This window comes from Hemicordylus capensis, chromosome 4 (genome assembly GCF_027244095.1).
Source record: "Hemicordylus capensis ecotype Gifberg chromosome 4, rHemCap1.1.pri, whole genome shotgun sequence".
NCBI classification, from domain to species: domain Eukaryota; kingdom Metazoa; phylum Chordata; class Lepidosauria; order Squamata; family Cordylidae; genus Hemicordylus; species Hemicordylus capensis.
Window position 1 is genome coordinate 169,318,002 of NC_069660.1, and position 144,179 is coordinate 169,462,180.

The 144,179-nt window shown below is 45.0% G+C and overlaps 1 long non-coding RNA gene across 1 annotated transcript; it reads right to left on the reverse strand.

Annotated features, from left to right (window-relative positions):
- Positions 1–39,332: 39,332 nt before the first annotated feature.
- On the reverse strand, positions 39,333–75,920 carry LOC128353000 (uncharacterized). The gene is made up of 2 exons (XR_008320774.1): positions 75,817–75,920; positions 39,333–49,941 (listed from the first exon to the last, which is right to left on the reverse strand). It is a non-coding gene; the product is annotated as an uncharacterized LOC128353000 (long non-coding RNA).
- Between the last annotated feature and the right edge of the window lie 68,259 nt (positions 75,921–144,179).

The following is a 144,179-nucleotide window of genomic DNA, read 5'->3' on the forward strand; positions in this document are numbered from 1 at the left end:
GTCACCACTGGGAGCTGTGGCAACTATTCAATGTGGGCAGTGGGGGGGACATCGCCGCTCACACTTTCATTCCCCCCGCCTCAAGATTTGGTGCCCTATGTGACTGCTTATGTCCACCTAATCCACAGGTGCAGAGAAAGAAAAGTGGGGAAGGGTGCCTAATTTATCAGAATCAGCCTTCAAGCTGCCTTTTTCTTCACAGAGAAAAAGCAATTTGGGAGTGAAAATGGCTGGCAGGGATGGGATTAACCACAAGAGACATCTGTTATGGGGAGATATGTCCAGAGGTACACCTAGGTAATTTTTGAGCCTGGACCTAAAGGCCTTTAGAGGCCCCTCGCTGCAAGTTAAGCAGGGTGCCTCCAAAGGGCTGCAAGTTAAGCAAATTCTTGAGGGCACAAACCACACCACCCAGGATAGACTGAAGAGGATTTGGGGGGCCCTAGGAGAGGTGGAGGCCCTGGACTTCGGCCCTGAAGTCCAGGGGTAAGAGCGTCTCTGTATTGTCATATTCTCAGGTAAGAGGGTCAAATTGTGTTCAGTATGACTGTGTTGATCTAAAATGTACAGTCCAAACTGGAAAACATATAAAAGAAGAGAAAGAGAACATAAGAGCAGCCCTGCTGGATCAGGCCCAAGGCCTATCTAGTACAGCATCCTGTTTCACACAGTGGCCCACCAGATGCCTCTGGGAAGCCCACATGCAAGAGTTGTGGGCATGCCCTCTCTTCTGATGTTACTCCCTTGCAACTGGTATTTAAGCATCTTTTTTTTTTTTTTTTTACATTTTATATCCTGCTCTTCCTCCAAGGAGCCCAGAGCAGTGTACTACATACTTAAGTTTTTCCTCATAACAACTCTGTAAAGAAGGTTAGGCTGAGAGAGAAGTGACTGGCCCAGAGTCACCCAGCAAGTATCATGGCTGAATGGGGATTTGAACTCAGGTCTCCCCGGTCCTAGTCCAGCACTCTAACCACTACGCCACGTTTGCCTCTTAGGCTGGAGGCCCCACAGCCTCCACCCCCGCTGGCCGCTTTTGCAGTGAGCTATAATGACATTTGCTGCATCACGTGGCAATGTCATTATAACTCACTGGGAAAGCAGTGGTTATGGAGGTGCCGAGGAGGTCGGGCAGGTGATAAGGCACACCCACCCACCCACCCTTCTCGCTGCTGCCTCTTCCTCCACCTGCCACTTTTCCGGCGACCTATAATGACATCATTATAGCTCACCACAAAAGCAGTGGGTGAAGGTGGCGGTGCAGGGAGGGCAAGCGTGTACTTCCCATCATCCACCCGCCCTCCTGCCTTCTACCTCTGCAGCATTCAGACATGGCTGTCACTACTTTTGGTGATTGGAGGCGGTGGCCAGGAGACAGAAGACAGGGAGCAAAGTAGGTAAGTGAACAGCTGGTGGGGCTTGCCTGAGTGGGCTTCACCTGGGGTGCCCGGGTGAGCCAGAGGCCTCTGGGCAGGCTTCGCCTGGGGCACCACTGAGCATTGGGCCAGCCCTGCCAACCTAAGAGGGTTGTTGTAAGGATCATTGAGGTACTGGCACAAAGTCTAAAAATGCAATGTCATTATATACAACATCCTGATTAATGCTCTTTGAAATCCAAAGTGCTGTATGCAAACAATGAAGTTGCAAGTGCTTTGTGAGCCGTTTCAGTGCTACTGACTGCTCCTGGAGCAGTGGGATATTTCAGTGCAAAACCTGGGAGGTAGGCAATTTGATTTGCTCCATTCAAGAACTTTAAGCACTTACTGGGCAAATTCTACTTATCTGAGGAATCCAAGCCCTCACGCAAGAGAGCAGTGCATTCCATGGGGAGAAATCTGGAGATGACCAGGCCAGGTTTCCTGGGGCTCCAACCTTTGCTGCATAGGCCCTGAAGCTCTCCTTTGGTCTTACCTTGAGCTACACAAGACTCCCATTTGAGGAGGGGCCACATAGCTCAAGGGCAGAGGAGAAAGTCCCAGGTTCCGTATTTTGACATCTCAGTTTTAAAAAATATCCTGATATAACAGGGTTATAAAAAGACCTCTACTTGAGACTTTGGAAAGTTGCTGCCAGTTAGAGTTGTCCTCACAGACTATTGGGTGGATTCATATGCTCACACAGAGAGGCTTCACTTCCATTTTGGTCAGATTTGAGCCAGGGGTCACACAGAATACCCATCCTCTTCAGGACTGGACAAGTTGGGAAATCAGCCACCAGGAAAGACGATCTAGGGGAGACCTAAAGTGTTTGGGAACGAAATGGACATGGGAAACCATAGGAAGTACTTCCGTTTCTCTATCACTCTCCCCCCACCGCCATCTCCAAATCCTTCTGGAGGGAGCAGGAATCTCACGCATGCAGTTCCCATCCATCTGCTCTCCTGTCACATTCCTGTCTCCCTGATTATTTTAATGAGGATAATGATTCACACCTGGGCAATTCAAATCCGCCAACAATAACAATTTTAATTAGTTTCTACTACAAATCTGAAATGCTGGCATTAAGATTTCAAAATGCCTTTTACCAGCAGTCTCTACGGAAAAATGAGCTGCTGCTGCTGAGATCTTAGGAAGGAAATGGGAAAGGAACAGACATAGAGAGGATGAACTGGTGGCTGGGGGATTGGGAATGCAGTAGGCAGCCAAGATGGAGCCAGGGTCATGGGAAAACTAGGCCAGGGTCATGGGTAAACTAGTCCTCAGTTTTGAAAGCAAAGAAAGGCCTCACTTCCCCATGCAGGAGAATGAGGTGGTAGAATTCTGAGCTGACAGAATGAACTCAACCACTTCAGGATGGAGGTGTGTGTGTGTGTGCGCGCGTGCGTGTGCTATCAATGCACTTACAAAAATAAAAATAAAAATAAAGCAAAAAACCTAGGATATAGGGAAGAAAGGTCCTATCCCAGCCTGCTCCCAGATGTGCAAGATTTTGAGGTCATTCACACAACGGGGTGGGTAGGATGAGGGGCAGGGAGTGGGGCGGTGGGGGGAAGCTGGTTGTACTCACCTTCCCTTCAGACGAGCGTTAGACACCTTCCCCCAGGATGAGTGTGGGTTTCCTTCCCCCAGATGCAGCACAGAGCTCCAGAGGCTGGGATGATGTGTCCTGGCCTCTGGATATCTCACAATGCACTGTGTGGCATGCATGATGCATTGGGGGATTCCCCCAGGAGATGGGTGCTCTAGGCACCTATCTCTGTGTCCACCAGGGCAGAACATAGCTCGAGCGCTTGACCCTGGTTAAGAGCCGGGATTCAAAGAGGGGTTACTGTAGGTGGTGCTGCCCTGCCGGGATCGGGATCAATCCTGGCTGTTCTCATGTGCAGCCTAACCCAGGCTGGGCTTCCCTAGCCTGGGTTAGACTGTGCGTGAAAATAGCTTCTTTGGCTTTTGTTGTTGCTGTTTTAATTGCAGGGGGTATGTGGTGGTTTTTTAAAAAAATCCAGTGGAAGGTGATATCTCTGCCACAAGAAGTTTGAAATGTTACAGCCCATTCTACTATCTCAGGACTCTATTACCAACATTTTCTCCTGCATGTTTAGACCAGGCCTCAGTCTATATTTTGCTACCATTAACCCAAGATAGTTCACTGCCTGAAGTAGAACATCCAAATGGCATTTCCCCTAACCTTGATTAACATGGGGCATGATCAGTTCAGAAATTCTCTTGTGTCTACCTCATTGAAATTTATTTCAGTGAATTAATTTCAATGGAGCTTGTGCAGAAAAAACATCTTAGTGGATTGTGCCTTAATGGGCCAGATCTGTCAGGTCCAGCCCAGGCATTGGGGGTGCCGTAGGCGAAGCCCATGCAGGCAGGTGCCTTCCAGCAGGCAAACAGGTGGATGGTTCTTATCACCCACCTCTCCACCTCTGCCTCCACTGCTTCTGCAGCCAACCTGCCACAGTGCCTTATAATGATGTTGTCACACAATTTATTTATTAGTTATTTCTTTACATTTATATTCCGCTCTCCCTCCAAGGAGCCCAGAGCGGTGTACTACATACCTAAATTTCTCCTCACAACAACCCTGTGAGGTAGGTTAGGCTGAGAGATAAGTGACCGGCCTAGAGTCACCCAGAGTCAAGTATCATGGCTGAATGGGGATTTGAACTCGGGTCTCCCCGGTCCTAGTCCAGCACTCTAACCACTATAACTCATTGCGGCAGGATTAGCAAGTATAGTTGGGTGGGTAGGTAGTCCCTGTTGTCCGCCTGCCCACCCATTGCTGCTGCCGCCGGCTGTATCTGGGCAGCCGGCCTGCAATGCTGTATTATAATGCAATCATGCAATGCAGCAACATCTTTATAACAAGCCATAGCAGGCCGGCAGCAGTACCGTGTTTCCCCGAAAATAAGACAGTGTCTTATATTAATTTTAGCCCCCAAAAATGCACTAGGGCAATTAGTGGTACATCAGAAATTACTGCTAGGTCTTACTTTCGGGGTAGGTCTTACTTTTGGGAAACAGGGTAGCTGTGAAGTAGACGGGCAGATGACAGAGATAGGGAGCGCCTACCCAGTTGCCTGCCTGCCCTGACAATGGGAAGTGTGTGTGCTCACCTGGGAGGGCCGGGGGCATTGGCATGGGTGGCACGTGACCCAGCCATTGGTGCCTCTTCCCGCTTGGCTCCCTAGGTGACCACCTAGTTTGCTTAGCAGGCACACCAGCCCTGCTGTCTGTCTTACATGCTCTATTACTTTAATAGGGGTGTACAAACTGGCTTGACCCCAAACTGAAACCACCCCCCACCCCCAGTTCGGGGGTTCGACAAGCCTTTAAAATTGTTTCTTTCTTTAAGAAATTGGAGAAGCCCTCGGGGGGGGGGCTAGTCCAAGGTGGTGGTAGGGGGTCCTGCGGAAGTCCCCCCCCACCTTCCTTCCTTTAAAATACACCCAATGTTGGCATCTTCGGCCCTTTCTGGGCCTATTCCCTGGTGTGGCAGCCACTTTGGAGGCCACCGCGCCTGCCCTAATGGGTCATCACCTAGGCCACACAGGGTCCCACTGTGCAGGCACAGCGGCCTCCAAAATGGCCACCGCACCAGGGAATAGTAGGATAGAGCTGGAAGCGACCTTGGACATTTTCTGGTCCAAACTCCTGCTCAGTGCAGGAAACTGCTATAGCACCCCTGATAGATGGGCATCCAGATTCTGTTTGAAAACCTCCAGAGAAAGAGTGCCATCATTGCACAAGGCAGGCTGTTCCACTGTCAAACAGCCTTTGCAGTTAGAAAAGTCTTCCTAATGTCTAGTCTAAATCTGTCTTTGTAATTTCAACCCACTAGTTCTAGTCCTGCCCTCAGGAGCAACAGAGAACAAATCCACTCCTTCTATGTCAGGGATTCTCAACGTTGAGTCTCCAGATGTTATTGGACTTCAACTCCCATATTCCCCACGCCAGTGGCCTTTGGTTGAGGATTATGGGAGCTGAAGTCCAATAACATCTGGAGACCCAACATTGAGAATCTCTGTTCTATGTGACAGCCTTTCATATGTTTGAAGGTACCTGTCATTCCTCCCCTTAATCACATTAAGTGGAGCAGCGGGGAAATGCTTGACTAACAAGTAGAAGGTTGCTGGTTCGAATCGCCGATGGTACTATATAGGTGATAATAAGAAGATGCTGAAAGGCATCATCTCATACTGCACGGGAGGAGGCAATGGTAAACTCCTCCTGTATTCTACCAAAAGAAAACCACAGGGCTCTGTGGGCGCCAGGAGTCTAAATTGACTTAACAGCTCACTTTACCCTTTTTTATCATGCCTTCTGTTCTCCAGGGCGCTTTCCAGACTAGACCCTACAACTGGGTCACGACATATCTTGGAAATGTGCTTCCACACTTCCTGCATCCTGACACTGCAGTCCCCACATGAACAGCAGGGTACTGTTCACATTTCCAATGCCTTGTTTTGAATTTAATCGCTGTGAAATGGAGCTAGGATGTCATATATCCGGCATGGAAAAGTTGCTGTTTTGTCGGGTTGTTAGTTGCTGTGAGACTGCTCCTCCTGCTGTTTACGTTTCAAATGCGATTTGCCCGAACGAACAGCTAGTCTGGAAAGTGCCCAAGCTAAATATATGTAGCCTTCAGCTGTTCCTCATAGGTCTTCACCATCTTTGTTGCCCTCCCCTGAACCCATTCCACTCAATCAGTGTCCTCCTTAAAGTGTGGAGCCCAGAACTGGACACAGTATTCCAAATGAAGTCTGACCAATGCAGAATAGAGTGGAATAATTACTTCTCATGTTTGGACACTGCCTCTGTTAATGGAGCCCAAGATTGCAGTTGTGTTTTTCGGAGCTGCATCACTGCTGACTCATGTTCAACCTGTCCACTAAGACACCTAGATTCCTAGGTGCCAAGTATAGGCACCCCTATCCTATATTTGTGCAATTGATTTTTTGTACCCAAATACATTTTTCCAGATCGGACTGATCTGAGCACTTTTGGTGCTAGTTATTGCCCCCACCCCCCGGCCACCCAGTTGCATATCACCTAAAGATTTGATAAGTATCCTGTCTACTCCCTCATCCAAGTCACTTGCTGGACATCACAGGGCCCAGGATAGAGCCCTGTGGCACTCCACTTGATACCTCCTTCCTGGTTGATATGGAGCTGTTAATGGAGTCATTGGATATGCTTGTTCAATCAAATTTGAGTCTACCTCACAGTAGCATCATCCAGCTCAAATCTGCTGCCTGAGGCAGCTGTTTTGTCCCATAGTAGGGCTGCCTTTGCTGTACATGTGTAGGTAGATGTTTTCAACTGTCAGTGTTAATGACAGAGGAGGACTAGAAAGAGGCTGAGAAAAACAGTGAGGAGGGGCTTTTCTGTGATCTTCATAAGATGCAGGGTTTGCAATGGTGTTGTTGTTTCAAACCCTGAGCAGAACTAACTGAAATGGTATATCTGCTGCTGGTGCTGCTGCTGTTTTAAAACAACAGCACAACACCAAGGTCCACTGGGAATAGGGACTATTTAAAGAGTTAGACGGGTTTATGAGAAATCAGTTAAAAGTTTCCTAGAAACTTCCCATGGCCTTTTAATACCATAGAAGGGATGCAAGTAAGATGCAGGCAGCTGAGAGAATTCAGGGTAAGCAGGGAGCCTGGGAACCAGAGACGCGCTCTGCTGAAAACAAGGGAGGAGGGGCATATAAAGATGGCCTTTCCAGATGGCTAACAGTTTTAGTCTTAGCTCCAAAGAACCATGAGCCCATACTGAGAGTGTACAGGGTAATCTCTCATTCCCACAATATTGATGTGAGGGGCCCTGCTGCAGGCAGCATTATTGAGGTGGGGGAAAACAATCTATTTCTGTTGCCTTTGAAACCAGAGTGGTGCTTCTATTTATTTATCACACATTTATCCTGCTCTGCCTCCAGTGGACTCATGGTAGCATTTGAGAACCTCTATTTTATTCTCAAAGTAACCCTGTCAGATAGGACTGGTTCTCACTGAGGTGATAAACTTGTATCTGGATCGTACCATTTCAGACTGGTGATAGGGGCTCACATGATAGAACATTCCTCGTACCTAAATAACCCCAAAACCCTCCATATAGAAAACCAGAATGTCAAGGCATGGTTCTAGCCTAGACTTTCCCCTGACATCTACTTTTCTATATGCAGGGTTTTGTTATTTTCCTATATGAATATGATGAATATTTATATACCACTTTTCAATATAAGTTCCCAAAGTGGTTTACATAGAGAAAATAATAATAAACTAGCTTAACCTGCACAGAGCATCTACGCGCTAGTACTTGATTGCTCCCCTCACCCCCTGCCACAGCCCCCTTCACCTCAGAGATCTCTCCACACTCACCTGAGCTCCTCCTCCATCCTGCTCCTCCTCCATCCGGTTGCTTCCATCCCCCTCATCCCTCTTGGTCATGGCTACAGCGTTGCTGGTGCCTATTGGCCATGCTGCAGCCCTCAATCCCCAGAGACCTCCCTTCACCTGCTCCCAATTCCTGCTCCTCCCCATAGGAGCAGCAGGAACAGTGGTTGAGCGGGCCCTTCCTCGCTGCTACCACGGCCATGGCCTCTTATTTCCCTCAGGCCACTGACAAGCCCGAGCCCATTCCTTGCCTGCCTGCCTCTCTCCACCTATGGCCTCGGTAGCCACAAACAGCAGCAGTGGTTGACTGGGCCCTTCCTTGTTGCCAATAGGTGCCACCATGGCTGCTCATTCCCCTCAGACTCAGGCCCATCCCTCACCCTTCCTTCTTTCTCTCTTCCTCTCCTTTCTTTTTTTCTCTTACTCTCTCCTCCACTCACTCTTCCCCTCTGTCTTTCTTCCCCTCCCTTCTCTCTCTCTCTCCCCCTTCCTGAGAGATCTTATCAGATCTTGTTCATCTTGTTTCCTCATCTAATTCACATAACAGCAGCCTCCTTCTCCTGATGGGGCTCTTTCATTCCTCTCGACCCCTCTTTTTGCAGACCCCTGCACACTATCGAGCCTCTCCTCTACAATCAAGAACATCTTCCGACCAGTAACAGTTGCATTCCAACTGACCTTAACCATCACAGGCTCCTCCTCCCTATCTGCATATGTAATCCCCACTGCCCAATCACCACGGTGCCACATGCTCCTGCTCCCTATCTGCATGTGGAATCCCCACCGCTCAATCACCATGGTTCTTCTGCTCTCACAGACTCCTCCTCCCTATCTGCATGTGGAAATGCCATTGCCCAGTCACCACGGTGCTTCTGCTCATGAACTCTTGCAAGAGCTGCCACACACGGGATTAGCCACAGGTATGCCTTAGATAATTATATATAGAGATTAATAAGATGGCTCCCTGTCCCCAAAGGGCTCACAATCTTAAAAAGAAACACAAGTTAGACACACCACCAGCAGCCAAACAATCTTAAAACTCTGAAAGACCAGACCAAACAAACACAAACAAATAAGGGCTCTCTTGAAGGCCAGCAATGAACCCAAGCTTCGGATTTCTGCCAGGAGTGCTTTCCACAGCCCAGGAGCAGCTACAGAAAAGGCCCAGTTCCGAGTTGCCACAAGATGTACTGGTGGTAACTGGAGATGGACCTCATCAGATGACCTTGATGGGGATCATACAGAAGAAGGTACTCTCTAAGGTAACCCAGGCCTAGGCCATTGAGGTCTTTAAAGGTAATAACCAGCACTTTGTATTTTGCCTAGAAACATATTGGCAGCCAGCATTTGCTTTAAAAAAACACTTTAAAAAGGTGCAGCTGGCACCTTGATATAGATTGGGCAGCAGCAATATGGGAAGATGCTGAAAGGCATCATCTCATACTGCATGGGAGATGGCAATGGTAAACCCCTCCTGTATTCTACCAAAGAACACCACAGGGCTCTGTGGTCACCAGGAGTCAAAATCAACTCGACAGCACACTTTACTTTTATTCTGTGAAGGAGCATTCTACAATGTGAGCCCCTCTTGGCCCTGTGAAGCTATAAAGCTGAAGCACAGTTTGATCACCTCAGTGAGAAGAAGCCTGCAGGCTAGGTGGATAGATAAGGACTTGACCAAGGCCACATCCTGAGCTTGATAGCTGAACGGATTTAGAACCCATGTCCCTACACACCCCAAGACAAGTTTACAATTCTGTTTCTTGAACCACACCAGTTATGCACCTCAACCTTGTTGGAGAACTGGGAGCTCAAAGCCTAAAACAACACACAAAAATGGGGATGGTGAGGATTGTGGTGGGGTAAGAAAAAACATTGAATCTATTTGTCTAGCGTTGATTGAGTGAGTCACCTAAAATGCTCATGAAATGAAATGAAAATTTTTATTAAATGGTTTAATAAAAGATTTTTAAAATAAAATCTTTTATTAAGAGGTCTCAGAATGGCACAGGCCTGGGGACATCAGTGTTGTCATGTGCAATGTCACTACACAAGGCACCCCACTGCACAGTATCTGTTTAACTACCCTTGCTACTAGGCAGCCTTCTGGAGCAGCAACATAATTAAAAACGCACTCACTCTGCCATTTCCAGCTCCCTGCATGAACTCAGAGTGCACCCCAGACTTCTCAGTGACATAGCAGGGGATTCTGGAGCATATTCAGCTTGCATGGGGATGCTCATTCATATAACAGAAAAAATCTTGAACTGGCCTTAAAATGTTCTTATGGCACATAATTAATATGTGGTAAACCCTGCCACGGGATGTGGTAATGGCCACCAGCTTGGATGGCTTTAAAAGGGTGTCTGGCGAGGCCAGGAGTGGTGAGATGGCCCAAGGCAACAGGGATGAGTAGCAGCCAGGGAGAGATGGAGGAAAGACTGCCAACGGGCAGGGACTCAGCTACAGTGGAAGAGGAGCTGAGCCCTGATAAGACAGAAGGGGAGGCATGCGAGGATAACATCATCAGCATGCCTTCCGAAGGGAAGGTCTGAGCAGGAGGAAGGAGAAGGAGGAGATGCATTGGCAACAGCTATAAGGGGTAATCAGTTAAGGGGATGAATGGGGAGAAACCTGCAGTGGAGGAATAGCTTTCTATCCCACCGCTACCACCATGAGTGCACATGCTACTATGCTACCTCTGCCACCATGTGTGTACTACTTCTGGTCACTGCCGCCCTGCCAGACTGGTTTTCCTGTGAGTGTCAGTGGGGGATAAATGGCGGCGGGCAAAAATGGCGGGGGGGGGGAATGGCGGCAGCAGGGGGGGGGAAGTGCACCCCCTGCCCTTAAAGTTATCCCCCCCCCCACCTTCAGACTCTCCAAACCACATAGGGTTCAAAGCTCTTCAGAGGCCTGTAAAAGGGCCTCCAAACCAGTTCGTGCACATCCCTACATGGGAGTGCCCAGGTGTGATGCATACAGATTCCCCCCAATGTTTTTTATACAGATAGATAGATAGATAGATAGATAGATAGATAGATAGATAGATCCCCCCCCTTTGAATCAAATTCAAATTAAACTTCATATTTTCCCTGCCGTGTTCTTGCACAACAATAACTGCAAGCTAGATCTGTGGAAAGCTCCAGCTGAAGAACTAACTCCAAACCATGTTTTGCAGTCTCACTGGGGGTGGAGCCAGGGCGTGAGACATTTCCCTCTGGAATGGAAGTGCTTTTCATTCTTACTGTTACCTGAAGATTTTTGTTCTATAATTTTCCAACAGTGTTTTTGTGCAAGCCCACTAACACACCAATACACTAGGGCAACTAGAAGAGATATCACATCTCTACCTCACTGAAATGGATAACTCATGGGACAGGCCCCTTCCCCAGACTCCACAGAATAGTTATTTCTTTATCTCTTTATGAAAGGAAATGTTGCTGGGCTTCTCTGATGTATTGGTGTTCTTTGCAAGACCCCCCTCCTCCGCAACTCTGCTTTTTCTGTGTGTTGGGCATCCCCTGCATCTCCATACTACAAAGCTTGAAACCTGCTGTGGATTTTGCGGTAGCTGGTCAGCTTTCTGCTGTTAGAGTGCTAGGACACCAGGAATTTTTTTTAAAAAAAATTTAAGAAAAAAATCAGTATTGGATGGAGCTCTGGATTGAAAGTAGACCGCAGACCACAGGAAGCAAGTCTGCCCAGGAGTGGAATATAGAGGAGTGGCAGGAAGAGCCAGCACTCCCCAAAGTTACTCCCAGACAGTTAGCCACACCTCCATCTTACTCAGAGGTCTCTCCAGATGGCTTCACAAAAATGCCAGAGTTATCACACACAACTGTTTTCAACCCTCCCTCAAAGTGCAACTTCTTAATGCATATGTATATTATCCATTAAGCCAGCTAATGGCACAGTGGGGAAATGACTTAACTAGCAAGCCAGAGGTTGCCAGTTCAAATACCTGCTGGTATGTTTCTCAGACTCTGGAGAACACCTATATCGGGCAGCAGTGATATAGGAAGATGCTGAAAGGCATCATTTCATAGTACACGGGAGGAGGCAATGGTAAACCCCTCCTATATTCTACCAAAGACAACCACAGGGCTCTGTGGTCACCAGGAGTCACCACAGACTCGAAAGCACACTTCACCTTTATATTTTCCATTAAGGGGCAGTCTCATGAAAAAAAAATGAATAATGCCTCTGGCTGTATTAACAAGCACCTTGCTGTTACTGTATCAAAGTCACTGTAAACCCCACTCTTGTCTGAACTCCCCCCAACCCTAATTGTAGTCAAGCAGGAGTAAAGTAGAAGCTGGTAGACAAAGGAAAAGGAGAGGGAAGGGGATGTAAAAGCCCACAAGGAAGACAGGTTTACTTATGATAATTTAACCCCTGCTAACTGGGCAAAGAGGCACCTTTTACCGTGCTGATTCTCTTTATTTGGCAGAGGGAGAGTAACTGGCCCTATCCACGCCCAGCACAGTACTTCCAGTGACTGTTGCTGGTGTCTATCTTATGTTTCTTTTTATAATGTGAGCCCTTTGGGGACAGGGTTCCATCTTATTTGTTTGTTATTTCTCTTTGTAAACCACCCTGAGCCATTTTTGGATGGGAGGTGTAGAAATTGAATAATAATAATAATAATAATAATAATAATAATAATAATAATAATAATGGCTAACATCGCACACACTGAAGTTAAAAGAAAAATTGGAAGTGAATACATCAGGAAAGTTAGAAAAATCTTCAAGTCCAAACTCAATGGCGGGAACACCATACAAGCCATAAACACCTGGGCTATACCTGTTATCAGATACACTGCAGGAATAATAGACTGGACCCAGGCAGAGCTAGAGACGCTAGATCGTAAGACCAGAAAAATCATGACCATCAATCATGCTCTGCACCCCCGCAGTGATGTCGATAGGCTATACCTCCCTCGCAGCTCAGGTGTTAGAGGAATGCTGCAAGTCCATCAAACAGTAGAGGAGGAGAAAAGAGGCCTTGAAGAATATATCAAGGACAGTGAAGAAGATGCACTTCAAATGGTCAATAATGCGAAACTATTCAACACAAATGAAAGAAAGCAGACCTACAAGAAAGAGCAAGTCAAGAACTGAGCAAAAAAATGGAGAAATAAGCCACTGCATGGCCAATATTTGCACAATATAACTGGAAAATCAGACATCACCAAGACCTGGCAATGGCTTAAGAATGGCAACTTGAAGAAAGAAACGGAGGGTTTAATACTGGCTGCACAAGAACAGGCACTAAGAACAAATGGAATAAGAGCAAAAGTCGAAAAAGCCACCACAAACAGCAAATGCCGCCTTTGTAAAGAAGCAGATGAAACTGTGGACCACCTAATCAGCTGTTGTAAAAAGATGGCACAGACTGACTACAAACAAAGGCATGACAAGGTAGCAGGGATGATACACTGGAACATCTGCAAAAAATACAAGCTACCAGTAGCCAAAAATTGGTGGGACCATACAATTGAAAAAGTTGTAGAAAATGAAGATGTAAAAATATTATGGGACTTCCGACTACAAACAGACAAACATCTGCCACACAATACACCAGAGATAACTGTAGTTGAGAAGAAAGAAAAACAAGTCAAAATAATCGACATAGCAATACCAGGGGATAGCAGAATAGAAGAAAAAGAAATAGAAAAAATCACCAAATACAAAGATCTACAAATTGAAATTGAAAGGCTGTGGCAGAAAAAGACCCAAATAATCGCAGTGGTAATTGGCGCCCTGGGTGCAGTTCCAAAAGACCTTGAAGAGCACCTCAACACCATATGGGCCACAGAAATCACCATCAGCCAATTACAAAAAGCAGCTTTACTGGGAACAGCCTATATTCTGCGACGATATCTATAACAATTGACAATAAAATTCTGGCATCCCAGGTCCTTAGGAAGGACTCGATGTCTGGATAAAACAAACCAATCAATAACACCTGTCTGACTGTGTAAAATAATAATAATAATAGATTATTGTTTGAAAAACCGGACCATATCCTCATCGCATATGCTTTGCATCCTCTAGTGGCTTATATATAATTTCGTGGTTGAAAATTCTTTCTTAATACACTGTGAGATTGCTGGCTATTAGACTCCCAGATGTGAACAATAGTTAAACTAACACATTGAGGCGGGTCTCATGATCAGTGAGACCCGCTTTTGGCAGTTTTGCGGGGAGAGCAGGGCGGGAGCCCTGGGTGGCCAGATCGACTACCCACATGACTGCTGGCTCCGTGACGGAGCCGGAGGGTTTTGAGGAGTTCGAGGGCCACATGGCCCCCGGAACCTCCAGTATGCCTTGCGCGATCACGCAGGGCATACTGGGGAGACCCTCGAGCCGGGAGGCTGCTTTTCAGCCTCCTGCCAGGGGTCTACTCATGAGTAGCCACGGTGTGGAGCCGCCCCTCGGCTACTCACAGTCCCAAAAACCAGGTTTGCTGAGCACTCACTCCACAAACCCAGTTTAAGGGGCAGGCTACTTGAGCGGGTTACCTCTTTTCTACAATCGTGTGAATAGCCTCATTATTATTTTTTTAAATGGTAGCAGAATAAGCACACTAAGAGGCTTTTTAAAAGATGGAGGCTTTTCATCATCTACTGGAATGCAACCAAGAACTATGTAAGAGTCTAGCAAGCAATATTTGATACAGAGTTGGTTCATATCAGGGGCAGAACTATAAACTGGCAGATGTGCCCAGAGAATATATACCACCCTGACTCCAGGGACACCTCACTCACCTCCCCCCTTCCCTACAATCTGGCCAGCCACTCCTACTGCTGCCACTGGCCAGTGGCCCCACTTGCTTGTGACACGACTCCTTTGGTGCCCACTGGCCAGGCTCCTTCCAGTAAATGAAAGGGCCCCGCACATGTGATAACGTGGAGACGCACCAAGAATGTGTCTGTCCTGACATCACTGGCAGATGTCCCAACACACTCTCAATGCATCCTTTAATCACATGAGAGGGGTGTTTATCTGAATCTCCCTTCTACACGCACTCCAAAACCCTGTTAAACAGGGTTTCCAAGACTGTAAATCCTTTGGGGACAGGAAACCATCTTATATGTTGATTGTTTATTTTTCTATGTAAATTGTTTTAGGAATGTTTGTTGCAAAGTGATATATATATTCATAGTTATAGTCCTTCAGTGACCTCAAGACAGGCACATTCTTGGCACGTCTCCAACAGTATTGCATGTGCAGACCTGTGTTCATCTGAAACGACCAATAGAGGCTCTACACATGATCAACGTGTGGAGCCTAACTGGGTTCGGCGGGGAGAGAACTGTCCCTGGGCAGCTGGATTGGCCGCCCACACGACTACTGGAGCCAGTAGTGGCAGCAGGGATCAGGAGCTGCATAGCCCCCGGAAGTCCCAGGATGCCCCACGTGAATGCATGGGGCATTCTGGGGAGACCCCTGAGGCCGGGAGGCTTGTAGCCTCCCAGTTGGGGGTCTATTCATGTGTCACTGTGGCATGGAGCCACGCCAGAACATGATCAGTAAAATGTGGTTAGCAGAGTGAGCACTCTGCTAACCTCATTTTAGGGGAGGGATTCTTAGGCAGGCTAGCCGCTGTTGAACCACAGGTCTCGCCCACGAGCCCGGTGGTTCTCACAATGGAGGGAAACTGGGCTCCCTTAGCCCGGTTTCTCTCCATCGTGACAATAGCTTCATAGTGTAATTGTAGTGTAGGCTATCATAGGAATATATCAGTATATGCTATTCTTTATTGCAAGATTTATACTTTTCATAATTTAAACAAAGGCTTATGGCTACTAGCTGCTAAACACACCTCACCTGCTTTTGGCAGTGTGTGTGTGTGTGTGTGTGTGTGTGTGCAGGGGCATAGCTATAATCGAGCGAAAGGGTTCAAAGAACACGGGCCCCTAGCTTCGGAGGGCCCTCCAGATCCACCTCTCCCTATTTTCTTCATTATCTCCCTCACTCTGGGGGGCCACCAGAGAGAGGGATGAACACGGGCCCCCTCTCCCCTAGCTACGCCCGTGTGTGTGTGTGTGTGTGTGTGTGTGTGTGTGTGTGTGTAGAAAATATGTTGGCACTCTTGAATGTAGCCAATAAACAAGAAAGAAGTCTGTGTTTTGTAGCTGGCTGACAAGGAGGAGTGCTGGCGGCTTGCAAGGGCTTGCTGATGATTTGGGGAAACTGATGCTGCTGCTTTAAAGATTAGCACGCTCTAGGAGCCTGCCTGCTCTCCACTGGTCAACTTGTATACTCATAAATAAGCAGATATTACAATGAGTCTCCAGTGCACTTGCCTCACAAGGAAACTAGCCCTGAAGAGGGCTGCATCTGGAATTTTCTAAAACGCAGGGAAATGCAGAGCAGAATTTTCTAAAATGCAGGGAACTGCAGAGCAGAAAACACTGCAAAACACACACACACTCTCTCTCTCTCTCTCTGTTAAGATGTCTCTTTTTCATTTCCTTGTTCTTTGGCATTTAAATTGCCCTCTCCTTATGCCTCAACATTGCCCTTAATAGAGCTTTTTTTGTTTGGTTTTTTGTTTTAAATGGAATTTAGTTGAGAGGAGAGAGCTGTATTCTCTGCCACCCAGTTATAGCTGGGGGCAGGCTGGCTACAATTCAGGCACTCCGGCTGTCAGACCATATGACCACTTTGATGTCTTGATGGTGTTGTCTCTGGCTCCTCATTCCAGCTTTTTTCAGTTGCATCCTGGCTAGCTTGGGGCTGCCCTCCAGACTTGTCATACCCTGCTAACAAAGGGCCCCCTATTTTGTGAACAGAATGGAGTCCAGTAAGGAATGAGCTTGAGGGTTTGAAGTAGCAAAGCCATGACAATCAAGGAGAAAGATCTGTAGGGTTGAACACCAGGATGCTGAAGGAGGTTTCTCTGTATGATCCCCGTTAAAGAAGTTATATGGTAGAAGGACTCCAGAGCAGTGGGGAGATAGTAGGTTTCTCTACTAGGAGACATCTCAACAAAGAGGAATGTCTGCAACCAAGACAGGTTCTCACCAGAAACAATGGGCAGGCTCTCATGATCACAAGCATTGTGATTGAATGCTGGTTACCCATTTTGGTGTGATCATGTGAACCCACGTAACACTGAAAATTTTGATTCTGTCTCAGGCCATAAACCAGCATTGGGCATCTAGGATACAAAGTAAGATGGCTGATCTTGGGAACCAAGATTCACTGATCTTCGTATTCATCGTATTTGTGTGAATCCATGCCTTTCACCTATCCTGGTAGCCTGCACACCACATGCTCTCACCTGTGCATCCACCATTGACACCTGTGCCTAAAGCAGATGTCAGACACAGACTCTGTGGCATTCTGCCCACTTTCCATGGCTCCCAGGGCTAAACGTCTTCAGCTACACTCTGCCTGGCAACACACTGCACCACACCCACCAACAACACGCATCTTCACCTGTCTCACCACCCAAACTCCCACCTCTACAAGCTACAGCACAGCATGCTATGGGCAGCCATGCATGGTCAGCAGCCCCATATTCGACTGAAAGATGCTGGCAAGGAGATGTTGCTGCCCATGCAACAGTGACCACACACACTGCCTGTGGGACCAGTAGTGTGGGATGCTGCTTGCCTACTTGGAGGGACAAGGGGAATCTCAGGAATGTGTGTGTGATTGTGCAGCATGGGGAAAGGGAGAGATGGGGATGGGAATAGTTGCACAGGTGGATCCTGGATGCCCCTTACACAAGACTGTCCTTAGTCTGAAGGGGCTTCCCTTTTTTGGCTCTGTTCTTCACCATTGCAAGTTGGGGATCAAAGCCTCCTTCAAAATATTGTACTCTCCGTTTCGGCATTAGGGATTACACCAATCTGTGGGAGGACAGTTACTTTTGCTGGAGCAGGGAGGAGTTTCTAAGTTGGTGGGAGGGGAAGCACTGATGAGTGGGCATACCTGCTAACTAAGCTCTAACCCAGCTGGTGGGTGATGGGCCCCCTGGCCTCATGCCAACTTTTAAAAAAACTAACTCACAGTGGCTAGAAGTGGGGAACAGTCCCTCCCTGCCCTCACCTCTTGAGATGGATGCCTGGCCATCCTCGGCATGGGCAGTATCCCTAGAATGGTGGCAGGCACCATAGACAATACTGTCCAGGATGCCTCAAGGACCATGGGTTTGCCTAATCCCACTCTGGGGTTCTGGCAGGGCTGTATGATTGCATAGCTTGCTTTTCCATCCAGTCCTGTTCAGCCAGTTTAATGTGCCTTCCTTCCTGCCTGTGATCTGTAGGCAGGGGCATAGCAAGGTTGGAGTGGGCCCAGAGACAAGATTTTAAAATGCCTTCCCCCCCCCACCCCCGAAGCTCAGTTGTGGACAGTGCAAGTCATTTAATGGTACTAGAGAAAGACATGCTGTTCTGGTAGCTCCAGGTCTTAAAAATCACATCAATTTTGGAGGATGAATACAACTGAAGGAAGCCTGGGCAGATGCACGGCTGAGAGAGTCAGTCATGTGACTTGCCTCTGGGCCCTCACAAAGCAGTGGGCCCCCAGACAACTGTCTCCCCTTGCCCTATTATAGTTACACCCCTGTCTGTAGGTAAACTGGGTTGTGATCTGGTTGATTGCCCCATGGCAAGCAAGCTACCCCTTGCTTTGGCAGCTCCCCCACCACCCTGGGAGGCCTGAGCAGGACTGAAGCCCTCTGCAGATTGCCAAGAGTGGCCGGGTGCACTTGGAGCTACTTCAGGCTATTCCCCCGCCAGCATTGGAGCCAATGGGAGTGGTGCTGGTACTGCTCTGAAGCCATTCCCAGCTAAGGGCAGGGCAATGGCTGCCAGCAGATCTTACTCCTGGACTTTGTGGCCAAAGTCCAGGACCTCCACAGCCCCTGGTAGGATTGCCAACTGTCCTGAATTGTGCGGGATGTCCCTATATATAGGGGAGAAATTCTCATCCCATTCCGGACTCAAATTCTCCCTCTTTTTTACTTCTTTTTTAACTTTTAAAGATGCCGCAGTGCAGCAGAGATGGCTGTGAGAGCTCTAGTCTGTGCCCACTTGTCAAACCATGACAGCAGGTAGGTCGCAGCGGGCCAGGCGGCGGGCAGGCGCACTGGAAGGTGGAAGCAGGGAGCAGGTAGGCACACTCTGTGGTGAAGCTCCTCCCTTGGCCTGGCCTCCCTCCCAAGTGAGGCAGAGTGACCAGTTTCAGGCCTCTGTGCATGCGCATGCGCAGAGACATGAAATCGGCCCACTCTGCCTCATTTGGGAGGAAGGCGGGCCTAGGGAAGAGCTCCTTCGCTGCTGTCTCTCTGAGTCTCTCAGGCCAGTGTGGTGGAGGTCATGGTGTGAGGTGGTTGCAGGGGGGCTGCCCAAAAGCTGAATAGCATTTTTGTGTGGGTGTGATGTCTATGGGCCCAAGCAGCGATGGAGATGTGTGTTCCAGCACAATCCTATTTGCAGCTGGGCCCCTGAGTCATCCAAACAGTTGTGCAAACTATCCCAATATTTGATTGATGGCAATTCATTTTTCTTCCAGAACGGCATCTTTCTTCCAGAACTGCAAGAACAAAATTTTTGCAGCTACTAAAAGATAACTTCACGGTTTCTTAATTTTATTTTCATGATTATCTGAATAGCTCCACAGTGCACCTTGCTGCTGTTCCCATATGGTATCTGGCAAGCTGAGTCTTGATGATTTTACTGTAGTGAGTTATCAGGACATGTTTAATAATAACTGAATCAGCCACTGAAGTTTAGCATAGCCAGAATCAAATCAGCCACTGAAGCTCACACAGCTCTAATAATAATACTGGTCTACCTGACAAGGTAGAGTGGATTCCAACCAAATAACATATGTGAAGCACTTTGAATACTCAGAAACAATATATAATTGCTAAATATTACTAAATGTAACATTTATATAATGTTTTTGAGTGTTCAAGGTGCTTCACATATGTTATTTTGAAGTAATTTGCTCCATGCTGTCAGATAGACCACCATTATTAAAAGGGCTCTGTGAAGCTTCGGTGGCCAATTCAATTTGGAAGTGATTCCTCCCAGTTCGACCACTGAAGCTTCTATTCAGATCTGACTAGTAGCCCTAGCTGGATCAGTATGATTCATTTCTTTGCTAATTCAAACCCTGCCCCACATCACCACACTCCCCTGACCCCTGTAGATATGAGCTGGCTTTCCTTTTATTTTTCTGGCCAGCTGGCTCTTTTATTTTTCCTAGAGCACAAGGAAGAGCAGTCTTCTATGGCTTTATTTTTAAAATGAAACCTGGAACACATTTTTTCTTCTTCCCCTGCAGTATTGGGGAAGGGATAGGGCTTTAGGGGAATTGTATTTTTTTCTGGAGCTGTGACAATGGCTGTGGTAAGGACTATAATTCACAGAAGACTCTGCACCTTTCGCAGGAGTGCAGGGGAAGTGTCTTCTGGGTTTCATTTTAAAAGGAAAGCCATAGAAGACATTGCTCTCTTGCTGTTGGGAAAAAAAAATTAAAGTTATCATCTCCTACCCATGTCAAGAAGTACCAAAAGGGGTCAGGGAAGTGCAGAAGAGATAGAGTTGCCATGCCCCCTGGAATTCCGGGTTTCACCCAGATTTTAAGCATCTCACCCAGAATCGCTTAGCCTACCCAGATTTGCCCAGATTTCAGCTTTCAATAATTTTTTTTAAAAATTAAAAAGCTAAGCTCTAGCCCTTGTAGAAGCGGAGTTATGGAGCAAAACATGCAGTCACTATTCTCTTCTATTCATGACTTGCCTTAGATCATGCAGTGAGTTTATGGTAGAGATAAGAGTCAAACTGGGGGACTTTATAGCTTAATCTCCTAACTGCCTTGCTCTAATCATGCAAGATTTGCCAGAAGCATCATGCCCCAAAAGCACCCTAGGGAAGAGAAACTGACATCTGAATTGGAACAACAACAAAAAATCACAAGAATTGACAGATCTAATTAAGTTTTTTAAAAAGATATCTTATTTCCACCACACCCCTACCCCCAAGAATAAAAGATAAATGAGAATTTGTCAGCATGCAAATACAACACAGTGCTCTCTCCTTCCATGCTCAGGAGGTCTTCTAGTATTGTCTGCTGGCTCTTCAGCTACAAAACCAGCCCATCTAGTTGACAGAATCCTAGGGAGGGGAAGAAAATTAGACTGTGGGATCCAGGGGTGAGGTATAGCTTTAGAGATACTTTGCCTGGCTCTCTCTTGCTCTCTGCCACAGCAGTTCTGACAATTTGTAATTATCCCCAGTACAGTGCATGCTATTTTAGGCCCCATCTGTACTTGGCCTTAGAAATTTTTGTGTTTGGGGATTATTTTGCAAGTGTGCCAACATTCTTCTGAGTCCCAAGTGCAAGGAGAGAAGGGTTACTGCTTGCTAAACCCTTGCTATCTCAGCAGCACCTGAAGGGAATTTCATGGGACAAAAGAAAGGCACTTCTCTAGCCTGAGGGCTTCACTCACACACTGACAAATAAAAAAAGAAAGCTTTTCTCAAAGGAAGAGTGGAGGGAGAACTACTCCATCTCCTGTGCCTTATTTAGTCTGCTGCCAAACTGAGGGGTTGTTTTTGGCTAGGAGAGTTGTTAGGCAGTAGGCACACTGTTTTCAGCATGCCTGGCTGGCACCCACAAATCATGTGGGGATTGTGCATCACCTTGCAGATCTCTTCTAGCCCAAACAGCAGACTGGGATGCAGCAGGAACAGTCTGGGAGGAGACACTATCTAAAACAGAGGCTGTGACTGTGTTCAGCCATTTTATTTCATTTTATTGAAAATGCAAGGGATTCCTGCTTAACATAATGCTGTAGTCATGGAGGATATAATAAGTATTTCTCCCTCAGGATGACTCTGTTACTGGAAAAAGAACAGCTTTATCAATACTCTCAATCCGCAAATTATAGCCAGAGTTATCATTAAGTCGGATGAGGGGGCTCTTCTCAGATGACAGATATGGGAGGGTACCATTACATTGCAAAATTTCAATTGCCAATGATCTGCATTTCTAAAACAAAAAATTTACTTGGGAAGTGGTTCCTCCCTTCCTAATTACATTTCAAAAGTTGGGTTTCCCTCCTCCCCAGTGGGTCCATTCAAGCTGCCTGTGCCATGCCAGAGAGTATACCACTAACCCACTTTCTCCCAAGCGGCATGTGGATGAGCATTTCAGATTCTGATATGGAAGATAATGCTACATTAAGTGTTGTATGGAACTCTTATTCTAATTCCACTTCTACCTGATTCTGAAATAGTGATTTGCCTCAGCAGTGTTGAATGGATTTAGTGTAGAAGCAACCAAAATGTCTCTTTGCTAGTTGGACAATGTTGGCTCTAGTGATGTAGTTGCAAATTCAGAAATGCATGCACTCTTCATTATAGTCCCTATGTCTACACCCACCCTGACAGCCATGCCCCAATGGCCACACCCCTCAGATAGATGCAATAATTGGGGGCTATTTATTATTATTTTATTATTATTTATTTACTACATTTTTATACCACCCTTCTGCCTTGACAAAGGCACCCAAAGCGATTTACATTAAAAGAAGCAAATTACAGAAGATTTTAAAAAGTTGTCTCAGGCTGTTGGTCTTTTCAGGAGCTAAGGACAAGAGCTCCCTGGCCTGGGTGCATCCTTTCTTGCCTTCCTCTCAGGGCACACTGGTCTTTCAGTACTCCTGGGAAGTGGGGGGGGGGCGCTGCCCCAACAGTCCTCACAGGCCAGAGCTGATCTCTATGGGGGCCGATGTTATGCTCTCCCCTGGCCTGGGCACCTCCTTTCATGCCTTCCTCTCGGGGCCTTAAGTTGATCTAAGTAATCACCTATCTGTATAATCTGACATATCCAACCCACAGAAGAGCCCTGACACTAGCCCGGATGGATGTGTTGCCCTCTGTGGTATTAGAGGGTAGATTTAGGAGGGTTCCTTTTTTGGAGAGATTGTGTCCATGTGGGAATGGCAATGTTGAAACAGTAGGTCACGTGCTTTTGTATTGCTCATTTTATCGTGATCTTAGACTTATTGCCCCTCATTTTTGTTTAATATCCAAATAATTCTGATGAGTTTTATATAAACTTCTTTCTGATACGTATACCAATGTCTCACATCTGGTGGCCACATTTTGTACAGCTGCGATTAAGTCCCACATACAGTGTGTCAGAAATGGTTAATTCAGGCTCTCTTAATTTGTCTTTTTTTAAATTTTACTATCTTATTCCATTTTATATTTTATGTAACAGTTCTAAATTGTATATTTTATGTGTGTGTGTGTGTGTGTGTGTGTGTGTGTGTATATATATGCACTGTTATTGATGTTCACTTTTTGGGACTCTTGTATCTGGATTTGATCTCTGTGCTGATCATTGATAGCAATCAATTGAACCGAATACCGGGACTGCGTCTCTGCCCATCCCTGCACCACTGTTTGGCTCTTTGGAACTGGATGGAAGTACTGTGATCATTTGCCAGACAAGTTCATGGATAGAATGGAGGAGGAGGGGATATTTATCATTGGTTCTGTATAGGGGTGTGCAAGACGACTCAAATCAAGCCAGGCTCTGGTTCGAGCGGGCTCAGCTCTAAGGCTCACACTCAAACTGGACCAGCTCCATAAAGAGTAAAACAGATACAAGTTAGAATTGAGCCAAGCCCAGCTCAAATACACTGCTCAGAAGCCTGTTCGAGGGGCTTGAGGGGTATACTTGTCCAGCAAGGATTCCCCTTTACAAGTAAAGAGTTTTGCAGAAAGCAAGTGTGGGTGGGGGAGATAAAAGGTAGCATTTACCTTTTAAAATGCAGTGGCAGGGACAGTGGAGGCAGAGGAGGGTCCTCCTCCAACACCCCCCCCCCCGCTGGCCTCCTAAGTGTCAGGCTGGACCAGCTGCAGCCCGTTTCAGGCCTCTGCACATGCACAGCCACCATTAGAGTGGCCTCTGCATGTGCACAGAGGCCATTTGCATCACCACACGATTGTATAGTGATGCAAATGGCCTCTATGCCCACGTGAAGGCCACCCTAATGGGGCCATGTGTGTACAAAGGCATGAAATGGGCTGCAGCTGGCCCAACCTGTCACTTGGGAGGCCGTGGGGAGGAGGGTTGGAGGACACCCAGCCTCCACCTCTACTGTTCCTGCCGCCTCCACATTTTAAAAGGTTAAGACTACCATCCCCCTAGGGTTGCCAACATTTCATTGCCAGAAGTCTGAACACAAGTTTGGGGGTGGGGGGTGGCTGACAGCGGGGGGGAGGGCAGGAGGTGTTTGAAGTGGTAATCAAGAGTCTGAGTATCATTGACATATATGTAATTGAATTATATGCTATTGAATAATGCCAGCATTCTTATTATTTTGAACATATTCAAGTTATACCACTTTTCAACCAAAAACTTCTTAAAATAAGAAGCTGTTTCCCCCGCCACCAAATTGGGGACAAATGCTGTCCCTATAGGGGCCAACATTTCATCCCTCAAATGGGTGACATCCCACATAATGATGGACAGTTGGCAACCCTACTCCCCCCCTACCCACATTTACTTTCTGCAAAGCCCTTTACTTTACCCAGGGGGGAAACGGTTTTGTGCACACCCCTAGGTCTGTACTAACAATGAACTCATTTGGGAAATGATCATAGGACCTGTAACAAGAGACGAGGAGTGTTGCACACAGAAGGTCCCAGATTTAATCCCTGAAATTTCTAGTTAAATGATCTCATGTAAGCAAGGCTACGGAAGATCATAGATACTTCAACTAGGAGCAAATAGCATTAGAGTTGACCCCAAATGCACCCCCCACATTTCCTGCTCCATTTGTAGTGGTAAAAATGGGGGCAATTTCAGCTACTTGATGTGGTGTTTTTGGTTAATTCATTCCTTGATACAGTCCAGCTTTTGAATGGGGCTTTAGTTACTTGTATTCTAGTCCTGGAGTAGAGGTGGGGCTAACAAAGCCAGCAGCAATAGTACAGAAAAGCAGGCCGCACTTTCCTCTCTGTACATAATATCAATTTAATTAAACTACTGTATTAATATTCCTGATTCCACTCTACTGCCTTGTCCTTGCATGCCATAGTTCTTTCCCTTGGAAAGAGGTTGGGATGTGTGGACTCTCTGCTGACAGCAATGATCTCTGGGTGGCTAGAAGCCATAATTTAGATTTCCTATAAATCCTTGGGAACAATAGTACTACAACAAAAAATATTTATATACTGCTTTTCAACAAAAGTTTTCAAAGTGGTTTATATAGAGAATGAATGAATGAATGAATGAATGAATGAATGAGATGGATCCGTGTCTCCAAAGGGAAGCAAATGTTGCTGTCTCCAGCAACAGCCACTGGAGGGATACTGTGCTGAGGGTGGATAGGGCCAGTTGCTCTCCCCCGCTAAATAAAGAGAATCACCACATTAAAAGGTGCCTCTTTGTCCATTTCACGGGGAACTGTACTATATTGCTGACATAGTGTAATTCCCAAGGAATTTACAGGTTATTATAACGGCAGCCACCAGTTGCCCAGAGATCTAATGCCTGTAGAATCCAGAAAAATAAAGACTAATACACAATGACCAGGCAATACAGTAAATTCAACGCATCCAGAATTTAATAAAGTATTTCAGTTTGACACACAGCAAGCCTGTTTTCCTAATCTTCCTCTTATTCTCTCTCTGCTCCACACCTATTCTATAACTGTATTAGGCTGTTAACTGTATTAACCTAAAGTGTTATTCTAACAAACACCTCCACACCACCTTCATGAAACTTGGGGGGTGGCAGCAAAAAACAAAAACAAAACAAAAAACAAAAAAAGGTTTGCTGTGGGATAGTTTGCAGGCAATGTTCACTGTCCCCTTTCAAGTCAAAAGTCAGCACAGCTTGAGACAACAATAGGCTAGATGGATCAAATGCCTGAGTCTGTATAAGGGTCAAACTAGACAAGATGTGGCAGGTACATTTGTTTGTTCACATGTTTACCCAATCCACCTAGAAAGCAGGGTGTGGGTGTCATATTTTTACACTGAAATGGGTGCTTTAGCTCATTTTCTGGGAGCTGTGTATTGAACTCTAAGTTTAGAAAAGATTTTTATTATAGATTTTGCTTCCTCTGGAAACCTTATAATTTTGTTCTGGTGTCCCCCCCCCCCTTCTTGAGGTTTTATTTCTTGTAGGAAAACTACCTCTTTGGTGGTGCTTTTTGTTTGTTTGTACTTTGCTGGATCAGTGAGAGCACTAGATGGCTCTCCTATAGTCTGTGGTACTGGGGATAGGAGATAAATAGCAGATAGGATAGCAGATAAATAGCAGATAGGATGAGGATAGGAGATAAATAGCAGACAAACCTCTCAAGGCTTTTTCACATTTTTATCACCACCACCATAAAGGGTGGAAGCTTGCGCTTATGATCCTAAAGCTTCTAAAGGATTTATTAGATTCCATGCTAGAAAACTAAATCCTGAAATTTTCTGTGCAATTGTGGAAATGCAAATTTCTAGATGTCACCCTGCCCCCCGCCAAAGAAAACACATCTGCCAGCTCTTGAAAGATATGTTATAAACAACACATAACTTCACAGAATTTCTTATTTCTAACAGTTTAATCTGTCTGTTTAGTTTTAGGGTAGGTTGATGCAGAGTTATCCGGATTTGCAGTGCAATCCAAGCTTTAAAAAAAATTGTGGTTGCATGGATCAAGAAAAGACCAGTCTACAGTCCTGTGAATGAGCCCTCTGGCGGCCCCTCCCCACCCCCAAACCAAGCAGTGTCTTCCAGTGAGTGCCTGAATAAAAAAGGCTGCAGCTTGGAGATGCCTTTGCTTTGGGCAACAGGTGGAGCCTGTTTGTAAGTGCTGGCAAAGGAAGCCTGTAAGGTGAGTAGGAGGGAGGGCAGTATGAATATTGCAACACCCCCTCCCTTTGGAACAGCACCGGCTGTTGTCTGAGTGTAAACAAGGTATTTAATATGCAGAAGTCCTCATTAGCATCTCCTGGTTTCAGCAGCACCATGTCTGCTGCTGGGCCCCTGGGATGTGTCACAGGAAATATCCATACACAACTTTTAATTACAGACAAATGGGTGGACAAGCTGTCAGCTGTATCTTCCCCTTCAGCCCATTGCCAGGACTACCTCTGCAGATATTGCAGAGCCCCTGAACTTTTAGTTGTTGTGCAGAAGAGAGAATTTGAGCCGGGGCAGCTTCTCTTTTTCATGCATGACAACCTGCAGCTGTCAAAATTCCTTCCTCTATGCAACAGTTCAAGCTCCGGGAGCCCTGCCGCTGGTCACCCTAAGCTGCACAAAGAATGGCAGATCTGCTGTTTCTTTTCATAGCTCTATAGAAGAGGGGATGTCGATAGGGATCGTTCATTGTGTTATAGCTATGAAAAGCTGCATTTGCCAAAATTCCCTCTGCTATGCATAAAGGTATTGTTATTTTGCCATCAGTGTGGATGGTGCTATAAAGGGTAACAAAGCAAACAGGCTCCTGACCCAAGGAACTGACAATCTAAAATTGTAAAAGGAAGGGAGTCTACAGAGACTAAGGAGGAAGATGGTGTGATGGAAGCAGCATTTTATTTATGAAGTTTGGGCAACTGACTTGACCTAGCTCCATATTTGAGGCTTGCCTAAAACCTCACTTGAGGACACTGTGTGTGTGCGCATGTGTGTGTGTGCGCGTACAGGGGTGGAGCTGTAATAGTGAGCACAGGTTCCAAGAACCCATGCTGAGCTGCTTCTGTCACTTTTAGAGATGCCTTGCTCACCTCTTCTCTTCCCTGTGGACCAGCAGCTGCTGCTCACCTCATCACCATGGGCACTCAACTCCCTTCCCCAGCAGCCTGCAGGGAGGCTGCCCTGCTCTACCCCCGCTGCTCAGCTGGCCATCATGCATGCACCGTGGCCCTTTGAGTGGTTGGCATGGCAGCCAAGTGCTGTGCTGACCACTCAGCAGATAGCTAAGCAGAGGGGGCAGAGAGCTCACCACCTGGGGTCTGCTGGGTGCCCATGCTGATGATGTGAGTGGTGGCCACCACCCCACAATCAGCCCGCAGGGAGGAGAAGGGGCAGGCAAGGTGGCCCCAAAAGTGAGAAGTGGAGAACGTGTCATCAGTGCTGCCGGGTGAGTGTGGGGTGAGGTGCGGGCAGACTGCCCATGAGAACATGGGCTGCCGCCGCCTTCCCTACACTACTGTGTCTGTGTGTGTCTATATGCATATGTAATTCCATTTGTGAGTTGCTTTCCTTGCCAGACACCTCCAAAATGGTTGCAGGAATGTGGCTATCCTGTATGAAGGTATTATGGGTACTTGGGTGCTCTTTACAGTTTCCTCTGGGAGGGGTGATCATGTGGGAGAAGGATGGCTTGTCTGACCCCAGCCTAAGTTAGGCTCACACTGCAGGGGGTGGAGCTTTCCTTTCAAAATTCCATTCAAAATTCTTATTAATAAAGATGTGGCCCTTCCTCCCAAGTGATTGTTATGTGTCTTGGCTTGCTCCATGCTATCAGGCATGCGGGGAAATATAGCTGAGTGTCACCTCCATACAACACAATTGCATGAGAGACACATTGGAAGTTGTAGCACTCTGCAAGCCAATGGAGGATGCAATGGTAAATATGTTACTAATGAGAATCAATGGAGTTGCACTAGTTCCTTTCCATCTTGGAGACAGGATATTCCCCAAGCAGTCCCAAAACTAGGTGATCAAATTAGTCCCAAAGCCAGGTCAGAAACCAGAGCAATAAGGAATGGATGGTTGGTATCATCCAGGAAAGTGTGGAATTGGGCACCATATTAGCTTTTTGCCACAAAAATGATATGTTGGAGAGCAGCCAAAAGCTGTTGAAATCAGTTGGATCTAAGAAGGGTTTTTTCCAGGAGCATTTTCACAACATCTTCTTTCAAGGCCTTAGGGAACACTCCTCAAAGAGACATTTACCATTGCTTCTACCCAACATTCTGTCCCCGCAGCAAATCTAATTATGATGAGCAACAGTCAAGTGTGCACAGATAAACTGTACTTCTGTCATCACTTCTATTCTGTCACATGGACCACATTAGGGATGTGCAAACCGGTTTGAATTTGAACTGGTTTGAATTCGAACTGGTTTGGTTCGATGGTTCAAATCCAAACTGAACCAACCATTGGGTTTGACCTGCCGGTTTGAATTGGAACAGAACTGAGCCTGGTTCAATTTGAACCAATGGTTCAAACTGGTTTGAGCCTCCAAAACTGGGTTGGGTGGTAGGTACCCATGGGTGCCAACTACCACCCAAACCCCAAAGCAATTGGATACTCTTACAATTTTTAATGAACTTTTGCATTTTTATTAGCAATAGCAATAGCAATAGCACTTACATTTATATACCGCTTTATAGCCGGAGCTCTCTAAGCGGTTTACAATGATTTAGCATATTGCCCCCAACATTCTGGGTACTCATTTTACCGACCTCGGAAGGATGGAAGGCTGAGTCAACCTTGAGCCCCTGGTCAGGATTGAACTTGTAACCTTCTGGTTACAGGGCGGCAGTTTTACCACTGCGCCACCAGGGACTCTTATTATTGCCCATTATTCCCTATGTGGAGTACCGGGGGGACTGGAGTGGGTGGTAGGCACCCAGGGGTGCCTACCACCCACAAACCCCCAAGGCAATCAGACATTTCTGATTATTGGTGAATTTTTGAAGTATTTTTCAATTTCCCATTGGGAATAATGGGAATCTGAGGCAGCCTAGAGAGAGAGAGGGAGGAAGTTGAATTCCCTAAGAGTAGCAATCTACATTTCAAAGCGATAGCATCAGAGCAGTGGAGAAGGGATGACCAATGTCTTGACTCTCTAGCCCTCTGACTTACTAGTCTGTCCTCCACTGTCTGAGGCAAAGAGACAGCGCAAAGTCCTTTAACTTCCAACACCCCCTCTCGATGTCTCATGACTCAGCTCACAAGATTCATTTTCTCTCTCAGCTTTTCAAACCGGGGTCTTGGTAGTGGCTTAGTGAGTATGTCTGCAAGCATTTCATTTGTCGGGCAGTAGATCAGCTTGATTAGTCCATGTTTCTGCAGACTTCTCACTACATGGTACTTCACATCAATATGTTTGGTACTCCTCTTTACATCTTCTTGTCTGGAGAGTTGAATGCAGCTCTGGTTGTCTTCATACACTGGTATGGGCTGTGGTACCTCTGTACCTAGGTCCTTCAGTAGTTGACACAGCCATTGTATCTCGTGACTGCCCTGTGCAGCTGATAGATATTCCGCTTCAGTGGTTGATGATGCTACTATCTTGCTTTGTGCTTGACCAGCTTATGGCTCCATCTCCATAAAAAATTAGGTAACCGCTGGTGGATTTCCTTTCTGTTAGATCTCCACCCCAGTCTGCATCTACATATGCTTCTAGTTTTGGTTGACTATTAGCTGGCAGCTTGAGCTTAAAGTGTGCAGTACCCTTTAGGTACCTAACAAGTCTTTTAATTGCATTCCAGTCCTTGACTGTTGGTGATGCAGTCTTTCTGCAAAGTAAGCCAACTGCTGTACTAATATCTGGCCTAGTGAGTGTACTAATGTATAAAAGCTTACCCAATGCTTCACGATATCTATGGTTGTCAGATAGTGGCTCAGTTTGATCTTCTTGCTTTATGTAGTTCACTTCCATTGGAGTTGGTGTAGGATTTGCATTTTCCAGTCTGAGCAAGTTTATCAAGTCTTTAATTTTCTGTTCTTGGTTGATGAGGAAACTTCCATCTTTCTCTCTTTGTACTTGAATGCCCAAGTAGTGTGCAATGTTGCCAAGTTGCTTGACTTCTACATCTCTGTTCAGATGATGCATTATTTCCTTGCTGTCATCTGGATTCTCATAGGCAAGAATCAAATCATCAACATATGCCAAAATGTAAGTCCACTTGCCATCTATGCACCTCGTGTATAGACAGGGATCCGCGTTACTTCTTTTGAAGTTTGCTTGAAGCAGCATATCATTCAGTTTTATGTTCCATACTCTGGCAGCTTGTTTTAAACCATAAATGCTCTTTTGCAGTTTGCATACATAGTCCTCTTTGCCTTTCTCTAAGAAACCTGGTTGTTGTTGCATGTAAATGTCCTCTTCTAGTTTGCCATGCAAGAATGCAGTCTTCACATCTAGGTGTTCAACATGCATTGCTTTGCTAGCAGCAATACTTAACAGAGTCCATACTGTGGTATGTTTAACCACTGGTGCAAAGGTTTCATCATAATCTTCTCCATATTTCTGTGAATATCCTTTTGCTACTAATCTGGCTTTGTAGCGCTGAATCTCACCATCAGCATCATGTTTGAGTTTGAAAACCCATTTGCAGCCTATAACTTTCCTTCCTTGAGGTAACTTAGTAAGAGTCCAGGTTTTGTTTTTCTGTAGAGCCTCAAGCTCTTCAATTGCAGCTTGTTTCCACTTCTGGGCTTCTGGTTGTGGTAACTGGGATATTTCCTCTCATGATGAAGGTTCTGGTTGTTCCACCGTTCTTGCGAGGTAGGACAGTCTCGGAGCTGGAACACCTCTGTTTGAGCGCGTTGATCGCCTCACCTCACCCTCTGTGGTCTCTCTCATTACCTCAGGTGCGTCTGGTGGATCGATGGGGGTCTCTGTGTCGAGTGTGGTTTGATCTGGATCTGCTGTCTCCTCCTCCTCAATTCCTCTGAGATCAGGAAGCATAATCCAGTCATCAGGGTGCTTGGTCTGGTTTCTTGCTTCGGTGTAGGCCCCCTCTGAAGGTGTAGCTCTTTCATTCTCATCAAAATACACCGCTCTGCTTATGGTTATCCTGTTGGTGTCAGGATCCAGAATTCTGTAGCCTTTGGATTGTGCAGAGTAGCCTACAAAAATCCCTTTTGTGGCCCTAGGCCCTAACTTAGTCCTTTTTTCCTTTGGGATGTATGAGTAAGCCGTGCTTCCAAAGACACGCAGATGTGTCTTATGGATGGCTTATGACCATGCCAAAGTTCATATGGTGTTGTTCCTATAGGCTTTGTGTGCATTCTGTTTTGTATGTATGTAGCAGTCATGATGCCTTCTCCCCAGAATTTCTGTGGGAGGTGTGCGTCAGCAAGCATGCATCTTACCATGTCCAGTAGAGTTCTGTTCTTTCTGAGATTCCCTTTTGGGACGGGCAGTAAGGCACCGTGGTTTGACGCACGATTCCATGTTCTCTCAGGAACTGATGTGTGGCGCTGGACATATATTCTCCTCCATTGTCTGTGCGTAGGATCTTTGGCTTCCAGCCAAATTTGTTGCTTGCCATCGCCACATATCCTTTTAATTTCTCCAGCATGACTTCTCCTTTAGTAGAAAAACACACGTGTATCGTGAGAAATCATCTGTTATTGTTAGAAAATATTTTTGATTACCTATAGTTGCTGGTAGTGGTCCAGATATATCGCTGTGGATCAGTTCCAGGGGTCTTCCGGTCTTCCTTTCACTCTGCTTAGGAAATGGCTTGTTAACTGCTTTGGACTTAAGGCAACAAACACAGTTAGTTACAATGTCACATGGTACAAAATCAATGCCATTAGCTAATCCCTTTTCCTTCATGTTCTGGATTGACTCATTGCTCCTGTGTCCTAGCCATCTATGCCACAGTTGCAAGCAGTTTTCATGCAGGCATGACTTAGCAAGGTTCACTTCATTAGGCTGGTATGCCTCAGGTCTTTCTCTGTCTGTAAATTGCTCTTCCACAATGTAAAGACCTTTGAATTTAGAGCCTACAAGGCAAACTTCTCCATTCTGGGTAACAACACATTGTCCATTTTTAATATACAGTTCACAGCCTTGTTTTTCTAGCTTGGATATTGAAATCAAGGAGCTTGAGAAGTCAGGGATATACAAAACATCTTTAAGAAAAAATTGTTTAACAGATCCATCCAGCAATTTGCAATACAAAATTTCTCCGCCTTTCTTCTTGGCTTTAATTGTAGTATTATTGCCCAAATAAACAGTCTCTTCAGGAATATAAAACAGTTCAGTATAGAAAGCCAGATCATTTGAGATATGCACAGACAAACCAGAATCCAAATAAATAAACTTTTCATCGCTTTGCATCAAGTAAACATTATAATTCCTGTTCAAATATCTTTCTGTATTAAAATCCTTTGTCTGATTGAAAACCTTTGTCTGATTCTTGGGACAGTTTGCCACCTTGTGGCCAAATTGGTTACACAGAAAACATCTAAAGGCATTACTCCCAGATGGCCTCATTTCAGGAACATTCTCTCTGCTGGCGGTCATGTGACCTCTCTCTCTGGGCTGAGTTTCTTTGGTGGCAATGAAGCCAGATCTCTTTGTATGTAAATGTGGGGGCCCCATGTGGTTTCCTCTTGCAGCATTCCCTCCCCACCTTGGGTTTCGTCTGGAATGATCAATTGTTGATTGAATTGAAGTTGAATTCCCTAATAGTAGCAATCTACATTTCAAAGGGATAGCATCAGAGCAGTGGAGAAGGGATGACCAATGTCTTGACTCTCTAGCCCTCTGACTTACTAGTCTGTCCTCCACTGTCTGAGGCAAAGAGACAGCGCAAAGTCCTTTAACTTCCAACATTTGGCACCCCCAAAGGGGGGATGGGGCATCCTCAAACCCCTATTATTTCCTATGGGAGGAATACAAAAATTGAAAAATACTTCAAAAATTCACCAATAATCCCTGGGTGCCTACCACCCACCCGTTTTTTGCCCCTAGGTACTCCACATAGGAAATAATGGGCAATAATTTTAAAAATTCAAAAATACATTAGAATCATAGGAGTATCTGATTGCTTTGGGCTTTCAGTGGTAGTTGGCACCCATGAGTGCCTACCACCTAACCCAGTTTTGGAGGTTCAAACCAGTTTGAACCAGTCGAACCAGATTTGAATTCGAACTGAACCAAAGAGGGGTTTGAGAAAAACCAAAACCGAACCTTCCCACCCCAGTTCAAACCTGGTTCAAATTCGAACCAAGCCAGGCAAACCAGTTTTGTGCACATCCCTAGACCACATACTCAGGCTGTAGAAACTGCAAGATATCCAAACATATGCAACAAGTGGAGATTGCAGGGACATCTGGAACCATGTCTCCATTTTATGTAGCATCCAATTTGGAATGGATAGGAGTGATTTTATCTTCAAAGTGTTTTGCAAACTGGTTGCAGCTCTCAACCAGGACTTCAATAAGACCACCAGCCAAGTCAACAGGAATTTAGAAAACTTCCCAACAACTATTAAAAACCATTAGTCTCCTGGAGAAGACAATCCCCTGGTTCCCCAACCTCTGAGTTTAGGAAGATTTAGCATTCCTTGTAAGCCTATTTCCCATCAGGTAGATCATGGCAACACAACTATCATAGAGTCATTCAGGCCACTGCCAACTATGGCATTAGATTGTCTGCAAGACTAAATAAAGCCTGGACACTCACCAAACATTGTATATAAGGCCATGTTTGCAGAGCAATATTTCTCCAATAATGAACATGTTCATTAATTTGCAATACAAGATTAAGAATAGTAGGTACCCAATCAAGGAGCAGGAATCACAGAATTATAAAAAGATTAACTCTGCTTGGGAAGCAATTTTGTCATTTTTATAATATTAATACATTAATATTAATAACTTGCAGAAATTGCTTTGCCATTGTTTACTCATTATGTCTCAATCATCTTCATACTGGTACTTCAGAAATAAGAAATTATTAGTATTTATATAGCACCGTTAGTATGCATGGTATTCTACAGAGTAACAAACAAAAGGCAGTTCCCTGCCCCAAGAAGTTTACAATCTATTAGATAAATTTTCTTTTTATTTACATTTAGAATTAGGAACTTTCAGGGTTTTTAAAAATTAGAAGCTCTCTTGAATAACTGTAGTAGAGGGATTCAGTGCAAAGGCAAAAACAAGTCCACTGAAGGAAAATGCATGTTTGTAAATACACTTGCAATTGAGAGGGCCCTTTAGCATTGTACTGAAACAAGTTCAATGAGCTTGTGTTGATTTGATCATATAATGTCAAGACTCAGCCAAGGGTTACAGGCACATTGCTTTAAAACCAAGGGCTTACACAGTCCCTTTAACTCAGAGGAGAGCAGGTCCATCTTTGCTCCTCCTCCATTTGCCACCACTTCTGAAATGGCAATACTCCATCTAGCTATGACCACGCACCAGAAGGGCGTTTCCCATCTGTCCCTGCGCAAAACCAGCATACACATGGCCTCCATGCATGTGCGGCAGCCATTTGCATGGTTAGCATTGCAAGTCAACATGCATACAAACATCACCACTCATACAACAAGTGCACAGTGTACACAGGTACAGATTATAATTATGATTACATTTCTATCCCACTGTTCCTCCAGGGATCCCAGAGCAGTGTACATGTATATGTTTATCCATGTTTATAATCCGTACAGAGGTATAGTCATTCATACATTATGTTGAACACAGGTAGAGCAACACAGTTCCTATTTGTGCCATGCATTTGAGAGGCCTGTACTCAGGTCCACTTTAAAAATGAGTGCAGGTACAGTCATTCACATAAAAATATGTACAAGTGTACAAACATCTGTACACTTATACAGCATAATGTCTGAATAGAGCTAAAATGGTAACTTCCTGCTTATACAAAATACTGCTACTGTTATTTGATCCAGTAGATGGTGGCCAGTGTTCCCTTTAACAGGGATTCCCAGATGTTGTTGACTACAACTCCCTGATTCCCCAGCTGCAATGGCTTTTGCTTGGGCATTACGGGAGTTGTAGTCAACAACATCTGGGAATCCCTGTTAGAGGGAACACTGATGGTGGCAGCTATTGATCTTTTGATATTTTAGGGTAGATCTAGTCCCAGTGATTGAGCTGGACAACCAGATATCCATTGGCTCGCCAGGGTAAAGAAAGAGGCAAGGAGTCTCCAAAGGACCGCCAGGGATGTCACATTAAATTAAACTATGTAAAGCCAGCCTTGTCCCTACCTCTGTATTAGGGTTGCCATATTCAAGCTTCCCAAATCCGGGTGGCCTAATGTGCATATTATGCAAATTATATGGCAACTAATTTGCATTTTATTTATTTGACAGATTTGTATACTTTCCCCCTCTTTCTCTGCCCTCCCATGTGATCGGGATCCAGAGTAAAATCCAGGCAATCGAGGCAGCACATTTGAAATACGTGTAAATCCGGGTGAAATTTAGAAGCTGGGTGGAGGAGCCAAAATCCGGGGACTACCCTAAATTCTGGGTGACATGGCAACCCTATTTGTTGTGGACCTGCAAATTGGAAAAGGTGGTAGAGAGGACTCTGGACAAGCACAGTAGATCCAGTGAAGCTGGGCGTGATTTCCACAGTTCCCAGCTTTAGCAGACACTTTGAAGAAATGCAGGAGCATTCAGTCCCTGAGACTTTGCTATGGCTTCCAGGCCCTGTGTGCAGTGCTGACATACATACATAAATAAGTAACTTTATTTGTTAACCGCCTCATAACAAATTGTTCTCTGGGTGGCTCACAAAACAACATTTTAAAAATCCGATAAAAATATATAAAACACAAAACACAACACACACACACACTTTTAAAAAGTTTACAAAAATCAATTTTAAAAATCAGTTTTTTAAATCTTGAGAGAACAGGAAGGGTTTCACCTGGCATCTAAAAGAACAAAGTGACGGCGCCAGGACAGCCACACTGGGGAAGCTATTCCATAAATGGGGTTCCACCACCGAAAAGGCCTTCTCCCTACTTTCACTGTATATGGTGCATAGAGGCCCAATCTGGATGTAGTATGAAATCTGGATCATTTCCAGAGCAGGCATAGCAGGGACTACCCTTCCTTGCCATTCTTGTCACTCTGGGAATCCCCTGCCTTCCCTGTATTGAAGCAAGCGCGTCACTAAGTTTGCCTCCAAATGTTGGCATTCTCCAGTGGCTTTATGGCAACTGGATGCTAGGACATGACAACAACCAGATGTTAACTATACTAATCCCCATGGATCCAAACTTGGGATATTTACCATATTCTCCCCATCCAAAAATTTTCCCCTGGATTTGAGTGTTTCAAATGATCCAGCCTTATTTGTGGAACAACACCAATTCAGTGGGAACACATTCTTCTGTTTTTGACATCTGGATTTTGCAAAGGACATTGTGCATGCAATTCACTATAGTTTACTGTTCCTTTAGTTCATTCATGTAATCTTATCACCCCATTCATTATCAATGCATACACGTGCTCAAATGATCATTAAAACACTGCAAAAATTGAAACTTGATAGAATTATATATACAGGGAGGAAAATGGTAAATGACTCAAAGGAAGAGAAAGCTATGACAAACTGTAAGTGTTCCAGTTCCAGAATTAATTTTTGGAATTGGAATTATTCAAGTTATACTGAAAAGTAGGCAGAACAGAATGCAGACCACAGCAAACCCTTGGAACAATAATGGAACTGGATAGGTGAAATCAATTCACCCCTCGTTCAAACCAAACATACTAGCTGCAGGATCAGCACCAAAGGAACAAAAATGATTGTGCAAAGCTTTCTATCCCACAAATAACAGGAAGCACTTGTATATGATTTCTCTTTTGCTTCTACTACTGTGGCTACCATTCCTGGAGAAGCTGACATCTGGAATACCCTGGGCCAGCCTCAGGAAATGGCCTGATATGGGGGTTTGGACAGGGGAAGAACACTGCATTCCTGCAGGCCCCTTTAATTCTTACCAGTTTGCATGCCCAGGTTAATCTCAGATCAAAGCCTATTGCGTCAGGCACTGGCCTCTCTGGGAAATGCCTGAGCAGCCATTTGCATCCACAGTGGCTGTGTCCTCTGCTAATGTTCTGATGCAGAGCTGTGGGAACCAGAAGGAAGAGGAGACTTTCTGTTATGAGGCTGGCAGCAGCACAAATGATCGCAGCTTCACTGCGTGCATTGCTCACTGGTTACTATGTAAGGGTCAATTAAAAGTTACCTGCAGAGGCTTGTTAGTGAAGGCAACTAGGAAGAGGCTGCCAGAGCAATGGAGCCATGGGTCCTAGGAGGGCAATGAAGGAAGGACCATCACACTAACCAGGCAGCCACCAGGGTCCCACGCGTGCATTTGCTCATCCCTCAGAGTTACTGCTCTTGAGGCCAAGGTTCTAACAGTGGTCAGGCTTCTGCTGTTTCCTGCTAGAAAGAGAATGTCACTATGACTGCAGTCAAGCATTCAAATTACACCTATTTGTTGTGTGTGGTTGTGCTTTATGTGGTGTGTTTTTTTAACCCATTCCTTGATCCAGGCCAGCTTTTGAATGGGGCTTTAGTTACCTGTATTCCAGTACAGTCCTGGAGTTGAGGCGGGGCTAACAGCCAACAGCAAGAACACTGAAAAATCGTCTGCACTTGCCTCTCTCTGTACATAATATCTATTTCATTAAACTATTAATATTCCTGATTCCACTCCACCGCCTTGTCCTTACATACCACAACTCTTTCCCTTGGATTCTACACTTTTCCTCACACATTTACATTTGTGTGTATGGGATAATAAGGGAGTCCTGCCCTGGAAAGCATGCATTAATCATTTAAATGCTTGCATCAATTTTACCTCAAATTCAGCAACAAGAAAACCTAGATTCTGCAGTCTGCATAAATTATGCCATTTTAGAAGGATTACTTTTTTCTGCGTGATCTGTTCAACAGTGTTAACTATCTGCATAATGTATTCTGCTTTTCAAGAATAAATGGTGTAGCTATGCAAAACACTGAACCCCAGCCCCTTCAAAGACAATCTTATCCAACTACCCCACTTGGCAACTGAACATCCATCAGGCACAATGTACACATACTCTTAAGCATATTTTTACAATAATAAGGGCTAGAAACTTAGTTTTAAAATAAAAGCTGGGGTTCTCAGAGGCAAAATTCTGTCTACAGTACCACATTCTCACTTTTTCTGTGCTCCTGTGGAGTTTATGCATACATACTGCCCTGGACAGGTATTTCTTCACATTCCATGGTAACTGCCTCAATTTCCATGGTAATAGCCTTAACTTGCTGTTATTGTTTGCCTTTCAGATTTCTACAGATCAAAACCTTGCTCCCAGTTCAGTTCTTACAGGGAACAGTGTTCCCTCTAACAGGGATTCCCAGATGTTGACTACAACTCCCATAATCCCTAGCCAAAGGCCATTGCAGCTGGGCTTGCTGGGAGTTGTAGTGAATAACATCTTGGAAGCCTTGTTAGAGGGAACTCTGACAGGGAACGCTTTTTAGATGTCCCCATTTTCAAGGTCTCATTTTCTAGGTCCCAGCCCAGGCAGGGCTTTTGTATCCTCATGGCCCCCCAACAGGGGCATTGCTTGGTCCTGAAAAGATCAGTGGCCTTGGCTCACAGTCCCTTGGTCAGGCCACAGTCCCCTTCCATTTTGACAATTAAATGCAATCACGCCTCCCAATCATAAATGATTATGAAGCATTTTAAAATGTTCAAGTAATAATAACAAGCAATGCTATTTAACAATTTATTTTTATTTTCATTATTTATGTTTTTACCCACTCTTCCTCCAAGGACCCAATAATAATAGTAAACACTAACATACAATTTTCATAGCAACAATAATAATGCTCCATGCCCAGAAATTAGACACTTCAATTATACTACCCTTCAAGAAACATAGTAACTGTGCCTAGTTTGGGCAAATAAGTATTTTGCCATTTTAATTTTTCAAGCACTTTGGATCGTTACTACATACTGTACAGTTACGAGGTGGATTTTAAAGAGTCAGGTGCTACATTTGCATAGCTTATCTCCAGTTACCCCCAGCCTCACCCCCTACACACTGACCCTGATCATCAGTAAAGTACTGACTGAAGTACATACACAGTACAATAAAACTTTGCAGGACAACTATTACTCAGAAGTTGGGATCAAATATACCCAAAGCAAGTCATAAAAGGAAGAGGCACATCAGCAATAGGGGTTTGATATACATTTTTCCAAAAAAGGGTTCAGAATGCTCAAACCACTAAGCAATGAAATATGAGACAATTGAAATAGGATAAAAGCCAAGATGGTAGACTCTGTTGTTTAACAGAGTCCCTGCAAGTTATCAGAGAGCAGTTCACACACAATATGGGGTTTTCACTGCTCATTAGAGTGTAGCCTGACTTATATCCAGGGTTAAAAAGTCCACTATTTGGTCTGCATGGTGCCAGCGTGGAGCCAGCATGGTGTAGTGGTTAGAGTGCTGGACTAGGACCGGGGAGACCCGAGTTCAAATCCCCATTCAGCCATAATACTTGCTGGGTGACTCTGGGCCAATCACTCCTCTCGCAGCCTAACCTACTTCACACAGGGTTGTTGTGAGGAGAAACTTAAGTATGTAGTACTCTGGGCTCCTTGGAGGAAGAGCAGGATATAAAATGTAAATAATAATAATAATAATAATAAATACCTTGGCGTGGTTGTGGGGCTTGCATGCTCTGAGGAAGGTGAGAGCTATGCTAGAGGTCCAACCATACTGGACAGGTCTCACCAGAGGAGCCTCTCCCATCAACAATATGGTGAGATGTAAGTTTAATAAATCTATACCGGATCGGTCGTCGCCTGGGTCAACAAGGAACGCACCAGGTGCTGGAGTCCCTGGACATCTGGTGACAAGTGGGCTACAGGACTCAGGATCTTCAGTTGAGCAACCAGGGCTGGAGACTGCAGGGTTACTGGAAGAAATGTCACTTAATAGGAAAAAATATACAAAAAATGCCAACAAGGAAATAATGATCTGCTATTACAAGTCTAGTCCAACTAGAAGAGGTTATTTAAAAAGAATATACCAAATTTGGAAAGAGAAGCATCCAGATACAGAAATAACAGAACAAAGGCTAGCAGACCAGAGAAGATTCCTAATAAGAAATGAAGTATTCACAGAAGTTGATCTGGAAGAACTGCAAAGAGCAACACAGGCTCAAGATATGGAAGAAGAATTACTACCAACTGAAAAAGTTGCTCAGGCGCAGGTGGAGAAGGTGTTGGAAATAGAGGATGCCACTGTTGCTGAACTGTTTCATAATCAAAACCAGGCAACCTCCCCTTTGCCTTCATCTCAAAAACCCAAATGCCGTTTAACAGAAAAGCAACAAGTACTAAAGCAAAAAATAACTGAGCACATGAACCAAACAACCACCAGGGTTCAACTCCCAGCTCTAAAAACAGTTGCCAAAAAACAACTTGCTCGGGCATTAAAAGATGTCAATGCTGCACTTGCAGAAATAACAACCAATAATTTGCAAGAAACAAACCAACTAATGTACAGTGCCGCAACAATAACAACACAAGAGCTCAGATATAAGATCAGTGGACCTGTCAAAAAAGAAAGTCGTACATCACCTAAATGGAAGATTAGATTAGAAAATAAAATCGCCAGACTTAGGTCGGATGCTAGTAAATTGAAAGATGAAAGACAAGAAGCTGAAGAATGAAAACACCGGACAGTATCTGATCCAAAAATACCACCTAGATTCAAGGAAAATTAGAGAAGTCCTGGAAATAATAAAGCAGCAAATAACGGCAGTATCAAAGAAGATTAGCAGATACAAAGCCACAATACAGGCAGAATCTCCAATTCCAGTTGAATCAGAGACGTTTCTACCAAAGCATAGAAGGAGAAACTGCAAGAAACCTAGAAACACCAAATACAGAAGAAACAGTGCAATTCTGGGGGAAACTATGGGACAATCCAGTAGATTATAATAAAAAAGCAGGCTGGTTGAAAGAGGTCAAAAAATGTAACCAACAAATGCAAGATCTAATAATAACAACAGAATTAATAAGTGAAAGAGCAAAGAACATTAAAAATCGGACTGCGCCAGGCGACGATGAACTGCATGGCTTTTGGCTTAAACACCTAACAAGCCTTCATAAACAACTATCAAAACAGTTCAATCACATTTTGCAAGGAGGTGATACTGAACAATGGCTAACAACTGGGAAAATGGCTAACAACTGGGAAAACTCATCTCATAATGAAAGACCCAGCAAAAGGTGTGGTTCCAAGTAATTATAGACTGATAACCTGCCTGCCAACCATGTTCAAATTATTAACTGGAATAATAGCAGATGAAGTAATGCAACACTTATTAACTAATAAGCAGCTTCCAGTTGAACAGAAAGGAAATTGCCCAAACACCCGAGGCACAAAAGACCAGCTGCTGATTGACAAAATGATTTTAGAAAATTGCAAGAGAAGGAAAACAATTGCAAGAGAAGGAAAACAAATCTAAGTGTTGCATGGGAAGGAAAACAAATCTAAGTGTTGCATGGATTGTCTACAAGAAGGCCTTTGACTCATTGCCTCACACATGGATACTAAAATGTTTAGAAACAACTGGTGTCAGCAAAAACATTCAGATATTTATTTTAAAAAGCAATGAGCATGTGGAGTACACAGTTAACAATCAATGTTGAGACACTTGGACAGGTTAGCATTAGAAGAGGTATTTTCCAAGGGGACTCACTATCCCCTCTGTTGTTTGTAATCGCCATGACTCCACTTTCACAAATACTAAACAAAACAGGCCTCGGATACCAAACATCTAAAACATCAAGTCAAATCAACCATCTGCTGTACATGGACGATCTGAAGTTGTATGGAAAGTCCCAGTCAGAAATCGAATCACTGCTAAACACTGCCCGTATATTCAGTAGCGATATAGCAATGGAGTTTGGACTAGACAAGTGTGCTGCATTAATAATGAACAGAGGAAAAATAAAAAAACAGAAGGAATAGAACTGCCCAATGGAAGCAAGATCAAGAACCTGGAAGAGAAAGAACATTACAAATACTTGGGCATTCTCCAGGCTGATAACATCGCACACACTGAAGTTAAAAGAAAAATTGGAAGTGAATACATCAGGAGAGTTAGAAAAATCCTCAAGTCCAAACTGAATGGCGGGAACACCATACAAGCCATAAACACCTGGGCTATACCTGTTATCAGATACACTGCAGGAATACTAGACTGGACCCAGGCAGAGCTAGAGTCGCTAGATCGTAAGACTAGGAAAATAATGACCATCAGTCATGCTCTGCACCCCCGCAGTAATGTAGATAGGCTATACCTCCCTTGCAGCTCAGGTGTTAGAGGAATGCTGCAAGTCCATCAAACAGTAGAGGAGGAGAAAAGAGGCCTTGAAGAATATAAGAGGGAACATCTTGGGCAAGGCAGTGACTGTGCTTTGTCTTCTGCCCCACCTTTTCTCCAGGTATGTACCATCCACCATCAGCCTCTGCTGCTTTAAAGCTCAGGCTGAGCCAGGTTCGTGAGCCGAAGGGCATGAGCCGAAGGGCGAGAGCACAAGGGCTCTCGTCCTTGTGGCTCTCAGCCGTGGGGCGAGCTGCCTGGGGCCCTGAAGACCTTTTCCTTCTGCCTTTAAGATCCGTCTTCCTCCAATCAAGAAGTCAGCAGAGATTGTATAAGTCTGGTCCTGGTTTTAAATTAAGCCAAGAAGCTGTGGTGGGTTAGTCTGGGGGGATGTGTCTGGGAGAGCAAAAAAGTGGGTCTGGAGTGGGGGCAGCAATATCACGGGTAGCGGGCAGAGGGAGGTATGGCGGTGGGAGTTGGGCAGGCCGTTACAGGGGAAATCGGTCCAGGCAATTGAGGCCTGTTCCTTTTTCCGGCCCTTTTCCCAACCCTCTGACCCTAGGGAGCTCTGAGAACACTCCTTCGAGGATTAGGGTGCTGCTGCTGAATGCCAGGTCAGTTAACGCAAAAACATCTCTCATCCACGATTTGATTGTGGATGAGCGTGCTGACCTGGTATGCGTGACGGAGACCTGGTTGGATGCGCTGGGTGGGGTTGGTCTCTCTCAGCTTTGTCCTCCAGGTTTCCAGATCCTGCAGCAGCCCCGCCTCGAGGGTCTGGGAGGAGGCGTTGCAGTCATCTTTCAAGAGACCTTCCCCATTTCCAGGTGCCCGGTCAGGCAATCTCAGAATTTCGAGTGTTTGTCCTTGAGGGTGGGCCTCCGAGATAGGCTGGGGATTCTGCTGGTGTACCGTCCACCCCGCTGCACTTCAGTCTCCCTACCTGAGCTGGCGGGGGTGGTCTCGGAGGTGGCCTTGGGTTCCCCCAGGCTTATTGTTTTGGGGGATTTCAATGTCCACGCTGAGGCCCCCCTAGTGGGTGCGGCTCAGGATTTCATGGCCTCCATGGCAACCATGGGCCTGTCTCAATTGGTATCGGGCCCTACCCACGTGGCGGGACACACTCTGGATCTGGTTTTTGCCGACCGGGAAATAAATGATCTGGAGGTGGGGGAATTTGAGACCACTCCCTTGTCATGGACAGATCATCACCTGGTGGGGTTTAGTTTGACTGCTCTGTCTGCCCTCTGCAGGGGTGGTAGGCCGATTAAGATGGTCCGCCCCCGGAGGCTTATGGATCCGCTTGGATTTCAGACGGCCCTCAGGGAGTTTCCAGTGTCCAGAGCTGGTGACCCTGTCGAGGCCTTGGTTGATCTCTGGAATTGAGAGATGGCCCGGGCTGTTGACACGGTTGCCCCCAAGCGCCCTCTCCGGCTTGGTGGAGCCCGTTCTGCTCCTTGGTTTTCCTCGGAGCTTAGGGCGATGAAGCAACTCGGACGACGGCTAGAACAATGCTGTAGGAAGAGTCGTCACGAATCCAATTGAACACGGGCTAGAGCCCATTTCAGGGACTACGCCGTGGCGGTGGGGGTGGCGAAGAAATGTTTTTTCTCCGCCTCCATTGCGTCTGCTCAGTGCAGACAAACAGCTCTTTTGTGTGGTGAAAACCTTGCTCCACCCCCCCCCCCAGACAATGGGGGAGGAGTCATCTACAGCTCTTTGTGATTGGTTTGCCTGTCGCTTTGCAGATAAAGTCGCTTGCATCCATGCTGACCTGGACTCCAGAGTTTTGGCAGTTCCGGCAGACGTGCCTTTGGTACCATCTGGTCCCGTTGTGTTGGATTCTTTTCGGTTGGTGTGGCCTGAGGATGTGGACAAGATCCTGGGCAGTGTGCGGGCGACTTCGTGCGCTCTTGACCCTTGCCCTTCATGGCTAATAAAAGCTGCCAGGGAGGGGACAGGTAGATGGCTGGAGGTGATCGTTAATGCTTCATTAAGGGAGGGCAGGATGCCATCGTGCCTCAAGGAGGTGGTGGTAAGACCGCTATTAAAAAAGCCCTCCCTTGATCCCTCCAACCTGGACAACTATAGACCTGTGTCTAACCTTCCCTTTTTGGGCAAGGTGATGGAGCGTGTGGTGGCGTCCCAGCTGCAGAGGGTCTTGGATGATATGGATTATCTGGACCCTTTTCAATCTGGCTTCCGCCCCGGGTATGGGACTGAGACTGCCTTGGTCGGTCTAGTGGATGACCTACGCCGGGAACTAGACAGGGGAAGTGCGTCCCTGTTGGTTCTGCTGGACCTCTCGGCGGCGTTCGATACCATCGACCATGGTATCCTTCTGGGCCGCCTCTCGAGTATGGGAATCGGAGGCATTGCGTTGCAGTGGTTCCGGTCCTTTCTTGAGGGGAGGGTCCAGAAGGTGGTGCTGGGGGACTACTGCTCGGCCCCGTGGCCGTTGGCCTGTGGGGTCCCGCAGGGTTCGATCTTGTCCCCCATGCTGTTTAACATCTACATGAAGCCGCTGGGAGAGGTCATCCGGGGATTTGGTCTGAGTTGTCAGCAATATGCGGATGACACTCAGCTCTATCTCTCCTTGTCATCGGATCCTAGAGAGGCGGTGGATGTCCTAAATTGGGGGCTGGAGGCTGTGATGGGTTGGATGTGGGCTAACAAACTGAAATTGAATCTGGATAAGACAGAGGTACTGTTGATCAGTAGGAGAGCCAATCGGGATGAGGAGATTTTACCGGTTCTGGATGGAGTTGCACTCCCCTTGAAGGAGCAAGTACACAGCTTGGGGGTACTACTGGACCCGGCTCTGCTTTTGGAAGCTCAGGTGGAGGCGGTGGCCAGGGGTGCCTTTGCACGGCTTCGGCTGGTGCGAAAGCTGCGTCCCTTTCTCTAGAAGGCAGATCTGGCCACGACAGGGCCGCCTCTGTTGCTGCTCCTAGACTCTGGAATGCTCTCCCAGTGGCCATTCGTTCCTCGGACTCCATCACAGCTTTTAGAACGCTTTTAAAGACTTGGCTTTTTACCCAGGCTTTTACATAATCGTTTTTTTACTGCTGCTTTTGTGTGTTTTTATCTGTTGTCTTGTTTTTATGCTTGTTTTTAGCTTGATGTTTTTACTGCTTTTTATTGTATGTTTTAATTTTTGTAAACCGCCTTGGGGTTTTCTTTTAACGAAAGGCGGTATAGAAATGTAAAAATAAATAAATAAATAAATAAAATATCAAGGACAGTGAAGAAGATGCACTTCAGATGGTCAATAATGAGAAACTATTAAACACCAATGAAACAAAGCAGGCCTACAAGAAAGCACAAGTCAAGAACCAAGCAGAAAAATGGAAAAATAAGCCACTGCATGGTCAATATTTGCACATTATAACTGGAAAATCAAATATCATCAAGACCTGGCAATGGCTTAAGAATGGCAACTTGAAGAAAGAAACAGAGGGTTTAATACTGGCTGCAAAAGAACAGGCACTAAGAACAAAAGCAATAAGAACAAAAGTCGAAGAATCAACAACAAACAGCAAGTGCTGCCTTTGTAAAGAAGCAGATGAAACCGTGGACCACCTAATCAGCTGTTGTAAAAAGATTGCACAGACTGACTAAAAACAAAGGCATGACGGCAGAGATGATACACTGGAACATCTGCAAAAAATACAAGCTACCAGTAGCCAAAAATTGGTGGGACCATACAATTGAAAAAGTTGTAGAAAATGAAGATGCAAAAATATTATGGGACTTCCGACTACAAACAGACTAACATCTGCCACACAATACACCAGAGATAACTGCAGTTGAGAAGAAAGAAGAACAAGTCAAAATAATCGACATAGCAATACCAGGGGATAGCAGAATAGAAGAAAAAGAAATAGAAAAAATCACCAAATACAAAGATCTACAAATTGAAATTGAAAGGCTGTGGCAGAAAAAGACCAAAATAATCCCAGTGGTAATTGGCGCCCTAGGTCAATTCCAAAACAACTTGAAGAGTTCCTCAACACCATAGGGGCCACAGAAATCACCATCAGCCAATTACAAAAAGCAGCTTTACTGGGAACAGCCTATATTCTGCGACGATATCTATAACAGCAACAACATTGACAATAAAATTCAGCCATCCCTGGTCCTTGGGAAGGACTTGATGTCTGGATAAAACAAACCAGTCAATAACACCTGTCTGACTGTGTAAAACAAACAAACAACAACAACAACAATAATAAATCCACTATTTGGTCTGGTTTTTTCATTACAATTTCGCAGTATGCCTCCCAGAAAATTCGCAGTACAGCCGGCTGTGTGTAATTGCAGCCAGGTAAGAATTCCAGCCTCAGGCATTTCACTGAAACCTAAAGGACTTACTAGCAAGGAAAGCATGTCTACTTAAAAATAAACTCCATTGCATTCAACTGCATGAGATCCTTCCCTGATCATTACATATAGGATTGCATATGCTCAGGGATGTAAATCAAACCAAACTAATTTGTGCTCCCAGCATATTTTGCTCCCTCTAGGAGACCAGTAAGTCCCACTGAAGCAAGGGAGATAGATGGGGAGAAATAGTGAAATAGCAAGAATTAGCATGGTCATGTGGAATTAGCATGGCTGGTCATGACCCGGCTACGCAGTGCCCATTGTGCATGTGCAATGGCCTCCAAAATGGCCACCGCGATGGGGGCAAGGCCTGGAAAGAGTAAAAGATTGCCCGAACTGGGTCTACTTTTATACATAAGGAAACATCTGCAACCCCCGCCCCCCCCCGCGGCCTTGGAGAACCTCCCCCGAGGGGCTAAGTACAAATAATAACGTGATTTTTTGGTTTTAAAAAGTGCACCCCCTCAAACGGCTGGGGGGGGGGTTGGCTCAACATTGAACCAAATTGAGCTATTGAACCAAACTGGTTCGATTTCGAACAGTTTCAGAATTGAACCTTTTCGCACATCCCTATCTGCATATGCTCAGAAGCAGGGCCATCCCTAGGAAGGTGTGGGGCTGGGGGAGAATCAGCATGTGCTGGGCCTCCTTAATATTTCATATCATTACAGAATCAAACTGATTGATGACATACAGTATGAATAGTGTGAGTGAGGTTTTTGGACATGTCCAACCAGTTGGACATATAGTGCATTTCTAAAGAAAATAAAAATAAAAATAAAAGCACAATACATGCTTCACAGTTCTCACTCAGACCTTCTGGGTTGCAAACGAACTTGAACATAGTGCACTTATACATATATATAATATTGTTTGTTTGTTCCAGAACTTTTTGTAATTTTCTGCCATGAAACAAGCCACGTATAGGACTTTTTGGATGTGTTTAATTTTTTTTTTTTAATTAAAAACCAACAATTTGTCCAATCCACTTCAATTTAATTATACATATTCCTCCCACTCTGCCCTACATCTCTGCTCAATATCAAAACCCTATGCCAAGTCTTTCCAGGTGATCAAAGGCTGGGGCAGAAAGGGAGGTGTTTTACCCCTCTTTTATGATGGCAAAGGGCAGATTCTTCCATATTGGGCTGGAATGATGGTCTAAGGGGAGCTTCACTTCCAGACATTTTTGTAATGCTCTGCCATGAAACAAGCCACTTTATTGATAGATATTTTTAATTTAAAAATTATTTTAAACCAGCAAATTCCCCAATCTGTTTTAAATTAAATATTCAGAGACTTCTCAATCTGCACTACCTCCCATGCTGATCCCTAAATATCCAGGATGGGGGAAATAACCCCCCAAAGGAAATCACATTCTACCTCCAGGCAAAGGCTGGGCAGGGCAGAGGGTCTGCAGAGAGTTGTGGTGGCAAGGGCAGTAAGCGTTAGGGATGTGCATGGAAACAGTTTGGAGGCCCCTTATGGACCTCCGGACCAGTTTGAAAGTCCAGTGGTTTGGCCGGCTCGAAGGTGGGAGGGATTCCTTTAAGGACACAACTCTGGGAAGTCCACAAGCAGGAGGTGAAGCTATTCCCTTAATATCTCAGACCCAGACTAGGCTTTTTCCACCCTTGCCTCCTGAGATTTTTTAACCTGAGTCAACAGAAATGCCAAACTCATGTCAACACACATCACTATTAAATTAAGAAATAAAAGTGCCTTAAAAAGCACATCATGAAGGACTCCAGCAACTTGCAATGACTGGAAATCTTATAGAAGCTCTCTTGTCATGTCTCTCAAACAAATTACACGAATTTGAGCACAGCCTATCTTAAATCATACTTACAAAAGCCAAAACATTCATGATCGGACAATGCTGCCTGATAAAAATAAGAGACACAGGTGAATTTTATCCAAAAAAAAACCCCAACACTTCAAGGCTCAGACAATACTGAAGGAAGACTCTTTCTTCACAGAGCCCAGAGTGGTGTACATGGTTATTCTTATTCTCACAACAGGCTGTCTTACAGCCAGCCGGAGATAAGTTACTGCTGCATAGTCACCCAGTAAATTTTTATGGCTGAATAGGGATTTGAACTCTGGGCATCTGGTGGGCCACTGTGCGAAATGGGATGCTGGACTAGATAGGCCTTGGGCCTGATCCAGCAGGCTTGTTCTTATGTCTGCCTGGTCCTAGTCCAACGCTTTAACCCAGGGCAGTACAGATTTCCTGTAGATGTTGGACTACAACTTGTAATCCAACATCTGCAGGAGAGCTACAACTTTCATCATCCCCACTGTGGCTAGGGATGATGGAACTTGTAGTCCAAGAACAGCTGGAGGGCCAAAGTTGTACAGCCCTGCTTTAACCTCTGATTGATTGATTGATTGATTGATAAGTGCCATCAAATCGGTGTCGACTCTTAGCAACCACAAAGATAGCTTCTCTCCAGGATGATCTGTCTTCAGCTTGGCATTGTGGGTCTCTCAGTGGTGCATTCATTGCTGTTGTAATTGAGTCCATCCACCTTGCTGCTGGTCATCCTCTTCTTCTCTTTTCTCTTCTTCTCTGCTTTGACCTGTACACCTTGTGAAAAAAATAAGGAAATGAAAAGGAGAGTGAATAAATTAATACACCTCCTCACTTACTATATGCTACTTGGGGCTTCATTCTGTACTTCTTCCTTCCTCCATTCCAACTGGGAGCTGCTTCTTTGTCAAACTGGGGGCTGCTAGGGTGGGGCTAAGCTGTTGTATTGTTGTCTACAAGCAAAGCAGCATGCCCACAAACACCCAGGGCAGGGGCTAAGTAGCTTGTAAACAGTCACACATTGGTTTGGTCGCTTGGTGCATGCAGATGGATGTGCAGCAGCAAATATGCTGTCTGACGAATTGAATATAAACATATGCTTTAGCTGATTGTTTTCTTCTGGAATCATATTTCATCTGTCTAGCAGTAATAAGTTGAAGGCCCTTAAATCTGATGTGGCATTGACAAGAGAATGATATGGGGGGAAAGGACTTCTTACAAGAAACTTAGATAGTAACTGACCCCAGCCATGGCTGCTCTTGCAGAGACCCAGCCAGGTATTCAGAAAAATTTAGGGTCTTTTGTTCTATTTGCATTTGACTAAGTAAATAATTAGCAGCAGCAAGGATGTAAGTTGACCCTGATAGTCCCTGAGCAGTTTCTCATGAGCAGTGAGAAATGGCAATAGGGTTTGTGGGGAGGAAGCAGGGGCGTGGCAAGGTTGGAGTGACAAGACAAGAGACAAGATTTTAAAATGCCAGCCCCCCCGAAGCTCAGCTCATGAAGTAAAGAAATCTTAAATGAGGCTGAATAGTGGTAACAAAAAGCACACACACACACACACACACACACCTATGGGCCACAATAGAACATCATCCTAAATTATTTTTTAAAAGGTTTTGTAAATTGTGGACGATGCAAGTCATTTAATGGTACTAGAGAAAGATATGCTGTTCTGGTAGCTCCAGGTCTTAACACTCACATCAATTTGGGAGGATGAATACAACTGAAGGAAGCCCAGGCGGGTACGTGGCTGGGGGAGTCAGTCATGTGACTTGCCTCTGGGGGCCCCCCCCAAGGCAGTGGGCCCCCAGACAACTGTCTCCCCTTGCCCTATTATAGTTATGCCCCTGGGAGGAAGCCCTGAAGAGCTTACCTCCCTGCAGATGATCCATTTACTTCCATTGCGCAGGCAGATTGCCCGCCCAGATGAGCACCAGCTGCAGAGAGCCCCTAAATGGCCGAAAGGCTGGACCTGTCATTTGGACAGCAGGTGGGCTCAGGGAAGGAGCTCTTGCCACCGCCTCTGCCTCCCCTGCCTTGGTCTCCCCTTGAGTGCCTGCACCCCGCTGGCCACCCCCTGTCTCTGCTACCATCCCCGCCACACAGCAGCAGTTGAAAAGGTTTTTTTTTTAAAATTAATTTGCGCGTTAGAGTGGCGGGCACAGGGCAGTGGCAGGGCTCTGGGGAGTGGCTGGGCTGGTGCGGGGCAGCAGCAGGGCTCTGGGGAGGCCCCTCAGAACAGGAGGCCACAGACCAGATCACCAAGGTCTCTGGCAAAGTGCGCCTCTATTTCCAGCCACCATTTTCCAGGACGGAGTCATTTTGTGGCTCTTTATTTTTTAAAAAATACCCCCACAATTTTTCATGGAAAATCGGAGGAAGTGGGGTTTTGGACAGCATTGCTGGACAGCTGGAGACCTGGATGCACTAATCCAACACAATAGGACAAAACGGTACCCAGGTCACACCTGCTGGAACTGCCAAAACCCTGGAGTCCAAATCAGCATGATGTGAGCGACTTTATCTGCAAAGTGGTTTGCAAACAGGTCACAATGGGCTGTAGATGGTCACAGGGGGATGTGTGAACTTTGCTACACAGAACAGCTCTGCTGGCCTGCACTGACTCTGAGCAGATGCAATAGAAGTGGAGAAAAAACATTTATTTGCAACTCCCACCGGCATAGAATAGTCCTTAAAATGGGCTCTAGTTGTGTTCAGTCGGATTTGTTATGAGTTTTCCTCCAGCGTCATTCCAACCATTGTCGAAGTTGTTTCATTGCCCTGAGCTCCCCAGAAAATCAAGGAGCACAGGCTCCACCAAGCTGGAGATGGTGTTTAGGAGTGACTGTATCATTATCCTGGGTGGTCTCCACATCCCAGTGATTCGCCAGGTCATTAACAGTGTCACCAACTCTGGGCACTGGAAACTCCCTAAGGGCTGTCTGGAAACCAGGCAGATCCATAAGCCTCTGGGGGTAGACCATTCTAATTGGTCCATGTTTTATAGTTGCTTCCCTCACAAACACAAAGTAATTGATTTAATTAAGAGTTTATTCAGAAACAACTACATTTTCTACTTCTCCTTTCCCTCCTGTTTCCTTTCTCACTCCACCTCCCACACTCTCTACAGGATCCCCACTGGGACAAACTTCTAAACAACAAAGCACAAAAGATTCTGGATAGAATACAACAGTCCACCACCCCTGCATAGTAGACAGAGCAGTCAAACTAAACCCTACCAGATGATGATCTGTCCATGACAAGGGAGTTGTATCACTCCCCCACCTCCAAATAATTTATTTCCTGGTCAGCAAAAACCAGTTCCAGAGTATGTCCTGCCATGTTGGTAGGGCCCAATTGAGATAGGACCATAGTTGTCATGGCAGTCATGAAATCCTGGGCCAACCCTACTGTTGTGGGGTGGGGGTTCAGTGTGGACATTGCAGTCCCCTAAGACAATAAGCTCAAGAGAATCTCACAAGCTCTTACAAGATCTGAACCAGGGGCATAGTAATGTTGGTGACAGCCCTGGAGCAAGATTTAAGAATGGGTCCCCCCATGGTGGCCCAGCTGCCCACCTCCTTTCTCCTCCACTTCTGCCTGCTGAGCCATCCAACTGGCAGTCTTTGCCACTGCCCACTCTGTCGCCCTTGCCATACCTACCTGTTTCACACAGGTTCATCCTGATAATGCAACTGAACCAGTAGGGCTGAGCAGGAGCTGAGTCTGTGGAATGAGATTGCATTGATGCCACTGAGAATAAAGGGGGGCACCTGTTCTTGCTGGGACTGGGGCAGCTCAGGGATCATGGCCGGTGCAGTACTCAGTGCAGCAGGGGTGTCAGTCAAGTGGCTGGCAAGCACCTGGGCAGCGGTGACTCTCTCTTCTGCAGCCGCACCCCTGTCTCAATTATCCTTACGCCCCTGAAAACAGGTAAATAAGACTGCATCAACACATTCAAGCCTTTCCCCCCTTCAAACTAACAGCCAGCATGGTGTAGTGGTTAGAGTGCTGGACTAGGACTGGGGAGACCCAAGTTCAAATCTCCATTCAGCCATGAGACTTGCTGGGTGGCTCTGGGCCAGTCACTTCTCTCTCAGCCTAACCTACTTCACAGGGTTGTTGTGAGGAGAAACTCAAGTATGTAGTACACCGCTCTGGGCTCCTTGGAGGAAGAGCGGGATATAAAATGTGAAACAACAACAACAACAGGAGAAGGGGAGATTTTAAGGGGCTGGTTTCTCTTTAAGGGATAAGTCCTAGTCTGTGTATTTGTTAATTGCCAGGGCTAGCATTTGCCAGGGCTAGCAAAATCCTTTGGAATCCAGCTTTTGTTTGTCCTTGCCTGTAGGGGGTGGAGTCAGCCAGGGCTGTGGGAGGCCCCACATTCCTTTGAGCCACATCCTGCGTCTCAGTTTGAAGCCTACTCTCTACATAAGAGGTGAAAGCCCGAGAGCATAGCAAACAGGGCATTGGAGTTTTGTGGGAGTTTAGCAGGAAGTGTGCAGGGGAGCCTGGAACAAGCCCCTGTGATCACAAGGAGCCTGGTGGAGAAGAGAAGCTAAGTACAAATCCCTTCCTCATATAAGTACTGATACCTCCCTCATATTCTTGAGAAAGGCATTTTGGACAGTTAAATAGCTGACCAATACAGCTGAGACCTATCCTTCTAATAAACTCTCTCTAAATACTGTAAACAGCCAACAAAACCAGTTATTAAGATAGAAAGTCAGGAGGGGAGGGGGCACATCCCAGTGTATTGCACAGAGTGTCACATATATGACTATTTGCTCCGTGGGCAGAAGTCATGGGTATGTGCAAGGAGCTCCTGGCTCTCAGGGAACAAGTTCGTTCCCTTGAGACCAAGGTGGTGGATCTGGAGAAGCTGAGAGAGGCATGCGGACGAGATCTTCAGGGATGTGGTAGGGGCATCCAACTCCAGGGCTGCTAGTTCCTCTGCTGTCAGGGAGAATAAAGGTCTTGGGGAAGGAGGACATCAGTTTGAGGAAGAGGGAAATGCTCCTTTAGAAGGGACCTCTTCCGTGGAAGATGAGCCCGTATCCTCTTGCACAAGGGATACTCCTCTGGGGGATGGGGGCCTCCTTGTAGTGGGCAATTCAATCATTAGAGGTATAGAGAGATGGGTTTGTGACCTGCGTGTTGACTGCACAGTGACTTTCCTGCTTGGCGTGAAGGTTGCGGACATCATGCAATGTCTAAACAGACTGTTAGGCAGCGCTGGGGAGGAGACGGCTGTCGTGGTGCATGTCGGTACCAACGATGTGGGGAAATGTAGTCGGGGGGTCCTGGAAGCCAAGTTTAGTCCAATAGGTAGTGTATTGAAGTCCAGGACCCCCAAGGGAGCATTCTCAGAAATGCTACCTATTCCACACTTAGGTACAGTGAGAGAGGCCGAGCTGAGGGGTTTCAATGCGTGGATGAGATGTTGGTGCCAGGAGGAGGGGTTTAGATTTGTTAGGCACTGGGTTACATTTTGGGGCAAGAAAGGCCTGTACAAAAGGGATGGGCTGCACTTGAACCAAGATGGAACCAGACTGCTGGTGTTTAAAATAAAAAAGGTTGCAGAGCAGCTTTTAAAATGACGTCTGGGGAATAGCCGACAGGAGCTGGACAGTATCCGGTTCAGCAAATGCAATCCTTTAAAGTTTGAGGGTGCAAAGGATTCAAATAAAACAGAAAGAGACAGAACAGAACCACATAAAGAGCAGAAAGAAGCCTGTGTCAGCTGGTCAAAGAGTCAAAAGAAAGACAGCATACACCAGGTAAGAGATTCAGCGTAGAGGTGCTTATGTGCCAATGCCAGAAGCCTCCGAGCCAAGATGGGTGAGCTGGAGTGCTTGGTTGCTAACACTGAAATAGATATCGTGGGCATAACAGAAACATGGTGGAACAGTGAGAACCAGTGGGACACTGTTTTCCCTGGATAGAAACTCTATATAAAGGACAGGGAGGAGTGCCTTGGAGGTGGAGTAGCACTGTATGTTAAAGAAGGGATAGAGTCTAAAAAGGTAGAAAACCTAGGTGGACTGGAGTCCTTCACAGAAACCCTGTGGGTGACAATACAAGGCCTGAAAGGAAATGTGCTACTGGAGAAGTGCTATCACCCTCCTCATCAAAACGCTGACAGTGACTGGGAGTTGCAGGAGGAAATCAGGGAGGCATCAAGGAAAGGCAGGGCAGTAATAATAGGTGACTTCAATTACCCACACATAGGGGCGCTTCTCAGCAGAGGCTAGCTCGATTTTTGGTGACCGTAAGAACTGCCGGGCTCGCAGCCAAGCCCAGTGGTTCTTGAGTGGCAAACCCGCTTGAGAACCCCTGGTAAAAAGCAGGTTTGCGGAGCGAGCGCTCCAGCAAACCTGCTTTTTACCATCGTGAGTAGCCGCAGCGCAGCTTCGCACAATGCCTACTCATGAGTAGACCCCTGGCTGGGAGGCGAAAAGCCGCCTCCCGACTTGGGGGTCTCCCCAGTATGCCCTGCACACTCGCGCAGGGCATACTGGGGCTTGTGGGGGCCGCGCGGCCCCCGCTCCCCCCACCCCCTGCCGGCTCCATCTCAGGGCCGGCCATCGTGTGGGTGGCCAATCCGGCCGCCCAGAACTCCTGCCTGCTTGTGAGCGGGGAGAGCGGGCTTAACCCGCTCTTCCTGCTCACAGGTTAAAACCGGGTCTCACTGATCGTGAGAACCAGTCCATAGACTGGTTAAATTCAGTCAGGTCAAAGAGGTCAAATTTCTAGATATGCTGAATGACTGTGCCCTAGAAGAGTTGGTCATGGAACCAACCAGAGAGAAGGCGACCTTGGACTTAATCCTGAATGGCACCCAGGACCTGGTGCATGATGTCAATGTCATCGACCCTTTAGGGAACAGTGACCATAGTGCGATCAAATTCAGTATACATGTGGGGAGAGAATCACCAAGGAAGTCTAACACAGACACTTTGAATTTCAGAAGAGGAAACTTCTCCAAAATGATGAATATGGTGAAAAGAGAGCAAAAAGGGAAAATCTAGAGAGTCACTTTGCTCCAGAATGCATGGAGTTCACTCAAAACCACAATACTAGAAGCCCAGTTAGATTGTATACCCAAAAGGAGGAAAGGTGCCACTAAGTCCAGGAGGATGCCAGCATGGCTAATAGGCTAATCTTTGCGTCCGTCTTCACAGCAGAGGATTCTGAGCATATATATGTTCCTGAACCAGGCTTTTCGAGGATGGAGGCTAAAGAACTGAGTTAATGTTCTAAACTGTCTAGAAAAACTGAAAATTAGCAAATCGCCAGGGCTGGATGGCATCCATCCAAGAGTCCTCAAAGAACTCAAATGTGAAATTGCATACCTCCTTGCTAAAATATATAACTTATCCCTGCAATCAGGCTCCGTACCGGAGGACTGGAAAGTAGCAAATGTAACACTGATTTTCAAAAAGGGATGCAGGGGCAATCCGGGAAATTACAGGCCAGTTAGCTTAATGTCAATTCCAGGCAAATTGTTGGAAAGCATCATCAAGGATATAATTGTAAAGCATATAGAACAACAGGCCCTGCTGGGAGAGAACCAGCATGGCTTCTGCAAAGGGAAATCTTGCCTCACAATCCTTTTGGAGTTCTTTGAGAGTGTAAACAAGTGTGTGGATAAAGGTGATCCAGTTGACATAGTATACCTGGACTTCCAAAAAGCTTTCGACAAAGTTCCTCATCAAAGACTCCTGAGAAAAATTAGCAGTCATGAGATAAGGGAACAAGTACATGTGTGGATTGCTAACTGGTTGAAGGACAGGAAACAGAGGTAAGGATAAATGGAGAGTTTTCACAATGGAAGTAAGTAAGAAGTGGCCAGGGATCTGTACTGGGACCGGTGCTTTTTAATTTATTCATAAATGATTTAGAAGTAGGGGTAAGCAGAGAGGTGGCCAAATTTGCAGTTGATACCAAACTCTTTCGAGTAGTGAAATCCAAAACAGATTGTGAGGAGCTCCAAAATGATCTCTCCAAACTGGGGGAGTGGGTGACAAAATGGCAAATGTGCTTCAGTGTTGGCAAGTGTAAAGTGCACATTGGGATGAAAACCCCCAACTTCAAGTATACGTTGATGGGATCTGAGCTGTTGGTGACTGACCAGGAGAGGGATCTTGGGGTGGTGGTGGACAGCTCGTTGAAAGTGTTGACTCAGTGTGCAGCAGCTGTGAAAAAGGCCAGTACCATGCTAGGGATCATTAGGAACGGGATTGAAAATAAAACTGCTAATATTATAATGCCCTTATACAAAACTATGTTGCAGCCACACCTGGAGTACTGTGTACAGGGGCGTAACTATAATAGGGCAAGGGGAGACAGTTGTCTAGGGGCCCACTCCCTTGGGGGGCCCCCCGCGGAGGCAAGTCACATGACTGACTCCCCCAGACACGTGCCCGCCCGGGCTTCCTTCAGTTGTATTCATCCTCCAAAATTGATGTGAGTGTTAAGACCTGGAGCTACTAGAACAGCGTGTCTTTCTCTAGTACCATTAAATGACTTGCATTGTCCACAATTTACAAAACCTTAAAAAAAATAATTTAGGATGATGTTCTATTGTGGCAAATAGGTTTTTACTATGCTTTTTCTTACCACTATTCAGCCTCATTTAAGATTTCTTTACTTCATGAGCTAAGCTTCAGTGAGGGGTGGCATTTTAAAATCTTGTCTCTGGGCCCACTCCAACCTTGCTACACCCCTGAATGTGTACAATTCTGGTCACCACATCTAAAAAAGGACATTGTAGAACTGGAAAAGGTGCAGAAGAGGGCAACCAAGATGATCAGGGGCCTAGAGCACTTTTCTTGTGAGGCAAGACTACTACAACACCTGGGCTATTTAGTTTAGAAAAAAGATGACTGTGGGAAGACATGACAGAGGTCTATAAAATCATGCATAGTGTGGAGAAAGTGGATAGAGAGAAATTTTTCTCTCTCTCACATAACACTAGAACCAGGAGTCATCCCATGAAACTGATTGCCAGGAAATTTAGGACCAGCAAATGGAGGTACTTTTTCACACAACGCATAATCAACTTGTAGAATTCTCTGCCACAAGATGTGTTGACAGCCAACAACCTTGAAGGCTTTAAGAGGGGTTTGGATAACTTCATGGAGGAAGGTTCTATCAATGACTGCTAGTCTGGTGACTATAGGCCACCTCCATCCTCAAAGGCAGGATGCCTCTGAGTACCAGCTGCAGAGGAGTAACAGCAGGAGAGAGGGCATGCCCTCAACTCCTGAGGGTAGGCTCCTAGTGACATCTGGTGGGCCACTGTGTGAAACAGGTTGCTGGACTAGATGGGCCTTGGGCCTGATCAAGCACAGCTGTTCTTATTTTCTTATGATCTGTAATTTAGTCTCATCCCCCGCTCCCCATTAACTCATGGTAATGGGTTTCCAACCCAGCCCAGTCACCTTCAGAGTACCAGGCTGTGTTGGGAATTCTCTCTGGTAAGAGAATCCGAACAGGTTGAAACCAAACATTCCGCACAGCTCCCCAGACAACACACAGAGGCAACTGTACCAATAGCACAGGAATGCACATTCCCCAGAGATGCATGTTTCCCTTTAAGGGAAATGGAGCCCTCTGGAGCTCCAGCAGTATCTTGGGAAGTATGCATGATGGAGCACTTGGAAGTGAAGTCCTTCCCAGTGCTTTCTCCATAGAGCTCTGTGGGGGAAATGCTGGAAAGGACTACGCTTCCCACCTTCGAAGATGATGCTAGGGCTTGACAAGACTCTCTTTCTCTTAAGCATCCTCACCAGACTCTGGGGAAAGTGTGGCACTCTTAGAGGTCAGCACATTGGGAAATTACTCTTGTACTGGATGTTTTTGAGAAACTGGCTCCACTTCACTATTGTTCTAGTATCACCCCCCAAAAAATGTATGGGAATTTGATGTATGGGCATCCCCCCACCCACCCCACCCCCGCCACACACACACACACACAAATGTTTGAGTGTTTGAGTCATGGCTATTTGACAAGCACCTTCTTTAGCTTAGCATGTTTCACCCTGTATGTGCTTTGGGGTAGGTTCAGTTTGGCATCAGTAGCTGATATCAAGTGTGTCCACAGAAATAATTCTTGGCTGTGGGGGAAAGGACAGTGTTGGCTTTGGAGTTGGTGGGGCTTTGGGAACTTTGGGGAACTTTGGAGTTGGTGGGGCTATAGTTGAGGTGCATGTGTGCTAGGTGGGTTTTATATTATTTGTGCACATAGAAGAAACCACCAGCACAGTGCCTATCAATGTTTTTAGAGTGGACACACCAGCCTCCTGGCAATGAATAATCACAACCTTCCCCCATCACTTATTTGCAAAAGTATGAGCTGCACAAGACTTTGAAGGCAGGGAATAACTTCTGAACATAGTTGAGTACATTTTCCTCACTACTGAACAACCAATTCAGTCCCTTCCCCACCGCACTCCCACATTGGGAATAAAAACATAGAGCTGCTTCGCTATACCACAGCTCTGATTGAGTGGAATAATCCATTACCATTCTTTAACTAGTCCAACGGTATGTTGAAAAGGGTGGTTAAATGATCAATATCTACAGCCTGTACCAAAAAGGAACATGGAAGATTTCATGTCTGAAAAACAGCAAACAAGTACAAGGATAGTAAAACCAGGATGAAAGTTCACAACGTGGTATGTGCAGAGGCGTATCTAGGGAAAATAGCGCCTAGGGCAAGCACTGAAATTGCGCCCCCTGTCCAAACATCTGACATCAATCTTTCAGATAACTTTACCATAATATCAGCTCAAAAATACAAGTCAAGCTTATTAATCTTTTAATATTTCAAAAACTATTTAGCAGTGGACGTAGCCAGACAAAAAAATGCTGGAAAATTACAAATTTCAGTGTGCTGGGGCTCATGAAATACCCAAATACTATGTGGAGGTATACTTGGAAAACTAAACAGAAGTGCCTGTCTAATTCTCTCCTATGCATTGTAGCATCACTATTATATAAGTTTAAAAAATAAATGGAGAATTTGACTTTTCCCAGATGCTCTGAAAATAATTAAAGGATATGCAGAGTAAACTGTGTCACTGCTTGGGATATGTTCTAGTCTTTCAGAAAGACAGTTAAAATGAGAGAAAGAGATCAAGAAACTCCCAGTGGCCTTAATACTAAGGATTTCACACTGATTCAAAGACAAACTCACCATTAATAGCCATATTATTTAGACATCACATTTAACTCACTTATCACAAGAAGCAAAGTGAGAGCAAATGAATCCAATTCTACCTCATAAGCTTCAGCTCAGTATTCACAAGCCCTGATTCTCTGTACATAGTGCCAATCTGAATATGTGTACAGTGACTTATATTATATATATATATATATTTTAAAAACAAATACCGGTAGCCCCTTTGGAGGGCTTCCTAAAGACCGTGGTGGGGAGATCTTCAAAGGTAACCCCTCCCCCCCACTGGCCTCTAGGGCCTCACAGAGGCCATTTGAGCATGCATGATGGTTATTTTGTTTTCGGCAGCTATTTTTTTAATTTTTAAAAATGGCGCCCCCCTTCAAGTCGTGCCTAGGTCACGTGCCCTGCCTGCCCCACCCTAGATATGCCCTGGGTATGTGAGCTTTTGAATTACACAGAACTCTTTTCTCAGACTGAAAAGGGGATAATAGATGTCTCTGCGAGAGGTATAGCATTTAGCCCAGTCTGCAGTTTGTTGCAAATTCTAAGATGACAAGCAGAAAAATATCTTGCAGACTAATTAAGAAACTATGCTTCATTACAACCTTTTGTCAAAGCAGCACTCCAAAGCTGTTCAAATAGAGATTTTCCAGATGGGGAGGTTTATTGAGGGTGGAAGTCTATAAAAATACCATCTCCCTTACCAGAATCTCTGTCAAAGTGTCTGACCATATTGTGTGTACTTAAGTTTGGGGACTAGGGATAGATTGAAACCTTTGTTGGTGTACTGATCACCTTGTTGCTCAACAGAGTAGAAGTCGAATTTTAAAAAACCAAAAAACACTCACCACTTCCGGGGGGTGCTGCCGCAGCCACAGGGAGAATTTCTGGTGGTTTCAAATGGCCCAATTTGGGCCATTTTGGCCCATTCCAGGGTGTTTTCGGCCCATTCCACACCTCTTTGTGCTGGTGGCAGCCATTTTGGAGGCTGCTGTGCATGCACACTGGCCATCTGCATGACTGGGTCACAACCCAATCATGCAGATGGCCTGCATGCATGTGCAGCGGCCTCCAAAATGGCTGCCACCAGGACAGAGAGAACTGGAACAGGCTGAAAATGGCCTGAACTGGGCCATTTGAGACCGGGGGGAGGGATGGCAGGGGGGAGGGGAACCACCAAAGGACCTCCCCATGGCCACGGCAGCACCCCTTGGAGGTGGTGAGTGTTTAACCCTCCCACTTTAGAACCCCTAATCTGGCTCAAATTCAAGCTGAGCCGGTGGGCGGGGGGGCTGTTGTTCAGGGGGAACCGAACATGCCCAGTTTGGTTCAAGTCCAGTTCCAATGCAAACCAAACTGGGAAACCTGGTTTTGTGCACACTCCTAAATGAGTTTTTTGGGATAAAATAACAGCAAAAATAAAAACAACTTTATTTGTTAGCTGCCCCATAACAATTTATTATTATTTATTATTATTTATTCAATTTCTATACTGCCCTTCCAAAAATGGCTCAGGGCAGTTTACACAGAGAAATTTATGGGCGGCTCACAACACATTAAAACATGAAAGAAAAACACACAACACATTAAATCATAACAAACCGGGGGCAGGGGAAAAATAAAATAACATACAAAGCAATTTAAAAACTCTTTAAAAATCAGTTAAAAATCAAATTTAAAAACCAATATTTAAAAGGCCTGAGTGAACAAAAAGGTACCTGATGTTTACCTGGCATCTAAAAGAACAAAATGATGAAGCCAGGCAAACCGAACTGGGGAGGCTCTTCCATAAATGGGGTGCAAACTCCAAAAAAGGCCCTCTCCCTAGCAGTCACACACCTCACCTCATTTGGCAGGGGCACTTTGTTGAGGGCCTCCTTTCTCAGGTAAGACACTTCCAAGCCATTTAGGGCTTTAAATGTTAAAACTAGCACTTTGAATTTGACCTGGAAATGGACTAGAAGCTAAAGCAGCACTAGCGTAATGTGCTCAAAATGTCCACTCCCAGTTAATAATCTTGCAGCCTTATTTTGTACCAGCTGCAGTTTCTGGACCATTTTCAAAGGCTGCCCCACATACAATGCATTGCAGTAATCCAAGTGGGAGATTACCAGAGCATGAGTAACTGTGGCTAAGCTGCCTCTGTCCAGGTAAGGTGTATCAATTGGACCTAGGAGTGTGCATGGAACCAGCTAGCCCGATTCAGTTTGAGTGTGAGCTGCACTTGAACCTGTGTGGGCCAGTTCGATCCGGCCCCCATCAAACCTCCTCCAGGTTCAGTTCAGTCCGGGTGCGGGGGGCGGGTTCATTATTATTATTTTTTTTTAAACTAAATTATTATTTTTAGTACCTGTAGCCCCTTTGGGGGGCTTCCTAAAGGCCGTGTGTGTGTGTGTATGTGTGTGTGTGTGTGTATGAAGGTTCCCCCTCCCCATGCCAGCCTCGTTTATCACCGCTGCGGCCCGTAAAACCTTCCTTTTTGGCCCATTCAGGCCTCTGTAAATCAGTGCGGTGGCCATTTTGCCTGATGCCACACATGCTCAGATGGCCTCTGCGAGGCCTGGCATGGCCCAGGGCCTCACAGAGGTCATTTGAGCATGCACAATGGCCATAAAAATGGGTGCCACGCATGCTCAAATGACCTCTGTGAGGCCCTGGGCCATGCCAGGCCTCGCAGAGGCCATCTGAGCATGTGTGGCATCAAGCAAAATGGCCACCGCACTGATTTACAGAGGCCTGAATGGGCCAAAAAGGAAGGTTTTACGGGCCACGGCAGTGATAAACGAGGCTGGCGGGGGGAGGGGGTACCTTCACGGACACACACACACACACACACGGCCTTTAGGAAGCCCCTCAAAGGGGCTACAGGTATTAAAATTCTTTAATTTTTTTTTTTTAATGCGGGTTGGTGCGGGGGTTTGGACGGAAATGGTGTGTGTGTGTGTGTTTCAGTTTGATTCCAAACCTGCGATCCCCTGAACCCCCAACCCCCCAAACCAAACCGTTGAACCACGAACCTCCGAACCAGTTTGCACATCCCTAGCCGGAGCTGATAAAGGGTGCTTTGAGCCACAGCGGCCACTTGAGCCTCTAGTGACAGTGCTGGATCAATGAGCACCCCAAAACTGTGAACCTGGTTATTCCTTTCAAGCTCTCCTTGAAAATGAAATGAAAATGTACCATTTGTCCCAATGGGATTCTGTAATCCAGTCAGAGGAGGCTGGTGTTTGAACTTTGTGGAGAAAGGGGCATGTGGGGTGAAATGCACAGTGCAGGCTGGAATAGAGTTGTTCCTGATGAGCAAGCCTCAAGTAGCCCTGCTGGCTTGTTGCTGCTGGGCACACAGCTCTCCTAGTCATCAGCTTCTCCACAAGGGTGAGTTGTATTTATTCTCAAATTATCCATTTTTTAAAAAACGCAAAGTATGCATATAGGTGGCATTAGGCAAGCTACTGTTTCTCAGCCACTGTACTTGGTTTGCAATATGGAGATAAAAATGTTGGGCTACCTTAATGGGTTGATAAAAATTACTTAAGTAAAGTATGTGAAGCCCTTTGAAAACTTTGGATTGCTATATTATTATTATTACTTTTTGCATTTATATCCCACTCTTCCTCCAAGGAGCTCAGAGCGGTGTACTACATACTTGAGTTTCTCCTCACAACAACCCTGTGAAGTAGGTTAGGCTGAGAGAGAAGTGACTGGCCCAGAGTCACCCAGCTAGCATCATGGCTGAATGGGGATTTGAACTCGGGTCTCCCCGGTCCTAGTCCAGCACTCTAACCACTACACCATGCTGGCTTATTGCATATATCAATGCAATGTACGATTTTTCTAGCCCTTGAGCAAAGAAAGTCTGCTCTTGTTTTCCTAGAAGACTTTACTTGGCCTATGACACCCCTGGGCAATTCTGTTTGTGAATGAAAGATTAATAAAGTAGTAACTGGCATATTATTTACCCAGAGTACAAAGAAGAAATGAGCACTGTGGCAGCCACTTGTGGGCAAAGCCCAATGTTATCAGAATAACTGTATTATGCTAAGAAGCCCTAAACTTGTTACATGCCACAATTCAGCACAAGCTGGAGAGCAACATCTGAAAGTCAATGGAGTAAGAGAGGAGATGAGTCACTTGTCTGTGGGGAACTTGAATTTGCTGTCTGTGATCTTACATGGCTAATTAATGCTTCCACAATATACAGATCCAGCCATGTTGCTGCCTAGCTGAGCTAATGTGAGAGAGTTAAATCTGGAATGTTCATTTCAGACTGAGGAAACTCCCACGTGGAAACCTACAGCTTTGGTGGAGCCTGCTAATTTATTCTTCCTCTTTCAAAAGCAGTCTTAAAAGAGCACAGCAGCTACAAATGTAACTTCAGCAAAGCACGTGTGATCAGACGCCTCAGCCAAGCTGCTAGGTGCATGTCTCCGGGTCTTTGTCTAATCTCTATGCCTCAGGAGCCCGCGCTCCTTATGTTGCTGCACAAGGCAGAGCACTGAGGAGGATGGTGGCATCTTTGGAATTGCTTCTGGCTTCATTACCGGAGGAAACTTTCCCAGATGAAACACTTTGATTGAGGGCAACAGGCGGGGAAGCTGACAAGGCTTCACTCAAGTAGTTTTACTGAATCCAAGCGCTCCCCCCTTAAACTCCAGCACTAAGCAGGTGTGTGTGTGTGTGTGTGTGTGTGTGATGGGGGTGTGTGTGTGCAGTGAAAAAGCAGTTGTGTATGCCAGGCAGGGGCATTGCTAGGTGCTCAAAAGATCTGGGCCCCAAGCCCACCCACCCCAATAATTAAACTCAATTATCTCCCCCTCCCCCAATAATTAGATCTGACTCCTTAAAGGGAAACCGGAGGAAACAAATGCTGTATTGGGGGCTAAAGCATCTGTTTTGTCACCAGCAGAGCACCTTTTAGGGAGGAGACAGAGATTAGAAGTGATTGTTGCTGCTGGGGCAGCAGCAGAGGTAATCGCCCACCCCTCATTCAAGAAGGATGTGGCTGACAAGGTACAGAGCTCTGAGCACTGGGGGCCCAAGTCTCATGCACCTCCTCCTAATGCTGCCCCAGATTACAGGGCCAGGCAGAGGCAGTGGAGGGATACAGAGGTGCAGAGAAAGGGGGCAAACTGCTAGCCCACATGGCTAGCAGCCCCCAAATGTATTATTGTTGTTGTTGTTGATCTACTGTCAGCATTTGAGGGTTCAAGAGGAGGTCCCCAAGACTAGTTCTTGCTCTGGCCTTTGGGTTACTTACTGTATTGTGGCCTTGGATGGTTAGAAGGAGGGGGAAAATAGAAGACAGACAGCAAGGCTGAGACATCTTTCCAGATAAACTACCCCAGGACACAGTGGCTCCACTGATGCCACAGGCTTGAGATGGAGCCTGCTCAGTGTCTCCTGTCCTTTAGCTGCTGAACTCTTGCAAGTCATGGGCAGAAACAGCTGGCATTTGCAATTATTCGAACAGGGCAATCCTAAGCATGTCTATTCAGAAGTAAGTCCCACTTAGGCTCACATTAGGTAAGACCCAGGAGATCCATAACAAGGGCTTCAACTGTCCCTGTTTACAGTCCCTATTTTCTGGAATCTGTCCCTGATAAATCACTGACTTAATTTTGTCCTTAGTTTTGACCCTTGGGGATGCCTTGTTCAATTTTTTTTTCATGCAAGTTGATAGAGTTGTCATTTTTCAGGACTCAGCTCCCTCCCCAGAGACCCTCATAATTAATCCTCCAAGTGGTTGAGTGGATACATCCTGTCTCTAGTGCATTTGCATGTCAGTGGGTGCAAAATACGAAAGCACTATGCAGTGCACAGCTTATACTGGGCGAAATCCAGTCTTCAGCAAATCTGGACTGCAGGGGCACTCAGGCATTATGCACCCTTAATAAGAAACCATTATGAAAAATGGTTGTTACAAGTGTATCCCTGGAACAATGTGCCCTACATGCAATTTATATTATCTGCTTTCTATTTGTAGCATGCTTGTAGTCTGTATGCCACACCTCCCAGGTTGCTTGGCCATGCCCCACACACATTCCAAAATAGGTCCCTATTTTCATCAGTGAAATGTTGGAGGATATGCCATAAGAAGAATTTCAGTTTCTCTTAACAATGAGCATCCCCATGCAGCTGCTTTGATGACTGAGAAAGTGACAGCCTGGGAAAGAGGTTTTAGCCCCTTCCTCCTTTGCTGTTTCCCCCATCTAAATCTCCCCACCCCCACCCCCAAAGTTGCTATTGGCTCCATGGAAGAAAAAATCAGATATGGATACCAGTTCATGATTAGTATGTGCAAATTGTGTGTGTTGGCAGCGGGAGGGGATACCAGAGGCACATGATAAGCAACTGCCAATGCTTCGGGAGTGGTTGATGCTGCTTATAAGCAGTGGCTAGATGGGAGATGGGGCAGGCAGCTCTGGAGCTGAGGAACTTACCACCACTTTCTGGAGCACCTTGCCCCCAAAGCACCAGCCAATGACTGGATGAGAGTCCAGAGGCAATGTCTTCAGAAGCAGCCTACAACCATTTTGTAAGGTAGAGAGTAGATGGGGGCGGGGGAAGCAGGAGTTTTTACATCACACTTTCCAGCTGTATTCATATTTGGATACATTCACAGAGCTTCAAATAAAGGAGCATATGTACTGTATGCAGAAGGAAAGCTGGTGCCAGTAGGGGTGAGAGGCTGTTTGATCTTATCTGTCTATCTGTCTGATGTGAACCACCTAGCCTTGGGAGTCAGACAGTATATAAATAAAATGAATAAATCTCTGACTATCACCAGAGGATCAGAGCAGTGTGAATTTATTATGAATTATATTTTTATTTGTTTAATTTATATCCCTCCAACAAGTCCTGGGCAACTGACATATGATTACCTGCCAGTATGCTTTGAAATGGTGCACACTTTCTTTGTCTTATTTAATACAAATTAGTGTCAGTTCCAACATGCAAGATCTTCTGCATCATGCAATACACCCTCTTCCCAGAGATAAATTTGCATGTGATCCATGTCTTCCTCCCCTGAATACATGCACTTCCCAGCATGATTTTCATGTTTATGGAGGCACATTTTTAAAAGCTGCTGCAATTGCAGGACTAATTTCTGGGGAGTTGCACATGACCCATGTCACAGTTTACTTTCTCCATGTGAATACATTCACAGAAAACACTTAGGTGCATCTCATGGACAAGATGTGAGAACTGAACCCATGTTTACAATGACACAGAAATATGTGCATGCAGAATTTGCCATGGTGGTTGCCACATATCAGTAGAGCGGCTCCATACATGTGCTTTCTCCATTCTTCTTCAATTCATTCTCTTTGATACACGAGGGGGTTCCATACCCAGTTATCTTTCATCTGCTTCTGGGACAGTAGTGGGTTTTATTCTTCATGCATGTTTGCAGAATGAGCTTTTAGCTATTGCATTCTTTTAGTATGGTCAGAATTTCGAATTGCCCATTTCTAATTCTAATTGCCCATTAGAATTGCCCATTTCTTTCAAGGGGAGGAGATCTAGAAGGTGACAAAAATGCCAACTCCTGCCTATGCAACCCTGGGGATAGTTCAGTTAGTATAACCTCGGCATGTTATACCTCTGATACTCTCTTTTAGTTTAAATAAGCCACTTTAAGTTCTTTATATAAATAATCAAAATATACAGTAAACTAAGGAAACAAACATTATAAAAAATAATGATTTTTAAGCCTGAGGATATGGACTTGGAATGGGCTTGGATCGATGGCTGCAGCAATGTGGTCTGTCACATGGATGGTCAACCCCTTCCCATATTGGCTAATACAGCAAGACTATCCCCTGCAACCCTGCACCATGAGGTGCGGGGATATGGCACATAAGTACTAGTTCAGCCATTGCAGGACATCACTGCTAAGAAGAAATAACCTTTTCTGGTAGAACTACAAGCTGCAAAAGAACCACAGCCATGTTGGCAGGGGACTGTTCTGAGTTGTGTGTTCATGATCCTACAAAGACTTGTCATGATGCTTGATTTGTTGCAGTGATGTTTACATCATAATGAAGTCACTTCTCAATTATAGCTGGAACCAATAGGGTTATTTAAGTTCAGAAATTAAATCAGAGTATTCATTTTCATTACATTCATTAGATCAGAGTATTCAGTTTCTTTAATGAATATTCAAATAAGGATTCACACCCTTTGAGAAACACCATTGACTTGTCGGGTTTTAAAAAATTTGCTTAATTGGTGATTTGCAATTCATTCATTTGTAATTCATTAGTTCAGGGTTTCACAATTTGTAATTCATGACTTTGCAATTCATATATAGCTGGTGACTTTGCAACTTGTGATTTTGATATGTAAGTAAGAAAATAAACATATAGTGTGCAAAACCTTGTTAATTACATGATGAAATATTTATTTACTTGTATTTCAAGACAGCCTTTCATCCAAAGACCCCAAGGCAGTTCACAACACAGCACAACATCATAAAACATTATAAAAAGTTCAATAAACACAGCAGCAGCAGCACACACTAAAAATCAGCAGTAGCCAGTTATGAGTAGCTAATTACAACAGAACTAGTGGTGGAAAGAAAATTATGAACTCACAAAAAGAGGAAAGAAAGTTTCTCTTTACACTCTGAGCACAACCACTGGCACAAGCTCCACTGAAAAGGATGAAAGCTACACAAGAACACAGTAGGATTTCAACTGGGCTTGTGCCAGAGATCTTCCTGCTGGATTTTACTCTTCGACCGAAATGTTTACATTAAAGAAAAATTAAGCTGAAACAGTAATAGAGTTCCCAAGCCATGAAAAACCATGTCTTTCTTTATGCCTGGAGGTAAGGGGGCTGGGCTTCCTCTCACGAGCCTGTAATTTGCTCCAGCAGAAAGCACCATCCACATATATAAGGCTCAACCTCAGGCTCAACACCATCCACAATATCCTCAGGCTCAACACCATCCACATATATAAGGCTTCTTTGGTGTCCCAGGGGTTATTTTTCTAATCTGTGTCTTTAACATGTAGTAAAGACTGAGTTATCTTAATATTTTTACTCATTATCATTATTAGTTTGGGAGCTCTACATGCTTCTGATATTTGATCGTATGTTCAATGAAAGCAAGGTTGGAGGTGGGGAGCTTGCTTGTCTGTTAAAGCCCCAGCTGGGCAAGAGGGTTTTCCCTCCTACCTTGTTCTGAATCTGGGGACAGAATCTGAGTAGGGTGTGCTCATCCTACACAACTGGGGCTTGACAAACAAGTAATCAACCTGCTCACCTTTGATTAGTTTGGACAGGATCCCATCTATCTTGCCGAAAATGTCAAGAAAAAAAATCAAGTCATTTTACAAGGCAACTTGAGGTTCAGAAGATTGTTTCAGACACAATCTAGACAAAAACAAGGAAAAAAATTAAAAAGGTAAGAGGGTGGGGGTTTTTTGGTTGGTTTTCTTTTAAGCATAAGGCTGTTCTCATGAGCAACCTAGCCCAGGCTTTGACAGCCTGACCTAGCCTGGGCTAGGCTGCTCATGTGGAGCACTAGGATCTGCACAGATCTTGGTGCTCCCACCCAGCCTAACCCCACTTCTTAGCCAAAGTTAAAGACATGAGTGCACCTTTAACCTGGCTGCCGGGATCGTGTATCTCCTAGGGTGCCTAGAGCACCCATCTGATGGGGGAATTTCCCAAGGCATCATGCGGTGCCTTGTGGGATATCTGGAAGTCGGGGAAACAAGTGTTCATCTGTGTTGCCGGGAACAGCATGGATCATGTGGGCATGCGGCTTGTGTGCTGAAGACACAAAGATCTATCATCTGGCGGAAGGTAGATTGAACCCTGCCTTCTCCCTCTGCCCACCCTCCCTGCCATGGTATTGGTCATGAGAACGACCTTAAGGTTTGCTGTTGCAACTTAGGAAAAAATATCATTTTGATTTTGTCATAATTTATAACAAAACTGCTCATTATCACAGTAGGTTGAAAAGGCTAAATCATATTAGCCTAAACATGTAGATGCCTAAACGTTAGCCTAAACATATAGATGCCACTATAGATGAGGGCTTTAAGGATCACTGGAAAAGCCAAGGAACTCTTCCTAAACTTAAGGAGGCAGAATTCCAGAACTTGTCTGACCTGGGAATGTTTCTACCTAACCAGCACAGCTCAGAGGCGTATCTAGAGAAAATAGCGCCTAGGGCAAACACTGAAATTGCGCCCCCTGTCCAAGCATCTGACACCCATCTTTCAGATAACTTTACCATAATATCAGCGGAAAAATACAAGTCAGGCTCGTTAATCTGTTAATATTTCAAAAACTATTTTAGCAGTGGACTTAGCCAGACCAAAAAATGCTGGAAAACTACAAATTTCAGTATGCTGGGGCTCATGAAATACCCAAATACTATGTGGAGGTGTACTTGGAAAACTAAACAGAAGTGCCTGTCTAATTCTCTACTATGTATTGTAGCATCACCATTACATAAGTTTTAAAAATAAATGGAGAATTTGGCTTTTCCCAGATACTCTGTAAATAATTAAAGGATATGCAGAGTAAACTGTGTCACTGCTTGGAATATATTCTAGTCTTTCAGAAAGACAGTTAAAATGAGAGAAAGAGAGCAAGAAACTCCCAGTGGGCCTTAATACTAAGGATTTCACACTGATTCAAAGACAAACTCACCATTAATAGCTATATTAGCAAGACATCACATTTAACTCACTTATCACAAGAAGCAAAGTGAGAGCAAATGAATACAATCCTAGCTCATAAGCACCAGCTCAGTATTCACAAGCCCTGATTCTCTGTACATAGTGCCAATCTGAATATGTGTACAGTGACTTATTATATATTTACCTGTAGCCCCTTCGGGGGGCTTCCTAAAGGCTGGGGGGTTTGCAAAGGTTCCTCCTCCCCCCACTGGCCTCTAGGGCCTCGCAGGGACCATTTGAGCATGTGCAGTTGCCATTTTAATTTTTTTTTTTAAAAAAGTTTTTTAAATGGCCACTGAATACAAAATGGCCACCGCGCATGCTCAAATTGCCTCTGCAAGGCCTGGCATGACCTAGGGCCTCACAGAGGCCATTTGAGCATGCATGGTGGCCATTTTGTTTTTGGCAGCCATTTTTTTTAAAAAAATTAATTTTACAAAATGGCGCCCCCCTTCAAGTGGCACCCAGGGCACGTGCCCTGCCTGCCCTACCCCTAGATACGTCCCTGGCACAGCTTCCTGCCGCCCCTTTTATTTGCTTTACAAGAGCCTTGTAAACAAGAGCCTTATTTTAAGTATTGTAGCCACTTCAAGCCTCTTTTGCCTGTAGCCCCTTTGGACATATTCAGATTTTTTGAGTTCCCCAAATACTTTCTCTTAGCTTCCATGGCATCTGGCCATGTTCACACATGCCTTAGTTATACACTGTCTGCAATGTGCTCTATGTGGGGCTGCCTTTGAAAAGTTGCTCAGAAACTGCAGCTGGTCCAAAATGCTGCAACTAGATTGTGGATGGAAGCAGCAGATAAAAGGACCACATGACTCCCTTTCTGCAAGAACTTCATTAGCTCCCAAGTCTGTTTGGGGGCACAATTTGAAGAGTTGTTTTTTACTTTTAAAACTCAAAAGGGTCTGGGCTTAGGAGATCTGAAAGTCTGTCTCCTTCCATATTAGACTGCTCGGATGTTAAGACGTGCTGGAGAAGTTATTCATTCATTCACTCATTATTTAATATATTTCTATTCAAAACGCAAGTTCTGAATAAAATAATAAAACAATAAAAACAGCCAATAAATGATTAAAACATTTCAATAATTAAAAGATAAAATGATTAAAACACAATTAAAACACAATTCTCTGTGTCTCACCAATATCCAATGTACATTTGGTTGAGTCATCGGAGAGAGCCTTCTCTTTGGCTATATCCATATTTCCTCCCAAAGAAGGGAAGCCTCGCCTCTTCTTGGGGGACTTTTTCTGCCAGGTTGAAACCTTCCTCTTTTAAAATTTCTGGTATCTGACAATCTACCCTGGTACTGCTGAACTGCTGTTTTATCTGCTTTTGCCTGCTGTTTTGTATTGCTGAAAAGATATTTTATCTGCTGCTTTTACTTAATTGGTTTTTATGTGTTTGGGCAATTGATGGCTTTTATTATAACTTATTGTATTATGTTGGTAGCCAACTTGAACATTTTAATGTAAAGTAGGAAGGTGGATATAAATAAATGTAGTCTCACAACTGCTATCTCACAAACATGACTGCTTCTACCTTACTGAAGCATAAACTACAATTTTCAATGTTTTTATGACTGAAGTCGTTTCATCGCAGTATCATCAACTGTCATATAAGGTTTGGTTAAATCTTTGCGGAATGACCTATTTGCTGGCTCCAGGGGTGTATCTAGGGTAGGGCAGGCAGGGCACGTGCCCTGTGCGCCACTTGAAGGGGGGTGCCATTTTGTAAAATTAATTTTTTGTTTTAAAAAAAGGCTGCTGAAAACAAAATGGCTACTGCACATGCTCAGATGGCCTCTGTGAGGCACGGTGGCCATTTTGTTTTCAGCAGCCTTTTTTTTTTTAAGATTATTTTTAAAAATGGCCACTGCACATGCTCAAATGGTCCCTATGAGGCCCTAGAGGCCAGCGGGGGGAAGGGCAGACCCCCCATGGCCTTTAGGAAGCCCACTGAAGGGGCTACAGGTAATTAAAAAAAATATAAGACACTGTACACAAAGTGGTAACTTTGGCTCCCAAAACTATGAGGGCAGGGCTGAAATTTTTATATCCTTGTGCTTCTAAAGTTAGGGGTATATCTATCTCCCCATCATTGCATCTAGAATAATCAGTCAGCACTCCCTAGCCAGATGTGTTCAGCTGCCTACACACCTTTGTATATTTCTGATTGTCTTCTGAACATGCTACAGGCCATTAGCTTTAACTCAGGGAAGTTGGAGGCGAGAATCATTAAAAGGAAAAGCCCTAGTGCAATTAATAAAGCCCCTTGTTAGATCTTTTCCTTCAACTGAGTATGCAGCTGCTTCTCCAGGCTCTGCTGCATCCCAGCTGTATTTTCTAGGAGCAATGGGGCTTGGGCCTGCTGGGGGAGATTGTCATTTCTCTGCCATTTCCAGAATTCTTACTCCAAACACACCAGAAATTATAGTCAGACATTTTCCATGAGATGCTCCAGGAACAATAGGTCACAATTTCACACTAATATTTCCAAAAGAATAGGTTGGCTGTGATGCATAGCAGGCCAAGGACTGTATTTGTGTTTGAAATGTATAGGATGCTTTTATATTTTTCTTTTAAAATCACAAAGTATAAAGATGAAGCATTTAAAAACTGTAAAGCGTAGCATGTCACTAGAACATTGTGGCCTTGATTTAATCACACAACTAGTTGTGTACAATGGCTCTAGATAGGGATGTAAATCTCCATGGATATAAAAATAAATATCCAGGTATTTCAGTGGGGCCTAGATCAGTATCATGATGTGAAAGCAGACACATCTCCAGATGCACATATTCTTGCCCTCCAATATATCTTAGATGAAAAGAGGAACACGTACATCAAGGATCACTTGGTCTGTTCCTCTGCCTACATTGCTCTTCTCCACATGTAGTTCACATAAGGTATCCTGCAATGATTTAATTTAGCCTGTGAGAGCTTGTCTTTCCATGATTTAAAAGCAAAGATGATGTTATATTAAATATACACTAGGAAAATATAATTGTCCCATAATACATTATCAGCAGTTCAAGCAGAATCTTGGACCAGCATAGTATAACATAGTGGCTAGAGTGTTGAGCCAGGACTGGGATGACCCAAGTCCAAATCCCCATTCAATCAGGAAACTCACTGGGTGACTCTAGGCCAGTCATGTATCTCTCAGCCTAACCTACCTCACAGGGTTGTTGTGAGGGTAAAAATAAGCATGTATACCACTCTGAGTTCCTCGGAAGAGCGGGATATAAATTTAATAAATAACTAAATAAATCTCAGCAGCTGTAGCATGTGAAATGGCAGGTCCTACATTGTGTCTTCATACATATGTATTTAATTGCATGTAAGGTGGAGAGCTACTTAGGAGAATGATTGGTTACATGAATGGTGTCAATGAGGGAGATTCAGCTTCTGGGACTACAGTCTAAGTTCCCTTAATGAAGGACTACCGACAGGAAATGGGCTGCACCTCATGAGGCCTGGGAAAAATATGTTTGACAAATCTGATCAATAGGGCTTTAAACTAAATCTTGTGGAAGGTGGAGACAAGAGTGCAAAAATAAGTATAAAGGAAGGTACTAAAGGTAGAGACTTCGGTGCTACAGGTGTAACTGCGGGAGTTGTGGGGTTGCCTACCAAGTCCCCAAATAAAATAGCAGCACAGACATTGTGCTGATTTCCCTCCTGTATTCTGTCAAGAAAACTACATGGCTCTGTAGTTACCAGGAGTCAACACCAACTTGATGGCACAACCAACAGACACTGAAGCAAAATATCTATGCCTTATGGTGTCTGTGCATTAATGTGCAGAACATGGGGAACAAACAAGATGAGTTTGAACTCCTAGCACATGAAGATAACAACTTCTCAGGTAAAAGTCAGACTTGGTGGGATAACACCTAGGACAGGAATGTACCCACTGAAGCAGGGGCGTAGCAAGGTTGGAGTGGGCCCAGAGACAAGATTTTAAAATGGCCCCCCCCCAAGTCCAGGGCCTCCGCACACCCCAGGCCCCCAAGGATTTAAGTCTGATATTCCAAAATAAGTATGCTGCCTGCAAATACATTTCACTGAATACACACACACGTCACAATATATAGTGATATACATTGAGTACTATACATTTGTATTACTTTTAATGCCTAGAACACACTAGAAAGATGAATTATTAAAATGGGCCCCTCGCTGCAGATTAGCAAAGGAGACTTTCAACCATGCAGGGTGAGCCTATGTTTGTTTTCTCAGAATTCTGAACAAATTCAGTCAAGTTTGATTGCAGGAGGTTTTTCACAGGAGGCTTTTAAAGCCCTTTAACACACATCTCCTCTGGAATGGAGGTGCTGCATTCACATGTTGGCCAGATTTACCCTGAAGTCCCTGCAAGTTATTGGGGAGCAGTTCACACACAAGAAAAATAAAATAAAAGCACCACACATGCTTCACAGTTCTCACTCAGACCTTCTGGGTTGCAAAACAACTTGAACATAAGTGCATTTATAAATGAATGAATGAATAAATAAAATTAACAAAATACTGTTCCAGAAGTTTTTGCAATTTTCTGCCATGAAACAAGCCACTTATAGGACTTTTTAGATAGTTTTTTTAAAGTTAGCAAATTTTCCAAGCTGTTTCAAAATAAATATTCAGAGACTTCTCGGTCCCTCCCCCCCCCCATCCAAGCCCTATGGCAAGCAGATCCCTATATATGGGGGGGGGCGGGAAAGGTAACCACAAAAAGGAGTTCACACTCTACCTGGCAAATGCTGGTCTGGGTTGAGCAGGGCAGCAAGGAGTCTTCTGCTGCAGAGAACACTCTGGCTGCCTCCTCCTTCCTGGCTTGCTTGGGCCCTACTCGAGTTCAGGCTTCACTGCGGCCTACACGGAGGCCTCCGTGGAAGCCCCGCCCACCCGCCGATCAGCTGAGAGGCGGGAGAAAAGGAGCTCTTTGCAGCTGGGCTGCTGCTTCGATTGCAGGCCAGCAGAACAAGCAGGAGAGACGGCGAAGAGGGCAAGTGGCTGAGGGGCTATGGGGCTGGGCAGGGGGCAATGGGGAGTCACATGAGGTGCCTCTGGGGTGCCCCTCCAGGCAGTGGGGCCCCCAGACAACTGTCTCCCCTTGCCCTATCATTGTTACGCGCCTGCACTGAAGGCTGTCAATTGTTCAAAAATAACAGATGCAACAGAAAGAGATAGGATGTAGCAATGTATGTCCAAAATATCTGCACAAAAATCCAATAGAGTAAACACAGTAGCCCAATGGAGAGCATCTAAGTAAAATAAAAGGTGAAGGAAATAAAAAAGGACATTGTAGTTGGGAGTCTGCTACAGACAGCCATACCAAGTAGAAGATGTGGAAGATCTTTCCTTGTGGAAGAATACTTTCCTTGAGTAAGTATTGAGGGGAAGTGACCATATAATGCTGAAATCCTTGATCTTATGGGAAGCTAAAGGTGAGTGTGGCCAAACATGTATCTTGGATTTCAGGAAAGCTCATTTTAATAAGCTGAGAGTAGCACCAAGGATTCTATATCTAAATAAACTGATGGAGAAAGGAACTGAAGGTGAATGGGAGTTCCTGAAGAAAGAGTTACTAAAGACACAGTCACAGACAATTCCAATGAGGAGGGAAAATGGGAGACTGTGACTGCCACTGTGGCTGCACAAAAAAAGCACACTGTTGAGCTGAAAATTTAAAAAGGACATATCTAAGAAATGAAGGGAAGGACAGGTCACCAAAGACAAATATTGTACATATGAATGTAGGGAAAGTGCCAGGAAATCTAAAGCTTAGAACAAGTTGATGCTGGTGAGGAATGTTAAGACAAAAAAGACCTTTTAAAAGTATGTTTGAATGGATATAAAGGAAATAACAGGCCTGCTACTTAATAAGAATGTTAATTGGTGACAAAGAAAAGACAGAATTATTGCAGTCCTATTTTGCCTAAGGGAGAATTGTGTGCAACCTCAGAAAATAGCATGAATGGTGAGGGGTCAGGGCTGCAGCTTGGGACTGATAAGGCAATCGACACAATCATGCCTAAGTGTCCTCTGCTGAGCCCCTCGGGAGGGACTGAGTCCGTGGGTGGCAGGTATGGTTATTGCCTCCCTGAGTGAAGGAATGCTGCCCCCCAACTGGAGAGAGTTATTAGGCTCCTTCTAAAAAAGCCTTTACTTGACCCATCTGATTTAAACAATTCCAAACAGTTTCCAATTTCCCTTTTTGGGCAAGGTGTTGGAGTATGTGGTGGCATCTCAGCTCCAGGCGGCCCTGAATGAATCTGATTAGTTAGATCCTTTCCAGTATGGCTTCCAGCCTGGATACAAGATAGAAATTGCCTTGAACACCCTGGTGGATGACCTACGCCAGGAAATAGATAGAGGGAGTGTTGGAGGGAGGGTTGGTTCTCCAGGACAGTGGCTTTCAATACCATCAACCACATATTCTTCTGGGTCACCTCTCTGGGTTGGGACTTGGGAGCATGGCTATATGGTGGCTCCAGTCCTACCTGCAGGGTTTTACTCAGAAGGTTGTGCTGAAGTCAGCTTTGGAACACCCTCCTAGAAGAGCTTTATCATGCTCTTTCTCAGGGTATTAAAAACATTTAAAGAGCCATCTTTATAAAGAGGTTTTTAATGGTTTATCTGCAGCGTATATGGTGGGTTTTTATCTTTAACTTTCAGCTTTTACATTTGGTTTTAACTGGGTGATCCTTTTATTTTTTATTTATTTTACATGTTAATATTGTTTTATCTGTTTTGTTAATTTTGTGAGCTGCCCCAAGCAGTATTGCACTGTATGGGGACATAAGAACGCAAGAAAAGCCCTGCTTGATCAGGCCCAAGGCCCATCTAGTCCAGCATCCTGTTTTGCACAGTGGCACACCAGTTGCCTCTGGAAGCCACAGGCAGGAGTTGAGGGCAAGCCCTCTCTCCTGCTGTTACTCCCCTGCAACTGGTACTCAGAGGCATCCTGCCTTTGAGGCTGGAGGTGGCCTATAGTCCGTCAACTAGTAGCCGTTGTTAGACCTCTCCTCCATGAAGTTATCCAAACCCTTCTTAAAGCCATCCAGGTTGTTGGCTGTCGCCACATCTTGTGGCAGAGAATGCCACAAGTTGATTATGCATTGTGTGAAAAAGTACTTCCATTTGTTGGTCCTAGATTTCCCGACAATCAATTTCATGGGATGACCCCCTGGTTCTAGTGTTATGTGAGAGGGAGAAGAATTTCTCTCTAACCACTTTCTATCCAAGAGTATAAATATTTTAAACAAATATGTCTTCAGGACTGGATAAATTGAATCCTAGGCTACTAAAAGAACTTGCTGACATATGTTCAGAACTGCTGCATATCATCTTTGAGAAATCCTGGAAAATGGGTGAGGAGATGGGATAAAGTTGTCTTGATCTTCAAAAAGGGGAAAAGGAGGATCTGGGAAATTAGAGATAAGTTAGTCTGACTTGAGTCTAGGTAAGGTACTAGAATAGATGGTAAAACAGCCAGTCTGTAAGTATCCTGGTGACAACAGCACTATGGTTTGTAAAGCAGCACTAATTTGTTAAGCATAAATCCTCCCAGACTAATAATATTATCTTTTCCCCCAAAAATCGGGTTACTGCCTTAATGGGTTGTAGGAATGTTGTGCACATAATTTATCCTGATTTCAGCAAAGTATTTAACAATGTTCTCCATTATAGATGGAGAATACCATCACTTGAATTCAGAATTAGTTGAAAAAACAGACTCAAAGAGTGATCATCAATGGCTCCTCACCAAACAGGAGGGAGGTTTTGAGTGGGGTGCTGTGGGGGCTCTGTCCTGGGCCTGGGACTCTTCAGCACTTTTATCAGTGACTTAAATGAATCGGCAAAAAAAAAAAAAAAATCCTCATCAAAGCTGCAGATAATGCAAAACTGGGAGATATTGCTAACACCTCTGAAGACAGGAATAACATTAAAAATGATGTGATGGAATGGAAAACTGAGCATGGATGTGAAAAAGATGTCGGGATTACTTAGCAGCAGTGTGATCTTGTGAGACATATCTCAGGAATCCTAAGTTATTGTTCTGGATGCCCTGTTTCCCCAGGAAAACTGAGCCTTTGTGTGTTGTTTCAAACATACCTTTGCTAGCATACATGTGCATAGCGAGTGTGAAAAAATGGGCAGGAACTGCTCATGGCATGAAAAGGAAGAGCAGTCCTTTGTGGATAGAATAGGTTATCAAGAAGTGTATAAATCATACAGCTTATAATGGTTGGCTGAGAGCCAGTGTGGTATAGTGGTTAGAGTGTTGGACTAGGACCAGAGAGACCCAAGTTCAAATTCCCACTTGGCGACCCTGGGCCAGTGACTCTGGGTCAGTCACTTATCTCTTAGCCTAATCTACCTCACATGGTTGTTGTGAGGGTAAACCTAACAGAGCACATGACTCTGGAAGAGTGGGATATAAATGTAAAAATAAATAAATGAATACAAGGAACTCCAATCCAGAATGTCTCTGTGACACTGCCCCTCTCTTTTCCTTCTCATTCCTCCTCAAACCCCATCTTTTCCACAAAGCCATTTGCTTATTCCCTTAATCCGCCTCCCTACCAAAATCAAGAATAAGTATGTGTAACTGGACTGAATGTAGATTCTTCCCATTACACTAGCCTGGATGGCTTTATAAAGGGCCTAGATAAATTCATGGTCTATCAATGGCTATTAGTCTGGTGACTGTAGGCCACCTCCAGCCTCAGAGGCAAGATGCCTCTAAATACCAGTTGCAGGGGAGCAACAAGAAGAGATAGGGGGCATGCCCTCAGCTCTTGCCTGTGGGCTTCTCAGAGGCATCTGGGCCACTGTATGAAACAGGATACTAGACTAGATAGGCCTTAGACCTGATCCAGCAGGTTCTTCTTCTTCTTCTTCTTCTTCTTCTTCTTCTTCTTCTTCTTCTTCTTCTTCTTCTTCTTCACTGCTCTTCAACCAAAGTTCTCAAAGCATTTTACATAGAAAAATAAGTAATACAGAAATAATACTCTCTCCCTCTCTCCCTCTATTCTGTTACCTCCCCTATGTCTAATTCCTGGCACAGGGAATCCTTTTTTTTCTGTTACTCTGCTTATTGCCTTGTACACTGATGGTGTTAGAAGAATTAGAAATATTTCCAAGGTTTAATTGCTTTCATAATAATTTGGAGAGGCAAGTCAGAAATAAACTAAAAATACAAAATTTGAATACTAATATCTACCAACCATTTCCCTCCATCTCAAATCACTTTTGCACCTCCTCATGGCAATAACTCTATGGCCGTTCCCTTTGGTGCATTGTTAGAGCCAGGCCAAATAGGGTGCATTTTGCTCTGCAAGATACTAGTTGAAGAGTTGCAGTAGCAGAAGTAAAAAGGTAGCAAAGGAGTCTTTTGATCATCATGTGCAGCACTGGAGGACAATGTCAGGATAAAGGCAAACAGAGATATGAAACGAAGAGTGGAGAAATAAGGAGGGAGACTGACAGGGAGAGAAGCTCTTTAAGATTCCTTCTAAGTATCTATCCCATTTGGATCTTCTTCCAACAACTAACCATTTTGATTTGTGTAGCGGGTAGAGCAATCCCATGATCCATGTGAATCAGAGTTTATCAAGGGGGAAAAACTCAGGGCTTAGGGGGGATCAGGCAGGAGGGAGGGATTCTGAGCTGGTCTGATGGGTTAAGCCACTTCTATTGCCTGAGATTAAACATATGAAGCCTGGTGGAGATGTAAAAACCTACTGCCAGAGGCTCCAAACAGACCTCATTCCTGTGCTCCGTTCCAGCAAAGCAGTAGCATTGTACTGCTACTGGCTTTTGGTGTGGGCTGGTAGATGCTTGTGGGTGGGGAGAATAAACGGCTGGGAATATAACTGAAGTTGTAGCAGGGTTTTTTTCATGGACTGTATGGATTTTACTATTCCTTTGAACTAAAAAAACCAAACCTTAAAATATTCTCTCTCTAGGAATTAAAAGCTTTCATGACGTAAGAATGGCTCTTTGCCAGGTTATTGCTGAAGCTCAGTACCAACTGATCCATGGAAACTTTGGGGAGCAAGTGCTTAACATTCTTTAGCGGTGCCTGGCTTTGCACTGGGTGTTTTTTTTTTGGCAGTGCTGCTGCTGAGGCAAACCTAATTGCAGATGCATTGCTGTAGTCATGAATCTGCTTTGGATAGAGGGGTATTTATGCAGTATACCAGGATGCCGATCATCTGCTCACGTGATGTTTCTGGGCCTGGGCTCACTCCCAGTTTTCTCTGTCATCATCTCCAGCAGGCACGCCTAGGCTTGCACTGTAATTTACAGGCAGAGCGATTATCCTGCTCTCTCCATAAATAGCAGGGTTTCTCTCCCTCCCTTCACCTTGTCAGCCTAGGCACTTAAAGGGAGTTTGGAACCTGCTGGGTAATTACCTTCTCCATCCAGCAGTAGCACAGTGAAGCAGTCCAAGTCGGAGCTTATGGTCAGAGATAGCAGAGCTCCATCATTTGGTTCAGAGTGTATCAGACAAACTGGTTTAAAAACCATTCCCTCTCCCCAAGAAGCTGCAGTTCTGGGGAGCCAGAATCTCTTAGTAGAGAATCCTCAACATTCTTACCACCAAACTTCAGTTCCTAGGATGTTAGGGGGGAAGTCATGACACTTAAAAATGGTATTAATTCAACCAATATAAGTTTGTAGTGCAGATATTCATACTCAGTTGCACTTCAGCAGTGACAATAATTTCAACTCCATAGAAATGTGCCTCTGCGTACCTCGTGAGGGTAAGGCTAACATCCATTGATCCACCTTCTGGTTTTCCTTACTCGTTGCACCACCACAGCAGCTCCCAGGCAGAGGGAGTTACCAGCCTGCTGTCTGCTGAGGTGCTGCGCTACCCACATAATGGCAAGAAAGGGTACTGCAGCCCAACTGAACCAACAGGACTTTCTGTAACAGTTAATGCGGACTTGGTTGCTCAGTCTGAGCAACCTCACCAGTATTCAACCACAAGCATGACTTCTGCCTCTGGCCCTTCTGCTCTTTGTCTATCTGATCTGGCACTTGACCTGGTTTGACCGCATCTGCCACCTCTGGCCCTTTGACCCGCCTGCTCCACAGTCAGGCACACACACCCCAGCAGCAGTTTGCCTTGGAGCCAGGTCAAGGCCTGACACTGAAGTGCCAGGTTGTTTAGCTCAGCCACAGTCCACATTAGACTGCATGTATATGCTTCTTCCACAGACTCCTCCTAGTCTTTCTTCAGCCAAGGGAGGTAGGGTAGGGTAGGTAGAGCAAAATAAATGTTGCAGGTTCTCTATCTTGCTCACCCCTAACCTGCTTCAGGTTTCACCTCTGGCCCCACTCTGGACCTCTGGTCCCACTATTTCATTTGATACTGATATTAACAACTGGTACCAGAGGCACTCTTATCCCTGGACTTTGTGGCCGAAGTCCAGGGCCTCCACAGCCTCTGGGGGCTCCCAAATCCTCTTTAGTCTGTACCGGGTGGTGTGGTCACCCAGCCAAGCATGATGATGCTTAATTTGCAGGGGAGGGGGGCCTCCAAAGGCCTTTAGTTCCAGGCTCCAAAATTACCGAGGTGCACCTTTGACTGGCACTGCTAAAACCAGACCAGGGCGCTTTCCAGATTAGACCCCGCAACAGTGTCATGACGTATCTGCAACGTGTGCAGGGTACCGTTTGCATTTCGGATGCCTTGATTAAGATGTAATCACTGCAATTTATTGCTATAACATTGTATGTCCGATGTTAAAAAGTTGCTCTATTTTCCGGTTGTTAGTTTTTGTGAGACTGCTCCCCCTGCTGGTAGCTTTGCTATTTGCATTTTGAATGCAATTTGCCTGAACCGAAGGATTTTGCCACTGTTGAGCAGGCAAACTGGAAAGCACCCTGGGCAGAACAAAGAAGAAAATACCTATTGTTTGTCCACCTTCATTTTGACCCTGTTAAAAAGAAATATGCCATCTTATTTCCCTCATTCTCAGACTTGTGAGGGTACTTTTTAGAGGAGGAGGGCTGCCTGACCTTCTGAGATTCAGACCCTAAGATTTAGGAAGAGGAACCTGGGAGCTAAAGGGTGGTGACTGGCAGATTAGCGAGCAGAACTCAGTAGGGGAGAGGCAGAGCCAAAGGGTAGAACTAATGAGCCAGAGGGCAGCATCTGGTGGGTTAGTGGAAGTTTCTGGCTGTAACTAGTGCCTCAGGGGAGCAGTTTGCCTGACATGGGAACAGCAAAAACTTTCTAAGCCAAGGAAAACATAGCTTGTCTCCATGATTCTGACCTCTAATTCTGAGCATTTAGTCCTTCCCCAGAGAGCCTGAGAAGCAGGAGGCTAAAACCTTGACACTCCAGGTCTAACCCTGATACCTGACAACCTGATTGTGGGTGAAGGAAGACACTTTCACGGAGATTAGAAGTGCTGTGATTCTGGGAATCACAACTGGTTAGGCACTACCCACACAAAGCAAAAGCAATCACATTTTTCTTTCAATAGTCACTGGCCCAATAAACTGATCACCTTGCCTCCTGGTAATTGAAATTTCCCAAAGTAGTGAGCAAGTTTTGAATTCATCAGAATTCTTCCTCAGGTGGGATCTTAAACAAAACACAAACAAAAATAGTGGGGGTGGGGGGAGAGACAAAAAGATGTTGGTGGAGAAGATGAAAAGGCCAATTTGTGCTAGACTTTTGTGCGAGCAGGGGAAGGGGCTCCGATGTTATAGCTCTTTACCAGGCCCAGAGAAATAGTGTTTGAACACTGGCTGTGCGGACAATACTAGGTTATGTCAGAGAGAATTGATGTTACTTATCACAATAACAAACCAAGCTTTTCACTCGCTTGTATGCTTACCATAGGTAGGCATAGTTACAGTACTGCCTGGTAATGCATGTGCACTGCCAACCACAACCTTGTAGTTACAGTGCACTCCCAATGCTAGTAGCTGCACTGCACCTCCTCCTGTTTGCATTTACACTGTTGCCTGAAAAACCATGCATAGTTTTTCATAGAGTCAGACATTTTGTTTTTCTTTCAGTCTATCAGCTCTAGTTTGCTAGAGTCAATACATTTTGACTTTCTTTCAGCCCTTTTCTTTGGGGATGTAAGCAGGAGACTGAGGGACGCCATGGCCTTGTCCATCAATTAGCCCACCAACAGGTTTGATTCCCTCTCAGCAACTATGTTCCTAGCTCTGTGAATCTAAAGGATGTCATTTCCTATTGGTTGTAAGGATGACTTTGGTCTCAACTACTCCAGCCTGGGTTGATGTAGTCACATCTCTCTCCCATTGTTCCCTCTCTTTCTAGTGGACTGCAGCCACCTCTGTTTGTTTTTCTCTGATTAAGTTTGAAGAATAGGAATTTCAGGTACCAAATATGTGAAGCATCTGGCAAAAAATGTTCTGGTGCACCACCAGCTTAAGCTGTCACCCTACCCCTTGATGCTTATTATTTGGGCCATTATACCTGCCACAAATTTTGCTCATTATCCTTGGGAGCTTATCTCAGGTTGTGGCTATACTGTAGGAAGAATGGGACAAAACAAGAAAGTATCTGAGGATGCATATTGCCCACTGGGAAGTGATGCCCAGGAATGTGGCCATAGGCTGTAATTTTATTTACTACCTATGTATCCCAGCCATCCTCCAAGGAGCTAGGTTTAGGATGGGGTGCTGTTGTATTCTATCCAGTATCATTTATGTTTTATTGTTTGGAAGTTTGCCCCAGTGGGGATACTGTGAAGAGTGTGTGGGGTAGAGTCAGAAAGGAAAAGGGAGGGAAAGGAGAAGGAGAAAATGGAGTTATTTCTGAATAAACACTTAGAAGCTATTCTGATGATAACTGAAAACTTGGTTAGGGGAGCCCAGCCCAGTTTTCAGTGATCATTGGAATCACCAGGCTCGCCTGCAAGCCTAGCGGTTCCACGGCAGCTAGCCTGCCTGACAACCCTTCCTCTTTTACCATGAGGTTAATGGAGCAAGTGCTCCGTTAATCTTGTTTTTCTGCTTGTGTGTCAGCCGCAGCTGCTTGCAGCCGGGGCTGGTACACCTTAGGTGGGGGGAGGGGGGCCTCAGGATGGCACCACACACTCATGTGGTGCCTTCCTGTCTCCCCTGGCCCTATTATAGTTATGCCCCTGCTTCCTGGGGTTCGGGGCACCAGGGCACTGCGTTGTGGCACCCCGCTTCCCCCAATCCCCGGAGCTCCCAACAGGAGCACCCGACTGGAGCAGCTACTCATCTGGCTGCCACAGCAAACTCGTCCGGAGCAGCCACAGATCTGGCCACCCAGCAATGAGCAACTCTTTGTGTGCAGGGAGAGTGGGCTAAGCCCACTTTCCCCGCATGAACCTTCCTGGTTAAATCTATAAAAGATTACTTTGTGTTTGTGAGGGACAAACACAATTTATTGTGACTGGGAGAGATGGGAGTTGTAATTCAACAACAGCTGGAGGGCCAGGTTTTCCCATCCCTGGTTAGGACACCATGGATAGACTTCTCTCATTTTATCCTTGCAACAATCTTATAAAGATTGCTGCAAGGAGAGAGTGTGAATGACTGGGTCAAGATCACCCAGTGAGCTTTAAGTGGGGATTTGAGTATTAACCAGCACTACAACACACTGCCAAGGACTACACTGTCCTTTCTCCTTGGTCCAGGGGCAATCATGACTCAGGAGGGACTGCAGAATTCCTGAAGCAGGATCCCCATTCAGGCCTTAATCATAAGGAAGAGGATTAAACAGCACCACACTTTACTTCTCCTCCCTGGCCTAACTTCAAGGCAACCAATCAAGGTCTGAGAGAATTCTCCCTTGCCTGACTGCCTCTAGCCCTTAAATGCTACATCCCGACTGACACCCACAGATGCCATTTCCTGCAAGAGAAGGGAAAGTGTATCCAGTGCAAGATAATGAACCAGTATTCCAAGGTCTTCCCAGGAGCTTCTTTCAGAGTGGCTACAGGAGTGGAAGTCTGAACAACAATCAACCCTTGCCCGATTCAGACGTTATCCAAAAGCCCCATTGTAACCCTGTACAAGGAAGTTCCACCCCTGCCACATCACTCACCTGTGCACCTGGCTGCTCATGATTTCAATGGGGCTTGTCTGAAGAGGGACATGGGAACATGGGAAGCTGCCATATACTGAGTCAGACCATAGCTCAGTATTGTCTATACAGACTGGCAGCAGCTTCTCCAAGGTTACAGACAGGAATCTCTCTCAGCCCTTGGAGATGCCAGGGAAGGAACTTGGAACCTATATGCTCCTCCCAAAGTGGCTCCATCTCCTAAGGAAAATATCTAAAATCCCTCCCCATTATTCTGGGCACATCTGTGGGACTTCCTCCCACTTTGCCCCGTCATACACGGTTACAGTGGGGCTTTTTATTAAAGTCTGAAGGAAGCTCCTGAATTTCACTAGATGGAATGATATGGCAGGAGCCTGTCCATTACACCTGAGCTGAGCCATTTTCTCAAGTGGAATCTATTCAGATGATTCTTTCACACAATCCCAAGGGAGTGGTTTTGGGCTGGGAAGGGCTCTTAGCCTATTTAAGACAGAGCTCTACAAGCCCCATTCCCAGATGAGCACCACAATCACCTTCTCCATTGCTGTAGCTGGAAGCTGGGGAGGGAGGGAAACAGGTCTCCAAGCACCAGGGAAGCCTCTTCATTATGCTCTGTGCTGCCAGGGACTTTTATACACAGCAGGCTTTACCATGAATTTACTGCGAGGCTTTACTGTGAACTCAAAGTTGTCCTCAAAAACCAATGAAAGTAGTGAATCTTTTAACCCCAGATATAAATTGGGCTACACTCTAACACACAGTGAAAAACCCAATTTGTGTGTGAACTGCTCCCTGATAAATCACAGGGACTTTGGGGTAAATCTGGCCAATATGTGATTGCACCCTCTCCATTCTGAAGGAGATGCGAGGCTTTAAAAGCCCAGTGTGAAAAACTTCCAGGGACTTTTACACACATGGCTTTTAGCTCGCATCTGCTCTGGAAAGGAGGATGCGAGTTCACATATCAGCCGGATTTACCCCGAAGTTGTAGCAGGCTATTAGGAACCAGTTCACACACGATTCTGGCTTTCCCCGAATTAGGGCTGCACATTCTAGCTTATCCTGAATTATGTCCGGGGTTCAAAAATCCTCTGTTTTCAGCAGGTTTTGTTTTTTTAAAAAAACCAAGGCTTCCGGTTTCCCTCAATGCTTCTCCGCAATGTGTGGAGGGGCCATTGCCAATAAATCGGCTTTTTTCAAAACTCGCACTTTCTTTTCTTTCTTTCTTTTTTAAAAAAATTGCTAGGTGGATTTGAGGAACGCCAAGAGTCAGCATAGGATACTGCTTGGCAACGTGTCTTGCCAGTCTTCCGCAAGGAAGGCGAGTTTGGCAGCTGTATTCCTTATTGTCTGCTTTCCCAGCTGTGGCTAGCTTTGCTTGGGAAGAATCCAAGCTATTATTGAAACGGGCTAAATGGAGAGCCCTTTGGGAAACTGTAATAAGAAAAGTATAGCAAAGAGCTTTGGACACTGGAAGTACTGCTTGCTGTGTTCTTCTTCAAGGCTGCCTTCCCTCCCCCACAGCCTGCCTTTTTCCCAGCAAGCCAGCTGGAAACCAAAGGCTGGAGGGGAGAGAAACTACCTGTGATCAATTATGCAGCTTTGGCAGTCTTTACCTAGGACAGAGTGTGGGCAAAATAGAGCCAGCCACACTTGCTTTTGCTGGCAATGATGGGGAGGCAGTGTTGTGGTGCAGGGAGCACAACTTTCACGGGTAGGCTTTGGGCAGTGTTAGGCTTTCCGGCTGTGTTAAGAAAGTTTGAACCTAGAAAATCCGTTCCAGGCTGGGCTCAGAGAACAGTGTTGGCAGGTTGTGGTGGTGGTGACCCTTATAAAGAAAGGATTGGTGCAAGGTTTGGGTTTTTTTGGGGGGTGCTAATGGAGGGGACAAATTTTCACCGTGTGTTGGAAACTCAGAGCTTAATTTTCAAAAATGATAGGTTCCGGGACTCAAGTCCTAGACTCAGTTGTGACCGCGATGGCACTCTGCACATGCTCAAAGGGGCTTCCCCCCCGCTTGCTTCACATAGTTTGGAATGGTTCTAGGTGAGTCCTAGTCAAAATGTAAATTGTCAAGAAGTCAGCCCAGGCTGTCTCATTCTTCTCATTCATTTTTGCAAGCTGAGAAAGGAAACTTTCGGATAATTCCTGTGTGTGATGTGTAAGGAATCGCTGAAAAATAGAGCCCATTGATTTTGTTCGCACGAATAAATTATCCTAGAAGATCCCTCAGTTGTTATGCATGCTGTAAGGATAAAAAGGACCCTCTCCCCCAATTGGGAGTGGTTTCTACAAACATCCATGCATATACATTCACTGAGATAATGCTTTGGTTTAAGCGTTCTGTTGTTTTGACTAGTCAATCTTGCAGAACGCCAACTGTCAAACTAACAACAACAACAAAAGGTCTCTTGCCTCCTCCTCTGGGATGTGATTGGTTTGGGGAAAATCCCGGAGCAAGCTGTGAGAACGCACACAGGGAAAAGATCTGCGGGGAATGCAGAGAGGAGCTGACACTATGTGAACGGTCCATTTAATCCCCCAAATTAAACAGCTGTGACTCTGCTGCGAATCTGCTGTGAAGCAGATTCACTCTTCAGATACCCCGTGGCATGAAGCCATGTTTGGATAACTTCTAGGAGAATGGAAAACCACCTGATGTCATCAACCACCCTCTGATTGGCCACAAGGGGGCAGGAGGTGGGCTCAGCCCCATTCAAGACATTTTGATCAAAGGAACATTTATTTATTTATTAAAACTCGAAGCTTTTAAAACTAAACTAAAAGCCTGGCTAAACAGGTATGTTTTCAGGACCTTAGAAGTGAGCTGTGCAGAGCAGTATATTCAGAGAGGGCAGCCCCTGTAGCTGCAGGGCTCTGTCACAAACATGGGACTTTTACACACAACAGGCTTTACCACCAGTTTTCTGGGAGGCTTTACTGCGAACTCAAAGTTGTCCCATAAAACTGACACAAATAGTGGATTTTTTTTACTCCGGATATAAATTGGGCTATATGCTCCCTGATAACCCACAGGAACTTTGGGGTAAATCTGGCTATGTGAATGCACCCCCTCCATTCTGGATGAGATTTGAATTAAAGAGCTTCAAAAGCCCCATGTGAAAAACGTCATGGTGGGCAGCTGCCAGGAGCTGCTTAAACAGGAAAATCTGACACAAGTTGAACAAGTTGTGGTAGGGGGGCACCTCTTTTTAAGAAACCTGGCTTAAGATCAGGGTTTAGGACCTGGTTTACCCTGCATTCAGCAAGCTGGGCTTGTGGGATTGTCATGGGTTCTCACAACTGCCTCTAAGCCTTGCTTGCACACTCATGAGAACCAGCCTAAAGACTGGTTCTCATACAACAATTACCTGTTGTATTTCCAAACTGGTTTATTTGGCTCATGTGGCCACATAGTTCAGCATGGACATTATTTCTTCCAAGCTTAATGGAACAAATGTTAATACAGCAATGGATATTGTGTGTTGTGGACAGGAAATTTGCCTGATCTCCCTTCATAATGACTATATTAGTTTAATTTAAAATGTGCACCATTGTTTTGAGCAACAAGAAAATAATGCTTATGATATGATAAATATGCAGCTGTGGCACAAGAGGTTATGGAGAAATGTAAAATGCCTTTGGATGTACCTCTGAGCTCCTGGAATGCCTTTAATTCTGCAGATTGCATATGGCCAGGCACATTACAGCCTTGATGTGTCTAAGAGCAGGGTATTAAAATTTTATGTACTGTTCTGTGAGAAGTTACAAGAGTGGCGGTAAAAAGAGGAAAGGTTGTTGTAGCTTTAGTAGTGAAGGAGTGGGTTTTGCTACAGGAAGATGTATGTATTGGCCATGCTAAGGAAGGATAGCTTTAGGGCAACCTTGCAATGAGAAGAATTTATTTGTTTTCTTTTTAAATCTCTGTGTCCCAAATACACTGCAAAATTAGATGATTTAAACTGTAAGATCCATTTTCTGGGTGCAGAATGGATCAAATTTTGGCTGTGTCAGGTTATGGTCTAGATCTCAAGGATGAAAATATTTGGGGGAAGGATACCCCAGACCCTGATTAGATCTCCCCATCAGTAGCAAAACTAGAGTGGGGCAATTGCCTCAGTGCTTTTCCTTACTTTTCATCCTGGAAGGATGCTTGCTGGGTGAACAATGGACCCCGAGAGGGAGGCAATGGTGAGAATGGGTGACTGTGGCCAGATGTGGATAGGAGTAGCATCATAAATGAAACACTTTTTGAAGAGAAAACTTTTGAACCATGTTCTTGGATGTTATTGGTGCAGGGCTTAATTTTTTAAAAAGAGAGGTGCTGGGACTCAGACCTGCAGGAAAGCACTGGAGGAATGTCCTGCGCCTTAAGTGTGTGAGGACAGATTCAGTGGCAAGGTAAAGGAGCTCTGTCTATAGACACTCATTTACATTGTGAGGTTGTTCTCACAACCTTATGCTGGGCATTTTTCACAAAGCAGGTTTTACCACGAATTTACTGTGAGGCTTTACTGCAAATTCAAAGTTGCCCAAAAAACTGTTGCAAAAAGTGCATTTTTTTACCCTGGATATAAATCGGGCTACACTAACACACAATGAAAACCCTGAATTGTGTGTGAAGTGCTCCCTGATAGCTCACAGGGACTTTGGGGGTATATCGGGCCAATATGTGGATACCCCCTCCGTTCTGGAAGAGATATGAGCTAAAGGCCCTGTGTGGAAAATGGCCTGCCACTGGAGAGGTCTGTAGGGAAGGCAGGAGCTTGCCTAGCTTCCCCAGCAGACAAATGCCATTGTCTTTGTCTTTGCTGCACCTCACGCCCACTTGAGCAGTGGCACGGCAAAGGCCAAAACTGGGAGTGGGAGGACTTTCCCCTCCCGCATCCCAGAGTGCCTGCACCACAAGTGCAGCTGCTGTTCTAATTAAAGCAGCCACCACTCTCCCGCAAGCTCACTGCTGGAAAAGGTGGCGGGCTGGGTGGAAGCCTTTTTACCCAGGGGCAATTGTTCAGGCTATCGCCTATCTCAGCAAAACTCCAGATAAAAAAGTTGGGCTACCCTCTTCTGGAGCAACTAGGAGCTCTCCGCTCCTGGCACTCCAGATGACACAAGCTGCCTGAGGTAAGCTGCTTCCCTAGAGAAAGGACATGGCCATAGAATTGCTGAGGGGATGGTGTAAAATGGAGGTAGTTAAAGAGGTTGAAGGTGGAGGTGCAAGCCCAAATGAAGCCTGCCAGATGCGTTCTGTTTTTCTGTGGAGAGAACATGTCTTCTAAGCATCCATGTTTGGCTGCATGTGGCTTGCTACCTCACATTGCACAATTTCTCTCGTATTGCTCATCCTACCTTACAGGCAAGAAGTTACAGAAAATCCAGCAACGTGTCCCTGGACTGCTTATTTATTTATTGAATCCAAGTGCTGGTTATTTTTGCTGGTGATGTCTGTGCTCACTTATTGCAGATTTTATTGCTGTTTTAATGTGCATGTGGCTATGTAATTGAGAGTAATTTTAACATTGTTTTAACATTGTTTAACTGTTGATTTTTTTCCTTGAAAGTTTTACTAAAACTGTATACATGTCAGGAGGGAGGGAGGGAGGGAGGGAGAGAGAGAGAGAGAGAGAGAAAGAAAGAAAGAAAGAAAGAAAGAAAGAAAGAAAAGCCAGGTAAGGGGGAAGAGGCTAAGACAGATACCTCCTGCACATTACTCCAAGCATTTGTGGAGTTTGAAAGGATGTCTGCATGCTATCACCTGAAATTCTGCTCGTTCAGCAGAAGGAGGTAGTAGAATATGGGCTGGTGGCTCCTGACACTGGGTGGGGGTGATGTGCAGAGCCAGAGATAGTGAGAGGTGGAGCCAGTTGTGGGGCCCCCTCTCCCCCCCCAGCCTTGCCATGCCCTCTTTCTGTCACACATACCTGCTCCCCCACCAAGCCTCCCTCCCTCTCTCTCTTTCACTCTCACTCTCTCTCTCACACACACACCAAGCCTTGCCATCCAACCCACCCCTTTCTCTCATTCTCTCTCTAGATCTCTCTCTTCCCCTCCCTGCTAGGGGTGTGCATGAAACCAGTATGCCCAATTTGCTTCAAGTCTGAACCAGACTCAAACAGGACTGGGCATGTTTGGTCCCCCGCCCCAACCTCCGAACATACCCCCTGGTTAGGCTTGAATTTGGTCCAGGGGTTCTAACCAAAATAATAATATATATATTTTAAACAACTCACCACCCCTGGGAGGTGCTGCCGCAGGTGCGGGGGGATCACGAGAGATTCCTCCTCCCTCCACCGGCATCCTCCTGGCCTCCAATTGGCCCAGTTTGGGCCATTTTAGTCCGTGTGTGACCCATTCTGGACCTCTCCATGCTGGTGGCAGCCATTTTGGAGGCTGCCATGCATGTGTACTGGCCACTTGCATGGCCAGGCCATGACTGCTGAACCAGGCCTGATTTGGCTTGAGAGTGAACCTGGGGAGAACTCCCGAGCTGGCCAAGTTTGACACTGGACTGGCTTGAACTCTCCTACTCCATGCCCCCAAACAAAAAATAAGCCCAGGAAGACCAAACTTGCAACAGCCAGTGAACTCTTTCAAGTAGAGAGTTTCCTCCAACCACTCCTCCCCTTAATTTCCTGCTTTACTCTTACTGGCTGGAGCAGTCTGCTCATCAAGGTGCTGCTCAGCCAGTCTCCATCATCATTCATTTATTATGGTCCACAACCAGCCAGGCTCAGCCAGTCTGATTGCTAGGGGGTGCAAACCTGGCCCCACCCCCAAAAGGCAGTAAAAATGGGTGAAAAAACACAGTTCCTTTTGGCTTCAGGGGCTGTATTTTCAACCCAAAATTTTACTTCCTTGAGTGGGCGATGCCAGGAGCTACACACTAGGAATCAGGAACTGGAGCTGCTTATTTAGCAGCTGTTCCAGCGCAGGAAGTTACTGGCATGGAGAGGAGGGGCTGGAGAAAGCTCCCTTCCTGAGAGAGTTATCTGGCTGCTCTTAAGTCCAGTATTCTGCTGAATATTCTCCTGTGTTTTTGGGGGAGAGTAGGGGGCATAGCCCCCACTGCCCTTACTGGCCAGCCGCTCTAGGTAGAATAGATGTTCTATTTCAGACTGCAGGTGGGGATGCCATTTTTGAATGCTCTTCTACATAGAACAACTCCCTGCAAAAGGAAAGCTGGTATATCAAGGAGTGGGCTGGAACAGATCCTTTCTCCTTCATTTGCTTGCTTAGAAAAATTGATGGGAGGTTTTCGGTCTTTTATGTGAGGGAGTGTTCAGAATGGCATCATCCAACTGTAGTCTGCAAGTTCACATCGCCACCTCATTCTGCTGCCTGTGTAGATATAAGACACTTAGAGTGGGTGGCTTGCATCTACCCGGCCGAGAACAAGACAGAGGTACAATATGATGTTTGCCAGATTTTCCTCCTATAAGTCCCTGCTTTTATGAGGCATGGTCTTGCTCTTCACCTTCTATTCCTAATGTTTACCTTTGTACGGCCTATTTAAGTCTGATATCCAAACTAACAAAGCACTGATGGTGCTAATGCTGTGGTGGTGCTACGGGGCAGGGGAGACTTTAATCAATCTCTCCTTCCTTCTGAAGCCTGCTGTGCTTGCCAAAAATATGTCCCTGAGGGCTACCTGACCCTCAAGGACATATTTTGGGAATTATAGTGGGCTTCAGAAGGAAGGGGAGATTGATGAAAATCACCCCTGCCTCATAGCACCAGCCCAGCATTAGCAGTATCAGTGCTTTGTTAGTCTGGATGTCAGCCGGTATGTTTTAGAATCTGTTTCATTGTGTTTTTCCTTTCCAGCAACCCTAGAAAGTAGATCACTGTTTCCCCCATTTTATAGTTGAAGTGATGAGGAGCTAAGGCTAAAAGAGAGCATCTTGCCCAAGGCTATACACTGTGAATGTATAGAAGCAGTGCTTGAACCTAGTTCCAAGACAGTCACATGCAACAACCTAGCTGTCCTCTATATCAGGAGTGGCTCTTTCATGAGGCAAGGTGAGGCAGTTGCCTCAGGCAGCAGATGATGGGGGTGCCAGCAGTACAGCAATATGCCCCCCCACCAGTGCCATTTGAGCTATGGGTCTGATCTGACCCTTGCAAACTTTGCACAGAGTGCTTTTCATCCTCCTCCTTGCAAAGCTTTCAAGAAGCATGAGGAGACAAGAGGAGGCTGCTAGCAACTTCCCTCCCTCCCTGTCCCCTGTGTACTTTCAAAGCTTGCCAGGGTCAGTGTTGAAAGAGACTGGCCACTGGTATGAGGCAAGGCAACATTTTGCACCTTGCCTCAGGAGCCATGATACCTTGGTCCCTCTTTGCATTATTAAATCCAAACTGGGGTGAGAAAGTCAGTTCAACTGCAACAAGAATCATTCTGTGAAAATCATTGGGGGTGAAGGCAGCAGCAGTAAGGTAGGATCTAGTCAGAGAGCTGTCAGCATCAGGGAATACATCAGTTCAGCTTAGATGAAAGTTCAGAGCAGAAACTGGAGTCTAGCTAGTGTGTTCACAGGCTCAACAAATTGAACAACCAATCTAAAAAGACAGGGAGCAGGAACCAGGGAACACATAATGGCACCAAGCCCAGAGCAGGCAGGAACGAATCAAGGGCCAAAAAGGCAAAGAAGCTAGGCTGGAACACAGAGCCAAGAGAGTTGCAGCTGAGGCCTCAGATAACAACTTCCAGGTCAGACCTCAAGGCTTTATTTGCCTGTGCTATGACTCGCTTGACTCAGTTAAGCAGGCCTGTAAAAGAGAATACAGTGGCTGACATCCTAACAAAGCACTGGTGCTTCTGAAAAGTTGAGCTAACTCAATTCCACTGCTGGCTTAATGGTAGAAGCAAATTTCAACAATCTCAGGAAGCACTCTCTGCCACCCAGAAGTATGTCCCTAAGGGTCATGCAACCCCCAGGGACATGTTTTTGGGTGACACAGTGGGCTTCTGGAGAAAGGAGGAATTGTTGAAATTCCCCCACCATAACACACACACACACACACACACACACACACACACACACACACCAGTGCAGCATTGGTCTGGAACTCTTCAGAAGCACTGAAGCACTAGTGCACCAGTGTTTCATTATCAGAATGTCAGCCACTGTCTTCTTCGTGTTTGGCCTAGATAAGCAATTCAGTAGCATTGGCAGGAATGTGTGTGTGTATGGAGGGGACTGCATGGAGAGCATGTATTTATTGCTACATGTTCCTGTAAGTTATATGATGTGTGCACTCAGTCCCTTACTCATCTGTGCTGTAGATAGAGTTGAGCATGGACAATTAAGTCCTTGCACTGCTGGGGAGGGAAACCTGAGGCTGTACCTCATTCCTAGAAAGCAGCAGGGTTTGGAGAAGGGATGTGCACAAAACTGGATATGCTGTTTTGGTTTTGGTTCTGGACAAAATGGACCCAGTCTGATTCAACTGCTGGACTGGTTTGAACGTGTTTATGGACCGGTTCGGTGGTCTACTGGCAAAAGGAAATCTGGTGAGGATTCCCCTTTACCAGTAAAAGGGCAGGGGGGCTTCCCTAACCCTAGAGAGGGTGGGAGGGGAGTCAGTTAGTACCTATATGTACAAGAGGCGGCAGCCGCCCCAGAATAGCCAGGGCCAGTGGCAGCTAGGTTTGGGCCTCTGCACATGCATGGAGGCCATTTTAGTGACCTCCATGCATGCGCAGAGGCTATTTGCATGACCATGTAATTTGTTCACACAAATGGCCTCTGGGCATTAACAGAGGTCACTAAAATGGTCTCCACGCGTGTGCGGAAGCCCAAACCAGGCTAGGGATGTGCACGGAGGTGGGTTGAAGAACCGGCGCCTCCACCGGTTTGAAGGTGGTGGGAGTCTATCTAAGAGCAGGGGAGGTACACTTACCCCTCCCGCCGCTTTCCCCCCACCAGTGTTCGTGTTTTTCAAAGCTCATCGGGGCAGAAGCATACCTCCCTGCTGCCTCATTGCCCCCATCTTCTGGATATGACTGGAAGTCACCGGCATTCAGTCATATCCAGAAGATGGGGGCAAAGGGGTGGCAGGGAGGAATGCTGCTGCCCCGATGGGCTTTGAAAAACACAGAAGCTGGTGTGGGGGAAGTGGTGGGAGGGGTAAGTGCACCCTCCCCCACTCTTAAAGTAAGACCCCTGCCACCTTCGAGCCTCCCCGCTGCAGTTCTGTGCACATCCCTAAACCAGGCTGCCACCGGCCACTGGCTCTCGCAACTCACGGAGAGAATCTGCCACCTTCCCCCCATGGTGGTGGCTGCCAATAGCACTTGTAAGTACTACCCTCCCACCTCTTCTAGGCTTTGGGAAGCCCCCCTGCACCTTTACTGGTAAAGCGGAATCCTCACCAGATTTCCTTTTATTAGTAGACCACCAAACTGGTCCAAACCAGTTTGGTTTGAGCCATGGCAGTCCGGTCTAAACTTGGACCACCCAAACCGGGCCAGTTTGATGTACAGTCTGACTTGAACTGAGTTGGCTCACACATCTCTAGTTTGGAGTAGCTCCCTCTGGAATCTGGCCCTCTACTCCCAGTTCTCTTTCACAAGCCCCATTACAGTGACTTTTCATTTCACTGTACTTATACACTGTTCTATAGAGCTTGTACAAGGCGCTTTCCAGATTGCTTCCGTTCAGGCAAATTGCATTCAAAACGTAAACAGCAGGGGCACAGTCTCACGAAAACTAACAACCCGAAAAAACAGCAACTTCTTTATGCCGGATATACGACATCATAGCACTATATGAGCCCCTGGTGGCACAGTGGTAAAACTGCCGCCCTGTAACCAGAAGGTTACAAGTTCGATCCTGACCAGGGGCTCAAGGTTGACTCAGCCTTCCATCCTTCTGAGGTCGGTAAAATGAGTACCCAGAATGTTGGGGGCAATATGCTAAATCATTGTAAACCGCTTAGAGAGCTCTGGCTATAGAGTGGTATATAAATGTAAGTGCTATTGCTATTGCTATATCGCAGCGATTAAATTGGAAACAAGGCATTGGAAATATGAACAGCACTCTGCTGTCAGTGTAGGGACTGCGATGTCACAATACAAAAAGCGTGGAAGCACACTTCAGAGATATGCCATGACCCTGTTTCAGGGTCTAATCTGGAAGGTCCCCTGGTAGTTGTTTGTAGATTTATTGTTTTTCCATGCTGATTAGCAGGTTGGCCTAAACTGAATGCAGAAAGTTTTAGACTGACCCTCCCACAGCTCCTTTTACAGATTTGGTGTGCCCTGTGTTCTCCTCTTTGCTTGTTGGACGCCCAGAAGAGAAGGTCACCAATGCAGGTGCTGGTTTTGACCTTTACAGTCCCCTCAGTTAGGGGAGTAAGATTAGCAACCAGTAGGCATTGAGGACCTTTACAGCTGTTGCTCCTAGGCTTTGGAATGAGCTCCCAGTGGCAGAAAGCAATGCACTTTCCTTTTAGATTTATGTAAGCAGTGCAAGACACATCTTTTAAACACTGCAAGAGCAAATTTTTAGCTGGCTGCTGTATTTACAGTGCATGATTGTTTTGTGTTTTAGGATTTTCAACAAATATATTTCTGTGATGTAAAGCACCCTGAATGTAGGAGGAAGCAGGGGAATGGGGGGAAAAATAGACAATGCAACTATGACAGGAGCTGTCCTGCAGCTTTTAGAACAGAAGGCAAGGTCTCCCAGGTAACTGGAGTTCAATTGCTTTGTTAAGTGTCTGCCCTGTTTCATTGCTCACATCCATGTAGCATGATACCTGGTGTAGGATGAGGGAAGAAGGAGTGGGTCTCAGCTGTGACAGATTTGGCTGTTGGCTGTTTCTGCTGCTGTAACCTTTCCTGGTGACTTGAGGACCCCATGTTGAACAATCCACCTGCAATATGACAGTGATTTGTTTTTAAGAGGCCACACTTGTCCTTGTTAGTGCTCACCCGACGCTATGACAGGCTTGTCAGAAGCTGCTAGGTGGCATTCATGTATTCCCCTCATTTGCTTCTGTCACCAGCAAGAAGCAGCCAGATAACCATGGCCCTTTGGGGTGTTTTGCTGCATCTCGGTTAGGAGAATGAAGCTGACACCTCTCAGAACAGATGACTATGTTGGAAAGAGTTCCCCAGAACATCTAATCACCTCCCTCCCTTCCATCCTCCCAGTATTTAAGCACTTGTATCTTCATAGACTGCCCTGTTACTTCAATTCACAATTCCCCAGAAAGAAAAACAGAGAGGATTCAGATGATGGAGCCATGGAGGAAGACACCCAAAAACTTGAATAATGAAAACCTTCTCCTGCTGCAGCTGTTCATTTGTTTCCATGCTCTTCTGATTGTTTTAATGGTAGTGTTATTATCATTATAGTTTTATAGGGGCTCTTTTGTGTAGGGGCAGGGAGGTCAATGACAAAATGGTTTAATTTAAGAGCAGTGACCTTAAATAATGATGGGTGGTATATATGCCAAGAGAGGGCTTGTTCGTGTTCTCTCGATGCTGTCCTTGTATGTTTTAAGGATCCCAGAGGGATTCAGTGCTTATCTTCCCATTGTATCTTACTGTTAAGGAGGCCACTCTGTTAGGGGGTGTAGGGTAGGTTTTGCCCTTCAGTTGTTTTATGTTTCTGCAGTGGGTGTAATCCAAGGGAAAGAGTTGTGGTATGCAAGGACAAGGCAGTAGAGTGGGATAAGGAGTATTAATAGTTTAATGAAAGAGATATGAAAACTCTACACATGATCAGTGTGTAGAGCTGAAAGGTGGGGGGGAGAGCAGGGGAGAGCAGATTTGGTGTGGGGAGAGCAGTGGGTGTGGGGAGAGCAGGCTTGATCTGCTCTCCCTGCAGATGGTCACTTACCCCTCCTCAGGCGGGCAGATCGGCCACACAGATGAGTGGCGGCTTGGCTCTGGTGCTTCTGCGCCCGGCCTCAGCTAGACCAGCAGCACCAGGGGTCAGGCAAAGGGAAGCAGCGCCGTGTGGTGCCTCATTCCCCTGGAGCCCCAGTAATGTTCTGTGCAAGTGTGCAGTGAATTCCTGGGATCCCCACTCCCTGAGTGTGCCCGCCATGGCTGCAAGCAGCTGCAGCGAACACACGATAGTTAAAACGGGAGGAGGGTATTTAGGTGGGCTTGCCACTGTGGAGCCACCAGGCTCGCTTACAAGCCCAGTGGTTCTCACAAACAAGCAACACTGGGCTAAGGGACCCCAGCCTGGTTTTGTGTGCTTGTGAGAATAGCTTCATTATGTACATACTGCATATGTACGGCAAGCACAGACTGCTTTTCAGTGCTCTTACTGCCGGCTGTTTGTTAGCCCCGCCTCTACTCCAGGACTGGAATACAAATAACTAAAGCCCCATTCAAAAGTGGGCCTGGATCAAGGAATGGATTAACCAAATACACCACCCATTGTGATTAGCAGCCATTCATTTATAAAGAACAAGCTAAAGAGTTGCACTTCAGGCCAGCGCGGGGTGACAGCTAAATACAGCTCACCACTGTGAAGCTGATGACCAGGTGAGCTGTATGTCTGCAGAGTCTGCTGTCTAGGTGCTGAGTTCTCAAGGCCCCTGCTTCTTAACTGTAAATTCATCTCCTGCTTAGGTTTACTACACACAGTTCTCTGTCGTCCTCCCCTACGGGTCATCCAGCCTGCTCTCCCTAGCCAGGCCAGCAACCACCTCTTGACTTGAGGCAGGGCAGCCAGCTAGCTGCCAAGCCAGCCTCTTTGAATGCTGGCACAGCCGTGCCTGCATAGTCTCCCACTCGCTTGCTACTCTCTCTGACTACAAACATTTATATACAGCTTTTCAACAGAAGGTTTTACAATGGGTTTCAAAGAAAAATAAATAATAAGAGCCCTGTTCCCAAAGGGCTCACAATCTAAAATTAAACAAAGGTAACACCAGCATCAGCCACTGAAGGAATTCTGTGCTGGTGTTGAAAAGGGCCAGTAGCTCTCCCCATGATAAATAAAAGATTCACCACTTTAAAAGGTGCCTTTTTACTCAGCAGGTAACTAACTGATTGAATAAAGTTAATTGCTAACTAAGTACAGTTAATGAGTTAACCAGGGGCGTATCTAGGGGTAGGGCAGGCAGGGCACGTGCCCTGGGCGCCACTTGAAGGGGGGGGCGCCATTTCGTAAAATTAATTTTTTTAAAAAAAATGGCTGCCAAAAACAAAATGCCCACCGTGCATGCTCAAATGGCCTCTGTGAGGCTCTAGGTCATGCCAGGCTTTGCAGAGGCCATTTGAGCATGCGCGGTGGCCATTTTGTTTTCAGTGGCCTTTAAAAAAAAAAGATTATTTTAAAAAAACGGCCACTGCACATGCTCAAATGGTCCTTGCGAGGCCCTAGAGGCCAACGGGGTGAGGGGGAATCTTTGCAACCCCCCCCCACCTCAATGAGCCCCTGGTGGCACAGTGGTAAAACTGCTGCCATGTAACCAGAAGGTTACAAGTTCGATCCTGACCAGGGGCTCAAGGTTGACTCAGCCTTCCATCCTTCCGAGGTCGGTAAAATGAGTACCCAGAATGTTGGGGGCAATATGCTACATCATTGTAAACCGCTTAGAGAGCTCCGGCTATAGAGCGGTATATAAATGTAAGTGCTATTGCTATTGCTATTGCTATTTAGGAAGCCCCCCAAAGGGGCTACGGGTAAAATAATAATAATAAAAATATAATATAAGACACTCTACACATATTCATATTGGCACTCTGTACAGAGAATCAGGGCTTGTGAATACTGAGCTGACGCTTAAGAGCTAGGATTGTATTCATTTGCTCTTACTTTGCTTCTTGTGATAAGTGAGTTAAATGTGATGTCTTGAGGGGGCGCAATTTCAGTGTTTGCCCTAGGCGCTATTTTCCCTAGATACGCCTCTGGAGTTAACTGCTAATTGAGTAAAGTTCTTTAGCTAACTGCTAACTTACTTAATTTATTTATTTACATTTCTAGCCTGCCCGAGTCCCAAAGGTCTCAGAATGGGTTCTCACTACCACCACCACCGCCATCGCCACCACATGAAGGAAGCAAACTGCACCTGTCGGGCTCACCTATCTGTGCTCTTGTATCATGTGGCTCTAGAAGCTGCCACTAAAGCAGGACCTCCACTCTGGCTTCTCCATTGGATGTATGGTCAGTAGGAAGGAGGAGGCAGCAAAGGAAGAGAATCTGCCCAGGAGAGCAAAGTGCTCAGAGCAAACAAAATTTTTCAGCTGTTCCCCAGAACTTTGGACACCACAACATATGCAAAAAATGTTGTTTGGTCCCCAAAAGAGTTTATTCCTCCTAATGCAGAAAAAGTCATTTGGTCCCCAAAAGAGTCACATGTCCTCTATGAAAAGATTTGGCAACCCCGAATGCTCATGTCCAGTCTAAGGCAAACATTACAACCCCTCCCACAGAGTTTTCTCCCTCCTTTTGGTCCCAATTCACTCATCCCCACCCATTACACCCATCCCTATCTTTAACTAACTGCAGCTGCTGCAGTTGTGCTGATAGCAAGTAGGTCCTTCAATCTCTCCCCTCCCCCTCCCTCCTTGGCACTTGGGCTGCTATCATGGGTGACCCATGTGCCAAGGAGAGAAGGAGGTGACAGCCATTGTAGCCAGGTGACAGGGGGAGGAGAAAGACAAGCTGCGGCCTTTTACCTGGCCCAAGTAGCCGGGTAAAGAGGTTTCAGGGGGATGGATGGGGACTTGCAGGGGTTGGGGTTGGGAGAGAGATTCAGTCCCCCCTGTACTCCCAAGAAATAAATAGTATATGTTTTGACTTCTTAAGGAAAATATGTTGGTTAGTTGAGCCCCGGAACATTCTTCCATCTAACTTTCAAGTCCTATCTTCATAACCTTATGCTAGGATCTATTTTGCTTGGTCATGCTAGAGTGTGACAGAATGTGTAAAGGTAAAGTTCAGCAGTGTCGACTCGTAGGAACATAGGAAACTGCCATATACTGAGTCAGACCATTGGTCTATCTAGCTCAGTATTGTCTTCACAGACTGGCAGCGGCTTTTCCAAGGTTGCAGGCAGGAATCTCTCTCAGCCCTATCTCCAACGTACTGTATGCTTTGGCAGTTTGTTGGTTCAATATAAAAATCTTGTCCTATTAAAAAAAAAAATCTTGTCCTATCTTGGAGAAGCCAGGGATGGAACTTGAAACCTTATTAGGGGTGTGCATTTTGGAATTTTCTTGTTTCGATTTGCATCCTAATCGAAACATCCCCATTTTGTTTTGTACCCAAATTTTCTGAATCCGAATCAGCCCTGTTTTGTTTTGTAGCCAAATTTTCCAAATCTGAATTGATTTGGATTTTTAAAAAGGGTCCCAGGGCAAAAAGAGTGGGTGGTGGTGGTAGTGTCCAATGGGTGGAAGCTACCACCCAAATTTCAAAGGAATTAGGCAAAAGGCTGATTTTTTTGGTGATTTTTTTTTACGTTTACACATCTTTAAGAATTTTCCCATAGGGAATAATGGGGATTCCAGCAAATGTATTGCTTCAAATCAAGGGGAAAGGGATGACCCAGAGCAGAGTGTGGTGGGTGGTAGTGCCCAACGGGGGCAAGGAAACTTCCAGAATTATTTCAAAGGAATTGGGCAAAGGGCTGATCTTTTGTGATTTGTTGAAGTTTACGTGTCTTTAAGATTTCTCCCAAGGGGAATAATGGAGGTTTCAGCAGCCCCATAATTCCACTTGGGGGGCACTGGGGTTGCCCAGAGCGAGGGGTTGTGTAGTGCACATAGGGTGCCAACCACCACCACCCCCACAAGCCTGTGGGGTACTGGGTTTTGTTGTTTCTGAAGTGTTCATTGTAGATTCTCTGGCAGCATATGAGATTTTCAGTGAAAAACAAGAATCCACTCTCATATGCTACCAGAGAATCTACACTCAGAACACCACAGAAACAGCAGAACCCAGCACCCGATAGGTTAGCAACCCTTCCCCTGGCCAATGTGGGGTCAGTAAAGAGTGGGAAGAAGTAAAAGAGCCAATGGGGAACAAGGAGGGAATTGTCAGCAGGTCAGCCCATGATTTAGGTCACTGATCAGAAGGCTGGAAGGGTGGGAAATTCAAAGAGATGTCAAACACAAAATGGAGACTGACTCAGAGATCACCACAAAATGGAGGTCCGAAATAACAAAACGTTTTGTAGCCGAAACAGGGACATTTTGTTTTGTATACAAAACTTTTTGATCTGGAAAATGGGTGTTTTGTCTACAAAACACCCGAAACAGGCTGTTTTGGGTACAAAACATTTTGTATCTGAAACGTTCCACACATCCCTAAACCTTATGCTCTTACCAGAGCGGCTTCATCTCCTGAGGGGAATATCTTGCAGTGCTCACACATCAAGTCTCCCATTCAGATGCAACCAGGGCAGACCCTGGTTAGCTATGGGGACAAGTCATGCTTGCTACCACAAGACCAGCTATCTTCTCCCATGTGGATTTCTTTAGTTGAATACAGGTGGGGTTTACCACTGGGTTGCCATAATTCCAGTTTTCTGGATTTTACCTGAGTGTTAGCCATGCCATCTGCTTAGCCCATTAGCTAGCCCCAATTCTCAGCTTTCATTTCTTAAAAACAAACAAAGCTCCAGGTCTTCTAGAAACTGAGATAGGCAGCAAAATGTTTCTGCACAGGAGGCTTGCTGGGAGAGGTGCATATTAAGTAAGCCCCACCAGCAGGAATGTTGTCTTTGTTGTTTTAAGCAGGAGATACCTGGAGGGCATTTGAGAGGTGGCTTGCCATTGCTCTATCCTTTCTTTTGATGTAAATGAGTTCTAAGTGCCTAGTTGTGATCAGTGTTGTAAAGCTTTTCTAACAGACAGCTGCCAAGCTGTCCTTGGCTTTATTGTGCAATCCTATGCATGCCTTTTCAGAAGTAAGCTCCATTGGTTTCAATGAGACTTTCTCCTAGGTAAGTGTGTATAGGATTGCAACCTTAATTCAAAAGGTCAGTGCATTTTTTTGTTCTGTAACTGCTATTATTATATCAAACTTAGTGTAAACTTTATGTATTTTCTGTATATTGATTGACTGACTGATTGATTGATTAATTAAGTGCTGTCAAGTCAGTGTCGACTCTTAGCGACCACATAGATAGATTCTCTCCAGGATGATCTGTCTTCAACTTAGCCTTTAAGGTCCCTTAGTGGTGCATTCATTGCTTTCATAATCAAGTCCACCTACCTTGCTGTTGGTCATCCTCTTCTTATCCTTCTTTCAACTTTCCCCATCTTTATGGACTTCTCAAAGGAGCTGGGTTTTCGCATAATGTATCCAAATTATGATAGTTTGAGCCTGGTCTTTTGTGCCTCGAGTGAAAAGTCTAAATTGATTTGTTCTATGGTCCATTTGTTTGTTTCCCTGGCTGTCTATGGTATCCTCAAATTTCTTCTCCAGCACCAAAGTTCAAAACTGTCAATACTTTTTCTATCTTGCTTCTTCAAAGTCCAGCTTTCACATCTATAGAATATTACGTGAAAAACCATTGTCCGAACAGTTCTAATCTTTGTACGTGTAGGCATGTCATAGCATCTAAATATCCTTTGCAAGGCCTTCATTGCAACCCTACCTAGTGCTAGTCTGCAGCATATTTCTTGACTGCTGGAAATATGCTGTTGATGGTCGATCCTAAAAGGCAGAAACTATCCACCACTTCAGTGTCTTCATTATCAATTCTGAGGCTGGTTGCTGTACCCGTTGTCATTAGTTTTGTCTTCTTTACATTTAGTCATAGTCCCATTTTTTCACTGTGCTCTTTGACTTTCATTACTAGATCTTGCAGATCATCCTCATTCTCAACTATCAGTGTGGTGTCATCAGTGTAGCACAGGTTGTTGATGTTTCTTCCTCCACCTTTAAAATCACACTCATCTTATTCCAATCCATCTTCTCTCAGTATATATTCAGCATATAAGTTGAACAAATAAGGAGAAAGTATACATCCTTGTCTTACTCCTTTGCTGATCTGGAACCAGTCTGTTTCACCATGTTCCATCTGGACTATGGCTTCCTGTCCTGTGTATAGGTTTCTCATGAGAACAATGAGATGCTCTGGGATGCCTGTTTTCCTAAGGATATTCCACAACTTGACATGGTCGACACAACTGAAGTTTTTTTTGTAGCCAATAATGCTCATATTGACTTCTTTTTTCTATTCTTTGGCTTTCTCAATTATCCAGCGTGCATCATCAATAATGTTTCTTATTCCTCGGCCTTTTCTGAAACCAGCTTGAATATCCAGCATTTCCCTTTCCACGTAGGTCTCTAATCTTCATTGGATCCTGAGCATTATTTTGCTAGCATGTAAAATTAAGGATATTGTGCGATGGTTTATGCAATCTGTTAAGTCTCCTTTCTTTGGTATGGGTATGTAGACTGATCTCTTCCTGTCTGTTGGCCACTGTGTCGTTCTCCAAATTTGCTGGTATAGTTTGGTTAGAGCCTTGACTGATTCTTCTTCTGTTGCCTGCCATATTTCTGTAGCTATTCCATCAGTTCTTGTAGTCTTCCAAATTGGTAGTGCTGATCTTACTTCATCTTCCTGTACTAGAGGTTCTTGTACTAGAAGGGAATATATTCTAGAATATCTTGGAGGTTGATGTCCCTGCTGTACAGATTTTCAGTATACTCCTTCCATCTCTGTTTGATCTTCTCTGAATCAGTTACTATCCCTTAACATACCAATTTGAGGTTGGAACCTCCTTCTGAGTTCAGAGATCTTTTGGAAAAATTTCCTTGTTTTTCCATGTCTATTTCCATTTCCAAGTCTTTACAGATGTCATTGTAGTACTGCTCCTTTTCTCTTCTAACAGCTTTCTGAAGTTCCCTATTAAGTTCCTTCATGAGGTCTTTATCTTTCTTGACTTTGGCTTCTCTCCTCTTCTTAGCAATGTCCACCATCTGTTCTGACATCCATTGTGCTTTCTTCTGTTTCTTGGTCTTGGGCAGTCTCTTTTCATATTTGTCCTTTACAACTTCTTTGATTTCATTCCACCATTCCTGTGGTTCCCTATCAAGTAGGTTCAGAACTTCAAGGCAGTTCCTGATGTTCTCCTTCAAATGGTGGGTACATTCTCAAGATCATACCATGGAAATTGGATAGCTTTGTTTTTCTACCTTAGCTTGACTTGGAACTTGCACACGAGCAGTTTATTTTATTTATTTATTATTTATTACATTTATATCCCACTTTTCCTCCAAGGAGCCCAGAGCTGTGTACTATAGGGGTGTGCACGGAACCGCGGAGCTGCGGTCCGGCACTGGGTGGGGGGTTCCAAAAGAGTGTGTGGGGGGGCTTTACTCACCCCTTCAAGAATTCTGAAGTATATATTCGAGTAAGCGGGCGGCATACCTCCCTGCCGCCCGCTTCACTCCCCCTCCTCCGGCGGCGCGCGTTTCTCCTTGTGTTTCTGGCTTCAATTGCAATCGGGCGGCAGGGTAGCTCCCAGTCCCTGCCGCCCGGCTCTTCAATGCCCCCGTGTCTCGGCTGGCGGCCGCCCCCTGCTTAGTCCCAGGACCCCTGCCACCCCTTCCCTTCCAATACACAGGCAGCCGGCAGGAGAGCTCTCCTGCCGACCCCGACCCCTTCCCCGGCTCGGCTGCAAATGGCTTCTAGGAAGCCTTTTGCGCGCCTGCGCAAAAGGCTTCCTAGAAGCCATTTGCAGCCGAGCCGGGGAAGCGAGCGGACGGCAGGGAGTTCTCCCGCCGCCCGCTCGCTGAAGTTAACGTTAACTTCAGCGAGCGGGCGGCGGGAGAACTCCCTGCCGTCCGCTCGCTTCCCCAGCTCGGCTGCAAATGGCTTCTAGGAAGCCTTTTGCGCAGGCGCGCAAAAGGCTTCCTAGAAGCCATTTGCAGCCGAGCCGGGGAAGGGGACGGGGTCGGCAGGAGAGCTCTCCTGCCGGCCGCCTGTGTATTGGAAGGGAAGGGGTGGCAGGGGTCCTGGGACTAAGCAGGGGGCGGCCGCCAGCCGAGACACGGGGGCATTGAAGAGCCGGGCGGCAGGGACTGGGAGCTACCCTGCCGCCCGATTGCAATTGAAGCCAGAAACACAAGGAGAAACGCGTGCCGCCGGAGGAGGGGGAGTGAAGCGGGCGGCAGGGAGGTATGCCGCCCACTTACTCGAATATATACTTCAGAATTCTTGAAGGGGTGAGTAAAGCCCCCCCTATTCTTTTTGGAACCCCCCACCCGAACCAAAACCACCCCGTGTCCGGACCGGTCTGGAGGCCTTTAGAATGGCCTCCGAACCGGTCCGTGCACATGCCTAGTGTACTACATACTTGAGTTTTCTCCTCACAACAACCCTGTGAAGTAGGTTAGGCTGAGAGATAAGTGACTGGCCCAGAGTCACCCAGGTAGTATCATGGCTGAATGGGGATTTGAACTCGGGTCTCCCAGGTCCTAGTCCAGCACTCTAACTACTACACCGCGCTGGACACGTCTTTGCTGTTATAACTGAGCTCTTTCACCTCTTTACACCAATAATGTAATCAATTTGATTTCTGTGTACTCCATCTGGTGATGTCCATGTGTATAGGCGCCGCTTTGGTTGTATGAAGAATGTGTTAGCAATGAAGAGATCGTTGAATTGGCAGAAACTAATAAGTTGTCCTCCTGCTTCATTTCTGTTTCCTCGGCCATACAGTCCGACTGTGTTTTTCTACTTACCATTTCCAACTTTAGCATTCCAGTCTCCAACCACCACCAGCATATCCTGTTTGCATGTTCTGTGAATTTCAGTCTGAACTTGAGCATGAAACTCGTCACCTTCCTCTTCTGCATCAGTCGTTGGAGCATAAACTTGAAAAACTGTCATGTTAAAGGGTTGTCCGTGAAATCTAATTGATATTAGTTGGTCACTGACCGCAATGTACCCAAGTACTGTCATTGCTATATCCTTCCTATGAAAGCAACACCATTCCTTCTTTGTTTTTCATGTCCTGAGTAGTAAATGATATGATATTCTGACTGAAAGTGTCCAATTCCAATCCATTTTAATTTGCTGGTGCCCAAGATGTCAACCTGTGGTCGATTCATTTCATCTTTCACTGTGTCAAGCTTTCCCATAATCATGCTTCTTACATTCCATGTTCTCATTGTCTGTCTTTGCAGCTTCAGATTTTCTTTTCCTGCATGGCAACATCAGCAACTAGATGTCAAAAAAGCTTTAGCCTAACCGCATCATAAACACTATCGGTACTCAGTAGCATGTTGAGTACCATCCAACTTGACGAGCCTATCATCTAGCACTATATTGATAATCATTCTGTCTTGTCTATCCATGTGGTTTTCTTGGTAAAATACAGGAGTAGTTTACCATTGCCTTCTCTCGCGCAGTATGAAATGATGCCTTTGTCATTGTCACTAAAGTGACTTTACTTCTTTTATCGCTACTGCCAGATATAGATGCCTGCTTGCTTTAGCTGGGCAGCTGGAATAACCTTTGCACCTTGAGTGACCCTACTGGGAGTATACCTCCCAGTGTACTCCAGGAACATTTCCGTATATATTGTTGTGTTTTTAAACTTTGGTGTAGGCTGCTGTGAATTGTTTTATGAAGAATGGTGGGATATACATGTACTGTAAGGATTGTCACTGCCTTGAGTATTTTTTGGGGAAAGAGATGAACACTGAGGCTATTCACATGGCTGTGCAAAATTTTATTTATTTATTCAACATATTTTTATACCGCCCAAAACTTACATCTCTGGGCGGTTCACAACCAGATAAAAACAAAGATAAAACATTAGTTAAAAACAAATCAAAACAAAACTTAAAACACAGCAATTTAAAAACAATTTTAAAAACAATATTCTAAAAACAACATTAAAACAATTAAAACAATATCAGTTAAAAGCCTGGTTGAACAGATGTGTCTTTAGAGACTTTTTAAAAATTGTCAAAGATGGGGAGGCTCTTATTTCACTAGGGAGCGCATTCCAAAGCCTCGGGGCAGCCACGGAGAAGGCCCGTCCCTGAGTAGCCACCAGACGAGCTGGTGGCAAAAGCAGACGGACCTCTCCTGATGATCTCAATGGGCGGTGGGGTTCATGGCAAAGAAGACGTTCTCTTAAATACCCAGGGCCCAAGCTGTTTAGGGCTTTATAGGTTATGACCAGCACCTTGTATTTTGCCCAGAGATATATTGGCAGCCAATGTAACTCCTTCAATACGGGAGTAATATGGCCTCTCCTAGATGACCCAGAGACCAGCCTGGCTGCCGAATTCTGGACCAACTGTAGTTTCTGGACTATGTACAAGGGCAGCCCCACATAGAGCGCATTGCAGTAATCCAGTCTGGCGGTTACCAGTAAATGTACCACTGTTTTGAGGTCGTCTGTCTCAAGAAACGGGCACAGCTGGCGTATCAGCCGAAGCTGATAGAAGGCACCTCTGGCCACTGCCTCATCCTGGGACACCAAGGAGAGACTTGGATTCAGAAACACCCCTAGACTGTGTACCTGTTCCTTCTGGGGAAGTGTGACCCCATCCAGAACAGTCCAGATCTGTTTGTTATCCCTCATCCAGCCCATTACTGACTCTAGACAGGCATTAGGGAAGTTATGCCCTCTCCCGATGATGCTGACATGGAGAAATAGATTTCAAAATCATCTCCTGAGTTTCGACCCCGCACAATGAGTACCTCTGTCTTATCTGGATTCAGTCTCAGTTTGTTATCCCTCATCTAGCCCATTACTGACTCCAGACAGGCATTTAGGGAAGTTATGCCCTCTCCCGATGATGCTGACATGGAGAAATAGATTTGGGTGTCATCAAGATACTAATAACACCATGCACCAAATCTCCTGATGATCCCTCCCAGTGGTTTCATGTAGATGTTAAACAACATTGGAGACAATACGGAGCCCTGAGGGACACCATACAAAAGTTCAGATTTTGAAGAACAACAGTCTCCAAGGGACACCATCTGGAACCTGCCCGAGAGGTAGGAGTGGAACCACTGCAGAGCAGTGCCTCCCACCCGAAGCCCCTCAGATGCTCCAGAAGGATACTATGGTTGATAGTATCGAAAGCTGTTGAGAGGTCCAGAAGGACCAACAGAGTCACATTTCCTCTGTCAATTCCCAGTTGGAGATCATCCATCAGGCCGACCAAGGCAGACTCTACCCCATAGCCAGCCCGGAAGCCAGTTTGAAATGCGTCTAGATAATCTGTTTTCTCCAAGACTGTCTGGAGCTGTGAGGCCACCACCCTTTCAATTACCTTGCCCAGCCATGGAAGGTTGGAGACAGGCATGTAGTTACTCAGCTCCGAGGGATCCAAGGTAGGCTTCTTTAGAAGCGGTCTAATAATTGCCTCCTTAAGATTAGGAGGCATCCTATCTTCCCTCAGAGATGCATTTATGATCTCTACCAGGCCTTCTACAACAACCTCCCTGCTAGATCGAACAAGCCATGTTGGGCAAGGGTCAAGAGGACAGGTGGTGGGGTGGGCCGCGCAATTCCAATCAGCTTGTCCACATCCTTAGGAGTCACAAACTGGAACTGATCCAATCTAACCACATAAGAGGAGTCGCTGGATACCTCCACATCAGACACTGAAGTAATTGTGAAGATGGAATCTAAGTCGGCCTGAATACGAGAGATTTTGTCCACAAAGAATTCATTAAACACATCACAGCAGGTGGTAGATGGTTCCAGATTCCAATTCAAGGGAGGAGGGGCACATACTAGCCCTCTCACAACCCTGGACGACAACTCCGCTGGATGTGAACTTGCGGATGCAGTACGGGCAGAAAAGAAGCGCTTCTTTGCCACACGTATCGCCTGAGCATAGGTCTTCAAATGAGCTCTATGTTGCAATCTGTCGGATTCAAGCCGATTTTTTCTCCACCTGTGCTCCAGTCATCTACCTCACCGCTTCAGCCCCCATAGTTCTTCCATATACCAAGGGGCCAGTTTTGAAGCGGGTCAGAGAGGACGCTTAGGAGCGATCATGTCTACTGCCCCGGTGAGTTTGCTGTTCCAATTCTCCACCAGGGCATCAACAAGATCACTGACAGAGCCAACACTAAATCCCTCCAAGTCTTCTTGAAATCCTATAGGATCCAATAACCTTCTCGGGCGGACCATCCAAATAGGTCCCTCGCCCCTGTGAAGGCGGGGTGTGACTGTGAGTCCAACCTTAACCAGATGGTGGTCCGTCCATGACAATGGGGAAATCACAGGATTCCCCACCCATGGAACATCACCCTGATCAGAGTGAAAGACCAAATCAAGCGTGTGACCTGCAATGTGTGTCGGTCCCGAGACCACCTGAGATAGGCCCATAGTCATCATGGCCACTATGAACTCCTGAGCTGCCCCAGACAAATTGGTCCCGAAGTGAACATTGAAGTCCCCCAGCACCACAAGCCTGGGAGACTCCAACACCAGACCCGAGACCAAGTCCGTCAGCTCAGTTAGGGACTCTGTTGAGCAGTGGGGTGACTGGTACACCAACAGAGGTCCCAGTCTATCCCTGGTCCCCAAACTTAAGTACACACATTCGATATGGTCAGACACTCTAACAGGGATCCTGGTAAGGGAGATATTATTCTTATAGACCACAGCCACTCCACCTCCCCGCCCGCGGTCCCTCACCTGCTCCTCAACAGAATACCCTGGAGGGAGAAGCTGGGACCACACTGGGTCCCCGGCCTCCCACAACCTTGCCTCTGTAATACATACCAGGTCGGCACCTTCATCCAGAATCAAATCATGGATGGTTTCTGATTTGTTCCGGACTGACCTGGCATTACAGAGGAGCAAGGTGAGGTTCCAAGGGTGGTCGGCACTGCTTCCCAAGGTCAAAAAGCTGGCAGGACAACCGGAAGGGGAAACAGCTATTAGGTTTCTATGTCCCCTTCCCCTGTAAGGACCCATTGACCTGCCAACGTTACTTCTTTGGTTTCCCACCACCACCGGGATGGCTGCCCCACCGTCAGTGGGCATGCCCCCTGTCTCCCCATCTCCAGGCAAGCCCAGACACATTCTAAAAATCCATCAACCAGGACTAATTAAAACAGAAGCCCCATTATTAAATGCCTGCCACATAAAATATACCTGGGCCAAGAGGCCTGGCCCTCGCCCTCGCCCGAAGTGGCCCCCTTTGGTGTCGCCCCTTCAGTGGTGACCCCGCCAATGGCGGGCCCACCGCCACAGGCAGAGCCCCTCTGGTCAGCTGGTAGCAAGAACTGCTGACTCAGTCCTGGCCCTGATCCTGCGAAGCAGCCACTGCCAAAGGCCACAGTTCTGCAGGTCAGGCAGGGGGCTGGCAGGTGGACTCGCCTCCTCCCCCCACTCCTGCAGGCAGATGTTCCAACACAGCAGCATCAACAAGCCAACAGCCCACACCAGTCTCTCACCCTGGGGCTGTCTAGGAAGCAGGTGGTCTCTCCCAATGCTGCAGGGCAACAAAATGCCCGGTTTTGCACACATGTGTTAACCACCGGAATCGGGCTGATCCCAGTAGCACCATAGCGGTAAACCCACTTATGAAGCCTCCCTTTTAAAATGATGTTAAGGGAGCACTTGGTTCATTATTGGAGCTTCAGGGGGCAGGGCAATGCGGGGTGACGCTTCCCAACACCCCGACTCTCGAAGCAACTGGCAACAGCCAGTGATTGTCTGGGTGAGCAATCTGCCTGCCCAGAGGCAAGGACCTGCTCATCTGCAGGGGAGGTAAGCTTTTCATGGCTTCCTCCCCTTGTCCTGTAGGAGCCCTTTCTCTGCTCATGAGACAGGGCTCACTATATTTACAGTATTTTTAATATATAGGGATGGTGATAATTAATGAGTAGCTAATAGAAAGGGAACTGATTTTGAAGCAGATCTAGGTGGGATATTAATAGGTGATCAATTAACTGAAGTGGAACTTCCTATTTGGAATGATCTAAGATTGGGTCCAAATTAATTTTAGAGTTTATTTCATTTGAGGGTGATATGGATGCAAAATTAATTGGTCTGCTTTCTGTGACATTTAAATACATTCTAGTAATTATTTATAAATTTCACCTATCCATATATATTAGCATATGCAAACATTTTTTTCTTTTGTCCTCTTCCTATGGTGCATATCCTTTTTAAATTTATTTACATTTTATATCCCGCTCTTCCTTCAAGGAGCCCAGAGCAGTGTACTACATACTTAGGTTTCTCCTCACAACAACCCTGTGAAGTAGGTTAGGCTGGGAGAGAAGTGACTGGCCCAGAGTCACCCAGCTAGTTTCATGGCTGAATGGGGATTTGAACTCGGGTCTCCCCGGTCCTAGTCCAGCACTCTAGCCTAGTCCAACACTTTTCTGTTTTTGAGATGTGTAAGTGGCTACATAACTTCAAATGCCCCTCCCCCACCATGCATATTCTCTTAATACCATGATAGCTTTCTTTCCCCGGGTTTCAAAATCCTGCTCCCCTCCCAGCTGACTTAAGCAGGTGGTGGGGCTTTTCCATGGGAGAATTAATTCATCCAGTGTTTCAGAAGCATGCAGTAAACCTCTGGCAACCAGCCCCATGCTTTCCCACCAGATCCCATTTCCCTTGCATGATTCCAATCCTTAGATCCCCGCCCCTCCACCCATAACACTCTGAATGTATGTCTTCTCTCTATGAGTGGTTCAGCTTGGGCTTCTCAGGGCCATCCAGAGAAAACAAGTGACTCAGCAAAAGAGGAAGAGGAAGTTGGCTCTTGGAGTAGGGTTGTGCCCAAACTGTCTCGGGCAGCTGAAGGCAGGGTGAGGATCGGTTCCTGTAAAAGCCAGGTAAGCAGGTCCTTACCTGCTCCTCTACCACCCCACCACTGATCCAGGTGTGGTGCTCGCTTTCCAAAATGCCATGTGTAGCTGCGGCGCTGCTCCCAGCAGCCATGTGTGAGCCGCAGCCACACACAGCCTTTTGGAAAGTGAGTGTCATGCCTGGAAAAGCAGTGGAGCAACAGAGGAGCAGGTAGTACCTGCTTACCTGGTTTTAAAAGGAACTGATCCCCACCCCACCAAACTGGTTCCGATACAGGCACCTGAGCCAGTTTGGCTCCTTAGGGGAGGGGCTGAACCAGTTCGGGCACATGACACACATCCCTATCTTAGAGGAGCAACTGCCACCTCTGCCTACTCAGTTGCTGACTCTCACTGGGTTGTGTGGAGGACTAGACTCAGTCCCCACCATTGTGCAACCCAGAGGGGAGAAACTGAAGTGAATGAAAGGAAGAGGTGGTTCCTCTTTCCTGATCAACCTTCTACTGCATCTTCCAGAGAGAGGGAGCAAGTGAGAGGGTAGAAATGATTGCTCACACTCTCTCTAGGCAACAGTGCAGACCCCATCATCAGGAAGTAAGATCAGATACTGCCTTCTTCTCCCCCATCCCTCTACCAAGCAGCACAGAGGAAAAGGCACTTTGGGAAGGGCAGTCCCAGGTGCTCTCTACTCTTTTCGAACCTCTGCTAAAGGACAGGAGAAAAGGAAGAGAGCTTGCTCTTTACTAGTTGCTGAAAGCCAGTTTTTCCTTAAAAATGAGAGAGAGAGAGAGAGAGAGAGAGAGAGAGAATTAAGCACACTTTTCAAGAGTGCTTAATACTATGTGTAATTAGGTGCTCAAAAACCATGGTCATGGTCTTGAGTACTGCTGTTTGGGGGTTGTTTTTATGTTTTTACAGTTGGGCTGTGGGTGGGCTCAAAACGAGTCATTTTGATTTTATATGTTATGTTCTAATCTCAGATGTAAATGGTGGCAAGGCTCAAGGATACAGAAAGCCTTAATCCCTGGTGCCAGTATCACCGGGGCAAGCATGGAATTTAGTGATGATGAAAATGCACTCAGCACTGCTCCTCAGCATAAGCTTCGATTGGGAATCTTCACTAATAAATAGCATATTCAGATATTGGAAATAGGATGGCAGTCTGCAGTTGGTGAAGAATTCATGGCAGCATTGCAAACAGCTAATTCAGGAGAGGAGAGTTAGACTTGTGGTAGCAAGCAAGACTTGTCCCTTTCTTTAACTAAGCAGGGTCCACCCTGGTTGCATATGAATTGGAGACTTGATGTTTGAGCACTGCAAGATATTCCCTTCAGGGGGTGGAGCCGCTCTGGGGAGAGCAGAAGATTCCAAGTTCCCTCCCTGGCATCTCCAAGATAGGGCTAAGAGAGATCCCTGCCTGCAACCTTGGAGAAGCTGCTGCTGCCAGTCAATACTGAGCTGACTCAGTATATGACAGCTTCCTATGTTTAACAATCAACATGAAAACAAGAGAACTGAAATTTTAAAATATTGTCTCTATTTATTGATCCAAAAGTTAACTGAATAGGTAAAGACTGTAAAACAAAAATTTTAAATTCTTCTTTTATTGTTGTGAGTCCTCATTGTGCTGTTCCTTGAGGATATTCATCCTCAACGTACCTTCATCCTTCAACTAGGAAAGTACATGTAAACAGATATTTTTTAAAGGGTGTAAACAGAGGGGCAGGAAAATGGGGAAAGATAGTGAATGTTCATCTTCGTGTTTGAAATCCTTCACATCCGTTATCACAGTAATGGGTATAATTATGCAACAGCAAGCATTTTTATAATCACATTCCGAAACTTCGAGTTTGGCAAATCTACCAGGAAGTGCTCATGCATAAGTTCTAATGATATAAACAGGAGTAGAGAAGCAGCAATAGATGGTGTCTTGCAGGTCCTGTTTATTTTCAAGAATCCTTCTTGGTGGATTATGCTCTTTGTCTTATAAATCCCATTTAATCCTCAAAATGTCAAATATAGTCCTATACATTTTTATTGTGCTTCTCTAAGGTTGAAACATAATATTTAATGAGGGGGATATGTAGATTTAAAAATGTAACACCAAAACCATTGTATATCTATCCAACTTTCCCCCAATATTTTGTCTTAAGATTAATCTTACCTTTATATAGTTTACCTTAGATATCTCATTAGCTTCATATATATATATATATATATATATATATATATATATATATATGTATAATTTTGCCAGTATGCCATTAACGCTGTTTTCTGAGAGCACAGTTAAATTCATTAAGTTGGACATTTTAATCAAAACTAGGATACGGGTAGTGCCTAATTAGAAGATACTGAATGAAAAAGGGCTTATGAGATGATGTCCGGCAACAGCCACTTCCTTAATTGGCATGGCACAGTGACCTGGATGTGTTTGGCTTCCTCCACACCCTGTTTTCTTGTCCTTTGCTTCTCAGGGCATGGGTGTGGGGAGCATTTATCATTTAATAAATACATTTCTTTAAAAATGAGGGGAATGGCCTCTCTCAGCACACCATGGATATGGATATGGGAAGAAGGCATGAACAGGGAGTCAGGGACACTTAACTGCTCAGTGATTTAGAGCCAGGGAGGGGCTCGTCTGCACAGAGGCTGAAGAATGGCTCCATCACTTCCTTCTAAGGAGTAGACCTGCATCAAATCTGTATGCAAATACCTATTCCTATATTCTTCCTTGGTGTCCCAATCCAATAATTTAAATGTTGTTGCCCAAATCCATGTTCCTTAATGTATATCCTCAGGCTTGAGTACCAACTTTGAAAACACATGCAGGTCCTTGGTTTTTTTGATGCAATGCTCCTCCAAGAGCTGAGTACCATAACAGTGCTCCGTAACAGTGATGCCCTCACTGCTATAAGTGATGACTGTTATAGATCCTGGTTATGAGAGGGTAAAGCTGGTGGCAAAATATGCTTTCAGTCTATAGGTACCTGCACACAGGGGCACCATTAGGCACAGACCTGGGGGCCCAGGTCCATATGCCCACTCTCCTAGAGAGCCCCATGATGTTTCCCAAGGGAAAAAAGGGCCCCTTTTATATTTCTGGAATGGCTTGGCAAAGAATTCTGAAATCTGGCACAGGTGTAGAACAGCTTATCAGGATTCTGTATATTGATTTTGAAGAAGATTGGGCAATACATTGATTTTTAATGATTTTTTAAATTTAAAAAAACTTCAAAAAATTCTATAAGTGGCTTGTTACATGGCAGAAAATTACAAAAACTTCTGGAACTGAAGTCCCTTCTTGGACCATCATTCCACCCCCATGTGGTGGAATCTTAATAAAAAAGAGATGCCCTTTTCACACGCATTTTATTTTTCCAGAATGGCTTGGCCTAGCATTCTGAAATTGGGCACAGATGTAAGACAGATTAGCAGGACTCTGTATATTGATCTTGAAGTGTATTGGTCTATCTGTCAATTTTTAATGATCTTTTTTGATTTTAAAAACTCTCAAAAAGTTCTATAAGTGGTTTGTTTCATGGTAGAAAATTACAAAAACTTCTGGAGCTGAAGCCCCACCTTGGACCATATTTCCACTCCCATGTGAAGAATTCTGCCCTTTGCTTTCATATAAAGTGCAACATGCCCCCCCACTTTTGCCCAACACTTTAAGATGTAGCCTCAGTTGGCAGGATCCAAATGTATTTTTATTTCAAGGAAATCAGTCAATCTTGTGACTTTTAATGAATTTCCCTGCTATTGCTTTTAACGCTGCCAGAAAGAGTAATCTCTATCCATAAAGTACTTCACACCTAGCAAAAGTGGAACTAACTGTTATACCTGAATAAACAAAGAACAATTATTATTATTACAAATGCACTATGCTCAAGTTGGTTTGTGGTCCAAAGAGTCTGCATGAGAACTGTGAACAGTTATAGTTGTGGTTTTAATTTATTTTACTTATGAATGCACTATATGTCCAAGTTGGTTTTGTGTTTGAATTGTGGAGCAAGGGACACATGTTATGTCCCAGTTAGTTTGGTCAAGAAGTTATGTGAATCCATTGGGGGCTTGTGTAATATTTTTTTTTGGGGGGGGGCAAATGCACTTTGGCCCAGATCTATGGGTTGGTGGTGAATGATCTAGAAGTTGTATGGATCCTTTGAGTGTTGTGTATTTCCACCCTCAGATGCACTCTGGTCCTGACCTGTGGGTTTGTGAGTGTGTGTGTGTCTGTGTGTGTGTATCTATCTATATCTATATAGATATAGATAGATACAGATTATGTATTTGTTTGTTATTTCTCTTTGTAAACCGCCCTGAGCCATTTTTGGAAGGGTGGTGTAGAAATTGAATTATTATTATTATTATTAATAATAATAATAATAATAATAATAATAATAATAATAATAATAATATCAGAGAGAGAGAATGCTTATTTTACACACACACACACACACACACACACACACACCACCCCCCCACATAAGCTCATTAGGTCCAGAGTCCAAAATTACCTAACTGGACTTCTGCCTGCATAGCCAATATAGAATTTGGCCATTCCTGCTTTAAGAATTTAACTGCAGTGTTTCCCAGGTTGTAAAGCCAGGCACTGGGGACTACTTGTTAGAATACTCCAAGGAGGAATGATCAAAGTCCTAGATCTGACTATACATAATGACAGAGTGGAGCACTTGGCTGGCCCATTGCATCACTAGAACAGGAGATGATAAACCTGTGTAACTTCTCAGTCAGAGAAGTTCGTTAACATATCTGGCCCATTTAGGAGGTTGACAACTTAATGAAGAAAGCTTGCAAAGCATAAAAGAGAAATCCCTAATGGATTATATATGCAAAGGTACACAGACATGACAAAAATTGCCAATTCAAACTGTGGTTGTTGGATCTTATTTGATTAGATCCTGAATTCATTTGTGCTGTGCATAGTACTATAACAAACCTACTAGCTATGCTTGATATTTTGGCCTCATGTTTGGTGGGGAGGACACCCCCCCCCACACACACAAAATTCAGGAGATATATCTCTATCTCTTTCTATGTCTCTGCCCTCAGACCATTTCATGGCTCTGGAAAAGTAAGGTTTCGGTCACAAAAGCTTATGCCAAGAAAACATGCTTAAAGGTGCTGCAATACCCCTTTGAAACTTGCATGTATTTTGGTACACTGGTATGAATATTCATTCTAGCAATAACCTTGTATCTCTTGAAAACATGTCAAGCAGTATGGAAACTCCTAGGAATGACTCATTTCTGCTGTGCCTTTTATGACACTTTCAGCCTCTGCTCAGTAACATTGTTCTGATGGTTTGAAGCATCGTTAACTCTGTTTAAATGTGGCTGCAACAACAGTTATAAGAGTTTTAGTAGCTTTTTTCTTCTTCACAAAACAACAAAAGCCTCACCTAGAAACCAACAGAATGAAAGGAAACCTGAGTCTAGATCTGCTAGTGCAATCTGAAGACATTAGGAACAATCATTGGTACCAGATAACCCACACAGTGGTTCCTTAATGATGTATTGGAAGCTGGGAGGAAATCATGAGAGCCTTTGTGTAAATGTTTTTTCTTGCCTTAATGCCAATATAAGGTCTTTATTTTATGTCTGTGTTTCAGTGTATAGCCCTGCCTCATCCTGAAGGCTCTGTTGTCTAGCACTGATGGATTATGTTGACTTTTTGCTTCAGTTGCAAGTGTCCAAACTAACAGCGCAGCTTGCGAGAAATGGGAACTGCTAACCTGATCTTTGCTGCCTGGGAAGTGTGCTGCAGCTTTCAGCCTGTGGTGTTTTTGGTTAATCCATTCCTTGATACAGGCCAGTTTTTGAATGGTGCTTTGGTTACTGTTATTCCAGTTGTGGAGTAGAGGCGGGGCTAACAAACAAGAGCACTGAGCTGTACTTGCCTCTCTGTAAATAATATCTATTTCAATAAACCATCAATATTCCCGATTCTACTCTACTGCCTTGTTCTTGCATACCACAACTCTCTCCTCTGGATTCTACACAACCCACCAGGATCAGGTGATCTAATAAGCCAACAGGGGCAGATCTGACCTGATATAACTGCTCACTGTAACCTGGCTGCTCTGCACATTTTGTTGCATAGTGTGGGTTGAGCTGTTTGCTGGACCTGTTCCCGACTGTCCCCCCCCCCAGCCCAACATCTGCCTGGCCACCCAACTTGACACAGTCAGTGACTGACATCCTGACTAAATTACTCACTAGAAGTCCTACTGAAATAGGACACGCCTGTCCTGACTAACTTGTCCTATTAATTTCAATGGGTCTTCTGCTGAGTAATTTAACCATGATGTCAGACCATGATTCCATCTGGGATGTGGTGTGGATGATACCAGAGGCGTATCTAGGGAAAATAGCGCCTATGGCAAGCACTGAAATTGCGCCCCTGTCCAAACAGGGATGATGGGACTTGTAGTCAACAACATCTGGAAATCCCTGTTAAAAGGAACACTGTACCATCTAGACATGGTTGTTGATCAAAACCTGAAAACATGAGCCATTTTTATTAAAGACAGAACAACAGTCAGGAGTTATGTGAGGATTCCAGTGTCATTTTCTGTCTCATCTCATGCTTTTTAAAAACCATGACTTTGTCCTAAAGGATCACCTGCCCAAATTCCTGACAGCCTTTGTCTTGTGATGGCAGTTGGCTCATGATGGGGTATATGTGCATTCACCACACTAGTGCTTACTTTGGCACCAGGAGGGAGGAGGATACATTAGTTTGCCACACTAGACAGAGGCATTTGCAACAGGAGCAGACAGCCAAGTTCTGCCAGGGCCAAAACCAGCCCTTGCCAGACTAAGAAATCATTGTAATTTGCCCCTTCCTGTCACAAGCAGTGTGCTGTTCTTTTATTATTGACTCTCAGATATCCAAACTCTCAGATATCTCAGTCATGGATGGAAAATATAGGGTCAATTTACAAGAGACACATTTTCTACATGGAAGTTTCTTCTGTGCAGGTGTTGTGCAGAAACCCATGTGTAGTAGTGATCAATACATATGTATCTATTCTGCACAGTTTCTTACAAAAATGACATCCCCACAGGAAATTTTGCTTCACATTAACTAGTTCTGGGTGACAGGCAATGGACAAGAATTTGGCAAAAGAATTTGGGCAGTATAAAAATATGTTAAATAAATAAAATATTTGTTTTTATCTTGTTGTAAACCTCCCAGAGACATAAGTTTTGGGTTGTATAAAATAAGTTAAATAAATAAAATAAAATGATGTTCCATTTACCAAGAAACACAGACAATGTAAGCATAAAGCCGGATACAATAAAGCAAGAAGTGCATCAGAGACCCTGGGCAGCAGCAAGGTCTTTTATATGTTGTTCTATATGCAAGGAACTATCATTTTTGCAAGGAAATTCCTGTCTCTAAAAGTCATTTCACTTTATGATATACATATATTTAATTAAAGGATAAGCAAAGTACAGTGTTTAAGAAGCAGAGCCCCACACACCCAGTTCTTTTCCCTATGACCAGAATAGGGTCATGTTCTACTGGAATATCTCCTATGTTTATGGATAACTTTCTACTGAATTTCATTCTTACTGGAAGCAAGCTAGGTGTGTTTCAAAATCTAAATCTAGATCAATTTGCTTGAATTAATATTGAACACACAAAATTTGAATCTAGATTAATTTTAACCTGCTCCTTTGAAATGAAATTACATTAATATAAATGTAAAGCTGGCTTTATTTAACTGAATGGCTATTTACAATTCAATTATTTTTTAAATCATATGAAGTTCAGAATAATATCTAATTCAGCAAAGGAAATTAGTTAATTTTAATTCTGTTTCACTGAATATAAATTTTTGGCAGTTTGAGGGAAGCAAATGTTTACATCAATTGCAAACATCTTGTATTTTTAGAGTTAAATGGCTATTTAGTACAATGTGTTGGATCTAGAGAATTTTGAATTCATACAAATGAAAGTGTATATCAGCTTTCTCAGTTTAAAAGCTGCACCTACCAAAATTCCCTTCCTCCATATACAACTAAAAGGAAGGCACTCTCTCCTCCCTTGCAGCTGGGCACTCGATCTGCAGCCCAGTTCCTTCCTTTTCCCCACCAGCAATGGGTTTTCCCTTCTTCTATACAGTCAAGGCTTCCTTTCTCTTCCTTGAACTCACCCTCTTCTTGCAGGATTTCCATTGAAAAACCTCCTGCCTTGCAAACTGCAAGCCACAACTGCTCACAGGTTGGAAAATGCAAACACAAGTTATTTTTTTTAACAAGAAGGAGGAGGGAAAGGATGGAACCTGGAGAGCATTCACATTTCTGTACCTCTCTAGGCACGAACTCTCTGTTCATTTAACCCTTTCAGCCTCTCCTGAAAAACTAGTTTGTTGCAGTTCTCTTACATTTCTTTTATTGCATACATTTTAAAAAAGAAACAAACATCCTCCGCGGGGGCAGGGGGGAAGCATCAGCCTGAGAAAGCACCAGTCAGATATAATTTCTTTGAGGCTACTTGAAAGCAGGCGGGGCACAGGCAATTTACTTACTTTGGACTCTGGGGTGGGTCAGGACTTGCAGCAAGAACATAAGACGAGACAGCAGGGCAGGAAACTGCAGTGCTTGCAAATGGGAACAAGCAACCCCGCCCAGGTTACTAGGATTCCCCCTCCCCAGCACTTGCCAGTGTTTGCTGCCTGAAAGCAAGCCCTCAAATGACTCGAAAGAGCTTGCTCAGGTGCCTCAAAGCTTGAGGCCTCCTCAGAGCTTGAGGCCACGCCCCCTTAGATGCAAAGGGGAGGGGCCTCAAGCTCCTTGCTCTGGCTCTTTGGAGCTTGAGGCCACACCCCCTTTGATACCACATGTAAAGGGGGCGTGGCCTTGAGCTCCAAAGAGCGTGAGCAAGCTCTTTGGAGTCACTTCAGTCAGAGCTTGCTGGCTGAAAGCATCTATCCTTCCTTTCTCTCCCTCTCCAGAGGAAGAGAAAGGGGAATAGACGCTTTCAGCCAGCAAACGCTGGCCAAATAATGCAAGTGCTCGCTGGGGGGCGGGCGCCTCTCCGGACCTCAGTTAGGGTGGGGGCGAGGCATGGCAGGCAGTTTGCGCCCTCCCAGCAATGGCGCCCAGGGCACGTGCCCTGCCTGCCCCACCCTCGTTACGCCCCTAGATGATACCAGCTGTTCCTGAGACACATCCTGGAGAAAACCCCACGCTGCCTGCCCCCCACCAAAAAACATTGCTGTTTATTGCCAGAACCAAATAGGGGTGCTGTTTATTGCCGGGACTCTCAATACAGTTCACAATAATTCCAATTTATTTATATGCTGCTTTTCAATGAAAAAGTTCTCAAAGCAGTTTAAAGAAACACAGAGTAGATACCAGCAGTAGCCACTGCATGGACTGGGAATGAATAGGGGCTGCTAAATAGAAGAGATTTGCCACTTTGAAAAGTGCTCCTTTGCCCAGTTAGTGGGGCAAATCTAATAAATGAATAAAAACAACCACCACAAGCTATATATGTATAGACTTTCCATGCAATCAAGAAAACTGTATGACTAAGGTTTCCAATTGTATGGAAAGTCTGGGTGCATACAGCTGTCAACATGTAGGCCTTCCATTCAGATCTTCTGTTGAATGTGCAGAAATTGTGGTGTATGGCTGGCAAGAATGTCCCTATGTCAGGGATAGGGCAAGCAGGCATGGTCCCCCTCTGGACAGTCAGTGAATGAACTGGGGGAATATGTGTAGGCTCCTGTATTACTGATTATATTTAAGAGGGGGAAATGGTTATATTAAAGATGTTACATATAATGACCCTTATTAAACCAGGCTTGAACCCTTCTAAGGGCTCAGAAGACATCTCAACTTACTAAGGTCCCTAGAATCACAAATGGGATCCATGATGATGGAAAGAAAAGGCAGAGGGCTGAATAGAGGGGGAGTCAAAAGGGAAGCAGCAACCCTCCCATGGAGGTCATTGGGAGCTGGTGTCCCATGCTAACCAACCTAGGAAGGGGCAAACCTGACACTCTCATTTCAGTAGCAATTCCCTTGCCCTATTCCAAGGCCTTTCCATTAGTAAAGGGCTGCTTGTAAAAGCCTGTTCATGAGCAAGTCAAGGGAGTCATGTGTTGCCATACTTGTTCACACATACATCATCATCAATTTTATTACAGCTATTGGCCAGCAGAAATAGAAATAACAAACATATCCAATACAACAATACAAAAACACAATAAAACAAAATACAGTTAAGCACTTGAGACCTTAACCTAATAGCAATATAAATTTTTTTTTGCTACAGTTTCTCAGAGCTTACATCTGCGAGACAGTAACATGTATAAAAACGCTCGTTCACACATACATATACGGCACAAGTGTATCTATGTTCTTACACTGACTTGGGGGGATTTAGCTCAAAAACACATCTGCAAGTGCACATCACAAATGGACTGCAGTTTGGGCTTAACCATCAACAACATTAGGGTACCGCAGAGGAGCAACAGACTCTAAGATAAGGATTTTGAAACAAAGAAATAAAGTTTATTGACAAAACAGAATGACAATGTAAATGGTGGTATTTGGCAACCTTGATACTGTTACAGTTGAGGAGGGAGTGATGGCAGCTCTCAGGGACTAGATAAGGAGTAAGGGGGGATGAGAAAGTGAAAGCTCTACAAATGTAGTGTCTGGTGGGCACTGGAGTGCAGGCAGATGGGGCAGGAGGGGAGGGTCAAGGAAGGTAAAGAGTAGATTATAACCTGTCTGTATCTGTTGTTTCATGTATGACACCAAAAGGAATGACTTCCCCAAAAGAGAAAAATTGGAGTTCCCTGCAAAAGTGTTACCAAAGTGAACGCAAAGTGAACGAGTGGGGTGCTGGCATGGCACCATGGTCTATGGCACTCTGCATACCCACAACTAGCAAAGGCAAGCTTTGGGTTTCCCAGATAGTCAGATGTATGGGTTAGCCCACTGCAAGCCCATGTATGGAATGACCCAGCCTCAAGGTAACTCCCTAGGGTTCCACTCAGGAGTCTAGGGGCTCTCAGGCAGGCAGTCACAGGAATGGATCCTTGGGAAACTCATGCAGAGATTGACCCAAAGACTCTGATTCCAAGAGTGTCCAGGGAAGTCCACTGTATTTCTATCTGCTGCAGACCCATGCAGACTGATAGGATCGTTATTTCAGCTCAGTATGATTCTGTACCCTCTGGTCTAATATTCCAGCTTGGGGGATCATCAGGAAAGGGTTTGAGTACCCAGCAGGTCCTGGGGCAGTAGCATATACCACCAGACCCCCATGACAACAGCAGCAAAGACATGTCCCAAGAACCTTAAAAACATGTGCATGAGGTACAGGATCCTTTATACAGTTTTATCCTCGCAAAGTCCCAAAGGTGGGGAAATGTTAGGTTTCAGGGTGGGCAAAGGGATTACACTTGAAGAAGGTGTGGCACAACCCTAGTTGTTGAAGCCGCTGCACTCCATGATTACTCCTGAAAGGGTTTTTGCTGCAATCACCAATCATTTATAGGCAGGATTGACACTTGTGTCACCCTGAACCCCCCCAAACACAGGAATGTTCAGGGGTACAACTATGGATATTCCCCAAAGCCTAAAAGAAACCCTCACAAATCCCAGAGCTTTTATGTAGGTTGTTTGCCAGAGCAGGCGCAGGTAAGGTGAATGTAGTGTAAAACCCAGCACAGTTTAGTATGATAGTAAAAAAAAACACCACAATTCACTTCACTGAAGTAAATTGAAGGAACAGAGATTACAGGCTGTCATGACCAGTCTTCCCAGCCTCTAAAGAGTTAACAAGAAGTGAACCCTTTTCTTGACTGACAGGCTGGTGAACTCCAGGGCTCAATCAATCAGTCAACCAGGTGGGTGGGACATGAGAGCTGCAGGGGGAATTCTGGGAAGCAAGGGAATCTGGGCAGAGAGTGTGGACTAGCATGAGGTAGGATGCCTCATGACAGAGCGGCAGGCTAATCTCTCAGGCTGAGAGATCTGCAGGAGGCATGATTCTCATCAGGAGTTTTGTGAGTTCAAGGAAAAAGAAGCTAGGGCTTTGACTTCAGGTATTTAGTCTAGTGAAAAGTTTGTTTAGTCAGACTTTGCATTAGGGATTTTATTTTACTTACTGTGTGGTGCTTTGCATTTCTAAATATCCGTTCTTTGCAACTCAGTAACTAAGATTTTAATGTGAGCCACCCCAGAATCATCTGGGTGCTTTTGAATAATTCTTGTAACCAACTAAGTATTTTTAAATGTTTCTAAAAAGCTAAAAGCCCCAGACAGAACTAGTCTGTCATAATGTAATAAAAGTGTTTTTCTCTGTTCTTTTTACAAGCCCCAGAGAGTTGGTTATTAACCCAGCCGGGGGGGGGGCTATAAGGGGGGATTTCCCTGGTGCAGAACACGTCTCAAGGTGAGCTTGGCCAGTTAATAATTAACTCCACGTGCAGGCAAAACACATGGGAGGGAAAGGTTTTATTCTTGCCTATTAGCAAGGGGGAGCATATTTTTTGTATTTGCCCATTGCCCAGTTACAGAGAGATTCTGGACTAGAGCACTCTAGTCCAACAGTCGGATTCTCTGAAAGCCTTAGAGTGCTTGGTGTAACCTGCCAGAACTTCTGGGTTGACCAGAATCTTTTTCTTAGCTTTCTGGGATTTGAAAGCTAAGGATTTTTAATTGTTCGTAGGCAGCTTCTCTGAGCATGCTGCAGAAATGACTCATCGCTGATAGGAGACATTTCTGAGCTAGTTTTATTTATTTTTATTATTTATTTATTAAAACATTTTTATACCACCAAAAACTTACGTCTCTGGGTGGTTTACAATAGAATAAAAACAAAGTAAAACATTCGTTAAGACAAAAATGGGGGGGGGCACACACATTACAACAATTTAAAAATTTTAAAATAATATTTTAAAACACCATTAAAACCATTAAAACAACATTAATTAAAAGCCTGGGTGAAGAAATGTGTTTTTAAAGACTTTTTAAAAGCTGTCAGAGATGGGGAGGTTCTTATTTCACTAGGGAACACATTCCAAAGCCTCGGGGCAGCAGCAGAGAAGGCACGTCCCTGAGTGGCCACCAGACAAGCCGGTGGCAGCTGCAGACGGACCTCTCCAGCAGATCTCAGTGGGCGGTGGGGTTCATGCAGAAGAAGGCGTTCCCTTAAACAAGTTGACTGAGAAGGCTGCTAAGAGCTTGTTAAAACCGGTTCAGACAGTTTATTTATTAACTGACCTGAGTCAGGAAAGGAAATTTCCACACACTAATACACCACACAGGCAGATAAAACTACAAAGAGGCATAAGCATTCTATTTACATCCTAACTAGGAGGCCAAAAGTTGCAAAAGGGATGGGTTTAGAATATCCAGCCTAGAAGCCATGGTTGTGAGTAGTTCTTTGCCCCAGATAGTAGCAAAATACCCTGAACTCTCTCAGGAGTGCTCTCTCAGTTTTCAGCCCCTGCACAAGCAACTAGGGACTCTCATAAAGAGTAAACTTCAAACAGAAATCTGACTCTAGTTTTCTTGCACCTCTGAGATAAAAAAGATTTTTAAAATATTAAGTTAATAGGTTAATACTAAGAAAACTAAATTAATAGTATTAATGAATAGTATTACTCTCCTCCACATGGGAGGAGAGCTTCAGCCATTTTTTGAGACATCACAGCAATAGACAGAACAAAGGGAGAGATAAGCTTGGCTCTATTTGCATCCATGACTCTTAACATCTCTCAGGATGGCCAGATGGCTAGATATTAGGGATGTGCAAAACGTTTCGGATACAAAACGTTTTGTACCCAAAACAGCCTGTTTCGGGTGTTTTGTAGACAAAACAAAACACCCATTTTCCAGATCCAAAAGATTTGTATACAAAAAAAAACACCCCTGTTTCGGCTACAAAATGTTTTGTTGTTTCGGACCTCCATTTTGTGGTGATCTCTGAGTCAGTATCCATTTTGTGTTTGACATCTCTTTGAATTTCCCACCCTTCCAGCCTTCTGATCAGTGACCTAAATCATGGGCTGACCTGCTGACAATTCCCTCCTTGTTCCCCATTGTCTCGTTTGCTTCTTCCTACTCTTTACTGGCCCCACATTGGCTAGGGGAAGGGTTGCTAACCCATGGGGTGCTGGGTTCTGCTGTTTCTGTGGTGTTCTGAGTGTAGATTCTCTGGTAGCATATGAGAGTGGATTCTTGTTTTTCACTGAAAATCTCATATGCTACCAGAGAATCTACAATGAACACCTCAGAAACAACAAAACCCAGTACCCCACAGGCTTGTGGGTATGGGGTTGGTTAGCACCCTATGTGCACTACACAACCCCTCTCCCCCAAGTGGAATTATGGGGCTGCTGAAACCTCCATTATTCCCAATGGGAGAAATCTTAGAGACACGTAAACTTCAACAAATCACAAAAGATCAGCCCTTTGCCCAATTCCTTTGAAATAATTCTGGAAGTTTCCTTGCCCCCATTGGGCACTACCACCCACCACACTCTGCTCTGGGTCATCCCTTTCCCCTTGATTTGAAGCGATACATTTGCTGGAATCCCCATTATTCCCTATGGAAAAATTCTTAAAGATGTGTAAACGTTTTTTTAAAATCACACATAAAAATCAGCCCTTTGCCTAATTCCTTTGAAATTTGGGTGGTAGCTTCCACCCATTGGACACTACCACCACCACCCACTCTTTTTGCCCTGGGACCCTTTTTAAAAATCCAAATCAATTCGGATTTGGATTTGGAAAATTTGGCTACAAAACAAAACAGGGCTGATTCAGATTCAGAAAATTTGGGTACAAAACAAAATGGGGATGTTTCGATTCGGATACAAATCGAAACAAGAAAATTCCAAAATGCACACCCCTACTAGATATGAAGCCTACAGGCTTCATATATACATGTACATGATGCTCTGCCTGTAGCTTGGAGAAAATGGAATTTTTAAACCTCTAGCAACCAAGTTGAAGAATCTGGCAATGGATCCAAAGCCCCTACCCCTCATCCCCTACTCTTTGAGAAATTCTGACTTTCTACAGAAAGTGATGGAAACAGTGCTTAGCCAGGGACTTGGTGCCCAAAGGAAATTGGCCTCTTCTTGGGTCAAGCAGTTATGAAGGGGATGCAAAAGGTGCCCATCAAAGGTGACACACCTATTGAATCCTGTGCCTTCTTAATGAAGCCAGCATTCCTAACACAGCAAAACGGTTGAAGTTGGAGAGCCTTTAAACTATCAAAGCACTTGACAATGCAATCAACTCACAACCACCATTCCTGCCCTGTTCACCATGCTGTGCTAAAATACGATTGCCACTGTGCTGCAAGGAGCTGCAAAAGAGAGACAGGGGGAAAGACACCCAGAAATACCACAATGCACTGTGCGAGCAGTGTGGTGCATTGTAGAAATTCCAGAGGCCAGGTCACTCCTTCTCCCAGCCTCTATGGTAGCAACGGGGCTGCTGGCAGCCTGTGCTCCCATACAACACAGAAGAGGAGCTCTGGGATTGGGACCCATTCCAGCAGTTCTCAAAACCAGGTCTACCCGGGTATGGCTGTGCTAGCCCGGATAGACCTGGTCATGCAAACGACATCAATTTAAAAATGCAGGAGAAGGCTCAACTTTTGAGTAGGATGCGAAGGGAAAAGCCCAAGAAGCTCGAAGGAATGGAAAAGTGACTTGATTGCTAAGGAAACCTATACAGAGGAAGCACAAAATGTAACAGTTGCAAGAATGCAGGAAGAAAGTAAGGAATTTTAAAGGTCAGAGTGGAATTTAGTCATGCCCAGAATATAAAGACAAATACCAAGGGATATATAAAGAAGATTTTTTTTTAAAAGGGTCACTGTAGAGGACAGGTGGTATTTTGCCTATTTTAAGTAAAGACGATGATGAAGACTATTACGGATATTATCGTATCTGATGTTAAGTTATTCTTTAATATCCAAAGCCTTTGTCTTCTAGAACACTTAACAGCTGGGTCCAGGCTATTTAAGAGAGCACCTCCTTTGTCATGAACTCTGCCACCTTTTACGATCTTCTGGAGAGGTCTGGTTACAGTTGTCACCAGCTCATCTGGTGGTGACTCAGAACCAGGCTTTCTCTGTGGCTACCTCAGGGCTTTAGAATATGCTCCCTGCTGAAATGAGAGCATCTCATTTTCTGTTTGTTTTCAGGAAGACCCTCAAGACACTCCTGTTCTCGCAAGCTTTTAATTAGAATTAATTTTAATAATTCTAATTTGTTTTATATTGTTTTAATTGTGTTTTATGTACTTTAATATGTAATTTTTAATATTAAAATTTGTACACCGCCTAGAGATGTAAATATCAGGCAGTATAAAAATATGATAAACAAACAAATAAACAAACTAAACACAATGGGTACCATTTAGAACAAGGCCAGGCTCAATTTGCATAGCCCCACCCCATCATCTGCTGATACTCATCCTGCGTTCTTTTTCATGTTGTTATGTGAAAGAGTGTGACAGTCATTGAGTTTTTTAAAAGTATGACAAAAGCCCTATTGAGACATTTCATTGGGCTGGTTCAGGACCTTTTTAAGACTTGGAGCGGTCCAGGGGCAAAATGTTCATTTGTGCACCCTTCCATACTTTCTTCACTCTGGCTGACATACTGTGCAATGTTTCATTGCAATGGAACATTACATTTGCAAAATACTGAAATAACTCTTGACTGGCATTATATTCTGACTGATTAGTTTTACTGCCTTGATGAAAAAGATTGATCTGATTATTTCAAAAACTGAACCATACTTTGGATGGAGGCTCTCCATGTGTGCAGCCCAGGGCAATTGCCCCCTTTGTCCCTCCTAAAAAAGAGCCAGGTTGGTTCAGATGAAACTTCCCCCACAATCAGCTCACACAATTAAGTTGGGAGATGCTCCAAAAGCACACCCATCCTGATGTCTTTCCCAGGCATCCTGATGTCCTCCCCACACAAGTCTATTGTTAATCCGCAAATAAATCAATGTTTTGGATTGTGTGTAGAACAGCATTCAGATGAACTGCCCGCTAGTGATAAAGGATTGTACCAGAATGCCAGGTCTTCTGGGAAAGATGTTAGGATATGTGTACTCTTGGAGCATCCCCCTTCTTAGTTGCATGGGCTAGTTCTTCAGGGGAACATATCATCCAAGCTGGTCCATTGTATGTGCATACAAGTGGCTGTGTGTGTGCATTTAAAATGCATTCATTTTCAAAATGACCTAGATGCAAGCTCCCTCAAATGCAGGGCACTGAGTGGTTTCTACAGAACCCAACTGTGCTAACAGGTTATGGGCCCTGTCACTCAGACACTGTTGTGTTCTGATCCAGTGAATTTTGAAGAAACCAAAGGATTGCCTGGAGACAGTTGGCAGCCAGCAGTTGGCAGCCAGGATGGGTTTTAAGGTAAGCATAGCCAAGCTGAATAACTGTAACTACCAGCTCCCAGCTCTACCAGCTGTGAAAGTTTAAGATGGAAGTGTTCATTTCCAAAGATGACATGGTCAACTCAGACAGAGCAGCACAGAATCCAGAAACATGGGACGAAAGAGACAGTCGGGACAGAGCTGTAATAAGCCTATTTGTGGCAAACTAGGCAGGAGGAGAGAGAAGTGATTGTGTTGAATCAAGGTTGAAGGAAAAGTTGGGTAGAACAGCTTTTCTTCCCGCTTTGGTCAAATGCTGTGTATGAAAGCTAGGTAGGACAGCACTGTCCGAGCAAGCATTTCCTCCTACCTTGATTCCACACAATCACTTCTCCCTCCTCCTATCTAGTTGTTTGCTCCCACACATTTGCTTCCATATATGTACTTGCATACAGGGGGACCATTAGGCATAGACCTGGGGGCCCAGGTCTGTGAGCTCATTCTCCTAGAGGGCCCCATGATGTTTCCCAAGGGGAAAAAAGCACCCCTTTTATATTTCCGGAATGGATTGGCATAGATATCTTTAAGAAAAATTTCTTATGGTTCTGAGTGGTTTCTTCAGAACCCAGCTCTGCTGGCAAGCATTGGGCTGGGGAGGGATGCAGCCAGAAGAAAATTCAAGAAGTGCTGTTTTCCCAGTCATCTGTTATTGATTCACTGTATTGATTTCTGCCTGATGCAACTGTATAAAGCATAGTGGTGCCCTAAAATGCCACTACTATAGTAAATGTGCAGGCAGACATTCTACAGATTCAGCAGCGTCAGCTATTACTCCTCCAAACTCCACCACCAAATGTGGTGTTGCTGAGGAGCAGCAACAGGAGAGAACAAACCTATCTCCTCAGTCCAGTCAGACTGATAGCAGTGCAAGGGCTTCCTTGGCATTGAGCCTGAATGGAGGAGGGATGGACGATCATCAGGCTGCTCCAAAATTTGGTGATGGCCACTAGGACATTGTGACCAAATAACCTGGAGGAGGGGCTGGCGGGGAGACAGGCTTCTGCCTGCCTCCCCACAGATGAGTTCGCTCTGCTGTTCAGTTCGCTCTACTGCTCGCCACAGCACATGAGTGGCACTGTGGCGAGTGGTAGAGCAGGGAGTCAGAGGAGGAAGTACTCTGGCATTCCTCAATGCATGGTGCATTGGGGGCTCCTCCCTCAGCCGGGCTCTCTTGCTGCCCAGCTCAGTCTATGTTCAGACTGCGTGTTGTTGTTGTTATTAAGCTCCCAACAGTTCTCTCACACAGGCAAAACAGGCTGGGCTTCCCTAGCCCGGTTTTGCCTGTGTGTAAGATCAGCCTCAGTGAGTGAGAGGTGGTCACACATACTAGTATCATAAATGTGTTTTGAAAACACATTGGAAAGAAGTTAGGGAGCCTGCACTCCCAGCTCAATCAGAAGGAGAGACTTGAGATCTCTTTGTAAAAAATACCCATGCTACCAGGCTCTGTCTCCTTCTCAAAGAAACATAGGAAGCTGTCTTGTACTGGGTCAGACCAGGTCCATCTAGCTCAGTATTGTCTATACTGACTGGCAGTGGCTCTCCAAGGTTTCAGGCAGGAGTATCCCCAAACTACCTGGACATGCCAAGGAGTGAACCTGGGGCCTTCTGCATGCAAGCATGCAAATGCTTTTCCACTGAGCTATGGCCCCATCCCCTAAAGGGAATATCTTACAGTGCTCACATGTAGTCCCTCATCCAAATGCAAATCAAGGTGAACCCTGCTCAGTAAAGGGGATAATTCAAGCTTGCTACCACAAGACCAGCTCTCCTCCCTGAGGCTGAGCCTCAGGAGAGCTGGCAAGCCAAGGGGCCAGCACTAAGCACACCATTCTTCCTGACCTGCTCTTCATGATCTTCTCAAGCATTTTGCTGTCACTAACGTTCCTCTGCCTCTCCATAAAGGGAGAGTTGATTTTTGTTTATTATGTTGCCCTCCTCCCTCCCCCCGCCCCACACCCAACTCCAGCCCTGCTTCTTTGAGTTCCCAGTACGCAGTCTGGCATCTGCTGTGCTCTCTTCCTGCTCTCAGCATCTCTCTGGAGTCTGATTACTCCATGCCCTGGGTGAAAGCGGGAGAAATATGTGCTGAGATGACATTTCAGTTATACATGATGCCATTAAAATATGATAAGAACACTATTAACATTAATAATCCTTTTCATTGTATCATTTAGGGAGCAAAACAAGCCATTAAATATTACAGGGCCATTGGTGCTTTGATGGCTTCAGGGAGGGGAACATTTGGCCTTATTTGTCTGCATGCTTTCTCTGAAAAAATAACAACATTATCTCTGCAAATGGCACACTGCCTTCCTGCATCTCCACAGAGCCTGGCATGGCCTCAGTGGGCAAACCTCAAACTAGCTGGCTGGGGGCACGAAGGAATACTGCAGGGAATGGCGTTGGTGGGAGAAGAAAGAGATCTACAAAGACAGTGGAATGTGGATTTGGACACAGAATAGGAAAAACACCTGAGATTGTCTCATACTGAAAAGGCAGAGGAAGTAGGTGAGGAAGGTTGGATCACACAGAATGGAGGACCTGAAACAACAAGGGAATTTCAGGGAAGGGCCTGGTGTCCAAGAGAAAGCCAGGGGTTAGATGCAACATAAGATGGGGCTAACCTATAAACACGTGCTGAGCTGGCATAGTGGGAGTGGGGTTACTCTAGGGGAAGCCATGTTCTGAAAGGATTTGTACAGTGTACAGGCACAGTACTCAGGATCATCATAAAAGACGGGCAGGGGAAGGAGAATCAAATTTCATGAAGGCTCAAGAAATACAGTGGCAGTGATAAGAACATAAGATAAGGCCCAAGGCCCATTTAGTCCAGCATCCAATTTCACAAAGTGGGAAGACCACAGGCAAAAGCTGAGAGCAGGCCCTCTCTCTTGCTGTTGCTCCCCTGCAACTGGTATTGAGAGTCATCTTGCCTCTGAGGCTGGAGGTGGCCTCTAGACTAGTAGTCATTGATAGAGCTGTCCTCCATGAATTTATCTAAACCCCTTTTAACACCACCCAGGCTGTTGGCTGTCACTGCATCTTGTGGCAGAGAATTCCATAGGTTGATTATGCATTCTGTGGAAAAGTACTTCCTTTTGTCAGTCCTAAATTTCTTGGCAGTCATGAGATGACCCCTTGCTTGGAGAGAGGAAAAATTCAGCTCTATCCACTTTATCCACACCATACATGATTGCATTGGCCTCTATCATGTCTCCCCTCAGTAATATTTTTTTCTAAACTAAAAAGCCCCATATGTTTTAACCTTGTCTCATAAGGAAGGTGTCGTAGGCCCCTGATGGTGGGTCTATGTGCATTAAAAAGGCTGTAATCAAAAACACACACATCAGAATCAGGAGCCAATAAAAAGCCTCAGAGACTAGCATGGCCATCTTATGGTGGACTTGTAACAGCAGCTACATTTGGGGTAGTGCGATGTTTCCCCAAAGGGCTACTGTGTGGGCATCAGGTAGTGGTGTGGATCTCAGGACAATGGGAAGAGTGGGGGGGGGGGGGGCTGGCAAGAACTGGTGGCATAGAGATTTATTTATTTGTTATTTACTTACTGAAAATATAAGTAAATCGCCCCACCATGCCAGATATTTATACCACTGCCAAGATGTGAGGCCCTTGCCCTGTGCCTCTTCCTCCTGGCCCTGCACCTATGATGGGGCAGGCAGTGCTCTGGCCTGGGCAGAAGCAGTGGCAGAGACAGCAGCGGTGCTCACTCAGCCAAAGTAAGGAGGTGCAGCCAGCAGCAGCAGCAGCATGCCAATGATGTGCAGGAGGGAAATGCTTATCCTTAGGGAGGCACTCGGAGTCACTTGCCATAGGATTTGCCATGGGACTGAAGCTGCCAGCAAGGGCGTGGCTCTCTCTCTCTCTCTCTCTCTCTCTCTCTCTGTGTGTCTCAGGGCGGCAAAGAGAGAATGGTGTGGAGTGGCTCAAACATCCCCTTTAGATCTGCCTCCTCAGCTGTGGGAGCTTGGGGCCAGGGGAGGATGGAATGGCATTTGCCACAATTCGCTACCAAGATGGTGGCACTGGTAGCAAGTCACCTCTTTGGGTCACAAACAAGGAAAGGGCCGTTCCACTTAAATCAGAGGACCCTTCTGAGAAAATCCTCTGGATTTTTCTCTTTTGTTTAGGTTGGGTAGCAAGGAGGGCCTTTCATTTCAGAACATGTCTGAGATGGAGGTCAGGTATCTTACATTCCTGTCCATGCTGTTTGTTGTCCTGTCCACTATTGCACTAGTATAATAGTGCTTTCCTTTTAGAGTTTGGGACAGAGAGTGGTATTAGGGAGAAGGAATTTTAGTCATGTGTTTTGAGAGTCTAATGGGGTGGGGTGAGGTGGAGTGGTCTAGGTGCCACAGTTCTGTGTGGTGGGGGCAGGAAGAGCAGGGGAGGCAGGAGCGTAGCTAGGGGAGAGGGGGCCCATGTTCACCCCTCTCTCCTGTGGCCCCTTGGGGTGAGGGAGATAATGAAGAAGATAGGGAGAGGTTGAACTGGGGGCCCCTCAGGAGATCAGGGGCCCAGGTTCTTTGAACCCATCTGATAAATTATAGCTACACCCCTGAGGGGAGGTATGGAAGAGGGATTTGGACACATAATTTCAGGGAACAGGAGCAGAAATATCTGAGAGATGTTCCTTCTTCTGGTTCTTCTCCCAGGCAGCAGTAACCTAGTTATCATGGCAACATCCCTCTGTCTTAAAGTTCTGCTGCTGAAGTCAGTCAATGGTAAGGCTACTGCCATGATCTTGGGTGAGCCAGTCACCTTGGTGTGTATCATGTGCCTGGATGACGCGGTGTGTGTGTGTGTGTGTGTGTGTGTGTGTGTGTGTGAACTTATCCCACCTTCGTCCACCAGAGTTCTCAGTGCAGCAACAGCCTGAACCTGATGGGTAGGGAGGAGAAGTTGCAATGGTCTATGATTTCATCTCCCTGCCCATCTTCCTGTCCAGCAATCTGGAAATCACTGGATGGTGGGACAGAACTTTAATGGCTGTGTCACCCAGACTGTGGATTTGGCCCTCTTGCTGGTGGCATTTAGATGACAGGTGAAAACCATGTTGTTTGGGCAAGCTTTTATCATGGCTAATAATAATAATAATTTAGCATGGCTAATAATAAATAAACAAACAAATAAATAGAATTCCTGTTTTTCATATTAGGTTGGTTCTATTTTTATTATTTTATTGTTATTGAATTTTGATTATTCAGAACATAAGAACAGCCCTGCTGGATCAGGCCCAAGGCCCATCTAGCCCAGCATCCTGTTCCACACAGTGGCCCACCATTCCTTTTTTGTTAACCTACTTTCCTTAAGGAAAGTAAGCTCATGAGATCACTCTGCTCTCTCTCTCTCTCTCTCTCTCTCTGTGTGTGTGTGTGTGTCCCTACATCAACTTTGCAATGTCTGGATTGATTTGGACCAAATTGGAACCAAATTTTGTACAGTTGTAGGGAAACATAAGGACACCTCAACGGCAGAGTTTGTGATTATGTCATCCATCCCAATTGAAGATGCCAGACACATGAACATTTGAGGTGGAACAAATCTGAACCAAATTTGGTACAGATGTAGGGACAAACCTCAGTGGTGTGGTTTGTAATGATGTCATCCCACCCAATTCAAGATGGCAGATGTGTGAATGTTTGAGGCACAAGTGGGCTAATTTGTGAACCACCTAACTAATTTGGACTGAATTTGGCACACTTGTAGGGACACATAGGAACACCCCAGCAGCATAGTTTGTAATGATGTCATCTATCCCAAATCAAGATGGCGGATGCGTGAATGTCTGAGGAACAAGTGGGCTAACTTGTGAAAATTAGCAATTAAGATTATCATGAAAAGGAAGTAGACAGATTAGTTCTTGCCAGCACTTTTTTTGTTCTTAAAGTTGACTGTTAGCTATCATGAGAGTTCCACTGATGGGACAGAAAGGCAGGGTATTATTGATTGATTGATTGATTGATTGATTTGATTTGATTTGATTTGATTTGATTTTTATACCACCCTTCCAAAATGGCTCAGGGTGGTTTACAATTAAAACAAACCATTAAAACAGTAAAGAGCTAAAACAAAAATTAAAAAACAATATAACAACAATTAGCAATTGAAAAACATTTTAAAACAACAATTAAACAATCACAGTAATTAAAAACACTGAAACCGGGTTTATTTATTATTAAACTTTATAATAAACAAACATCACTCCATTTTAATTAATCTGGAATGACTTCTATCTCTGGTTTTATTCTGAGAATCACAGGTGTGTTTTAGATCCCCTAAATTGATAGGGGATCTAAATTGACAGGAATTGATAGGGGATGAGTACATACCTAGAGATGGGGTTATAGCTCAGTAGGGGTGGGGCTATAGCTCAGGGGCTATAGCTCATCTGCTTTGCATGCAGAAGGCCCCAGGTTCAATCTCTGGCATCTCCAGGTAAGGATGGGAAAGACTCCTGCATGAAACCTTCAAGAGCTGCTGCCAGTCAGTGTAGACAATAGGTTGGACAGCAGTGAGGATATGGAATTTATTAAGGCTACATACTTATCTCACTGGTACTGCCTGTTCAAGGAAAATAATGAAAGAACTCAATATTTCCAAGACCTCACTTTTGCCTCATTAAGCACTGTCATCACCAAACTTTGTTTTCAGGCTATGCCTTCTGCCTTCTTAGATGGGAGATTTAGGCAGATCCCCCCCAAATTCATGTTTGTGTCTTTGTAGTAGTGGGGAAATTAAAGACATTGAATACTACCCTTTCTACCAAAGTCCAAGAGAGAGATTTTTAGCCAAAATCTTCAGGACAAAAATGTTAAAGAAATGATCTTTTGGTTATTGGCTTTCCATGAGCTTCATGTTATATATCAAACTGCTCTGTTTGCAAAGGCTGCAAAATTCATCTGTGCTCCTGTTTTGGAGAATTCAGAGTAGGCATTACTGAGCTAGATGGACCAAAGTTCTGACTTAGTATGAGGCAGCTTCCTATGTTCCTATACATCGACTTCTGTACTGCTAATCTTGCCATGTACTTTCCAAATAGCTGCCATTTTGTGACTAATATTATTATTCAGTTAAAAGGAAAGAAACTTTGGTATATAGGGATAGTTATGGGTGTGGCAGCTCCAATAGAACTCCAAAAAGTGTGGAAATTCAATGGCCCAGGATGTTCACACCATGAGGGCTTGAGACCTTTTGTACAGTCTGAGATATTGTACTGGCCATGGAAATACATAACCATGGAAATACAACATAGCCATGGAAATATAATTTTCATCAGGAAAAATGGCACTAGGAGAAAGGTGTAGCATCACATCTTGAAACATTAGGGTCTCTACATTGACTAAAGCAATGATGTGATTACATTTGACTTGGAGTTGGAGAAGCAAATAAGAGAGGCATCAAAGACAGGGCAGAATTAATGAGTGATTTCAACTACCCACACATAGACTGGGTAAATTCACATTCAGGTAATGAAAGAGAGGCCATATTTCTAGACGTGCTAAATGACTGTGCCTTAGAATAGTTAGTCACGGAACCAACCAGAGGGATGGCGACCTTGGACTTAACCCTGAGTGGTACCCAAGACCTGGTGTTAGATGTCAGAGTTGCAGAATCATTAGGTAGCAGTGACCCATAGTATGATCTAATTCAGCATATATGAATCCAATAGTGGACAGAATTGTCAAGGAAGTCCAACACAGATGTGTTGGACTTCAGAAGAGGAAACTTCTCAACAATGCATGAAACCTATTTATAGCCACAATACTAGAAGCTCAGTAGGAATGCATACCAAGAAGGAAAGGTGCAACCAACTTCAGGAGAACACCAGTGTAGCTTACATTTAAAGTCAGGGAAGCTATAAAAAGGAAGAAGACTTCCTTCAGAAAATGGAAGTCCTGCACAAATGAAGAGAACAGAAAGGAACATAAACTCTGGCAAAGGAAATACAAGGAGACAATAAGGGATGGAAAAAGAGAGTTTGAGGAGCATGTAGCTAGAATTGTCAGTTTTCACAATGGAGGGAAGTAGGATCCCTCAGGGATTGGTACTGGGACCAGTGCTCTTTAAGTTGTTCATAAATGATCTGGAAGTTGGGGTAAGCAGCAAAGTGGCCAAATTTGCAGATGACACTAAACTATTTTAGGGTAGTGAAATCCAAAACAGGTAGTGAGGAGCTGCAAAAAGATCTCTTCAAACTAGGGGAGTGGGAGACAAAATGGCAAATGTGGTTCAATGTAAGCAAGTGTAAAGTGATGCCTATTGGGGCAACCTGGGGCAACCCGGGCAACCCCCCCAACTCCCCCTCCACTTCACATACACGCTTAAGGGATCTGAGCTGTCATTGACTGACCAGGAGAGAGAGCTTCGGGTCATGGTGGACAGCTCATTGAAAGTGTCGACAGTGTGCAGTAGCTGTGAAAAAGGCTAATTCCATACTAGGAGTCATCAGGAAGTGGGTTGAAAATAAGAATGCTAATATTATAATTCCCTTATACAAATTTATGGTGTGGCCACATCTGCATACAACTTTGGTCACCATATCTTAAGAAGGATGTTGTAGAACTAGAAAAGGTGTAGAAGAGGACAACCAAGATGATCAAGGGCCTGGAGCAGCTTTCTTCTTCTTCTTCTTCTTCTTCTTCTTCTTCTTCTTCTTCTTCTTATTATTATTATTATTATTATTATTATTATTATTAATTTGATTTCTATACCGCCCTTCCAAAAATGGCTCAGGGCGGTTTACACAGAGAAATAATAAATAAATAAGATGGATCCCTGTCCCCAAAGGGCTCACATTCTAAAAAGAAACACAAGACAGACACCAGCAACAGTCACTGGAAGTACTGTGCTGGGGGTGGATAGGGCCAGTTACTCTCCCCCTGCTCAATAAAGAGAATCACCACATTAAAAAGGTGCCTCTTTGCCCAGTTAGCAGGGCACTTATGAGGCTAGGCTACAGCATCTGGAGCTCTACCTTGGAAAAAAGGTGACTAAGGGGAGACATGATTGAGGTGTATGAAATTACACATGGAATGGAGAGGGTGGACAGAGAGAAATTTCTCTCTCTCAAACAGAACACTAGAACCAGGGGTCATCCCATGAAACTGAAGGTTGGGACACTGAGGTCTGACAAGAGAAAGTACTTTTTCACACAGTGCATCATTAATCTATGGAATTCTTTGCCATGGGATGTGGTGATGGCCACCAGCTTGGGTGACTTTAAAAGGGGCTTAGACAAATGTATATGGTACAGGTCTAGTCCGGGGGCTGGGAGCCTCCTCCAGCCTCTGAGGCATGATACTGCTCAATACCAGTTGCAGGGGAGCAAGAACAGGAGAGAGGGCATGCCCACAGTTCTTGTCTGTGGGCTCCCCAGAGGCAGGCCATTGTGTGAAACAGGATGCTGGACGAGATAGGCCTTGGGCCTGATCCAGCAGGGCTGTTCTTATGTTCCACAAAAGTTGGCAAGGATGCTGGCACAACACAGATGGCACAACATCGACCTAGGTCTCAATCAGGTGATCCTTGAATGAGACCTAAGACGATAATATTAGTCTTCAAACTGTCTGAGCTGTGCCAGTTTAGTTTGCAGGTGTCTGCTCACATGATTAAGGGAAATGACTTGACTAGCAAGCCAGAGGTTGCCGGTTCAAATCCCTGCTGGTATGTTTCCCAGACTATGGGAAATACCTATATCGGGCAGCAGCGATATAGGAAGATGCTGAAAGGCATCATCTCATACTGTGCAGGAGGAGGCAATGGTAAACCCCTCCTGTATTCTACCAAAGACAACCACAGTGGTCATCAGAAGTTGACACTGACTCGACGGCACACTTTACCTTCACATAAAAAAGTAAAAAACACACCACCAAACAAAACTAGCACAGCAGAGAGAAGGCTAGCTTAGAACCCTAGGGTTTTGTTTTTGTGTGTGGCATGGGCGAACATTCAACCGTATGAACCCCCTACCTGCAGATCAAAGTGGTACACCCCAGACACTTTAAAATGACCACCTCAGTAAGAACCAAACTGTAGTGGCGACCTTTGCTTAAAACTTATGTTATTTATACACCCTCATATGGTTCTGGCTGTGGCAACTTGACTGTCATAATAGGATAAACAGTGATATGTGGAAGTGGAGGAGGAAGTGTTTAATGGGAGTCTCAGGGATCAGAATTATGACTGTGCTTCCTTAACACCTTCCCTAATGATCTGTCAGGGAAAGTAAATAGCACAGCTCATTGCAAGCATTTTCCAGTGGTAGAAAGGCCAAGTTTGATCTGCTGTGCTTTCTGGGGCTATATTATTCAGAAAGACTTGGGGACTTGGGAGAATCTCAGGGGTTTTATGAATTTTTATGCAAACGATGACCCATTAGAAGATCTTTAATATCATTTATGAAGAGCCAGTCATCCAAACATGAGGGAGGGATACAGACTAAATAACTTACTACCACAAGAGTTCTCAAACCTGGGTCCCCAGATGTTGCTGGGCCACAGCTCACATCATCCCTAGCCCCAGTGGCCAAAGAACATTGTGATTAAGGATGATGGGAGTTGTAGTCCAGCAACATCTGGTGACCCAAGTTTGAGAACCCCTGCACTACCATGTTCCACTTAACTTAATGGGATTTAAGTGACTTGTCTCATTTATTTCAATGTTCATTGAATTTATTATTCAATTACTTGTCTCGTTTATTTCAATGATTTTTAGCTGGGTTCTGTCCATCATATGATGGGTCCTGGAGCTAAGTCATCATGTGATCTGGATGTCCAGTCACAAAGCACCAAACAACACAAACAGCTAACCAGAGGGAAGAGTCCACAAATACATTCATTCACATTCTTTCTTATAGAAATGATTACAAATAACAAATCCACAAAGAGCAATAAGGTAAAGTTGTCAACCCCCTTTTTTCTGTGAATAAATTGAACAGCTCCAGTAAATAGCTTCTTAATGACATTCAGTGACGCAACAAAAATCAAGAGGTCAGCGAATGAGATAGATGCAAAAAAACCAACCAAAAAAGCATGATGTGTCCGAGAAAATATACAGTAGATGAAAAAAGGGGAAAGAATTAGATTGTATTTAGAAAAAGATTTGAATCTATGTCTAGCAGCATACACTGCTGATGGCTTCACACTGGCTGCCATTTCCTCAATCTATTGCTCTTGCTAGAGCAATTTTATTTATTTATTTTTACATTTATATCCCGCTTTTCCTCCGATGAGCTCAGAGCTGTGTACAAGGTTATGTTTATCCTCACAACAACCCTGTGAGGTAGTCACCCAGTGAGTTTCATGACTGAATGGGGATTCCAACTCGGGTCTTCCCCGTCCTAGTCCAACACTCTAACCACTACAATTAGACCACTTTTCTACAACTGAATGCACAAGATTATTTTTGAAGCCTCTTGCCTTTGTTTAAAGAGGTGCAAGAGAGTGCATAGTGCAATCAGAGAGGCATTTTGGAGCCTGGACCTAAAGGCTCCCTCGCTGCAAGTTAAGCATCATTTTTCAACATGTAGGTTCTTGAGGGCACAAACCACACCACTCAAGACAGACTAAAGAGGATTTGGGGGGCCGCAGGAGGTGTGGAGGCCCTAGACTTCAGCCCCGAAGTCCAGGGGGAAGAGCACCTCTGAGTGCAATTTTAATCCATCAGAATAGTAACATCCACGTCCCCGTTTGTCAAGCTGAGCCTGTTCTCTCTCTCTCTTCTCCACCTTACCCATTGGCCCAGACTCAGGACCAGCTGAGGTGAATGACTGGGTGTCAGATAGTGGGGAGCAAACTCAGTCTTTTAAAAAATGCTTCATTGAGAATTACAGTGGTAACCCAAACAAGTATTACCAATATATATAGGAAGGACACATTCTTGAGGATGACTGGGACATCCATTCAGAAAGTGCCTCATTTCACAACCCTTGTTTTTATGTAAAATTGACTGTACTTTTGTCCCTTTTTGTTTATGAATTGTGGTTTTTACACCTTCCAATTTCAAAATCCAGTTGCGATCATGGATGGTGAGTGTGCCATAGTTTTTCAGATGTTCTGCTCATGGAAAAGTTGTTTGCATAATTCTAACACAGTATGCATCATTCAACAATGATGATAACTTTGATTTGGTTGGAAAGTCCTCTTGCTTCAACCAAATTGAAATGAAAGGGAGCTGTTATATATAATAATATAGTTGAGGGGTCTTGTAGGCCATCTAGTCTAACTTCCTGCTCAGTGCAGGAAATTCACAGCTAGAACATCCCCAACAGATGGTTAAGCCTGAAGACTTCTAGCAAGGGAAAGTGTCACCACCCCCACAGAAACTGGGTCCATTGTTGAATTTCTCTTGCAATTTAGAAATGTCTCCTAATATTCAACCGAAAGCTACCCTCCTGGTCTTGCCCTCTGTGACAACAGAGACCACTCTTTGCCCTACTCTGTTTGACAGGCCCTCCGGTAGTTTGAGGCCTTTCTTCCCTTTCCCTGCCTGCCTCTGCCCTTGCGGTTCTGGCCACGTGGAGACCAGTACACATTCCATTTTACATTGTGATTTTTTTAAGGAAGCCCACTTGAGATTAATCTCCCCCTTATTGTCTAAGTTTTTAGGACACTCTGATGATTTTTATTTGAAGTTTTTATTACTTAACCCAGATGAAAAAAAATTATTAAGGTTTTGTTTTATAATCTGCAAAACTCGATCTGATCTTTAGCAATGCATTTCATAAGTAGTTTATATATTTCTCTCTTCTTTTAAAATTTTATTTACATGATGCATTGTTCGTATTTCTTGT